This window comes from Tachypleus tridentatus, chromosome 13 (assembly GCF_004210375.1).
Source record: "Tachypleus tridentatus isolate NWPU-2018 chromosome 13, ASM421037v1, whole genome shotgun sequence".
Classification (NCBI taxonomy): domain Eukaryota; kingdom Metazoa; phylum Arthropoda; class Merostomata; order Xiphosura; family Limulidae; genus Tachypleus; species Tachypleus tridentatus.
In genome coordinates, this window is record NC_134837.1 from 102164586 (window position 1) to 102308764 (window position 144179).

The 144179-nt window shown below is 32.1% G+C and overlaps 4 protein-coding genes across 12 annotated transcripts; 1 reads left to right on the top strand and 3 right to left on the bottom strand.

Moving 5' to 3' along the window:
- Positions 1-8446: 8446 nt before the first annotated feature.
- Positions 8447-22332, top strand: Rpn7 (regulatory particle non-ATPase 7). The gene is made up of 8 exons (XM_076476846.1): positions 8447-8666; positions 12718-12923; positions 13705-13850; positions 14545-14764; positions 17431-17539; positions 18598-18766; positions 20056-20161; positions 22194-22332. Exons 1-8 carry the CDS (start codon positions 8522-8524, stop codon positions 22260-22262), a joined length of 1170 nt encoding a protein of 389 aa, XP_076332961.1. The 5' UTR covers positions 8447-8521; the 3' UTR covers positions 22263-22332.
- A 2329-nt stretch (positions 22333-24661) lies between these two features.
- On the bottom strand, positions 24662-85839 carry LOC143237503 (serine/threonine-protein kinase A-Raf-like). Of its 9 annotated transcripts, none has more exons than XM_076476840.1 (20): positions 85683-85814; positions 69196-69248; positions 61390-61491; positions 54375-54585; positions 52655-52740; positions 52038-52141; positions 49349-49454; positions 44415-44578; positions 42276-42495; positions 38797-38836; positions 36342-36461; positions 35577-35740; positions 32136-32250; positions 31813-31897; positions 31329-31505; positions 30986-31032; positions 26679-26797; positions 25571-25702; positions 25167-25301; positions 24662-25070 (listed from the first exon to the last, which is right to left on the bottom strand). In XM_076476840.1, the coding sequence occupies exons 3-20, from the start codon at positions 61471-61473 to the stop codon at positions 24909-24911; spliced, it is 2271 nt and encodes a 756-aa protein (XP_076332955.1). In that variant the 5' UTR covers positions 61474-61491; positions 69196-69248; positions 85683-85814; the 3' UTR covers positions 24662-24908. The 9 variants fall into 9 exon arrangements, with proteins under 9 accessions (XP_076332955.1, XP_076332954.1, XP_076332953.1 ...); XM_076476839.1 differs by having other exon boundaries at positions 32136-32247; positions 68181-69248; XM_076476838.1 differs by having other exon boundaries at positions 68181-69248.
- A 12450-nt stretch (positions 85840-98289) lies between these two features.
- On the bottom strand, positions 98290-106104 carry LOC143239365 (uncharacterized). Its single transcript, XM_076480363.1, has 6 exons — positions 105917-106104; positions 105024-105076; positions 104196-104294; positions 101318-101389; positions 99023-99115; positions 98290-98495 (listed from the first exon to the last, which is right to left on the bottom strand). The coding sequence occupies exons 1-6, from the start codon at positions 106044-106046 to the stop codon at positions 98469-98471; spliced, it is 474 nt and encodes a 157-aa protein (XP_076336478.1). The 5' UTR covers positions 106047-106104; the 3' UTR covers positions 98290-98468.
- A 23417-nt stretch (positions 106105-129521) lies between these two features.
- On the bottom strand, positions 129522-138693 carry LOC143238726 (uncharacterized). Its single transcript, XM_076479212.1, has 6 exons — positions 138518-138693; positions 135666-135718; positions 133943-134041; positions 133145-133216; positions 131307-131399; positions 129522-129693 (listed from the first exon to the last, which is right to left on the bottom strand). The coding sequence occupies exons 1-6, from the start codon at positions 138636-138638 to the stop codon at positions 129667-129669; spliced, it is 465 nt and encodes a 154-aa protein (XP_076335327.1). The 5' UTR covers positions 138639-138693; the 3' UTR covers positions 129522-129666.
- Between the last annotated feature and the right edge of the window lie 5486 nt (positions 138694-144179).

A 144179-nucleotide genomic window follows, 5' to 3' on the forward strand; every position in this document is an offset into this window, starting at 1 on the left:
CGGTCCAACTCGTCCCAAAGATGTTCGATGGGGTTTAAATCTGGTGATCTAGAGGGCCAGGGAAGAACGTTGATGTTGTGGTGTCTCAAGAAGACAGTGGTGAGTCGGGCTGTGTGAGGACGGGCGTTGTCATGTTGAAAAACGTCGTTGACGTTCACCATGATGGGTTGCACATGGGCCTAAGAATTTCGTAGACGGTTGCGTACGGTCTGATCGGAAATCCTACGCAGCCCTGGTATGGTTGGGCAGTAGACATCGCAGTGGTGGTCCTATCCCGAAGGTGACGTAACCGGATGTTGCGATCTTGTGCGGGCGTGGTCACACGAGGTCTGCCAGATCGTGGACGGTCACGAGTTGATCCATGTTGTTGGTGACGATTCCATAGCCTTGTGATGGTGCTTGGGTGGACATTCACAGCTCTGGCAACATCTGATCGAGATTCGCCTGCTTCCAAGCGACCAATGGCATTGTTGCGTTGTGCTTCAGTCAGTCTTGGCGTAACTGTATTGCGTGTCGGTGGCTTAACACTGAGCTATGGAAACCGAGAACCCGTCACTTTTATAGGGATTTTGCACATGTTGCACTTGCAGAACATGCAGATCTCTCAAACAAATTTATTGGACACGCATGCGCTTTGGTGAAAAATCCGATGTTTTCCTCCGTTTTCAAAGTGCACAACTTTTATTGTTATTTTGGTCTGACAATCAGTGTCTTAACACGTGTAACATCACATATTCTGAGCTTGTAACGTTATTACATATATTTCTCTTTAAAATAACAAAAATATCCCTTATGCGTTTCTTTTTTTGAAGAGTATACATTCAAGATTCTTGGTTCAAGCGTTACAAACTTTGATACTTCTGATAAACGTTTACGAACATTTAAAATCATTGTCTTTCTAAGGGCTACAAGCTGTATGATTACAACATACTACCATGATAAAATATCTTGACACTGACCAGATATTTGGCTTGAACTAAATGCCATGAAGTAAAACTTCACATGAGCTACTTGTAGGAATTTCTCGTGTGAACAACCAATGAAACTAATGATTTTCATGTCTGAGTTGTTAGTATGTTTCAATGATTTTAATACTGCGAACTTATTAGTTAAACGGGCCATTTTTCTGTTTTGTTTTTAATCATATTAATTCTACATTTGTGCTTCATACAATTCTTTCCTCAAGTCTTGGAATATATATATATATCTTCATCATTACAAGTAATAGTAAAACAGTAAAACCTTTCACAAATACAAGCCTCATTATGGCTTAACGGCAAGATTTGCCTTAAAGCACTAAAACTCGGGTTTCGATACTCGTTGTAAGCACAAATAGTCCAATGTATAACTTGTGTTTTTAAAAAAACAAATGACTGCACAATATTGTATTTTTACGTAGTTTTAAAACTATAAACTATATTAGTAAGAACTGCAAGCGTACTGGTAACAGAAGCAAAGGGTCCAATTAGAACCCTGTGATATTAAATAAGATATCAATATCTAAGATACAGTGTATTTACTGAAAACTTAATGTAAAATGTATGTCTGAAATGTACCTGCAAAATAGCACAAGGTACTTACTCTAATTACGACACGGGAAAAAATATCAGATAAAGACGAAGAAAGAATTGTTTCAAATGTAATTCAATGCATGTTGGTCTATTGATTTTTAACATTTGTTACTGTAGAAGAATAAATTATAAGAGGAATATATGAGATTTTAAACATAACTTGTAAGAAAATAATAATTTACTGTACCGGTCCTCCATGGCTCGTGTCCCATTTCTACTAAATCACCCCCCCCCCCGTTCCCCAATAATTTTTAAGTAATGTAAAAAATCTTATTATTGCTAAAAAAGAAATAAAACACGACATATTACTCCAGCTGATTAACCGAAATCACTTAGCAAGGGCCCGGCATGGCCAGGTGGTTAAGGCGCTCAACTCGTAATACAAGGGTCGCGGATTCGAATCCCCGTCACACCAAACATGCTCGCCCTTTCGGCCGTGGGGGCGTTATAATGTGTCGCTCAATCCCATTACTCATTGGTAAAAGAGTAGCCCAAGAGTTGGCTGTGGGTAATGATGGCTAGCTGACTTCCCTCTAGTCTTACACTGGTAAATTTGGGGCGGCTAGCGCAGATAGCCCTCATGTAGCTTTGTACGAAATTTCGAAACAAGCAAACACTTGGCAAGTGGCTTGTTTATACCTATGATGTAAGAATGGCGAAACGATGACTTATATAAAATAATTTATGTTTTTGAAGCAACAGATCATGTTTTATATTTTGAAATATGAATACAGCTTTTTAGTTTGCACTACACACTTTAAACTTTCATAAACCTCATTACTGTTGTTCATATAACATATACACTTATATACAAGAAGAGGCATGACCTGGTTATTAACGTGGCTTACTGTGGTCTTGGGGGTCCATCTTGATCCCGCAAATTGAAGCTCCACACTGTGAGGCCGTGAACAGTTACTCCGGTACTTGGGCGAGTGGAGACCTTCGGGCAACATTACTATTACATTATATATACACACAACTGTTATGTAATATGCCGACACCAGAGAGTTATATAACTATTACAGAATACATACACCTGGGCGTTGTGCAGCTATTACATAATATGCCACCACCTCAGGGTTGGACAGCTTTTAGATAATATCCTGACATCAAAAGGGTTATATAATGTTATGCCATATACACTAGATGGCGATGATGTCCACGAAGTCGAACCAGACATCAGAGGGCATGGTTATCATAGTTTGATACCAGAGGCCAAAGCAATAAGGATTATAGGTAGATGGTGTAATTAAGGTTCTGTAGGTATGTGCCATTACTATAGGTGAATGGTGATATTAGGCAGATATGTGTTATTTCATATGTCTGTGAACTTACATTGCAAGAAACCAGGTTTCAATACCCATGATGGGCAGAGCACAGTTAGCCCTTTATGTGGCTTTGTACTTAATAACAAAATAACAACCATTTTGTACTTGTTATGTTTTTCATTCTATAACTTTTAAATTAGTAAGAATGTGTTAATAAAATTTGGCAGGTTATCAGTAAACATTCCAATGCTTTTATACACAAAATATTAGATGTTTCTGTTTTTCTTGTGCCTTTTCTTTGCATTACATGCAACGTAATCTTTATTTTAAGATTAAAAATACTTTTAAGCGTTAGAAAATGTTCAAATTTCACATGCAAAATCCTTTAATATCCAGATAGTTATCCAAAATTTTTTAAAATTTGAATGAATCTCTGTATGGGCTCATAAACACAATAAAAAAATTAGAAATAAATATAAATTATGCCTTTTTCATTCTAGAATGACTATAAATTATAACATGAAAACACAAATGTTTAGACTAAATAGCTTAAAACGTATAGCATCATATATATTTATTAAATTTATTGTATTGACCTTTGAACCTTTTGATGTTTCACATGTAATTTATCTTCCATTGTTCTTTAAAATTAGTCTGAAACCATTTTTTACTTTGTCCTAATAATTTTGCAATACTATAGAACATTAATGACAGCATCTGCCTTGTAACACCATTCAACTACAGTAATAGTATCCACCTTTGTAAGAAACACACACACGGTTATAGAATCTTTGTAACATTATCCACATCATCTCCTTTGTAAAATACATGTTGTACATAAATGTAAAATATAGACATAAGTTGAAATCTGTATGCAATCCTATGAGACTATCTGCATTTGTAAAACATACATAATCCACCTAGTAACAATGTCTGTCTATATAAGCCTTAGTAACAGCATCCACCTATAAAATCTTGGTAACATCATCCTCTCATAGATCCATAATGTAAAGTATTAGTAACACTGTAACAGCCTAAATGAACATGCTACTACAACCTGGATCCAATAATAATAATATAAACAATTTATTCAACTATGACAGGGATGGCCAAATTTGTTTAACGTAGGAGCCACATACGATAAAGTTCAGATGTTTGAAAGCCGCAAGACGAACAAATATTACACACACGTTTTTATGGTTACATGAACACTTTGCTACATAATTTTACATAAATATTAAGAAATACATGTACGTAATAATATTTATTCATGCATGTAGTTTTTAAACTGTTAACTAGTTTCAATAATCACAAAGTACACATATGTATATATATATATATACCAAATGTTTTCAAAATCCTGGCTGATTATTGTTTTAACTATGTTGAGCGTATTTAATACGGTAATGAACTACGGAAACATCTAAGAAAAATATGCAAATTTGCATTTTATTAACAATAAATGAGACTGCCAAAAATAAAAATAAAGGGGTAAAAACAGATATTTTTAATATTTATTTGTCTTAGTAACTATCTGGTCAAAACATGGAGGGAAATACGTAAAACAATAAAATTAGAGATATTTTAATCAGATACCACCTTACAAAATTTTAGTCTTATAATAATATTTTTCCAACACAAACAGACATTGATACAATTATCAGGCTATTTACTGCTAGCAGAGGTCTTATGGGTTTCCATCTTGGTTGTGAGTCGATGAAATTCCGGCTGATATGTTGTCAAGGCTGTACGAATTAGCTCCGCCAGGTGTTGATTTGTAAGGATTGCATGATACTTCGACTTCACAAACTTCATTACAGAGTATAGTGATTCACAGCAGTATATTGTGCTGAAAATTGAGATGAGTCACACACTGGTTTTCTTCATGATATTTTGTTTCTGGAACTTGCTTCCAGAACTCAATTGTAGAATGGGATATATGAATCATCTTTAGACCCAGGTCCTCCTGTAATTCTATTAGTTCCATTTCCACAGCAGATGATTCTGTAACCAGAGGTTCGAGAAATAGACAACCATCATTGATCAAATCGACCATGAATAGATTTACAAGAAAAATGAAGCAGGGCTTCAACTTCTGCAAGTCTTCAAACCTGTCTAGGAAATTATCAAGCAGTCCTTGTAATTTATCTTTGTATTATTCCTTTGGTATTTTATTTCAATATCGGGGTATATATTTACTCTCCTTTCGAAATTTGGAAAGTAACTGAAGTTTATTGATAGTATGTCTCTTTGAAAAAGTTTTATTTTATTCTAAAAGCTGAAAACTGTCTGAGTAAGATCAGAAACAATCTCATCATTCCTTGAGTTGAGAGTTTGTAGATGATTCATTATATCAGTAAGGAACATTAGATTTTGTATCCCTTCATCATTTTCCAGTTGAAGATAGAATCTTTTATTTTCTTAAAGAAAAGTAGTAATAGTCTTCAACAGATTCACAAACCTATTTATGACATTACTGATTGACAGTCATCTCACAATGCAGTAGAAAAACATCATTGGTTTTCTCTTCAAGCTTCAGTTCTTCAACAAAATTTTTGAACTGTCGGTGGGTTTTCATGTTAAACGTATGAAATTGACATTTTCAAGAACGTATTTTACAACATCTTCATACTTGAAGTATCTGGCTACCAAGTATCACGATGAATAATGCAATGAAAAAGGAGAAACTCTGAGAAGCTGGGATTACTTTTTATAAGTACAATTAATCCTGCATTTTTTTCCCACTATTGCAGATGCTCCATTTGTTGCAACACTGATGAGTTTATCCAGCGGAATATCAACATTTCTTAAGGCTCTGTCAAGCGCATTTTAATGTCAACACCACGAGTTGTTTCTTTTAGTGCTACTAAGTTCAACATCTCTTCTTTCACAGTTACATCAGATGAAGCATTACGAACAAATACCGCCAGTCTTTTATGTCTGTAGATTCGTCAAGGGCTAAGCTGAATGCATGGGAATTCTTTAAATCATTTTGTATTTTGCCTGCAACATCAGCACTGATCTGGGAGATACGTCTTTCTGTAGTGTGGCGTGAAGCTGGTGTTTGTGCTATTAGTTGCTGAAGTTTTATGTTATTTGGATTTAACACTGCAACAACTTCAGCTATATTCTTCTTAACAAATACACCATCATTGTATCACGGTCATTGTATCAGCTTTTTTAATGAACGTTGTCAACAGTGTCTGCTGGCTATTTAGTGATGATTTTAATACAGTTGACTAGTTTTTCCGTAATTCTAATTTAGGTGGATAATCAAACAAAGGGATTTTGTGATTTGTTTCACAGTGTCGTTTCAAGTTACTGGCTTTGTAATGACTGAGTAACACATTGCAGATAACACACAAAGGTTTACCTCCTTTAACGATGAATGCAAAACCTTCTATCCACTCTGGCTTAAAATTTGTTTTCATCTTCATACTTTCGCTTCTTACAATTTGATGACGCCATCTTTCTTCATAAAATTTTCACATACACTTCTAAAAATTAAAGTGAAAAGAAACAATAAGCTCCAACACAAGTAACGCAACCAAACTCTACAACGCCAAGTATCACACTAGCACTCCACCAATTCACTGCCCGCAACACAGCCACACACGCCAAAATCACGCGATCGCAAGCCACACCCACTAAAATTAACATTGTCAAAACTGACTTGTATGATTACTGATTATCCAGCACAATTCCTCTGTAATCCTTGCTGATCAGAGATTTCTTTAATCCCTGGCTGAAATCTAGCACTAAAATTAGGATTTAAATTATTAAATATATTTACTCACCACGAACATTCAACTTATGTTTTAATCCAGTGGACTGTCAGTTTATGCCCGGTAAATAATTATAAAGCTTGAAATATTTTTATTTACCTTGTATATTAATTGCGATGCAAAAAGGATATCAGCCAATATATTTTCGCGAGCTGCACATTATATGTCAAACAGCCACATTTGGCTCGCGAGATGCGGTTTGGATACCCCTGAACTATAACAATACTTCAAATGAATTTTCGTCCTCACTGAAAAATACCGTTGATGAGGATGTGCCTGGTTAGGACTTGATACTGATTTTTAAATACGTAAACTCAAAATTTTAATTACACTTACGGAAACTAGGAAAGATATTATTAGGGCATGAACGGACTTATTCTAAAGGCATAATTTCCAAAGCTATTCCACTCATTACCTATGCTATGTTTAAAAACAAAACAGGTATATCCTGAGCAAAATTCCTCGTCAGCAAAGTTCTACAAAGGGTTTGTTTGTTTTGTTTTTTGAATTTCGCGCAGAGCTACTTGAGGGCTATATGCACTAGCCGTTCCTAATTTAGCAGTGTAAGACTAGAGGGAAGGCAGCTAGTCATCACCACCCACCGCCAACTCTCGAGCTACTCTTTCACCAACGAATAGTGGAATTGACCGTAACATTATAACGCACCGACGGCTGAAAGGACGAACATGTTTGGTGGGACAGAGATTCGAACCCGCGATCCTCAGATTACGAGTCGAACGCTGTAACCCACCTGGCCTGCCAGGCCTCTACAAAGAGAACAATGCATTTGAAATTATTTCAATTTGTATTTGTTATTTAATTATTTTACATAAATTAATAGTACCTTTCTACGCATTTGTTAAAGAGTATCTATTTTGCCATAATTTGATATCATACGTAACTAACATAAATAATGTTTAAGCTAAAACTTTTATTGTTGAGATACATCCAACTTGCAACAGATAAAATGTAAATGTGTGTGAGTAATCCAGTCTCTTACTCCAAGTTTGTACTGTATCAGATTCATTGTCTTTTATTTTGTTATTAAGAAGAAAACAATACCATATTAATAAAGGAAGCATTGTTTTCATTTCCAGTGTAATGTTTTGTGACAGTTGCTATATTAGCAAGTAGCCCCCTCCTCTCAATGGCATACTGGTACGTCTACGGACTTACAATGCTATAGCCCGGGTTTCGATACTCATGGCAGGCAGAACACAGATAGCTCATTCTTAGAAGGTATAATCATAATTTTATACTTATATAATTTCTTATTCCTCCAAGAAACAAAGAGTTTACCCAATACAAATGTAATATGATTCCAGAATTTATCAATTTATTTCAGTGAATGTTTAGAGGCACTCTGGTCTTGGTTTTTGTTTTCAATTATTCACGCATAAGCAATTATAAAGCAAAATTAACACATCTTTAAATCCAACTGTTTCTTGCAAGATAGTAAACTTAAAAACATATCAATTTTTGCAGTTGAGCTCCTTGATGGTTCAGTGGTGAGCTCAAGGACTTACAAATTCTAAAATATGGAGCTTACTCCTTGCAGTGTAATTATACAACGCAAGAAAATCATTATATTTCTTGACGCAACATCGAACAATGCTGCTCTGAAATATTTTCGAGATCTGCCTCTCATCTAATAGAGAATGCTTTTGAGAATAGAGAAATATGTCATAATACGTCCCACATGCGTGATAATAAAAGAAAAAAAAGAAGATTAAAATTGTGCTATAATAAATGCAGCATTACCAATTGCTTATTGGAAACAGGCTCTACTCAAGACTGCTAATTTTATTTAATTACACTTTCACTCACCAGAGAATCACAACTCTTAAGTTTGGGTACCAAGTAAATAGTAGCATAAAACGTGAAAAGCTGCTTCATCATGCCGATTGAAAATTTAGAAGAAGAAAGTTTGAAGAAGAATCCAAATTTAGAAATAGCTCAACAGAAGTTTTTGTTAACACTAGACGAAAACAAAAATGATGCGAAGCTGAAAGATGGTTTATTGAATACGATAAAGGAGAACAGTAAGTTAAAGTCTAACTTTCAAAAATCTCCTTTTTTCAGTTTATTCGTATTCACTTTTTGTATATTATTATTGTATCCGCATTTGTAGGAAGCAAACTTAAGATGAAAAATATTTGGTGTAAAGTTAATGTAAAGTTGACACTCATATATTATATGAGTTAGACTTTATGCTTCTTATGTTAAAATGTTACTACCGAGTATAGCCTGTACGAATGGAATTAGGCTTAAGTTACGTATAACTTAATATAGTAACAAGAAAAATCTTATTTTGGTAGTTTTCTAATATGATGACTTTTTGTTTTAATGTTAAGACTGTTGTAACAGTTAATTATCCCAGGCCTAGGATTTTTTATTTTTTATATTCAACCACAGATAACGTTAAACTCAAAATTTTAATTTTAGAAAGAAGATACTTCCTAAATAATATATTGCAACATATAGAGGTGTGGAGTTTGGAAGGACAGGTAGACGTGGGTGAGTTGATGTGGAAAATACAAGGATGTGTTACTAGTTTGGCTTTTTTTTTAATCATTTATACAAGTCTGAAAATAAATAAAATTTATGTTGATTTTCTCATTCTGTTACTTTGGTAAAAATGAATCGAGTAGCCTTATGAAGACTGTTGAGTCAACACCAATCTGGTTTCCTAACATTTATTCCAGCAAACCTTAATACCCTCTTCTTTTTGTTCTGGGTATGGGCATTTCCTTGGGTAAATCTTTTTCTCCTGTCCTAAGATGCAAAACGATCATTTGTTCACATCCTCAGTCGTTGTAATCCTCTTCCAATGGCAGAGATCTGCCCAATCAAAAACAAAGAAAAAGACTTGGCTGTAAACAGAAGGGCTCTTCACCCATTTTGCCTACAGAAATAAAAATGGCCACTTTGACAGAGAGGAATTGTCTTGGTTTATGTTCTAATCTGGATGATATCAAAGTACTGATTGCTTCCTACCATCCTGTATTCTTTCTTTACAGGAAACATTTCTGAAACCTGCCAATACAGTCACCTTTTGGCAGTTTCCTTTGTACAGAAATGAGAGGTTGTGTGATGGAAAGGGTGGCACTGTTGGTTGTTCAACATATGCCCACCTTGCCTTTGCCACTCGACACACCATTGGAGGCAGTAGTCATCCGTGTTTCCTTGAGTCGTACCTTCACTGTTTGTTCTCTCTACTTGTCTCCTGAAGAGACCTATGATCAATTAGACCTTGATGCTCTTGTTGAACAGTTGCCATCTCTCTTTTTAGTCCTGGAGGACTTTAACTAACATAATTCCTTCTGGATATGTACTATGTAGAGTGTATGCTCCCAAGTGACAACCTTTTTCTTTTCAATACTGGTTCTTATACTTATTTTAATGCACATAGTCAGTCCTTTATTACTATTGATCTCTTAGTTTGCTCCTCTTTACTATTCTCCCACTTTTCGTGGAGTGTTGACAATAACCCACGAGGCAGTGACCATTTTCCTATAATTTTGAGAGAGACTGGCCGTGGTTGATGCCACCCAACCCATGTGCTTTGGTGGAAGCTGGAACAAGCCAATTGATCCAGTTTCATTGCTTTCACAAAACTTGATCCTGCTGCCATCTGTAAGCCATCAATAGACAACTACGTGGCAGCAGTGACTGACTGTATTACACAGGCAGCTGCTCAATGTATTCCTAAAACCTCAAGATATTTTCCACAATATCCTCATCCGTAGTGGGATCATGCCTGCCATATGACATGGAAGGTCCAAGAACATGCCTGGGATACTTTTTGTAGGTATCGCAACCAGCATCTCTTCTACCATCAGTTCCAAAGTCATATGAGACAAGATTTGAAAGATTATTGGACAATATAATTCTGTCCACCTCTTGATCTTGCTCTCTGATAGCCAGGAAGTAGCTGACACCCAGTGCATTGCCGATACTCTAGGTGAAAGCTATTGTCAGGTATCTAGTGTCACTTCTGCTTCATCCTCCATCTTAGCCATCAAAACTCGAGCAGAGCAATTACCTCTTTCATTTTGAGCTGATTGTCTCTATAACTGTAATTGCTCCTTTACACAGATGGAACTCAAACTTGCCCTTTATCAGTTTGGCAATACATCTGTCAGACCTGATGATATACACTATAAGATGCTGCACCATCTATCTCCTGCTTCTCTAGCTATTCTTCTGATTGTTTTTAACCTGATCTAGAAGAAAAATGTTTTTCCTGATGCCTGGCACCAGACTATTGTCCTACTTTTCTCTAAGCCTAGGAAGGATCCCAAGATTCCTTCAAACTACCATCCAATTGCTTTGACATGCTGTTTCTGTAAGACCTTAGAGAGGATGGTTAATGCTTATCTTGTTTGGTTCTTTGAATCAAACATCCTTCTCTTGCCCACACAGTGTGGGTTCCGATGACAGTGTTCCACTATGGACCACCTGATTCGACTTGAAATATCAGTCAGAGAAGCCTTTCTCAAAGTACAACATCTTGTATTAATATTCTTTGACCTTGAAAAGGCTACATGGAGGTATGGCATTTTGTGAGACCTTCACTTGTACGGGTTACATGGTCATTTGCCCATTTTCATTAAAATTTTCTTAATGGACTGGTGATTCCAAACTCATGTGGGTTCAACACTTTCCCATTCTTTTCTACAGGAACTTGGAGTCCTTTGGGGTTCTGTTTTGAGTGTCACACTTTTTAGTATAAAGATGAATACCATCACTGAACAACTCCCTCTTACTGTTGCAAACAGTCTCTATGTCGACAACTTTCACATCTCGTGTCAGTCATTGAACATGAGGTATATTGAGTGGCAGCTACAGACTGCCCTCAATTGTTTACTGAAGTAAATCACAGGAAATGGTTTTAGTTTCTCTCTCTCTAAAACCACTTGCATGCACTTTTGCTGCCAACGGGGTATTCACTCTGATTTTGAACTCCATATTGGTGAAGTTGTGCTACCCCTGGTCCCCGAGACAAAGTTCTTGGGGCTTATTTTTGACTGTAAGCTGGCCTTTATATACCACACATCAAATATCTAGGAGTCAAATGTACAAGAGGACTGATCATCCTCCGTGTTGTCTCTTCAACCACTTGAGGAGCAGATTGATGTTCTATGCTAAAGATACATCATGCTGTTATTCAATTGAAACTAGACTATGGGTCACTTTTGTGTGTCTCTGCCAGGACCTCAGTCTTGAAGATGCTGGACCCCGTTGATCATCAAGGGCTTTCTGCACTTCACCAGTCCAGAGCTTATACACAGAGTCTCGTGAACCTTCTCTGCACCTCTGCCGTTTGCAACTGTTTTTACTGTATGCTTCAAAACTTTGATCTTTACATTTCACCTGAGGTTGTGTTTTCCTTCCTTGGTGGGCCATGCTTTTTCAGAACAGATGATCTGCCATTGTTCATTTTGACCTTTGAAGCCAGGTGCAGTTGGATAAATTGGGTCTGTCCTTGGATAACATTGCTGTATCCACTAGTCAGCCCATCTCATTATGGTTTATTACAATTTTCAAATGTGACCTTTCTTTAAGTCATCTGAGAAAAGCAAATACTCTTGACTGGAAGTACTGTCTTTTATTTGCTGAATGTTTTTTTGAACCATCCTTTCATTCCCATTTATACTGATGGTTCGAAATCAGGTGACTCTGTGGGCTCTGTGATGGTTTGTTGTGGTTCAGTGTTTGAGGACAGTCCTCTCTACAGTTTCTGTGTTCACTGCTGAACTTTATGCCATTTCTCTTGCCCTGGATCACATAGAAGCTAAGCAGTACTCGAATTGCACTATTCATACTGATTCGCTTAGTTCTCTAATGGCCCAGGTATCGCTTCATGTTAGTTTTCACCCTGTTCTTGCCAATATTCAATATCATCTGGCCCATTTCTCTTTGACATCTATTTCTATCCAGTTCTTCTGGATACCAGGCCACATTGGTATTTGCAAGAATGAGAAAACCAATATGTTGATTTTTTTAAGTTTGATAACTTACAAAGCAACTTTATAAGTTAAATGAAATATTTGTTATTGTGAAAACATCAAATATACTGTATCATTGTAGACATGGCTCCATTTTATGAAGAGGTATGTAAAGACCTTGGATGGACAATAGACAAAAAGCTTTTGGCTAAGATGAAAACAGCTAATGAGGAAAAGTTAAAGAGTTTGGAAGAAGCAATAGAAGATGCTGAGAAGAACTTGGGTGAGATGGAAGTGAGAGACACCAACCTGGCAAAAGCTGAATATCTAAGTGCTATTGGAGATAAGGTATAAAAGCTATTGTTACTATGTTACATGTAATAGTTTAAATAAAACTAAAACATAACAAAACTTATAACTGTTTTTTTTGTACCTTAAATTTGAATTATACTGAAAAAATAGTTAATAGATTCTTAATCAGTGAAGGTAAAATAGTAATTACAGGAATATTGCAAAAAATATTTGAACTTTGACATTAAAAAATGTTATATCAAAAACAAAATATTCTGTTAGTGTAACACATTTAAAAATATTAAGTCCCCTTTTGTTTTTAATATAAGTATACTTGTGAGAAGCACTATTCACTAAAACCAGTAAATTAACTTAAAGTTAAAAAGTCCATTTCTAAAAATGAAAATCACACTTTATTTAGTTTAATGTAGTCATAACGTTTTAAGTGGAACAATTTTTTTGAAAATACAAAGAATGTTGTTAAACTCTACTGTTTATGAGTAATGCTGTGTGTATAAGACAAAGGAAACCAAATTTTTTATGTTTAAAAAACAAATGATGAATGATAGTAGGTGGATGTGATAAACATATTTCATATATACCAGATAACTAAAGAAATGTGATTTGCCATCTATAACATTGAAAAAAAAATACCAGTTTGTTTGGTGCTAGTAATAACATGCTATTTTGTATACATTGTTTAACAAAATTAAAATTAACTTGAAACTGTTTAATATCTGTATGTATCCAAACTATCATATTTAAACTACAGAAATGGCAGATTTAGTAGTTTCTATGTATGCACTACTAACTAATTGTTTTAAACTGTTGTCTTTAGGAAGCAGCGTTAACTGCTTTTCGTAAGACATATGAAAAGACAGTGTCTTTAGGACACAGGTTGGATTTGTTGTTTCACTTGATCAGGATTGGTCTTTTCTACATGGACCATGATCTGATTACTCGTAACATTGATAAAGCCAAAAGGTAAATTATTTTAAAGTTAGTTAGATAATGACAGATTTCTATATATCACTGCACTTACTGTTTGTTTTTTAATTGTCATGGAAATTCTTGTGAGGGCATTTTTTGCAAACATTATTTTACTCCACAGTTTCCAATTACTGTATATTGATGTCAAAGGTTTTTCAGTGTTATATGTTTTGTTACTAAGAATTGTATATATTTTGAATTTAAGGCTTCACATGATCATATAATATAATATTAGATTATAAACAAATGTAGCATAAAATATTTGCCCATTGTAAATTATTATTTGAAACCTGTACTCTGGATGTAATACTGTTGATATTTGACTTTTGCATCTGTACAAGTTTAATGAGAAGCTTACCCTAGTTGTTAATGTAATATTACATTTCAATATGAAAAGATTAATCTAGAAATTTTTATTTATAATCATCCAATTAACTTTATCAAACTCCATTATGAAAATGTTAACACAGAAGTAAGAACAGTTTTGAATTATCTTAAGTCATTCAGCTGACATCCTGTATGTAAAACATTTAGACATTTTATACATAAAGTAAAAGAAATATTTCAAAAGATGAATCAAATATTAGCTAGAATTGGAAAATTTAAATAGTACTTTGTGTAATTACAAGAAAACATGGAAGACACTTTGTTAATGTTATGAAATAATGCTAACGTGAACATTTCCTAGTCTTATTGAAGAAGGAGGAGACTGGGATCGTCGAAACAGACTCAAAGTTTATCAAGGTGTTTACTGTTTTGCTGTAAGAGACTTCAAAGGAGCAGCTAATTATTTCCTAGATACTGTGTCAACTTTTACTTGCTATGAATTAATGAACTACCAGACTTTTGTCACTTATGCTGTATTGTGTAGTGTGATTGCTTTACCTCGGGTGGATTTGAGAGAAAAAGTAAGATTCTATCATAAGTTTGTTACATGATTGTTTTTGTAGAGAAGAAAAAAAAAAGTGGTTTGGTTTTGTTGAGAATTTTCACTAGTTGCAATTACACAGTTGGTCTTATAACCAACACCATTTAATTCTGTAAAAATGTTAGAGTGGCACTGTGCAAAAAAGGAGGCCTTTTTGCATAACACAACACAAATTACATATGTTTTTGTACAGTTGTAGAATATATTAACATTTAATTATTTGTTTTAGGAACATCGGTACTGTTCTGTCAAATATAACATTGATTTTGGTATGTTTTGAAACACAATTTTATTACCAAGAATGACAAAGTACTCAACACATGATGTTGATTTATAACCAGAGTGTCATTTTAAAAAAAATATTTTATTGATGATATTTTTAGATTAATAAAGTTGATTAACCGTATATTAAAATTTGTTATTTGAAAAGTCACACTGTAATAGCTTGTGAATAATGTAATTCATTAGCGTAACATGAGCTGCATGTGCCCCAGACGTGTTACGACATATAATGGCATGGATAATAGTTAGACATAGTTCAAAGGGCAACAAAACAAAATATAAATAGCGGTATACTGTTACAAAATGAGAAAGGGTACTTTTTTTTTTTTTTTTGTGGGTATGAGGGCAGTCAAATTGTCTGATTTCATTTTGAGATAGGATCGAGAAAATAACAGATATGCTATAAAGTTTTACTTAAAACAAAGTTAGAAATTAATTTAGGAGGTTTTAGGGATTGCACAAAGGAAATTTGAGATTTTTGAGATATCGAAAAGTATTTTTAATTTTAACATGAAAATTACTTTGCACATGGACTATTTCAAACAAATACTCAATATAATATTGGACAAATCTGTTTTATTAAAAGTACTTCATTAAAAAATATGGTTTATGTGAAAGACTTGTAATATTAGATGAAAGACTGACAAATGTTCTGAAGATAGACACACTATATTGAAAGTTAAAAGTATTAAATCAAAAAAGACTTTAAATGTGTACAAAGAGGTTACATGGTTGGTGAGATTGACCAAGCATGTATTTAGAGAGTTAAAATTGGCTTGATGGTATTCTTGCATTAAACATTTTTCAAAACATGAGATTCATGCATGTTTTTTGTTAACAATACTGATTAAATTTATATCCCTTTTATTGTTTAATATACTTATAACTATCCACTACTAGTAACTTAAGTAAATAAAGCTAACTGGAGAGCATCCAAAAGTCATTATGAATAAGTTCAGTTGGATTACACTTCAGAAATTTCAAAGCTTATCTTTATTTCTGGTAATGCGATTGATAGGAATATAAATACAACTAAAGATAAACACTTTGATTATTCTAATTAAATAGTTTTATTTTGAAATAAATGAAGTGTAAACCAAAATTCATAATTTTAGCATTTGTAAACAAGGTGTTTGTTTTCAAGTTATTAATTTATGGAACTGAGATGGATGTGAGGGATCTGAATCATACTGAAAATGTGTGCCTACTTATACAACATTAACCCATTCTCTGCAGGAGTGAAAGGTCTAAAGATAACAGTTATAATAAATGATAACAGTGTAAAAATGAGTAAATTTACGCTTTATTTAACATTTAAGTAGCCAGAGAGTTCGTAGTGAGTGCTGCAAGCTAGTTACTCTTCATTTTGAAAGCAGCTAAAATTTAGGGATAGTTGCAAATAACTTTAATAGATTTATAATAACAAAAGATGAGCAAATTTAGTGGTATTGGGAATTGAACCCAAGACCCTAAAATCATGAGGCATCCTCCTCTACCCAGCCATTATGTAGCTTTGTGCTTAATAACAAATAAGCTCAATGGTGACATTTCAATTATTACTTGGATAGTTGTAATATTTGTAAATTCTGATTTTCATTGGCTATGGGACAGTAATTAATGCAGCCAATGTTCATAGATAATTAAAACCTTTTTGCAATGGGTCAGGGGCAAAGGTCATGTCATCGCATTTTTTAACTCTGATTCAAAATTTTATTGAACTACTATTTTATGAATTTGTCAATATTTTTGGAATAAAATTTAGGTTATAATTTAAACTATAATATTATATATTAAGAAGATACTAAAAGTTGTTTTATGAATGTTAGCTTTATCATGTTATTATTATTATTATTTGTGCCAAATAAACTAAGCACCATGCAGTAAAACATTAAACTTCGTATGACCATAAACAAGATAAAAACACCTTTTAGTTAGTAATAAATGTGTTGTTACATCACAGTGAGACTGATAGTATTACTTATCACATTTGAGTTACTCTCAAGTTTTAGAAAAGCATTATCTCTAAAAGCTCATGGGGAAAAAAAACAACAATTAATTGATTCCAACAATTACAAGTACTGTGTCACTAGAGAGTGTAGCACCTTGTGTATGTTTAAAGTACATTACTGTTAAAGTCCTGTTTGAATATAATGCATTATTTTATCTTTCTGTGTTGTGTATTTAAAAACCATCAATGAAGTATGGCTAAAATTCAAGTACACTGATGATAAATGAATATTTATAACTGTAGAATCAGTCTTTGTTATCAAACCATATAATTTTGATAGATGTTTATTTCCTGTTTACTGTAAGTTCATACATCTTCTAATTGAAGCTGTAATGGTAATACTTTTTGTTTTATAGGTTGTGAAGGGATCTGAAATACTAGAAGTTCTTCACAGCACTGCTGATATTAAGCAGTACCTGTTTTCTTTATACAACTGTCATTATGAACAGTTTTTCCGCAAGCTTGGTAAGTCATTATGCAGGTTTTTAATGAAAACAAAAATTATGGTAAAATGTATTTCAGTTATTCTTTAATGTTAGGAAATGTGTCTTTGTTTAACTAATATCTTTTTATTCATATCCTCTTTTGAAACAACAATTAAATTATAGAATAAAATATAAGGAGTGAAAATCTTGTGTGTTTGGAATATTTGAAATCACTAAGGACTTTTTTTGTGCTGGTAAGTTATGTAGCATGTTAAAATTTTCACTTCCAAATAACACCAAAGTATTTTTAAACTTTAAAAGGACTGTGGTTGCCATTTTGAAATTGTAATGGATGGAGCCTATCTATTATTTTTTTAATTTTACACATAAAATTAACTTTATATATTTTTTCAGAAAACCCTGAAACTAATGAAAACACAAAACATTTATACTTAGAAACCCTTGTTTATCTCAACTTCAGTTTATATAAAAAGCAGAACTAGGAAAATATAAATAATAAATTCTTCAGGGTTGTACCAGATAACCAGTTAAAATGAAATATCCAACATATTTGGTCATTTTATCTGTTATTGGTAGCTGTTCAGCAACTTAATAATTGAAATTTACATATTTATCAAGAATATTATAATAAAAAACCTGTTAAACTGATAAATAATTAATAACTTTACAGGATAGCAAGGTTTGATTACTTTACTAATGATTAATATTGCCTATTAGTAACATGTTTGGTGGACATACATTTGTGTAATTTCCTTTTTTTTTAAATAGCTTATGATCCTGCTTATGTAAAGCAAACAAGTCCTGTTAAACTTGTAGGAAAAATGAAGTCCACTTGTATTCCTATACTGGAATGTGATTTAAACCTAGAAGTATAAAACTTAAACCTGAAATATCATATTTTTCCTTAAGGTAGCAAGTTTGTCTAGAAAACAGCAATTTACCTAAGCCCATGGTACATTCTGAAATGTATCATTTAAATTTTTGGTAATATGCTATTATATATTTTTGATTTTATAGTGTATTATTTTAGTGATAAGTTTCCTGGAGTATGTAATGTAACAAATGGTTTTTTTGAAGCTCACGTGGAGGGATTATTAAGAAGTGATCGTTTGTTTTCTCCCCATTATCGATACTATGTGAGAGAGATGAGAATTCTTGCATATACCCAATTGTTGGAGTCGTACCGTAGTTTGACCCTTCAATATATGGCTGACGCATTTGGTGTTACTGTAGCTTTTATTGACCAGTAAGTTGTTTTTATTTTTATAATCTAATATTCATTTATCGCAAAAAAATAAATATGCATTATTTAAATTGTTTGCAATTGGTACCTGTATCATTCAAAATTGTATCACTGTTAGTTAGAGAATTTTAAAATGTACCTTTTTTCAAATGTTTTGTTGTTAAATTTGTATCAAAAAGGGAAAGTTTGGATATTATTTTTCATATTAAAGATTAGAATGGCCAGAAATTAAGAAAAATACTTTTCAAATAAGTTGAGAGTATGCAAGCTATTTCTTATGCCATGCATGGTCATGACAGTTGAGAGAGATAGTAAGATACACTGTAAATTAGCACAGACATATGTTGCTTAAGGTTACATTTAATTCTTTTGTGTAACTGAATTTATGAAATATTACTTATGAAAAACAAATCTCATGAAACTGGGTAAGTATTCTCTGTTGAATTGGAAGAACAGGCAATGATTGTCCTCATTGATTTCCTAAAAGATAGTTTTTAAACATAGCATGTTTCTTTTAACAAAAGAATCACAAGATAACTGAAACTAGATTAAAGTGAAATGTTCAAAAGATATTGAAGGATTCATTAAACAGAATTATTTTTGTGTGCAATAATTGCTAACTGTGCAATTTTTTTTTAAATACTGATTATTCCTTTGGAACAGATAAATCTCTATGGGGAGATTTACTCTTAAAAATCCATTCATTATTGAAAAGTTAATTTGATCTAGTGAATCATATTTGATTAGTAAAATATTTTATAAGGGTATATAAAACTCTTTTGTACCCCTCATATGAAAGGTTTAGTATTAAAAATATCCCAAGATTGTTAAAGAAAATCCTTTAAGGAGTTGTTTACTTACCAAGAGGCTAATTGAAACTTAGAATTCTCATCACAGCAGTAAAAATATTCAGGTAATTAATAAACAAAATTTAAACATTGTCTAATAGCAAACAGTTAATTTGAATGTTTGTATTTTGTACTTTAAATTCTTTAAGTTTTTTTTTAAGTCTTGCAAATATTGTAAGAATTCATACTAAAAACCTTGTTAGTATTATTGGTTTTAAAATACAAGAAATACCTTTCACTTGTTATGTGTGTAATTAGAAGCTGGTAAATTGCTTATATCCTTGACACTTTTCAAAGAAATAACTGATGCAATTGTAAAATGGAAGTGTATTTCTAGTGTTTAAACTGGAACTGTTGTAACAAATAACCCAAACTATGAACAGATAGGAGTATAATTTTCACTAATGGAGTCTCATATAATAGTTTGTTTTATTTCATTGCCAGGGAGTTGGCTCGATTCATTGCTGCTGGGCGCTTGCATTGCAAGATTGACAAAGTTGGTGGAATTGTTGAGACAAATAGACCAGACAGCAAGAATTACCAGTATCAGGTGAGTATAAATTAGAAAGCATTTTTAACCCTATGTTTGGAAGCTTGGATATGTCAAAATCATACTGTTAATATGCATCATTTATATTGTTCAGACGTTTCAGTAAATTCTATCCTTAGCACTGAATTACTTATTGCAATTTTAGTGCTTGGAGGTAAGCAGCTAGAAAACGTTAGAGCTGTTCTCTTGGAATGTATTCAATTTCCTCTTGATATATCTTACTTTTTATTGGTTTCTTTTGTTAAGCACAGAGGAAATTGCTAGTATTATGTTATTTCATTATCATTATTTATAGACTAATACGTTAGTGGCAAATTTTGGTTACAGCAAATTGTGTGTATGTGTTTATGGGTGCACATTTTTATTTTCTTTAACCACACTGCAATAAGGTAAAGTACAGGATGTTCAACAACAGTACATTTAAAACTGTTTAGGATAATTGTAGTTAAATTAGTCTTGGTATTATTTGTAAACAGTTTAAGTTGCATTTACTAGATCTAAGAGTGTTTTGATAGTTTATTAATTTATCATTGGGGTATTAATAATATGAATATAATGTCCCCTGCTGGTACAGCAGTAAGCCTACAGATTTACAACACTAAAATCAGGGGTTTGATTCCCCTTGGTGGATTCAGCAGCTAGCCTGATGTGGCTTTGCTATAAGAAAAACACAAACATACAATATGAATATAATAGCCTTATACTTTGTAAGTCATACAAAATTTACTAAATAGCAATCAAACTGGAAACTTTTTTTGTGTAGTAAGTGCACTTGTTCTTATAAAAATTGTATCTTATAATGAGAAACAAATTTAAGACACTGAGTTAGACCAGTATGAGGGAATTCCATGTCTTATCGGTAATACTGGGTGTAATAGGCAAATCAAAGTGCAAAACTAGCTTACTAAAAGTAGAGAACTGTAGTAGTGTTTTTTGCAAACAGAATTACATTTAAGGAACTGTTGCTTGCACATCAACAAATTAAAATTTTCAGATTTGTGTCACTAAATCTTTAGTGTAATTGTTTTAAAATATGTCAAAGTAGCAGTAAAAAGGCACTAATACATTAGTGAGTAACCTGTTAAGGTTTTTCATTTATCTTTATGCAAGAATATTTGAATGTTCTGTATATGTAGGTAACTTCACTAGTGAATAGTTGAAAAGATTTAACATATTTCAACTGGTGTGTTTCTTTCAAGTGTTGATTGCACATATACATGCCAACATTTATAACTTGAATGTATTATTTTAATCGTATCTCAGGTTTGAAACTTCATTATATAACATTTAGTATATTCAACTAAAACAAGTGAAAACAATGTTTCAACTTTCATTTCTATGTCCGTTGAGTTTCAGTCATAAATGAGACAATCAACAATTTGTTTTTCCTCATTTCAAAGAAATAGCATCTTAAATATCCTGATCCATATTATGTTTCTCGTATCATTTTCATTCTCTGTAAGTGATTGTATTACTAATGGAACTCAGCTTCGAAAGTAGTTCGTAGTCAAAGGATTAAGACAATAGAATAGATTGTAATCTGTCAGTACACAGCAAATAGTGGTTATAGCAGTAATTCATTTTTTCACATACTGCTACCTTAAGATCTCACAGCAGTGGGGTTTTCTACACTTACAAATAACAGATCTAAAAATTATGTATTTCTAGTATTTTAGTCATTTCTGATAACTGCAGGAGTACTGTAGCAGCAAATTATTTTAATGTATTAAAACCATACAAAAATTTATCTTCACAAAAGTAATAGTGATGCCATTTTAAAAGGTCTTTGTTGGTTTTTTTTATGAATTTTTTGAAAAAGAAATGAAAACATTTAAAACTAGACACTAAACTTTGTACAAAGTTTCCATCATAAGAGTCAATAACACTCCTCCAATCTGGGAATAGTGAAGTTTTGAAATAGAAATTATTTTAAAAAGTCAAACAATTTGCTTCCATTATATTATTATACACAGGAAGTTTCTAAATGGAAAGCTTGAATTGTATTAAAAATAACTTTCATTTTATATTCCAGGCTTGTATCAAACAAGGAGACATTTTGCTGAACAGAATACAAAAGTTAAGTAGGGTTATCAATATCTAATTTCTTATAGAAACCAGTACCTTTATATTGTTTATGTACTACATTAAAATAAATGTTTTGAATAATTTTACCGTGTTTACCCATTACTGTTCAATTAGTTTTTGGATTTTCCTCAATCATTGTAGTTCATGTGATTGTGGAATAACACTGGCAATGAAACCTAATTACCATATTTCCCAGTGTTGAAGACATCTCCATTTTGAAAAAAAGATAAACATAAGAATAAGGTCACAGCATTTCCACTAATCTTATTGATGTTTCCTGGAGTGTTTAATGACTCGCGTAAATCCACTTCTTGTCTTTTGCGAGCTATATGCTTATTGTGTATACCTTACATTACCAGTAGTAACATTAATCTAGGCTTGAGGAGTTAAAAACAGTGTCAGTATTACAGCACCATATGTACAGTGACCTGTTCTTTATTTTTAATACTATAACTTGTACATTTTCATCTGGGTCATATGGAAGGGTTTGGACTACTATCCAGTATTAAAACACTTCTAGATTTAGGCTTAAAAGATGCAGGGTAAATTTTTTAAGATTTGTTTTTGGAAAAATATAGCTTTGTCATTGCTGGGAAATACTGATATATTATCTTAAGAACAGATCAGTTGTATTGTGATTTCTCATATTTTAACTGTGAAAAGAACCAACCCAATATTTGATAGTTACTTTAGTAGGATTAATTACAGACTTCTTTTCATGTAGTATTGGAAACTCATTGACCAAGAAAATTATGATAGACAAGCAGTTCGGTACATAATTAGTTTAAAGAGCTAAAGGGAGTTCACTGGTAATTTTATGTGCTGAATTGCCTGTGAAGTTGATACTAAATATAAATCAATATCATGCCCCTACTGGAGAGAGGAACATTGACATTGAGTAATAAACAGTGTTTACACAAGTTTTTTCCCAAATCATTTCATGCAAGATCAACCAGTATTTTTATTTTGAGGCTATAAACTGATAGCATTCAGATTTGATGATCCATCTTTTTGTTACATACAATTTTAAATTATAATGTATTAATTTAATGATAAGTGATACACAATACATCAATAAAATGAAACCAACAAAAAACTTCATTCAGTCCTGATGGGTTCTTAGGATATAAAGCATTGTTCCTCATAATGGACTGTGGAATAGTTTAAGAGATGTGATGTATCATTACAAAAATGTTTGGACACAAGTTCTTCACTGTTCCTTTTAATGACACATACTGTTTGTTTTTAGAAATCTCTAACCAATATGTAAATGATGCAATTAGACATATGAAAGACTTTCAAATGTTGTATAATGTTTTAAGTTTGGCAGTTGTTAGAATTAACCTTGTCATTATGGGTAGCTAGGGATCAGAGGATGTCATCATATTTGTAGACTTGTATTAACAATACTATTTTATGAATGTATATCAATAAACTTGGGATCAAATTTTAGTATCACCCATTAGTTAATATAAAAATAGCTAAATATCACTTTTGTGTGTCATACTGATACTTTGGACTCTAGCTTTGGTGAAATTAAATTTTATGATGCCCACAGTACAATATCCAAAGTTTCATACAAACCATAAACTCAAATTGACATGTTGAAATGTACTACAAGAACCTCCTACCTTTTCTATTTCCTGATATATAATTATATTTATCAAATCTATCATTCTGCCTTTGACCATATTTGTTTATAACTAGTTTAAAGTTCATTTTTCTACTGCAACTTGTGAATCTGAACAAATATACCACAAATAATCTATTTAGAACAAGTATTGAAAGTTTCCTATAACAACTTGCATTAACCAAACCCAAGAAAAAGTAATTTAGGTTTAGTTCCTCATTTTTATGAGATTGATAAGATGAAGTTTGTCAAAAGTAACTTATTGATTATGTAGAAGGATACAGAGGACCTAGTAAATGTTCTGAAAAGAACTATCAAATGTTTAATAATTAATCTTAATGCATCCTTATTAACCTAAAATTTTGTTTATGAAAGCCTTGTAATGCCTATAACTATTCCCGTATGCTATCATGGTTATCAGGTGGGGTAATTTCACTCAGCTGATAATTATAGGATTAATGTGAGTGAAAACCTGTAAGGAGACAGTATGTAATTTTTGAGCATTTATGGTGCAGCAGCAATATTTTTATGCTTATCTTTGTGGGGAATTTAGACAAGTTGTTCAACATTGAATGTGGTAACATTTTCCCATCAGGATGAAAACTATTTCATGATGGGGGTTTTTGGCCCTGTAATTGTAAAGTTCCCAGATTCTACCATTCTGCAGGATGTGGTATTCAATACTGCACTGTAGGCATCACATTTCCGTGACAGCAGAGTGCACTTAAACTAATGAATAAGCAAGGTGTATTACTGACTTTCTTAACCCAACAAAGAACAAAGGCTACGAACAGCTAACTTTATTTTTTTCCATGATAGAGGCCAATGAATATTTTACAAGTCTTTCTAGTTATTTTCAAACAATATAAATACAACATTTGGCATCTTTAAATTAATTAAATATTTCATGACATGCTGCTGAGAGATCGATGTGTAAGACCACTCCATGGAAAAGCAGAATGTCCATTCAACACTTCTTGACTTTGAGAGGCACCATCTTTGCTTTGTGTAGATCTTTTCTGATCACATAACTCAAAAAAAAGGAAAAGTTCCAAACTGACTTGGTGTCTTTGGAGAGGCACAATTATATGTAAAGTCTTCTGATTGAAGATGAGTTCGATTAAGTGTTGGTTCTGATGTACTACGATGGATCTTTGGAAGAGAACGAGCCAAGGACTCCAGTGATGCAAGAATCTACAAATTAATATTTATAACCATTAAAGAAGTAGTGTTCCATTCATAAAAGGTAAATTTGCAAATCACAATTTACTGTAAGGAAACGCAACATACCTGTCGAAATAGAGGTCTTTCTTCTCGATTAAACTTAACACAATCCTCAATCAGTCTAATCAGAGCTTTAGGTGTGTCAGATCTAGCATTACTTAAATCAGGCCTTAAATAACCATGACCCACCATGAACAGGATCTAAAAACAAAATGAATTAATCAACTAACAGCCCTCATTTTATACGTAACATATGAAATGAGATTCAGCATTTATTCTGAAAATATTTTTTTAGAAACAAATTCATAAAGTAAGAGTATATGAGCTTAATGCAAAAAAAATTATATTAACTAAATATCTAATACATAAGGTAATTTACAAGCACAGGGTTACACACCACTTAAATAATTCCAGCTTTGACAAATGTTATCACTGTTTTTAACAGGTATAATCAAATCTGATGAACACACCTGGTCTTTGTTATTGATACGAGCATACGGCAACTGCCCTGTAATCAACTCATACAAAACTATACCGAAAGCATAGACATCAGACTGGAAAGAGTAAGGATGAGGGTCTTTCATTCTGATTACTTCAGGAGCCTAAAACAAAATTTCAGTTTAACTATTACATGTTAATTTGATATTTTGATGTGATTTTATAACACAAATTATATCCAAAACTGCACAATAGCATATTTATAAACAAAATTGTTTTTGAAATTCACCAATCAGTTACTAATTTCCAACTACAAGTCCCAAACTGGATTCTCGCTTAAGTGCACACAGGTTTAAAGTAGTTTCAGGCACATGCTCTGGTGTCATCAACAATTTTATAAAATTTGTAGAGATTATTTTGACATGTAATGCTTAGTTAACAAAACTGTGCAATTTAGAATTTTGTAATAATAAAAAAGGCCTGTCAAATTTTTTATATAACTGGTACAACCATAGCTACAATTTAATTACTAGACACACTCCACTACAGACAATAACATTGTGCAAAAATATTAAATGAAATACTCTTTGTACATACAAATTAGCACACTGTCCATTTGCACTTTCTGTATTAACATACACATCTTATTTAGACAATATTTATCGTGTATCTAGAGTACGGGAAGTTAGCCATAACACTGATCAGCCCATTCTCAATGAGCAAGTAGGCACTTTAATTACACAGTTTTTATTGACCCATTTGTTGATATGGGTACACAAAATCTGGTTACCCATAATTTCACAGTATGCATTTCTTAAATATGTAGCATGATCTCTGACTAAAGTGTACAACCATGATCTAAATTTTGCTGAGGAAAGCAACTTTGAACTGCAATAATTATCAGACATTTTACAACAAGATGTTAAATATTCATTTATACTATCTTATAGAATATACATAAAACAGAATTAATTGTCACTCCCTCTGTGTGTCTTGTTTGAATTAGAAATGTCATATTATTATCCTTCTGTTACAAAAACCAATCCTTTAAATAAAAGAATAAAAACCAATTTCTGTTATATATTTCAATATAACATTATTTTTAATGCCAGTAGGATGGAGACTACCATGTAACCTCACCATCCACAATATTGACCCTGTTGGTTGATTAAACTGTTCTGATCCACTCCACCTGGTTTTCACAGTTGCAAGGCCAAAGTCTCCTATCTTGACAGTCCAGTCTTCATGGAGAAAAATATCTAAAGCCAAGTTAAGCATAAAATGACAAAAACAAACTACAAACCTAAATATTTTACCATACCTCTTCTATCAGAAGTTTCATGCAAGTGTTCTTAACACATACACACACCCTTTTTGCTAGTGTGTTAGATTGTTTATAGTACACAAATCTGACAAAGAGTTATTTCTGCTACTTTACAAAAATTATGATGGTACTTAAGCTTTTCCTTAACTATTATCCCATATTGCCAGATTTTTGTTATTATAAAAAATATAGGTTGTGCCCCCCTAGTGGAACAGCAGTATGTCAAACTTGGATGCAATATCTATGGTGGGCAGAGTATGAATAGTTCTTGATGATGAGAAACCCACTTGAAACATGTGTCCAGCAATGGTTTGTTGCAAACTCTCTCTTTGTTAACCTGAAGATGACCTAGGAAGGTTGAAATGTTGTTCTATGCTTATCAATAAAAGTGTTAATACCCATACCAGCTCTTCTGAGATACAAAATATGGGTAGCTCATTGTTTAGCCTTGTGCTTAACTATAAAAAAGTTGTGGATTAGATAAAAAGTATATAAAAACGTACGTATATCCATCTTGTTAAAATGTTTGATTACATTCCTTTTAAAATGTATATAAAAGTTTACAAATATAAATGTTGGATTTTTTTTTAAATTTCTATAATCACCTATTCTCATCGGTTTATTATATTTTGTTTTTATAATCCAATGACTGGGCCTTCAACCCGGAATATTTTATACATGAAATATAGGTAAATACAAGACTTTCTAGTAAAAATGACAGGGAAAACTGTTTAACACTCCTACGAAAAAAAATATTTACATCCACTAAAGTGATTTTGGGGCCTATCAGGCCCCATATATTTTTCCAACAGAAACACAGTGATTTAGCAACATTCATTACAAACAACTTTAGAATGGCTCTGACAAACATTTTTTTTACAATTTGAGCAAACAATTTTCGACTGTCTATCTTTTGATCTGCCGCACAAATGGCATTGTCCTCTTTTTGCCCTCTTTGCAGGCAGTTTACATGAGGTTGTTTTGTCATTATCTTTGCAGTAAATTTCTTTGATTTCAAGCACCAATTGCCGTATAAATTCTCTTCTGGCTCTTGATTTATGTTGACGAAGAAATTCTGGATGTTTTGTCAAGTATAGAATGAAATCATTGTATGCAGCAAGATCTAGAATGTTAGAGAATATGCAGACTGACCAGCGCTTTGATCGCCTCTTTGTTGTATAATATCTCACCAGTTGATCGAGAGTGTCGACATCTGCCTTCATTGCATTGTAAAGATTGACGATTTCAGGCTTTCCATTCTCTTCTACTTCACCAGACTGATGCTGAGAACTCAGTAGTAGCACATATTTTCCTGGTTTGTCTGAGTGCCTGAGAAGAGTGATGTCGTCATGGAAGAAAAACTTTGGTGATAACTCTCTAGATTTTGCATTTATTTCAGGAGGCAGGAAGGTTCTTGATTTCCGTATGGTTCCAACAAGTCCTGTTCTTTTTTTGTTCAGTAGGTACTTGGCAAGTGTCATTGTTGTGAAGAAATTATCTGTCCTTATTGTCCTTCCTTTTCCAAGAAATGGCTGACTCAGTTCTCTGACTATTCTTTCTCCTTGATTTGTTTCTGTCGAATTTCCAACCTTTCCAGTATAACTTTGAGCGTTGAGGAGGTAACTTGCATCTGTTAGGCACCAAATCTTTATTCTGTATTTGCCTGGCTTTGTCGGAAAAGATTAACTCTGTTACATAGTTGTTCATCCACTGTCATTTCCAGTTGTAACTGTTTTGCAATTTTCAATGAAAAATTCCAGACTCAGAGTGCATCTTTGAGAGTGGATGAATCTAATTTTGTTTGAATTTGAGTGAGTTTTGATCTGTTCCATCATTTTTATTATTCAGAAAAGATTAAATCCATTTCCAGAATCTTCAACAATTGGTTCTTTCATGACAGTGTTTGTTGAGTGAATGATCTGTCCCATCATATTATCAGATTAAAATTTTGAATGTTTCAATGGTGTAGAGACTCTTGGAGCAGCTTGCCTTGGAATGCCTGGGTTCCCATTGAATATATTGAGAGCTGCAGTTCTCCTGTTGATCCTTGAAGGTGTTGTTGAATAACTAAAATTCTTATCTTTGGACAAAAGTTCGCTCACTGGCATAGTAGTAAGATCTTCTTGATTACTTTCTTCACTTTCAGAAGGGTACAGCACGATTTGTTCATCATTTTCGGCTTCAGAAGGATCATCATCACAACTTTCAGAGTAGTCTTGACATTATCATGTTCACTTTCATTGTCGGATGGTTTTCAGTAAATGTACAGCTTCATCAAGAGATATCATTTTTGACACGGTTTGAAGATTTCAGCTCCTATATATATAGGATTTGTGGATTATTCTAGAATATTCTAGAAGCTTCAAGAATATTCTAAATACTTCTGTAAAGTTTCTAGAATGTTCTACAACAGGCGTGGGCAAACTAGGCAATAATCAGGACCGTCTAAAATTATTGTTGGAGTAGAGTTATTATCCTAAATATCCATCTTTTGAAAAGAAGTTGTAAAATTAATATATTTTTACTATAATTTGCTTTTTTGGTTGCCCAGGCCTGTTCTAGAATTATTCAGGAAATAAAGTCATGTTTATGTTTTTTGATCTAGGGCCTAATAGGCCCCAAAATACCCTTAGTGGATGTTTTAAAAAAATTTTCTAAATATTATTTCACAAATGTCTGAAAAGTCAAAATATTATTGCTCCTTAAAATATAAAGGGATAGGGTCAGTTAATGGCAATTTCATTTAAATACAAAATTATTAGCCTAATATTAATAACCTTTCAAGTTGCTCTGGGGCCTATTAGGCCCCACTTTTTGTAGGAGTGTTAAGAAACAGGGCATATTACTGAGAAAAACCCATATACAGCAGTTCTTGTAACTAATGGTTAAAAGAACAAATATGATGTGTTGCAACTCCCATGGCTTAATAATTAATTATTAGCTAATGGAGCTTATATAATACTGTTTTCTGATTTTTTGAAACATTGTACAAGTTGTAAGAAACAAAATGTATCACAGAATATTAAAATATTCCTATGACAAGACTTCTCATCTCTTTTGGTGATGTTGAGCAGAAAAATTATTGTAAGCATTGTAAGTTTAGTGAACTTGTTGTTGACTAGCATTCAAATATATGAAAATGTAAATTGAAATTGTTACTGATTTATAATAATTTCAAATGTAAACCACATATTTAAGCAGTTCTTGATCGAAATTCACTCAAGAAATCTCTTATACACACCTACTCAGTTTTTAATTCATTATAAATAACAGGTTTACTTTTCACTATCAATTTACCTTAGTATTTGCAATCACCTATGGCAAGCTGACACATGTATTCTCTGCCATCACCTTTTGATTTCATGTCCTTAGCATTGGAATGTAAAATTAATGCATAATGATCTAACAGAGCAAAGAAGCCTTGAGAAAAAAAAAAAAGGCACATTTTGAACTGTAGGGTAATAATCACCTCTATTGTAAAATTTAATGATCTAAGAAGTATTACATTATGAACAAGTACCAAACCTTTAGTGTAATTTATCATTAAAAATATTTGGTGAGAATACTGGGGAAAATTATTAATTTATAGACTTCAAAGGAAAATCAGCTATTTTAAATAGAAATATAGGAATAACTGGATAATACAGAGCTAACAGGAGAACTATTTAAAACAGTATTTGTTTTTGTTCAATGAATCCATGAATAATGATGTATTTTCTTAATAACTGAGTAAGTACAACAACACTGTACTCTTTTTATAATCATATGTTGTGTTAATTTTAATCTCTAAGTAAAAAAAAGGGTTATTAAAGAGTCTCACTAGTATGTAAGTTTATTGCAACTCCACCTTTTTCACAAATGGTAAAATTTTGGGAAATATTGTTTTCATCTACAAAACTAATCTGAAAAAAGACACTACAAATTAAAAAAAACCGATTTAATAAGTAATTTCTATTAACAAAATACTAAACACAGTATAAAAAATCAACAACACTTCAAACATCTCAAATTGTTTCTTATCACTAGCATTAAATTAGTATCAGAGGAAAACAGTATAATCATAAGTAAGCTTCTACATGACCGAGAAATAATAATCTATATACAGCTATGACCAAAAGGATACTGTTTGACTTCAGGTCTCTATGGATGATATTCTTAGCATGAAGATAGCTATAGAAATAAAACATGCAGTTATTTTGTCTTGACAATGAAGATAAAATATTTTACTCTAGCAATGAAATGTAAATGAAGTTTTATTACAAAAACTTACTAATGATGTTTTAGCATATCATGAAGTCCAAGCTGAAACATCTTTTAAATAAACATCATTAAACAAAGACTTGTACCAGTAAAGGTTTAAAACATTGTAATGGAAGAATCAGTACCAATAACATTTATCACAGGTACTACCCATGTAGTATATTAAGAATTTCTAACATATATATATATATATATAAAACACTTACTCCATTCCCTGAGCAGTTTGTCTGGCAATGTTGATAAGTTCAAACATTTCAAATTTGCATTCTTGGACATAGAGATGTTTATACAGACTAGAGCCTTCACACCACTGAGTTACTATAGTCAGATGAGGCTTAGACACACAACCCATAAAGAGTAAAATGTTCACATGACGAGTTTTCCTAACAAAATAAAAGTTCTTACAAGTCACAAGATATAACAAAGAAGATTCAACATCAAAAAGTAATTCACCTGATACAGTGATAAATGAAGCATAGATGACAAAACAAAAAAAGAAACTAGCTACATATAAAACATTTATTTTTATTATTCTAAGTTTTCCTTTACATCATATTTAGGAATGTAAAGAACATACAAGCTTAAGTATATCTCTGAAAAAACTGTGTGGCAATAAAAACATGTTTCTTGTAATTATAAAGTCTGTATTTTATTCAATCAGAAGGAAATACTACAAATAAAATATCTTACCTTAATACAGCTACTTCATTTTTAAAGGCTTGAAGCTGGGCAGGAGTAGGATTGGTAACATTCAATTTTTTCAAAGCCACTGGGCCTATTAAAAAGAAGAAAGCCACACCTGATAAATTCTACTGTTTAAAACCTTCCACAAGACGTTTTTTTAGCATAATCTAAAAGCAACTTGACTATGGTTAATTACCAATTCAGACTTAAAATATAAAAAGAATTGTATTTTGGTAGAAACGTGCAAGTATTTACTTCATAGTTATGTATACTGTGCCTAATGTGTTTACTGGTACAACTTCTTAGCTCTCTAGTATGAACTTATTTACCATGCCAGTGAGCCCTATACACAGTTCCAAATGATCCAGAACCTATTCTTGGACCAGTAAGAATTTCATTTGAAGGGATCTCCCAATCTTCAATAGATTCCCTGGTTGTACGCTGCTACAAATACAAAATTATTAAAAACTTCATTTCAGAAGCATCTTGTATAGTTGAATTATCTCCTTTTGTTAAAATTGCACTTCAGAGTTGATACTGTATCAGATTAATAGATATTAATAAGTATACTTACTAACAATTAAAAAGCTAGAATACAAACTGAAACATCAAAATTTTTTTTGGTTACATATATATAAATCACAGAAATTTTGTCACAAAAATCCATTAAATACAAATAGGATAAAAAAGTGTTGTTTAAAGTACCAGCAAAATTACATTTAAAAACTACTAAATTTTCTGTCATCTATAACACAAAAACTATAATGTTTTAAAACCAATATCAGTTGTTAAAGAACTACCTCCCATTATTTTTAGTTTCTTTTCTTACCCATGCTACAACCCTATTTTGAAAGGAATTATTTTTTAATGTTGTCTGGTACACAAACAGTAATCAGAGAAAACCTGACTTCATCAAACCAACATGTGGTCTGTATCAAAGTGGAAATCCCAAGTTTCGTTTGACATGTGTTTGAATTGAGATCATGACAACTCCTAGATCAGATACAAAGGCGTCTAAACAGTTAGATATAAAGTTATTTTCAAAAGAAAGTTGAAGCAACAACATTAACTGATGGCAGGAAATTCACTTCCAAAAGAAAAGACAGCTCTGTAGAAACTGAAGCTTGCAGCAGTGATCAGACTGTCAGTGTGAAAAAAAATATACCCACGATTTTCAGAGAGTTGTTAAAGAAATTTGGTTTTTACAGTTTCCTTGGCTGGAACATTTTTCTCAACAAAATACATTTCATTGCAAATTATGCAGGGACAACAAGACAAATATTTATGCTACCACTGGGAAAACTACTACTAAGCCTAAAAAAGACGACTTGGTGAAGCATGCACGGTCAGAAGATCATCACAGTGCAGTAGCATTACAAGTTTTGAAGAAGGGCATATCAACTGCTGTGAATGTGTATGTGGGTCTAAAGGTGGCATTCAGACACAGATGGCCACATTACTTGTATAAGCAAAGGAAGCCATCCCAACTGTGAAGTTTCATTCTCTCTTTTCACTACAAGTATTCAATGTAAGAATATTCTTCATTCTAGTATTAATAAGATACTTTGTTTTCTACAGTATTTTCTCAAAACAAAAGGCAATTTGACAATTTTCTAAAAGTGACACATTTTGAAAATATCTATCAAAAATTAAGTAGCTAGCCAACTCTTCCAAATATCTTTATTACTTTAATTGGTGGTCTTATTTCAAAACACAAGTTCTTATATATTTTTTAACAGGGAGTGACCTCTCTAAAGAAACTACAGACTCGGTCACAAAGTGGAACAGAGAGCTTCATATATGCCCACAGCCAGTCTCTGGATGATATATTCAGGATGAAATGCAGGCAGACTTTCGGGCATCACCTTTCCTATTTTTTGCTCTTGAAGCAGACTAAGCAACTGATCCAGGAAACACCACTATACTGATAATTTATATCAGGTATCTTTCACCATTAGGTGATGTTACAAGTCAATTCTTTGTTGTGCGTGAGCTGACCAACACTGGGGCTGATTCTATCTACAACAGAATGCGCTCAGTCATGGCAGATCGAGGATTGTTTGATGTTGACTTGGTTGGACTTACAACTGATGGTGCAAATGTCATGGTGGGAATAAAAACAGGTGCTGCTACAAAATTTAAGGAGGAATGCTCCTGGATAATAACAAGTTATTGTTTGGCCCACAGATTACAGTTGGCAGCTGAAAAGGCAGCAAACCAGGTGCCATACCTTGTGAAGTACATTTCAGTTTTGAACCAGTTTGCAAAAAGCCTGAAATATTCTCCCAAGTTGTGTTGAATTCTGGAAGAGAGCAAAGCAACAAAATCACGCAAGTGTTCTTTACACGATGGCTCTCTTTTAATGATTCTGTCCAAGCACTAGTCAACTGTATTGCATCTGTGATAAGTTGCCTGCAGGTGGTAGCAATGGAATGTGGTACTCAAGGCCGAGCCTTGCTACATGGTTTAGTCCAGCAAATGTCATGTTACAGCTTTGTCATGATGACACTTTTTTTGGGTGATGCTGTTGGCATTCTTGACTTTTGTCAAGATCTCCACAGAGCTGATTTATCTTATGATCAGGCTAAAGCAATTATTGATAGGTCAATTCTGTCACTGGTACACATCCCTGGTCCTTACACACAGACTGCACTGAAGGAACTCCCACAAGCTCCTGATGCCAATGGTTACACTTCTTACAGAGGCCATGACAAAGATATCGATAAACAACATGAAAAGTACAGATAAGCTGCTGAGTCATTTGTTGAAGAGTAGCATTCCCAGACACTAATATCATATCATTTTTTTCAATATTTAGCCCATATCACAGCACAGCAGTATCTGATGAGGATGATCTGAAGAAACTCATCCAGCACTTCTTTCGTCAATTAGGATGAGGCACCGACTGAATGGCTGCTACTAAAGAACATAATGGAACAGGATGCTCACAAAAAACAAACATGAAGAGTTTCTACAAGGAATACATCCACCAGACCCATCAAACTTTCCCAAATCTGTCTCAGCTTGCAGCAATTGGATTAATAGTTCCAGTTACATCTGATGACTGTGAGCAGTCTGTCTGTGGCTAAGACAGAAATGTTACTCAACTTATCCATGGAGTCTAAACCTTTAGATTATTTTAACTTCGACTCTGCATTCAGATACTGGGTCACTCACAAAGACAGATGTGGGTACCATTCCCTGTTGAAGAAATGTGCTAGGAACCTCAGGTGTCAACTTCTACCACATCTGTTGAGAATGATTTGGTTGAAGAGCTGCCATTGGATTTATCTACTTACTAGTCATGCTACTGTATTCTAGTTTTAAGTCTTTTTTTTTCTCTGTGTTATTTTGAGAAATGCATCTCTTTATTTTCCTCTTTATCGTGTTTATTTTGTTCTTTTTGACGGAGAAGATTGCTGGGGAATAAAAAAATAGTACAAAACTTAATGTCTTGTAGATTTTCACATAATTACAACTATTTTTTTACTGGCTACCTAAAATTGTGGCTAAACAACTGTCACTGTGGCTAAAAGAAAATTACTTTGTTTAACCACAGTGGCTAAGAGAGTTATTTTTCTTGTGGAAGCCCAGTCATGTGTGTATGTGTAAAGTAAGAAACAAGACAAACTGACAGTAATGGTGCATCTCATGCTAGATAACATAATACAGGAATGAAAAAATCAAAGAGAAAGTACCAAACACAAACAAGGTTATAGCAAGATTTGCTACCTGTTAGAATGCAGTAGGTAATATCAAAATGTGCTTACTACTTTTTTGGAACTTTCGTCTGCAGACCTAGCTCGAGGTCTCCAAGGTTTGTGAATATTGGTTGGTGAGCCCTGTGCACTTTGTGTTCTGGTTGGACTGGAACTTGGACTGTGATTAGTGAAAGCAGAGCTCTGCTGATAAGGTGGAGCCAGTGAGCCAGGACCTACAGATAACCAGGAAGTACTAATTACACAAAATAGAGATAATTCTGAAAACATATGTACACTTCAGTATTATTTAGCATTAGCATCCTAGTGTTAAATACCACTTGATGATAATAAGGTCATTGTGACTCTATGTTGGTATTGTAGGATTAAATATTTCAAACATGTATTATATTCAAAATACAGTTCCAAACAAAATGATTTATTTGTTTAAAGTGATAAAACAAGTGACACACTCATGATTAATGAAACAGAGAGAAACTTTTAGTAATATTACAGAGACAGAGCTTTGATAAAATGTGTGTGCATACATGTATGAGTATTTATTAATAGCATACAAAAAGATCATGTCATGAAATGTATAATTTGCTTGTAAAAAAGAAAAGGAATATGAAATATTAGAAAAGTAATTCTCTTTAAAACTGCTCATAAAAATTACTATTGCTTTAAATTAAAATCCACTATTTTCAAACTGATATGATAAAAATAAAGATCTGACATCTCAAAGAGTTATGAAACTTGTACAAAACAGTTTTTTCCATTTCTCTTGGTTAAAGGTTAGGTATAACAAATATATTCAATGTGTAAGGTGGCACTTACTGCCTCCTGGACTTGGTAACTCAAGTTGGCGGTGCTTGGACACTGGTGAATGGGTTGGGCTGCCTTTATATGTGTGCGAGCGATAGAAAATCTCATGCCGAGGGGTCAAGGGAGAAGACACTAGAGCATGCAGGGAAATGGAAAAGACTTGAACATGCAAATTCACCACTGGTTTGAATAAAGGAGGTGCAGGTTAGAAAAGTCCAATTAATAGCACTCTCTCCTTTCATTACGTTTTCAAGATTGACAGCCATTATCTCAAATTTCTAGCAAATTAATTTTTTAAATGCTAGTTTCTTTATGATGGTCTTAGAACACATATGAAAGCCAATATATTTGTCTTTTTAAATAATTTATAAAACTGTATTATAAAGTAATGTTTCTATAGCTTAATAGTAGCAGATAAAAGATTTGAAACTGTTTAATTTTCTTCCTTTAATAACTAATATCACAAGTAGTCACCATAACAATGGGATAAAACAAAATTGTTAAAGACATTTCTCAAATGTATAAAAGTATACCACACATTAATTAATGAGTGAATCTGAAACTACCTGACAAAACTAGTGAGTAACATAGTAAACCAATTACATAATTTATGTCACAGAAATAAAAATACTGTATACATTACTTTGTGTAACTAGTAAGATCTTTAAATTTTAAAAGATGTCACCTGTAGCTACCTAAACTAAAAGCAATTGAGAGGATTCAATATGGTACTTAACAAGAACAAAATTTATATTCAATGATCAAAGCTTCAATAAACTAGGTTCAATAGAATTCAATAATTCTATAGTTTCCTCAAAATGTTTAATAATGATAATTAAATCTAAGATTTCATGTAGAAATTACAGAACTACTTGAGAATTATCTTAAGTTTTTGAAACTTAAATGTTCCTAATATTTCTGTAAAATCTTAAAACCTAGTAACATGAAATCATTTGGAATTTTATTTTCAATTTCTATTATTGATTAGAACTATTATTGGACAGAGTCAAGGTGAGCAAAATCTACCTGGTGAAAGCCAAAACACTTGTTCTAAAATGTACTTTTCTCAGTGAAAGACAACTGATGTTTAATAAGTTTCAGTCATACAAAAATACAATTTTTACAATGTAGATTAAGAATGGTTCATATCTTTGTGAAAGTGTTCTCTGTGTCTATCTATAAATAAAACTACATCTACCATGCTTATTATTGTTGTTTCTACCACCATTTTTTTCCTTTGCTAGTAAGGAATAATACAATGTCATTAAAAGTTCTAAAAAGTACTAATTAATAAATGTAACTATTACTATTAATGCATTCCTCCATCAGGCAAACTCATTCTCAGGTACAAAAGAAGTCAAATGGGAATATATACTTTCATGTCTAGAGATTGCATATTCATATAAGTGAAGAAATAATGTGAGGTCAAAGCTCAAATCACAAAGAATGCCAAGCAAATAGAATCCAGAATTTTGCTGTGCTTATCTCGCAGGAAGAAAAAGTACTCCTTGCTGTATAATGTAATAATGCATGCTCTAAATATAATTTAATAACTTTTATCCCCCCCTGCCCAAAATATAGCTCAATAACTATATTTATACATTTAAAACCCCTGACTAATCAACTAAGCAGAGAAAATGGGGAACTGAGATCATGATACATACAGGGTGAGTTTTTATCTATGTGACTTTGATCCATGATGTAGATTCTTGAAACTCTAAGTATTGTATCCTAAACCAAACCATTAGTTGTACTGTTTTTACTGAGCTCAAATCCATCAGCACTATCAATTTAAGAGTACTTATAATTAAGTTAAAAATGTACAGATTCTAGGGGCATGACAATAGCTTCCATGCACAGAATGCTAATATCATAAAAGATTATTAGTCAGAGCTAATAACTTATTTCTGTTTTAACACTGGTTTCATAATGCAAAAATTATCATATTTTGTTTACAATCAAGTTTTACATTAGAAAGTTGATTTTATTTACTTTTTACTATCACTTAGTTCTGAAAATATGCCCACTTAACATTTTACATCCTTTACAATAATAAGCCAACATTTTAATATACTGAAATTAATAAGTTTTTCTACCCAAAGTTCAATAATTTTATGTCAAGACATGTTTATCCTGTTATAGGTTGTATGAAAAAAATTATGTAATTAATAGTTTTAGTAGATTTCAGTTGGATTTTTATTGTATTACATACATTTTTCAAAACTTGTGATATCATGAGTTTAAATCTATTAAAATGTATACTAGTTTCAACATGACAGAGAAATGACAGTATAATGAAAAATCATGTAATTGCTGCAAGTGCATGGTTTTAGTTGAAATATCAGGGAAACTAATGTAGGCACATATCAAAATATTAAGTATTGTATAAAAATGTTGCATTTTATACCTAGTTATATACAAGTTCATGTTAGAAAGTTAATGTTTACAATCTAAAAATAACACTTACCACCAGAAGAATTCTGTGAGCGAAGCCTAAGTGCAAATTCCTGTAAAATTATGAAGTACTTTAAGCTGACTTGCTTTAATTACAGCACTTGAAAATTTGAAAAAAAAAAACTTCAACCTTAAAAATTTTCCAAATGTTGACATGGGTTATATTCAATATTTATAAAACTTTATGGTTACTTCTCTTAGTCATTAACACACACCCAACACAGTAATATTATAAAAATTAAACTTACCAATACAATTAACTAATAACAGCAACAGATTATACTATTTACATGCTACAACACATACAAAAACAAACATAACAATACAAATCTTTGATTCTGAGTTTTTCTTTTATCAAAAGTTACTGCTAGTCTGAAATTATTGATAAGTTATTAACTCAGTACATGTTGCTGATCGTAAAATCACTTTTGCAATGGTAAATTCAAAATTTAATAACAAAGTATTTCTAAATACATTTAGTTATTTAAACATAAAGATGGAAAACACAAGTAATATATGCTTTTGTAGCAATTTGTAGACAAAACATGAAAAAGTAATCTCTCATGCTCCTGAAGTGAAGTATTCATCTATAAAGTTAGGGACAACCCTCAATACTTAACTTTATTTCTTTAAGCATGAAAAAATGCATTATCCTGAAGAGGATAAAGATTTCCAAGTTACTGAGTACATAGGAGCCTTTTCTAACACTGAATGTACAGTACTTTCTCAGTCTCAATCTGGGTAATACATTTTCATTCTAAAATTTAATTAAATATCAATCATTTAACACTTTATGCAATGGGTTCAGTATAAAATACACAAGTTTGTCTCCACATTTGATTGCATCAAGTATTTGTACTGTATTTTTAATGTGGTATCTTCACAAAATTTAGTATAATTTTAACAAACATTACAAGTCTTTTGTGTATAAAAAAATTAGATTTTCAATGAAGTATTTTTACTGAAAATTTGTCTGTGAATATATCAAGTCTGTTTTGTCACAAGTCCAAGCGTGAAGTGATTTCTATGTTACGACAAAAAACTATTCTTCATCCCCAAATCTCGAATCTTCTAAGTACATTTCAAAAATTTGTTTTCAGTGAAACTTTATATTTTATCTATTATCTTCTCAACCTAACTCTATACAATGTTGGTTAATTTGAGTGATCCTGCTACTATCAAAAACAAAAATCAAAATAAATCTACAGTACTGTGCAAGTGTTAGGGCAAGAGAATATTTTGTTTTATTCTTTCTATTTTACAGGACTAATGCTTCCATGCCATAACAGATCATAAAATTCAACACTATGGTAATACTCCACTAATCACTGTTGAAAACTGAATGAGTCAGGATGAGAATACTAATCATTCTTTAGAACTCCCATATATTTGTAGGAAGAAAATCTCATAAAGGTTCTACATGAATGAAGGTACTGATGAAATTTGAGGTCTGAAATAACTGTCATGGTACCCTATGCAATGTCTTAACTATATAGAAAGAAGCTCGCATATGGTACTGGTATATGCTAGAAGAAATCACTTTATTAGCAGTCTACAAGTAATCCTTGATCAAAACAGTGTTAAGCACTGTATAGTAAATGGCCAAAAAATGTAGAAGACTAAGTATAACAGAATTTCATAAAAGCTTTACATGATAATGGTTGGAGTATCTAACAAACTGGTGCAGACTTGAAATACACTGCAAACACTGTCAAATACACCCCAGATTGTGAGACAGAGATAAGTAAATGTGAAAATAGGAAAGGAAGTGGTAAAATACCTAAATTCAATGATACTGATGTTAAATAGTTTTGCTTATAAAGCACTGAGGACAGAAGGAATACTAACACTCAGCTGCAGCATAAGTTAAATGACCATGTGAGAAATGACAGAAAAGTGCCAGACCTACAGAATCAAAAAAATCTATGAGAACAGAATATTTGATTATTCAGCAGCTAAAATACCTTTAGTTCAATCTCCAAATATTGTCAAGAAATTGAAATTTTCTAAAAATTAAAAAAACTGGAATGTTGATGATTGGAAAAGGGGGGTTATGGCAGATGAGTCCAAGTTTGAAGTATCTGGTTCAAAGCATAGGTTGCAAGTCTGGTAGTTTTTTTTTTTTTTTGGAATTTCGCACAAAGCTATTTGAGGGCTATCTGTGCTAGCCTTCCCTAATTTAGCAGTGTAAGACTAGAGGGAAGGCAGCTAGTCATCACCACCCACCGTCAACTCTTGGGCTACTCTTTTACCAACGAATAGTGGGATTGATGGTTTGGGGGTGTTTCTGCTGAGGCAACAGAAGATATTTAGAAAAACAGTAGGAATAATGGACCAGCATAATTACCACCAGGTACTGGTCCATCACAGTGTACCCAGTAATTTGTGTATTGTTGGTAACGAATTCTACTACCATGAAGAAAACGACTCCAAATGCTCCTCCAATCATGCAGAAGTTGCTCAGCTAAAAACAAAGCTACTGGAATCATTCAAATGTTGCAATGTCCTCGCACAACTCCGATCTCAACCCTATTAAACAGATCTAGGAGCTGACAAATCAAAAACTTAACAAATTAAAAGTTATTTCCAACGAAGCTTTATGGAAATATATTAAAGACATTTGGAGTAAAACCCCAAAGGATACTTTGATTATATACATGTTGCAACAATGTCTGAAAGACTGTTTGCAGTTATTAAAGAAAAAAGGGATACACAAAATGTTAACTATTTGCTGAGCTTAAGCACTTCCACTAAATTTCTGTTGCATTGAACATAAAATTAATAAAATTTTAATGCATCACCTGTGATTTAACTTCAATTGTTCTTTGAAAGTAGCCTGAAATCTAACTTTTGACTTTGTCATAACACTTTTTCACAGTATGGTAAATTATCATTTTTTCCCTCCTAGAATGACTTCAAATTGCAGTATGAAACATTGATTTATCCAAAGTTGTGTTAAACGTTTAATAAAATACATCTATTTATTGTTTTATTTCTCTGTGATTGCCCTATGAACAACTAACTACTGCTATTCATGCCATAATAGGTTTTAAATCATTTGGGGAACGTGGAGTTGTGGAGTTCATGTTACTATTTAATATAGATCAGGAACTCTCATACTTTAAGTATTTTAGCTTCACATATAAATTCAATTTGTATCAATCATGAGAGCTATGCTGTACAACTATGCTCAGAGTACATGAAAATGTTCTAAATTCTAGAGGTGCTGTTTTTTTCAATACTAATTTTATGATATTTGGATGTAATAAAAAGTGCAGTAGCCTTTTCTAACAAAGTTTATCTTTGTAATCGTTATTTTATGTATGATGTGTAGTGTGCATATGAGAACTGAGTTTTAAGAACCAATAATGCATAACATTTTAGTGGGCACATGCTCCAAAACCAAAGTAAAACAACAAAAACTGTCTGTATATATTTAAAATTAATTGTGGGTGGATATATCCCTCAAGTTATAAATTTCTGGTCCCTTACCTCCAATGTCATATCATGATTCACCGTGTTATAACAAACATTAGGAGCTGAAGTTGAGCGTTCTCTCTGGCCTAGTGGTGGAGGGTGAGGCCTGGGTACATTTCTGGGAGGAGAAATCATCATGGTTTGTTGTAGGTATTGGTAGTTAGGTGCATATGGAGAAAATGAACCTGCAGTTGACTGGATCATGTTGCTAGAAGATTCATTCATAGCTAATAGTCTAGAGAACATAAGTTATATCATACAATAAGTGAACCAAACATTACTAAGCTAAATGACAAGAACATATATATAAACCTTAAATCAAAATATAATTAAAAAAGAGAATAACAGATCATGGTAATAATAAACATTGTTTTAAGTTATTTACAATTACAGTGAAGAAACTATGCAGGTATACTCCCGACTACATTGAAGAAATAAATCACATTCAAACAACTGCAAAAAATATATTAAATATTAAAAAAGTGCAATAATATCTTGAAATAACAAAACCATACTTTTCAAATGGATGAACCCAATTATAAAACATCAAAAACAAAAATAACTGAGTATCAACATGTTCCAGTATCAGATAGTTCACCAAAAGTTGAAAATAATTTATTCAACCAAAGTGCAATATTTTATTGATAAATAAAATTGTGAATGCACACTAAAATTGTTTATTAATGATTTTCGACACTATTAATATAAACTTAATTTTTTAGTAAATTTAGTATTCCTTAGTCACTTAGAGATAAGGGAAAATGTAACCCTTTGACAGGAATTCTTACTTGCTCTTTAAGGGTAGTTATTTATCCTTACAAAACAGTAAATATACCAACATAATTTTAATTATAATCCAATGAACAATTTAAAATACGGATATGAGTTTATTACAAAAATAGCAGTTTGTACAAACATTTTCAGGGCTTACTTACATTTCCTTTTTGCACTTGTGTGTGTGTGTGTGTGTGTGCATATATATATATATATAAAAATGCAAAGTATTAAAAGAATGACTAAATATAGATTTTAGCGAGTTGTGTTATGTTGAATGCAGCACTGTTTAAGATTAGATGTTTGCAATGTTAAAATACCAACTCTATAGTTTCCTACAAATTAATAACTCAATTTACTAATATTAACAAGCTAGAATATAAAATAAGAACCTTGTATCTTTTTATTTTGCTGAGATGAAACACATATCAAACATTGTGGCTCTGTTCAACTTTTCCAAAGTTTCAAATATATATATACACACACAAATACACTTTTTCCTCTGCCGTTGCTATATAGCCAGTACAACTACTGCATATCTGACAAACTAGAAATTATGCTTTAAACTTTAAATAACAGAATGACTTAAGCAAAGTATTAATAACAATGTCTCTGAAGCTCTTTTGTTCATTAAAAATACATATTCCAGATACTGATTATTAGTACTGTTCAACCACATTAACATTAACACTCAGTGCCACTACACAAATACACTGATATTAGGTAATCATAACTATTAGTCTTAATTATGAGTATAAACATATGAATACTTACACAGGCTGCAAAGAGATACTGAATGAGAGAATGTTTGTCTAACAAAAAGTGATCAACAGTGTTTTAGCTCTTTTACAAGATCATTAAAAATTTACAATCTGCTACTCATATTATACATTGGCCATACAAGGGGTATCATTTCAGAACTATAAATCTAAAAAAAAAACAGAATGTTTAAATTTGTACAAAAACAGGTTGTGGTATAGAACCATATTAATCTTGACATTCTAGATCTTACATTTACTCATGCTTACGTGTACTGTATAACAAAATTCTTTAATAAGTTTGAGATTTAATATCTGTGAATTTTCAGCACTGATTTTTCTACTGAACTAAAACACTACACTGAACAACAATATTAAATATCATATGTATGCATGTTTTCTCACATTTTCAACTATACACCAGTGTATGACATTTTGTATTACCAATATTCCTTGTTCGATGAACTGTTTTCATGACATAAAACAAAAGAATATTATCTATATTTAACCTGGTCTACTAATAATAATTGAATAAAAAAATTGCTCTACTTTAAAGCTTGTAACTGACTAAAAGATATATTTAAGCTTTATAGCCTAGTCTATGACAAGAAAGAAGTATTACTGCTTATAAATATTGTTGTCTACTCGAAGAGGTTGACATAGCGTTGGTACATCACCAGCACATCGCTGATGAAATCGATATCCACAAGTCTGACAGCGAAACCCATGAAACAGAATACCTCGACAACATTCACAGAAAGCCAAGGTGAAGAAGGTTTTCCTAACCTGAAACAAGACAACCATTGAAACATGCAACAATAATAATATAAACAAAAAATGAGGTAATAGAAATCTCAACAATTTAACACTTCTCATATAAATTATAAATGTTCATTATAGTGGTGTTACTTTTCATAAGGTAAATCATAGTTTACAGCAAAATTTTTATAAACAATAGTTAAGCCTAAAAGAAAGTAAATTGTCATTTCACTGAAAAAGCCATTGAGCAAATGTAAATTTCATTAACAGTTGTAAAACAACTTTAAAACCAGTGGTTCTACTACCAGACCAACTGGACAAGGCAAAGCATCAACAATGCCATCACATGACAACTGTCTGTCAATTTTGGTTTGATACAATCATACTGTATTATCTGTGATCAAAACAGACGTTCATGGTCATAAAAGCATTAAAATACTATTAACTGACTTTACAAGGACAGTCTATATGCTAGAAACCTAATAATTTGAATTCCATTCACAGCAAGGCACAAAATAGTTTACATGTAATGATGCCAAGAATATGTCCATAAATTAATGGCATGTGCAACAATTTTTATTTATTTATTTATTATTATTTGTTTAATACAGATGAGCCAGATTTAACTACTTACATCAGCACAATATTAACTCTTACAGCAGGGGCTCAGTCCCTGGGACTGACCTCAAACTATAGAAAGTACAAAATGGTTACATTTCATAACTTTTAAATTAGTGAGCACACATTAATGCAATTTGGCAGATTATTCATACAAAAATACATTTTTTTAATATTGTGTTTTAAAGTTTGTTAAGCCTTTTTACTTTTTGGATGTTTCCTATCCAACATGCAGAGTAATTTTCATTTTAAGATCAAAAATACTTTTTACATTAAAAAATTTTTATATTTTGACTGCAAAACCTTTACAATATCCATACAATTATCAAATGTTTAAGGAAAAAAGATTGTTATTTTCACTTATGAACCTCTATGTGTTTAGAAGAATTGACCAATCTCATATCTGCCATAAAAACTAGAAAATAAAAATAAATTAGGCTTCTTTATAATGCCAATAATTACAACATTAAAAAAAAACGTTTAGACAAATAGTTTAAATATCATAATTTTATACATTTGTATATATTTATTATATTGAATTTTCAGCCACACTTGGCTAACAATACAGAAGTAAGAATGACACTGCACATGTGTACTTATGTTACCATGTCTAGTAATATAAAACTGACCTTTGGTCTTTACAAAGTGTCCCTATTTTGGCTGTGTTTTAACACAGCTAGTTTTTTACAATATACAGTCACATTTCAATTACTACACATTAAAATGCATGCATATTATTACTGTTTAGAAATAAGTTATTAAACTTATTTTTCATAAAATATAGAACAGTAAATAAAGAAGTAAAGCAAATGATTATCTCTTCTAGTCGTGTTCTTTGTACTCAGTTGCTGCTTGATGTAGGTTGTTAAGCCTTTTAAAATTTTGCACATTGAGGATATTAAAATGAAATGAATATTTTAAAGTTTTATACATACACTTGAATATTCCAAAAAAATCATAAAATACACTAATGATACCACAGAATCTATTATAGTTTATCAAGTTCAGTAACTAAACTCTATTTAGATCTAAAAAAGAAAAAAATAATAAAATTTTGAGTAGACTAAAGACACAACTAACCTCCTTGAAATCTTGGTTTGAAAGAAAGAGACAGTCTTTAAACACATGAAAATAGCTGAGAAAACTATTACAGAGACATTCTAAGATGTCATTTAGTTATTTATGTCTTATACATTGGCAATTTTGATATACTAATTCTTATAAAACTATAGAGGTGGTATTTTGACATCACAAAAATCCAAGTGCAGCCAGTGCTGCATTCAACATACCACGCGACACAAAAATTGATGGTTGACTGTGTTTTTTAATATTTACTTTTAAATTACAAAATTGTGTAATGTATAATATAAAAATTTAAATTACAGTCTACAGTTTGATACCAAAGTTACTGACATAAATTCATGCATTGCCTTTTACCAGTAACTTGGCTGGAAAGCGTTAATGCCACACATAATGATTACATCCTCTGATCCTTTGTACTGCTAAAAATCAAGTTTAGTTGGTCATAACATAAACTTAAAGAATGACACTGCTTGCCTTCACTGAGCTAAACTTGTCACTGTATTTCTTGAAGAAGAATGAATTGCCCAAATGTAGTAACCTATATGCACTGGAAACAGCTTTTTTTGCAAGAATGGTCAGATAAATGATTTTAAACAAAATATCAGTGCCAGGTTACCTCTGCTGCTCTTAATGACCGTATTTTATACCAAAATTAAAAGTAATACAATACAGGGAAGTTGATGGTATCACATCCAATTCAAAACCTAAAATATTAAAGGGCAGGCTTATGTAGCAATATTTTCAAAGCTAAACAAAGACAAATAATTTTTGCCATTTTTGTTATTGAGCTTGACACACAGAGAGGCTATATAAATAGGCAAATAATGGTACATTAACTGAAATGGCAGAACTTAATAACTGAAGTACAATATATCCATCACACCTGATTGCTGCTTGCTACAATAAGCATAAGTTTCATAAACTCGTAGCAGATATCCCACTGCTAATACTTTCTTAAAGGTTTAAAAAAAAAGCAAAGAAGTTGAATATAAGGTAAATTAAGAGCTTAGAAAAATAAAGATTGTAAATAGTCCTAAATACCTTAGTTTAACTTTGTTACATAAATGGATAACAGAACTATATTTGAAAAAATATATAATTAGTTTCCAGCAGCATTAAAACAAATAGAAAGGCTTCAGGGGTTGAGAAAAATTAGTTACTTTAACAAAAGGTGACAGGGGGCACTATTTTTAAAAAAGAATGGTATTGTAAAATATTCACAATCACGATCCCACATTAAGGTAGAAAAAGTCAGAAAGCAGACCAATTTCTATTGAATACATACTATTGGAAAGAGCTTGCACATTACCAAAAAGTATCTTTGATAGGTTAGTCTTACAAAAGAGCTGCCTTTAGAAAAACTACTGATTATACACTATGAGATAGGATTCATGAAATAAAACTAGTATGTTACCATGGTTTTAAGTTTGAAGGAGAAAGTTTTAAGTTATATGAATTATTAGTTTATATAATTTTAACTAGTATGCCTTTATAAAGGTATTATTCATCATTTACAAAACAACCAAAACTACTAATTGTGACAAAAAGGTAAAAATAAGAGATTTTGAAAAAAATTAACTGTTATAAAGTTTGTTGTGCACTTTATATTTTCATGTGAAAGTTTCTACACTATTCATATTTCTTCTCCTTCTGAAGTTGCTATGTCTATATCTGAATCTATTCAAACTCTAGACGGGATTAAATAAATTCAGTTAATAAGGAAGCAACTAATGAAACATGCAACAAAACCTATTACTCACCAACATGGTCTTCTAATGGGCATTAGAAACATTAAATCAATGTGGGTAGTGCCTAGTATAACACACAAGTTTGTAAAGAATTTACATAAAGCTAACCAATAAGCTTTTGAAAATCACTCTTGTAAAAAAAATAAAAAAAATGAAATTTTCATGTTATTTTACGGTTAATTGATGAAGTACTCAATGCCACAATTACCATTTTATTGTGAAGTATGTAATCACAAATCAGACTGTAAAAGTAGTTTTCTTGAGCATGCAAATTTATTATTTTTCATTTTTATGATACAGCATTATTTACTAAAATGTTTTCAGTGGGCTCATCACAAAAAATGCTTTTATGGTATCATTCAAATACTTCAACAAATTCTTTAGCAAACTGTTGTAAATGACTGTACAACATTGCAGAGTTAAGTATACTCATCAGTTCCTAGATACAAGGCAGTTGAGTTACAGATTAAAAAGGTATCCATTATGGAAAGGCTGTTAGTAAAGTGGGTTGCAATTACTGGGGGGAACCCTGGACAAATTAGCTGCATATATACAATAGAAAAAAAAAAACTGAAACTGCTGGTTGCTTATGTTTATACAATTGTTTTAAATTAGTGTTTTACACATTAAAAGGTGCTATTAAAGAGGTTTTTCAAGAAGATATTATGCGATAAATTGATTAAAGTTTTGACGGCAATCTTCCACGTCTAGAGAAGATCAAAATACTTGAGATAAAAGTCAATATTTTAGAAAAAGAGGTGGAAAATCTGGGGTTTTTCCATAGTAAATATAGTTAAGAAATATTCATGAAGTAATTGAAGTTCTCTTGCAATTTTACCAAGGCATTGTTGACCATTTACAAAACATAACCAAAACTAATAATTGTGATAAAAAGGTGAAATTAAGAGATTTTTAAAAATTAACTGTTATAAAGTTTGTTGTGCACTTTATAATTTCATGTGAAATTTTCTCCACCAGCCATATCATCTCTAATGCTTCACAGAGTAATTATTGATTTGCCATACCATGTCTTGTATTAAAGCATCTTGTATCCAGTTTGATCTCAATAAATGTGTTATACCTGCAAGCAAATATTTACATATTTTTTGGGAAACTGGGGAGAATGACACAAGTATAGAGCAAGAACAGGCTTAATGATCTTAATGATCACTTGCATTTAAGAAAGTATGACTGATAATTAGTATTTATTACATACTAGTAAAATTATATAAACTCATAATTCATACAATTTAAAAAGTTTCTCCTTCAAACTTACAAAACCATGGTACTATACTAGTTTTATTTCATGAATCCTAATAAGTTAATGTTTTAAAAAACATATACTTACAAAATTATGAGATATACTAGTTGTGATAGGAAATCTCTCTCTTATTTCAACAGTAATTTCTTCTCCTTCTAAAGTTGCTATATCTGTTTCCCAATCTAGCCGAACTCTAGATACAAGCAAGTAAATTCAGTTAGTAAGGAAGCACTTAATGAAACATGCAACAAAACCTGTTACTCACCAACATGGTCTTTTGATGGTATCATAAAATAGAAATCACATGGAACACAGAAACAATAACTTACAACTTGATGTTATATAACAGAAGGTCCAATTTTACTTATTAACCCTTTTGCAATGGGTCATGGGTTGTATGCCATCTCATTTTGTTTATTGAGTTGCATTTAAAGGTTTATTGAACTATGATTTTATGAATTTATCTCAACAAGTTTGGAATCAAATTGTTGATTATAATTCAAACTTTAATATTATATAAAGTTAATTTCTTAATTTAATAGTATTAAAAGAACTCACCTACATATAGTCATATGTTCAATGCAGCAATGTTTAAATTAGACGTTTATGATGTCAAAATATTAAGTCTACAGTTTCTTGCAAATTAAGAGCTCAAATAAACAATATTGACAAGTTAAAATATAAAATAAGAACCTCTTATCTTTTTAATGTAATGTACTGAATCAAACACAGTGGCCCTGTTCACCTCTATTTTTGAGAAATGGTCCTTACGTACTCTTACTACAATATATGACACATGAATAACCAATCGATAGCTCAGAATGTCCTCCTTGTGGTTTTCTCAGCCATTTTAATCTATGAAAAAGTTACCACATTCTCTTGATCCAAGATTTCAAAGGGGTAGGTTGTGTCTTTAATCTGCTTGAAGTTTCATACTTTCTTTAGACCTAAGTACAGTTTAGTTACTAAGCTTAATAAATTATAGTGGAATTCTATGGTATCGGTATAGTTAAATGATATTTTTGGTTATTCAACTGTATATATAAAACCGAAAAAAAATTTGATATCCTCCATGTGCAAAATTTTAAAAGGCTTAGCAATCTACGTTCAGCATTAACCGAGTTCAAAGGTTGTAACAAGAAGAGATAACTGTTTCCTTTACTTCTTTATTTATTGTTCTATATTTTAAGAAAGCAAGTATCCTACCTAATTTCTAAACAGTAATAATCTACACAAATTTTATTGTATAATCATTTAAATGTTACTGCATATTACAAAATACTAATCTACTGAAACACAGCCAAGATAAAGAAGATTAAAGGTTAGTTTTATATAACTGGATACACGAATGCACGTGCACCACATCAATGCAAGTTATGTAAAGTTAGCTAGGCATAAGTGGAAGGTCAATATAATAAAAATATATGTAAATATATAATGTTATGAGACTTACTTAAGCTATTTAGACCAAAACGTTTGTACGTGTCATAATATGTAGTCATTCTTGGTGAAAAAAAAAATTATATTTCTTAATTTTTTTATGGTTATGAGGCCCTTAAATTGACAGACTCCACATAGGGTACAGAAAATAACAAAATATAAAGTCTCACCAAAAACAAATGTCTAAAATGTATTCAGGAGGTTTTAGAGATTACACTAATATTTGAGATTTTTGGAATGAAGAAGTTTTTTTAATCATAACATGAAATTACTTGGCACAGACTCTACAATTTTCACAAACAAATCTTTAGTAAAAATATTCCATTAAATAATCTAATATCTTCTGTACAAAAAGCTAGAAATCTTTACTAAAAATCTGGCAAAGTTTGTGAAGGTATACACACACTGTATCAAAAGTCATAGGGTAAATACTTAATGTGTGCAAATGTGTATATGAACTTGCATATACTGAACCCGTTGCAAAAGGGTTAACACTTTTTAAAGTTAAATTTCAAAGTTATATATACACACACACAATAAATTCACTATTTCAATTCTGTATGTTTTCTCAATACAAACTATCAATAAACATTTCAGCTAAACCAGGTTACAATACTATAGCTTTTTCATATCATCGTGAATCACAAAAGTCTCAGCTGAATGAAATAACTTGTTAGATCTGTTTATTTTACATTTTTTTTATGACAAAGGTTTGCTTTAAACAAATAAGTGAAATGTTTTCATTTTAAGCTCTGTATGTAAAAACTACTACTTAAAAACACAAAAAAGTTAGTCAATCATATGTGAAACACCAATAAGTAGATTTTCAAAATACTGGAGAGATTTCCATATTTTGATAAAAATATTATAATTATCTGGAGTATAACGTCTTCTTTTGTAACCTTTTTATCAAGTACATTTTCAGTGAGGGTTGTAAAATATAGCTAGGGTTACAGAAAGTGCATTTCAAACAAACCATCAAATGCAATTCATATAATAATTTATAGTTCAAGTCTGCCTGACAGAGAACTTAAGCTATGAGCAAAACAATTGGGGTTTAAAACCATTCAAACAAAAGTGCAAGTGATGCTCTTGGCCACTGATCCTGATTGATGGCAAGAACTGTTTAACAAACAGTATTTTATTGTGGTTAACATTACTGAAATGGAAGCAGAAAATCAGAAAGAAAAGAGACATTAAGGGCTTTTAATTAGGAATAAAATTATTTTTTTCTTTAAATGCTTGGCAAATTTTAAATACATTTGTAACCTGTATCCAATTTTGAAATTTAAAATATTTACTTTAATAACTATTACCTAAATCTCATGAACCTCACCTTGGATTACATTTGTATACTACACACATATGGGGTGTCAAATGCCTTCTTTTCATAGCTTTAGACAAAGCTTCCTGAACTGTCTGGCCTGGTCGAACTTGAACCTGAAAAATCACAAATTAATAACTTGGCAGTAACCATTAGAAATGATTTCAAACAGAATAGAAACAATTGTAGTTATAAAACTACAAGTTTATATTCACTTATACACTGATTTTCTCTCAAAGCTTTGTCAATAAAAAGTAGTCAACTAGCTTTATAATTTTGGCTTGAATTTTGTGCAAAGCTACATAAGGGCTATTTGCACTCGCCATTCCTAATTTAGCAGTGTAAGACTACAAGGAAGGCAGTTAGTCCTCATCACCCACCACCAACTCTTAAGCTACTTTTTTACCAACAAATAGTGGGATTGACCATCAAATTATAATGCCCCCATGGCTGAAAAGGCAAACATGTTTGGTGTGATGGGGATTCGAACCCATGACCCCCGGATTACAAGTCGAGTGCCTTAACCACCTAGCCATGCTGGACAACCTTTATAATTCATACCAATGTATCAGTTTTGATTTTTGTAAGAGGTCTTAAGTTGGTTTATAAAAATAACATATCTGACTCACTGTTGATCTTTGTTGATTAGGAAGGAAGGCTCTGACAACTTTTAATGGAGATTTTGGTGTTAATCTGCCTCCGTCGGACATAGTACCTAAAAAAATTATGCATACTGACTAAATATTAGCTACTTATAAACTTCTTAAACAAGTTTATAATGCATATACTTTTCAATAAAATACTATAAATTTTATAACTCTTGACATACACATTTGAGTACTAGTTACACAGAAACACACATCCAACCTTATCTTACAGCCAATTAAAACACTGACTACAAAAGCTATACTCTAACACTGCACTACAACTAATACAACTTATAAACAAGTCTAAAACACCCTCATAATGATGATATTGGTAATGTTTTCAATCAAAATACACTACTGGTGTCCATTTAATTCCAGAGAATTTCAATGTTTAATGGTGATTTCCTAATCTTAAGTTATGTCACTTCATATGGCCTTCTTTAAAAAATTATGTTTGAACAGTTCACAAGTATTGCACAAAGGAAAACAAACAGTTAACTAAAAATTAAAGGTGTCGTGATGCAGTGATACATATTGTGAAACTGAGATATGACTGTGTTGATATGTCATCAATACGACTTATGTATCTTCACAAAATTTAGTAAGCTTTCAGTAAACATAATAGGTGTTTTGTACAGAAGTCAGAATTCCTAATAAAGAAACATAAGCCTTGTGTACTACATGTTGTCTTCATTTTTTTTTTGTCAAAAATATCACATGGAAAGTAACATAACAAATTAACAATAACAAAATAGATAGAGATATAAATTTTTGTATTTTACTTCTCTTGCAAACTGCCACTTAGCTGATCAACCTGAGAATTTGAAAAAAGTATTGTAAAGTGTCAAGTACTTAAATACGACAGTGTTGGTAATTGTAACAGATCTGCTGCTGTACACATATTTTAGTGCCTAAACTTGCTTCTGTAGTTTTTCTTTTTTGCATGTGGTGTATATTCTTGACTGTGTACTGAGCAAGTCTCACCTGTTTTTGGAATTTGTAGAAGATTTTTGAAAGTGAGAATCAACAACATTTATTTTACAAAAAATGCTCTAGAATATTGTTGAAACACTGAAAAACTTGAGTGATTCTTATATAAAAATTGACACACTGAGAAACAAAGAGTATTGTTATTGGACAGCTACAGATATTACGCTACAGGCCTAGAAAGCTATAATTGTGATTAATGTCTATTAACTGGAAAACTATAGAATTTGACCAGGAAAATTTATAGATTTTGAACATTAAAAACTGTTCAGCTTCAGTGAATTATTTCATACATTAGAATTTCTATGAGGAAATTATTAAAACATGTGTCCAAGAAGAAAACTATGTATCAATCTTGTTAACAAATATCATAAATCTGATACATATTAACATTTAATTAACTTCTAAATTCAAATTTCCAGTTATTTGAAATAGTAGTAAGTAACATATGTAATATAATAAATCAGACTTCTGATATAAATTATAATACATAACATATATAATAAATTACAGACAAGACTATCAAATTTTATAACAAACCATTTGTGAAACTTTTGTATCTAAATACATATTGCATTGATTACTATGTTTTGATGTGCACCATTAATTATGTATTTCAATATCTAATAAAACTTAAAATACACAAAGGAATTTAAGACTTTTTAATATAACACACCCTAATACTAAATGAATGCTAAATTAGGTTTAATCTGACCTGCATAACCACTCGACAAACTTCCTTGACTATTGTTTGGAGTTAGAGCTGTCCGTGAAGTAACAACCTCAGAATAAATTCGGCTATCATCATAGTCAAGATCTAAGTGTTCAGGAGAGTCTCTTCCATTACTTCCATTGCTAAGTTGATCTACTAATCTTTGTTCTTGAAGCTGAAACTCGTTCAGTTTGGAATTTAGATCTTCAAACTCCTGAAACAATAAAAAGATTATTTTAAAAATGAAATGATAAATATGTAATCATAGTCAAAAGGATAAGGTGCAGTGTATAAAAACATTCTTCCCTAAACAATGAGGACAAATGTACAATAATGTACTGCAAAAGATGGAGTAAAAAAGCTCACAATATTTTACTTAAAATAAACAAGTAAAAGAAGTGATATTATACTCAAACACATTGAGTAAATATGTACAAAATTTTACTAAAGAAACTGACAAAAATAGGTATTCTACTCAAAAGAATGTGTTATAAACATTGGAATACAAAATGAATGAAATAGACACAAATACACCTTATTATACTATTGGAAATTACACCACAATTAGCATGTCTTTAAATACTGTAATTTCTTACAAACTTATGGTGAAACATAAATATACTTTAATAAAACACCAAATGTTGCAGACGTTATATTACCTAGGTAAAACTGAAAGTCCTGTTTTAATCCATTATAGCAAAAAATCAATTTGTCATCTTGAATGACTCAAATTAAAACTATTCCAGATAATTAAATTTTGAACTTGTACTACTTTTATTTCCATAATATTATTCAATGTACATTTAGTAGAAATACTTTGTATTACATTTAACTTTTCATGACTCTTTACAAAATAACGTAAAATTACCCTGTAAAATGGCACTGAACATGTGCATATATTTGTATATAAAAGTGTAACAGACTGCACTGTAGCAAAACATTAAACTTTACAAAATTTAAAACTTTCTTGAATTTACTTTAGTGAAGAAATATAAAACAATAACAATGACAGAACACCATGGGTAAGATCCGTGCATGTATGAATCGAATTTTTTTGTGAAGATCATGGAACTGCATTTTTTTCTCCATTCAACAGTTGTGTATTGCTAGCAGACCTCTAAAGGAACACTGAACAGTTGCTAAATTGGAGTTTTTGTTTTACAATACAGTTGGTTGACAAGAATGTATAACTTCTTCAATGAAAAAAAGGTAAAAAAAACTTGAAAGAGGAAATAGGTTAATTATACTTTATTATTATTACAATGCCTTTCTTAATATTTATTTTTGTGTTATTCATTCATCGTTTAATTTTTTTTCCTTTGTAATGCAAAATGTGAGTCGCTGCACTACAGCAGGAAATCCATTTTTTTATACTTCAACAGTGTAAAAAGTCCTGCAATCCTTGATATACCTACAATATATTTTTAGTCCTAACTGAAGGGGCAACTTAATAATATCAGTTATGATAATCGGTGCAGTCGTATAAGCAACTTTCTGTTTCTCCTACCTATATTGCTGTCGTGTACTGGCTTCTCTAACTGTTCAAGGTATGTAACTAAGAAGATAATAAATGTCTAGCAGCTGTCGTGTTGTAGCAGTCGAAATTGGCAGTCTTATCTTCAGCCACAACAGGCTATTTTTGACCAGGGTTCATTATTATTCACCGCCAATAGCTACTTACGACAAAATTCATAAAACGAAACTCTATTAACAGCCACTATCTCTCTCTCACAGAACAAACGGAGCAAAAACTAGGTTTCTTCTGAAATTGTTAACAAAGAATGAACACTGAACCCAGTCAAATCACCTGCTTCAAATGCCGCTACCTGAAAACAACGTCATTTAAACGCACGAGAGCCCCGCGTGCAGATCCTTTAACGTGGTATGTCGTTCTTCAACAGCCAAACAAAGGGCAGGCAGCGGCCGTCTAACAGCTGGTGATACGATTTGTCCTTGAAACTCAAAGATTTTTATGTGACCTCCGTGACTTCTTTAAGCAAACGCACCGCTTGCAATAAATAATATTAATCAAAACAGATGTACCACGCACAACTTTACAACAAACAGCTGGCACGTAGGTGAGCTGCAGTAACAATCACCCTTTCCACATATACGTATGTCGCCGGTTTCCTCTATGAACTAAAATAAAACAATTACAATAGCAATGAAAAATTTTCATGTCTCGACTAAAAAAATCGTTAAACATCATATTTTTCTATTTTTACGATTCAAAGTTTTATGAATCTTTTATGCACTAAAATCCCCGACCGTTCACAACATATTCTCAGGTTTATTTAAAGATCTATCGGTTGCTTCTCTTGAAAAGTGTATTATAATAAGTAAAACTTAAGTTTTATTAATATCGTTCATGTCTCTCATTTACTGAGAAAACACGCTACGGTTCAACTGACTTTGTATGATACAAATTAATTGTTTAACAATAAAATATTTGGTACAGAGAAAACATTTTTCATGAGTTAATTTATCAACGCAAATGTCTCAAAGCTTTGAGTGTAAGCAGTAGCTTTAGGGCAGAAAATTGCGTTGTATATGAAAGCCAATTTATTATCAGGTTACTAACAAAACATCTGGTTTAATTTCAAAGGATCTTCTAAAGTTAGAGTTTCCTCCAGCAGTATGATGAAATGGAGCTTCCAGGAGTTCTTAAGCTCCAATCCCAGAATATTTTTTCCTCTCAGTGATCCAAATATTTTCTTTATATTATCTTTTCTGTTTGGCTGCTAAGCATTTCATTGTTATTTTACTGCAGGGTTTTTATGCCAAGTCCAATGATTATAGATGATCAGGAGAATCTGGTCCCAGTTATCAGTGTCAATCAGTTCAAACTATCATTACACGAGATAGAAAAACATGCATGTTTGTTGTGAAATCACAACCATCTTCTGCTGATTAACTGGAGCACCAAACAGCACTTTTATTAAACCTCTCACACACAAAAACTTGGGTTGTTTTTATTATCCACCTGTTGGACAGCCTTGAACCATTTTCATTACTATTATTAAATTGCACACGTCAGTATCTAGCCAATATCCATCATTTTTGCAGCTCAAGAATCATGTAAATGTATTTATATTAGTCCAGCTATCACTCATACTCATTGTTTAGGACTTTATTGTACAAACACTTTTCCACCAAACTGGATTATATATTTTAATATAGTTTAAGTTCAAAGTAGATATATTTAGTATTAGCAGAAAATCAATTCTGACTTAAGTTTTGTTGGTATTTTAAATTTTACTAGTTAAAACTTATTTTGAATCTATTAAGATTCATCCTCGTGTACCTTTATGACTAAAACAGTAATCACCAAAATACTATTTTATTTCATTTGTTTGCGAGATTTATAAAAATGTTTTCACACTAGCCACTTTTCTCCTGGGGATCCTCACAGTCAAGAAAAATAAGAATTTTGGAAACTTGACACATTTACGCAATGTACACATTGCAGATGAACATAATTTGCTACGAAACTGCTTTATTCAAGTTTATGATTATCCCAACTATAATATAGATTCAGTTTTTAAGGGCATTTGTTTTCTGACAAATTTAACCCTAATATAAATGATACATGCAGTAACTTTACTATTTATTGTTTACTCTATGTTCCTAACTGATAAAAGCAATACAAAGTGGTTGGGTCAAAAGTGAAAAACAAACAAAAAACCATACTAATTTAGGTTCACTAGTTTCTAAAACACATCAAAGGAAAGTTGATAACCATTGTGTATGTTTTGTGAATTGTTTGGATTATCATGAGATTTACATTAAGGAAGCTACTGCTTAACTAGAAGAACACATCCACAAACCTCTGCACCATTCAAAACGTCACAAGATGGCTGATCACATGACCAATGAGATTCACATAGAAAAATCATAATTGTTTTATTCAAAGTAAACCAAACACCAAGAGTGTTTTTGCAACCTTTTTAATGATTAAAATCACAGAAATAAGTAGCTGTTTCTAATAACTATTTTTTCCAAATTTTCTAAGCTTGTGGCTAGTGTTGCCTGATAATTAACTGTGCTGATCAGAGCAAACTATGTACTTAATTTTAACTTAAATATCACTTGGCAATCAGTGTAGCTAACTGAATAAACTTACATTCTTACTTTAAAAAAGTGAAATGCATTGTTTCATCAGTTTGACTGGCTAAAGAGATTTAGTATAGTCATAAGCAAATATATTACGTTAACATTGCAAAACAATCTATAATAAAAAAAAAAAACTGTCGTAACATTTGATGTATTAAAGATTATAACCAATACCTTTAATAAAACTAACAATGAAATATACTGTACCTTATATAGGAAAAACTGCAACACTAACCATTGGATTGAGCTACTGCTGTAGAATTGATTTTCTTGAAATATGTAATATCAGTACAATGTGAATAATTTTCCCTAACAAGTTTTTTGACCAATAAAAACCCACTGAGTCACTACAGAACAATATTATAGAAAAATGGCATGTACAAGTGTGACAAACTGACAACTTGTTATTGTTCGTAGTTGTAATTTGCCTACAGTGCAATCAAAAACTAATGCTTATGATGAAACCAAACAGTAAGAAATTAAAAGAATATTTTATTCATTCTTGAAAATTTTACAATGGTAAACATAATACAAAAAACATGCCAAACACACTGAGATGTGTTTAACACTACCACCCTCACTTCAACAACCCTCTAACACTTAAACACCGAGTTGGCTACAGGTAATTATAATTGTCAAACCTTCTGTAAACACAAAAACTAAACATGATAAACTTCTAGAAAATTCAATAATGAGACAGAAAAGAAAGTTGCAACAGCCATTAATACAGAAGAAAATAATTACTGAAAACTAATGCAACTTAACTAGAGACAATGCCATACTGTATATGGAACAATTATAGAGCTAGAAGTAACAAGACATAGGCAGTTAAATTAATGTGGGTTAAAAGAAAGGCTAGTCAATCAGCACTTTTCTATTACCTTCAACAATATCCAAAGGATTGACAGTATAAACATACTTTTTAAAAGATTGTGATACTCTGTAAAACCTTTGAGCCCATACGTAGTATCTAGAATATTGTTGAGTTTCCAACAGAACTGAAAGAATAGTGCTAAAAAAAACTATCCACAAAGTCTTGCATTTAATAAGACGTGAACAGTAAATACTTTGACGTAACTTACTTAGAAATAGAATGTTTATATATTCAGGGTTGAAAGTGTCCATTTTATTAAAACCTTTACATGTGAATGTTAATGATGTTATCCTTTGTTTTTCATGAAAAGATTTTTCTAGAGTGAGTTTTGGTAAATAAATTCGCTCAGCAGTGTCTATTTTAGCATTTCATAATTCTGTTGAAGCTTTTTAAATGTTTATAAATTATGGTCACTGTTTTAAGAATAGCTTGTACATTGTGTGTGTGTTTCTAAGTTGAAAGTAATGATCAATTTCTTTCAAAATATCTGTGTGCTCAGTGTAGCTGTTTTTATATTTTTATAGCTATGATATTTAAAATGTACACATTTTTAACATGTGAAAGCAAACATTTTGCAGTTATTCTTGTGCAAAAGGACTGTTTTTCAAGAACTGAAATCAGCTTCATAAATATTATAATGTGTGTCTGTGCTTAAATTGCCAGCCAAATGATTATGAAGTACTCTACTGATAAAATAATTTGTAAGAATAACAGACAACCTGAATAATTCATTCTTTTGTTGACAGAGAATAACTCATTGACAAGGATATATGCACCAGCATTATTACAAGTAGTAAGAGTTTAGTTTCAGTTAATCTTCAAATTAACTGTTTCAGTTTTGCAAGAAAATATTTTAACAGAATGTAGTCTTCGCATGAAGGTTACTAACAATAAAACTGGGTAGGTGGTCACTACTAATTAACATGCAATAACAGTTGAGTGTAAAAAGTAGTTATGATAAATAAAGAGCTAATCCTTGTTGTTAAAATGTACTTAGAGATAAAACAAAGAGTGCAAATACAAAAAAAAACAAAAAACATGCATAATACAGAATAATTTGGCCAGTAGAAAAAACATTTTTACAAGGAAAAATAATCATTCTGGCTTCTGATAAATGACAATATATATCAAAAAAGTTACCTATTGGAAGTTAAGATTATTATTTTAAATTTACATAAGTCTTTACTGTTAATGCACAATTATTTCTTGAATAAAGAAATGTTTCTCAAGTTTTATCTTGCTATATTTTCTATATTTATGAAACAAAGATTTGATGAAATATACATTTTAAAGGTTTAAAAAGCTAAATGACTAATATAATTACAAACAATTTTATCAAAAGAACAACATCTCTGTTGGAACTATTATTGCTCTCCATCAGAGATACTATTTTAAACACTAACGTCCTGACTTACACAGTTCCATCGCTTGCATCTTATACATTAATCCCAAATCTATATAAAAGTAGTTCTATTTAATTATTAGTGCATGTGTATGGATTGTATTGTACCAATCTTCAAATCCTGAGTTAAGTTAAAGCTTGTATTATTTAATTTGAAAAATGATTTACATCTCACATCTCTGGTAACAAGTCAGAAAGGTTAAGTCTGAGCTATGAGGATTTTGGTGACCTTGCAACTTGGTACAGATGTCAGACTCATGAAAACTAATGTTTGAATTCAATGCTGATAGTTACATCATTAGAATATTCCTAAAACAAGCTTGTTTTGTTAACAATGAAACAAGACTGAAAGCAGTATCAAGTGAAAATGCAGAAAAGCAAGGGAGAAAAGACTCAATGTCTACTGGCATCTCATATGAAAAACAGGCAAGTAAACAAACACTAATCAGGTACTTCAAACTTTGCAGTTTAATTTATTAGAGATGTAAAAACTCTCAACCACAGAAGATGGATATTACATGCACACATACAAACTGACCTTATGAAAGCTAATACATTATAATAAAGTCCTCTGATGAAACACAATCAAGCAGTAAAAGCAAAATGTTTTGGAAACTAAAAATACTTACAGTTATGTACATTGAAGGTGGGTGCTGATATTGAGCAAACTTGGCATTTAAAGCTTCAAGATTTCTCCGTGTCAATTTGATCATACTTCGAATGTTCTTTAGCTGGAAAATAAGAAAACATTAGTAGTTTCAATAAATATTATGATTAATTTAATTCAAACTTTTGAGTTGTATATTAACTACAATACAAAAATCTGGTCTTATAATGGCAACAATGTTTATGGTCGGTTAAGTGGTTAAGAATCAATGTTGCAGAAAAACAAACAAAAATAGAACACATTTTATTATTTTCACACCATGAATAAATAATTAAACATATAATCTGACAACAATTAACACAGTAAAATGTACTTTGCACGTCAATAACAATATTTTGTAGGTTCTAAGTATCATTTGCTTCAGTAAATATATAACTCATCACAAAGATAAAAAACAATTAAGCAGTAAAAGCTTGTAAACATGGAAAAATCAAACTGTGCAGCAAAATTTCCATGAAATTTTTCTGTATTACAATTTCATGTGCAGCTTATCAGAAACAATGTTTTTTTTACTTACTTTCCAGACAGTAGTTATTTTCAAACTCATTAAAAAGGTTTTAGATACAAATCTACAATACAAAAACATTAATGTGTACATAATTCTATGGTATTTTTGAGACTTAAATTTTCAACCTGCATTAAATGTTTTTTGTATCTAAAAAAATAAAAAGTAGACAAAACTGTCTAGTTCTTTCTGAAAACTCTCAAGACAACAATTACACTCATTATCTAGACAAATATTGAGTTATTAATATACCAGTGATAAGATTAAAACCTTATCACACACAATACTAAATTTCAAAATTTTATTATCTGATTCATGGTTACTTAATAAAAATGTCTTAAAAAATATAATTTTGTGACTTAAAATCACCAAAGGTGCTACACATAGCCAATCTGCAAAATAATAAGAAAATTTATTTTATTTTCAGTTCTTGCAGTAAAAACATTATTTCTCAAGCAAGTAATTGCAAGTACTTTAAATATAATTTCATGTCTTAAAAACAGAACAAGAATTAAAATAATACTGTTTCAGAACACATGAAATTTTATAACACAGTTTCTGATGTACACAACACTAAATGATTCTCCTTATATTCAACCAAAGCATCTAAAAAGGATACATTATGTTAATAACTTGAAAAAAAACCCAAAAACATTAGAAACAAAGTATTCAGAATTAACCTCCAAAAATCTTCTAAAAACATTTTACTAGTATACCTCACTTTCCAAATATTTCTGTAGAACTAGCAAAACAGTTTTTAAAACTTGTTATATAGGTATAATGTAACATTTCACAGAATAAAACTGGAAGTTATTTAAGACCAATATAAGACCTGAAAACATATGATAGAAAATGGTTATTATTTGAAAATAAAATTAAAAGAAGACCAAAATGATATGAAACTTCACCTAAACATTTTTGGAATTTTAATGGGATGTACGACTGGAACAATGTTAAGATTATAAAACACGTTAAAAAAAATGCTAAACTTCAGAGGAATTTAAAAGTTTTCATTATGTAAATTAAACATTGTATGAACAGCAATAATGGCCCAAGGAATGTCACATTCTGAAAACAAGCACTTCCCAACTCTCTTAACTTGCACTTTTCTTCTCTCAGCATATAAAAATGCTGAACTTTCCTTTCAATGTCATAAGTTTTTGTGATTACAACAGTTGTTGGTGAAACTGGTGGATCATTTCTTTTATCAATAAATATCTTATGGTAATAAATGCCATTCATTTTGGTTTATTAAATATCATTTCTCATTGTAGGGATAGAATTTGTAATTAATTATTAGTGCTCGACTCCATAAAGAGGCAAAAATTAGTGTGTAATTTTCACACATTAATTAAATTTATCACTCTGAGTTACATAATCACAAAAATACATACTTTTCAGTTTCATAAAATAACCTTGAATTGTGCCATCAAAATGATTTTCAAAGTAACCTTAAAAATTTTGATTCCTTAAGAAAACCATAAACATATTTCTTTCTGATTTAATGGTTTAGAATACTTTTATCAAACAATTAAACTTAGTCTAGAAAATTGTATTAATTTCCATATAAATATTTACAAACAGTTCTACCTTTTTAAAAATAAATTTAGAGCACAAATTACACTTATAAAAAGTATTTCATTTCATGTGTGTTACTTTACACAAAATAACTCAACAAATTTCTGATACAAGTATAAAATTTGGTAGATTAGGCTCAAGATTTTTTTTTGATAAACAGAACCAACTCAAATTTTAATTCTAAGAAGTAAGTGAAAGCAAATAAGAATGTCTAAAAATATTTTTACTACACTGTATCTGTAATATTCAGTGGTGATGAGGTTTTTCAGTCAATACTAGGGTTCATCATGCTGGCTGAAATATGACAGAAAAAGCAGTGTTTGAGACCTGTAATTATTAAATTACATGAACAACCTGTTTTCTCTGTGAACCGAATATAGGCTAGCTTGGTGAAGTTAGTTTTATACGAGTTATTTACCTATACGAATTAAAATCATAATTACATTTATTTAAAACCAATTATTTACCATTATTACTTATTTTTACTCAAATTAACTTCACTCATTTTTTTAAAAATAACCGTTGAACCAGAAGCCAGTCTTAAGATACAGTGCTATAGAACCTACAAATTTTAATTGATTTTGTCTACTTGTACAATAATTGTGTGAAACTATGCTTAAACACACACTTGACTTTGATTTTATATCATTAAATGAAAATGAAATGTGTTTTGGTTCATGAAACATTTTTCTAACATCATGAATAAAATTAAAAATATTGATAAAATACACACAATCAAATAACTCATCTTGGAGATAACTTTTCACTCTAATACCATTTACAAGATAAAAATAAGTATTATTGTAAGAAAATTAATTAGTATTAGAGGAATACATTTTAATTTAACTGAATTTTAAATTTTATTTCTCTATTCATTAAGTTATAAAACTGCCCAACCAGAGAAACAGAATATCGAAGGAAGCTTTACAATTTAACAAATATTCTAATATCAAATTACTTTACGTATTAGCCTTGAAGAAACAAAAAAAAATGTCACAATAATTCTTTTTTAATTATCTGAACTGTAAAGGTAATTAATTTGTTTTCCCAACATTATCAAAATATCTCAGGCCTTGCCTAACATAATTGCTATATTCATTGTAGATGATGTAATAGAATGATATCCCTGTAGCTTTTCAGTAAATATAGCATCACACAAAAAAATCAGATATGAGAAGAAAATCACTAAAAAAACATGGGAATTTTTAAATGGCATTCAAGTCACTTTATTAGCATCAATCTTTTTTCTGATTAAACTGAAGCAATAAAAACATAAAATAACAAGAAACATCACACTAACAGAAAATAATAAAACTGGTTGGAAGAAATAAATATAAACTTTAGAAAATGTATGCTGGAAAATGTTTTTAATAATAAAATATGCATTTCATATTGTTAAAATACAAAATTTATTAAATGTTTGAAGAGTTATAATGGCATTTTTATTATATTTTTTGTTACTTTGCAAACGAGTTTCTTTCAGCCAAAAATAATTACTGGATACAATATTATATGAATGGGTAGAGAAACTTCCTTTTTCTCCAAAAATATTGCAGATAATTTAAAAGCAACAATTAGTATAATAAATAAAAGAAGCCAAATGTAGTTTGACAATTTTTATTATTTTTCATGTACAACTGCAAACATTTTGTGTTTTGAAGTAACTATTCTGCAAATATCCCAATATATGTGCATCCCTAGCACTCAAGCAAACTCACTTTTGTGAGGTCTGACCCAAATTTGTGCTCACTCTATGAACAAGTATATGTGAATAGGTATTCTGAATTACTTGTCTTGTTAGTAGACAATCAAAAACATTGTAATTACACATTTTAAAGTCTATTTAAAAACTTCAAACAAACTTTGCACCTTTAACACAGCCTAGAGATTATAGGTTATTACCACCATGTTTAAAGTTACCTAAATTCAGACATTTTGAATTCTGAAATATTTTATATTATGATGAGTACTTTGTCAATTTTCAGGTGTAGCTTTCTTTAGCAGACTACAATCTAGTACATTTCCAACACACATCACTCTGTACCCTTTTCTCTCTTTCATAAGCTAAATTTGGCATGATACTTATGTACACAATCCACACTGATAACTTTAAAATATTAGAATAAATCTGGCACCATATATAAATTTGAAAAGTACAACCTTCTAACATTTAGAATATTTTGTACGCATGTACTTGTATTAGGTAATACTGAAAGATTTCTGTGAAAAAATTTGCAACTTGAGTCATTCAGTTCAACAATTTTTAACATTCTCAACTATTCCAAATATGAATATCTTATTTCTAGAACTGCATGTTCACAAAAGTAAATGCAGCTAGAAAAACTGCACAAAAAGGTATACCATTTCAGCAGCACTATGAACACATTATACATGAAGCTCTTTTAGAGGTTTCAAGAATGAAAAATATTTAGAGTACAAAATAAAACAAAAGTGAATGAACAAGTGCTCATAAGTTTCGTGCATTTATTTTTAAATTTTGCAGCTTTTAAGTTGAGTCTTTAATTATGTCTAAGGTCATCACAAGAATGAAAGCATCTTATTTGATTGGTAAACCTTATTTACAATGATCATCAAGTCCTTCTGTTTCTCAGAAGAAATAAGCATGAAGGTCATATTACATTTATATTTGAAATCAAAATATAAGTTTCTTACTCCTAAACACACTGAATTTCATGTAAAAGCCATATATTGCCATTTTCTTCATTTCATGCAGCAATGTATATACATATATACTTTAGGATATCATTACTAAGGTAAAATCATCATAGTATAATGGAACTCTTGCTTATATGACACTGGAAAAACCTCTTTTATTATGTGATATGCAGCTCCTAACTTTGTCAATTTTTTTATCCTGTGTACATGTAGATTTGCAATGGAGTCAATTTTACCATTTCTCCTCTGTTTCCCATCATGGAGAGCTTTATTTTTCTCCATTCTCAGGGTGCAGATATGACATCATGAATATTTCTCACACAGATCTAATGCACTGGTGCCATCTGTATAAATATAATAGCACACTGTTGTATGTCCATCTGAATACTTTCCAGGGTGTGGATATGAGTGTTTTTGCAGGAATTCTTTTTACCACTACTTCACCCCTGTTGATGGATCTTCACCAAATTTGGCAGGATGGTTTGTTGGGTCCATGAGGAGATACATGCAAACTTACAATTTCACATTTTGTGTTTTGTTGTTTTTAGGGATGGTTTGTTTTTATAAATTTATATACAAAGAAAGTGACTTTTCATGTCCTGAGATATATAAATTTATGATTAATGAAAGGTTAACTTCCTTCCAGGGTATAGGTACCACAGCTGGTATTTTATAATTAAAAGCTAAGCAACTGATAAACCAAAAAGTTGTGCATCTCATTAACAACAAGCTGAAACTATAATTCATCACACAAATAAAGTGAGCAGTACAACTTTATAAGCCTAAAATTATGAAATGTATAAATACCAAGCTAAGGTAATTTATGTAAAAATAATGTACAAATATAAGGAGCTTAACAATTCTTATATGAAATTACTAAATATCAAACTGAAATTAATTACATTTCATAATTAAATAAAATGAACAGACTAAGTAAACTTGATAATCTAAAAATATCACTTGAAATTAACTGCACAGCTCTAACTGTTAATTAGTTACAAATCAACATATATAATACAAGTCTTAAGTAGGTCATGCGTAAAGTTGGGTTGACCTAAATATGCTACTTTCCTTAGTTCTAACTTCATTGAAATGTTGGGTAATAATGGATATCTTTATCTACATAAATGTTCAGTCATGAAACAACAATTATAGTGTTTCTCAGAAGTTTAATCCCATTGAAAACCAGACTTCACATGACTTGCTTAATATATTGATCTTAGAGTCTAACTTTCCCATAGGGATTAAGTTTTAGGGGTGTTCTGTAATCTTTTCAAACTACAATAAAAAACAAAAAAATTAAATAAAAATATTAAAACCTAATAAATAAAGACAGACTGTTATTTTGACTTGCCTAATTAGAAAAGGATATTTTCTGCAAGTAGTTGATTAATACACTGAAGACTGTTTAATTAATAAATCATCAATTAGCTATCAAATGAACCATTGTTTGGTCAAACATGGTTGGTAAACACCCTGTAAACATAATGGATTATATTTGGCAATGAAATTAAACAAATAAATACTAGTTTTCAAATATTGCACTGTGAACACAAGATAAAAGCAGACATACATCATACCAGATACAGATAGTCAATACAGGCAGCTAAGATAAACTAGTGTTAAGTTATTCAGTAAACAGTCTGAAAGGAAATACTGATTAAACCTTTTATATAATAAATTTCGAAGGTGTCAATGAGGATCAGTTCAGTGTATAGATTTATAAAAGCACTGGAATAGGCTGTTTAAAATTTTATTCGTGCTTCATGGCTGTCACTTCCACAATTTGTTCAATTATCTTGATTTACATGAGCACAAAGAAGAAAACATGTGGTTGAAGCAACTCAGTTAATAATTGGAGTGAAACTGACCACTAAAAAAAAAGCCCTTTAAACTGGGAGAAATTAGCCATACACATAAAATAAATAATAAGGGAAACTACCACTTCACAGCTGATCAACATATTTGTGTTAAAATATGGTCAACCGACTTACCTCCTCCACTGGTGGGGAACACACCATTAGTGCCATGTTGTCAACTCTAGTAGACTGCATTCAAATCACGACACAAACCTTACTAGACACATACACACGCACGCACACAGAATTCACATATACACCGTTCATCCACCTAAAAATCACGCCGTCGTCTGGAGCGACCGTTGCACAGGCAAGAGAGCTCACACAATGGCTAGGCAGCTGTGCACGTGTCAGTGAATCTCATTGGTGGACCCGGATAGCGGGGGGTTGGTGCAAATGACGCACTGGGCTCGTGTCCATGAGGTAATAACTACCGTTCAACGTTAAGGGTATGGTGGGAGGGAGAACGTTTTCTCCCGCTCCAGCAATCTTTTAAGATACTTTCTCAAAACACACGGCCACAGATTGGCACTATAAAAAAAGTTCAGTTTCATAACAACACACGATTCAATCTTAGCATGCAAATATATAGGAACTACTGCAGCTTGTTTTCAGTGACGTCTCGTTTTTCCGCACAAAACCAATAAAATAAATACTTGTGTAGCATAAATGTTTCCCTGTGATTGGCACCTGTCAACGTTACCTTTAATGCACACATCAGATCAAGAATTATGTAAATTAATTCACGCCACATTCTCTGTAACAAGATGTATAACTATGGCCGAAATTCTATCACTGTATTAAAATAAAATATCGCTTCTGAAGGAAATGACTGCGTGTGCCAATGATTTATTATGATACGCTCATTTCTAATCGAGTAGTCCACAATAAGCAACAGATTGACGAATTATTAAGCTGTGAATAAATCGTAGTGAACAGCACAGAAAGAGAATATATCTTTCCTCCTTCAGTACTCAGAAGTGAGTGATAACATAATACTGTGGCAGTTCAAAAAACAACGTTTTTAATAAATATTTTTTTCGCCCTTTTGTGTGTGTGTTTGCTTCTAGTACATATAACACAAAAACAAGAGCATGAATGATGAGGTACCACATGAGAATACTGTTCCAACTTGAACAGGATTACTCACTATCCAAGATCACTGCACCACTTGACCCAAGTAAAACTCGCACTCAGCAAAACCTATAATACACAAAGGAACAAGTATAAGCATCTACAAAGTAATTCCTGTAGTATGCAGTATTACACTGAGGTAAAGGATAAACATTAGATTATAACCTTTTGCATCCTGTTCACAATAAAAGTCAACTAACAATGACATAATATCTATACATACAAAGTTTAAAATCTAAATACGTATGGACAAATGTGTCAAGATATGGAAGGGAAAATACAGCTGTCACTACGTAATATTTATCAGATGGATATCTCAGGGATGTTTCAAGCTTGAACTCTCACTGTTATACAGCTGTAAGTCTATTAATTTACAATGCTAAAATTAGGGGTTCAATTCCCTTCAGTGGACTCAGTATACAGCCTGATGTGGCTTTGCTGTATGAAAAAACACACACACTTATTATTTTAGCATAGCATCACTTTTAATGTATGGTCACTTCATGTACCTGCTAAGACACATACTCATCACCTGAAGAATGCTGCTACAGTACATATATGCACTAATACTGCAGACTTATGCACTGGGTGAAGAGCTATGCATCAGATTCCCTATAGGTTGCACTTCTGATATGAACATCAGAAAACTTTAAGAACAACCAGTTGATTCTTACTTCATTGCAAGGAATGACCTTAGGGTAAATGACAGATGTGCATACTAATTGGTTTGATCAGCATTCATAAACTTAGCAAGCATATGGTTGACACTGTGCACCATACATTCAGCCAAGTGATCAAATTAAAGGTATAGTATAATGAAGCATACATTTTTACCACGCCAATGCCTAACGTACTGTAACTAAACTAACACTCGATGCACAACAAACAACTGGTTCATGGTGTTAGGTCCGCAATGCATACTCATCTGAACAGATATTCTAAATCACGTTATTTATTTTTAGCCAACACAACAGAGACAAAATGCACTAAAGTAGTTGCTAACAGATAATATTCTGCCACTTGGTGAAATAACGAGTAATGGATGGTAATGTTTCCAGTTTTGAGTATCTAAAACTCTCATTCTCTGTTTAAAGTTTTCATTAACTTGGCCAGTGTTTCCACTAGGAATCACATGTACAATATTTACATCTCTCACTATTTTTAATTCAATGAAGTAAAACAAAACTACTTTGCACATTGTGACAGTAACACTTCCTGTTTCCTCTGATCACTGAAATATACAAAATATAAAATATCTCCTGCCTTAGGACCCTGAGGATCACAAGTTGCATCACAGCCAGCTGCCATCTCTTTTGTTACTGCATTTCAAACACAATATAAATACGTAACATGTTATATGCACCATTATTACATTCAGTAGTACATAATTATAGTGTTTCATCTTGTTGTGTGGCAGATAGCTATGTCTGAGTCTTTTATTTACTCTTTCCAATGATAGGCCAGTAAAATTATCACCATTCATATGGCTAACCAGATCATCCATTGACATTTCTTTGAAACTGATCTGTGAAGTTTTGTATAATGAAGCTACTCTTACAGCATTGTTATTCAACATGTAATCATATCATTTTAGTGGTGCATGACCCATTTGATTGATAAACTCCATACCATAAAATTAATGTCAGTAATGTTTAGTAAAATACTGAAATTACAAGAAGTTCCTTCTTTGTCCAATACTATTAACATTTAGAGACTTAGCATATAGCTAACTACATAATAACAATCTTTATGCTTTCTGTGTCTGTAACAAAGTTTCTACAACCTCACTACCATTGGTATCAGTTTCCAGGGCAAATTAAAAATCCCAAGCAACATCAACCAGAACCAGTACTTCTACCAAAGCATGTATGAAAGGACTAGAACTACTTTAACATTCCTGTATCCATACAAAGTACTTGTGAGTATCAGTCAGTCCAGACAGCAATGCTGCTACCTCAGAAGAATTGATCATGAACAGTCAATTATATGATACAAAACCTAAAAAACTGTGAACTTCTTGTTTATTGCAGATCAAGGTTGAATTTTATTGACTACACTTTTTTTCAGACCACTTGCTATTTTTACTCTGTAACCACGACGCTAAAATTCCATACCCATCAACAAACACTATCATGGTATCAGTTTTAAGTTTGCTCTTTGATGTGGTGGAATACCATTTTCAGGTTCTCAGCTGTGGTCTGAAACATGCAACCACAGCCAAATGTGCTACCCATACAGATAGTAAGTTTTTCCCACTGCAATCTTCTTAAACACAAGACTGATCATTCTCTCCAAAGTGAAGTGTGCTTTACCTTAACTATATGATATAATGTATAATCCTAACAGCCCTTCCTAAGTGTTTACTCTTAGATCTGACTTGCCAGAAGCCAGTTGTAGTGTGAAGGCTGTGAGCACCTTTTGAGACACAGCAATTCATAAATAAAACTGTGAATTGCACAACTGTCTTTTTCTTCATTTCTACAACTAAATTTACAAAGAAAACTATAAGTAGCAAAAACAAACTCAACCAATCTACAGGTAGCATAAATGTGCCATAAAAAAGCATCTGTAAAAAAGAAAAAGCAAGCCTGAATAATATGAGAGATAAGTTATTTTACAGAGACTAATAACTCAATTGTGAGAATTCCTGGGAAATAATCTTTTGAAAATAATTCACATTCCTTATTTCAAAAGACCCACTTGTCAGTTTTTAAATGAATCCATTCAATTAATAATAAGAGCCCCCTACTAATACCTTTGATCTCTGCATGTGATCAAAATATGTTGCTTCAGATACTTATTCAAAGTTATGTTAGTCATTCCAAATTTTGAACTGGTACACTAAAGAGAAGGCAACAATATTACTATCAACATTTCAGCAGCTCTAGTACTTATCAAACTTTGTTGTAGTTACCCTCCCATGCAAAGAATAAGTAAAAAAAATTCCCTTATAGTTTACAATTTGAGAAATTGCTGTGGAAAAATATGTGGTATTGTCTGCCATGATTTCTAGCAATATGAAGAAATTGTGTTATTTTTTTCAGGATCTCCTCCAATTTTTTTTTTTTCTTTTTCAAATTACCAAACCTTTCTTAAAATAAATGCATTCATTGACCTCTAGGATATCATCTCATAGGTTAAGAACTGTGAGCTACTCTAATTGAATGGTAAGACTTAACTATTTTAACACACCATAGCCTCAAAGTATAAGGGAAATTTTGTGGCAAAGAGTTCTGAATAGAGAATCCTTTGTGTCACAATGTGGAATGCTAGCCACTTATATAGTGGAGAAAATTAAAAAAATCTACTCGTAGACAGTTATTTTGTATTATCTATTACATATACATTCTAACATTCAGATAAACTTGTGAATCTAGTTTTAAAATCCTTTTGGAAATTTCTAAGATACAAATTTATATTACCATTTCCAATGGCTCCTTGCATGTTAATACTAATACAGAAAAAAATCTAAATCCCATTTCTGGAATTTCATTTGATATATTATGAACATCATGTTCTGTATTAATGGACTGATTAAGATGGATGCAAAAATAAATTATGCAGTATAGGGTGATTTTCATTATATGTACTGAGTACACACACTGGTTGTGGATACTTTGCTACCTTTGCTTTAACATATTAATATTACATTTTTGTAGTTTATATATAGGCATACAGTATTTAAATATACATTTGTTTGCTATCATGTTCAGTTTAACTGATGAAAAACACACATTAGAAATACTATTTTTGCTCAACTTTGATAAGAAATCTTTAATAAACTAGTTTAATCTATATCATAAATATTAAGCTTAATGTACTATAATACTGTTGTTTTAGTTTCACAATGTACAAATTCTCTTTCATCTTGTTATACATGTATAAGTAGCTGATATTTTAATTTATGTAAGTTTGATTTGAAAAAAATTTAAGAAGATTTAGAAGTCTTAGAATGTGTGGAAAACCTTAGCCATGGATGCATGTTATTTAGTAACATATGCAACTTTATGTAATGACTATTAACAACTTGAAAAGGGTGTCTTCTCCTGAAAGTTTATAAAACAACTTTTGAAAATTATAAAATATTCTTCCTTTAGTGGAATAGATACAGTTTATGTCTAGTATGCATTTTACCAAGTTCCATTTCTACCAATTCCCTACAATTCTTGTCTTTATTTGTTAGTTTTGTTTATTATTTCATGATAATTGCCAATGTTCATTAATTTGTAATTTGTCCAGAATTAAGAAGGTTTACCAATCCATTTATTTTGTGTATTTCTTTGCAGTTGTATTTACTATAAAGCTACTAAGGCTGTCTACTGCTTCCCCTCATTTTGAACAACAGAGTGGGGACTGATCATTACTCTGATGAAAACCCACCTATAGCTTAAAATGTGAAGAATATTTTAAGGTATCTCAAGATTTCAAACTCAGCTTACCAGCTCCAAAATCTAAAACTATATTTTGGAGCCTGTTCCCAATTTTGCTTTTCATTAAAATGTATAACAAATAAATGAACTATTTTTAATTTTCAACCTAAGTTGAGTTTAGAGGTCTTTTTGTTGTTGTAGTAATAATTGGAACAAAGTAACTTCTTCCAATGATCTTGTAGAAAATTTAGAAATATTGTGAGAGCAAAGACCAGTTTTAATTTTATAGTTAGAAATTAGTATTTATTGACAAAGAAAAATTCTAATGCGAGTCAGCATATACTGCCTATTCAATTGTGGATGCATTACAAGTCACAATCAGTTCCATTATTTGGATTAAAAAGCTGGATAATGACCTTTAATTGGTGAGTTTTGCTGCCTGGCAACACTCTTTCTGTACAGTTTAAAAATTAGGCCAACTAAATCTAAACCCCAGGGGTTTCTAATCTGGTGATTTCTGTGGGTGCACACAATGGATGTGCTATTTAGGTTTTAAATACTAATGTATAACAATATTCTTCATATTGCAAGTCTTAATGTCATCTTTGGGTTCTATTCATATTTGGTGTAATTTTTCATTACTCCTCTTATTTAACACTGAAATCACAATACAATCATATAGAATTTAGTGACTATTTTAGTCATTGTAAAATCTGACAAAAATAAAAAAACTAAAAATTGCCTTTCAATAAAAAGTTAGTGTTCAATCTTTTGAACAATATAATTTTTATGTTCATGGGTTCCCTCCTTGCCAAGAAGAAGTGAACAAATGAATATAAAATATTTATTTACCTCAAAACAGATATGACAATTTATTGCAAAGTAGTTCACTCAGATACAGTTACGACAGAAAGTGTTTGTACCCCAGTGTCCCGAGTAGTTTTTTTGCTCATAACTTAAAAAGCATCACAATTAGGCTAACAGACATGTAATATATTATAAATATTATACTAACACACATCTACATATTTTTTTTATGTAAATTAAATGACAAACTGTTTATAAACAAATATCCAAAAATAGGAGGAGCAGAAAGTGTTCGTACATTTCAGAACGTGTGAAAAAACTGATATTCCCGTAAAAATTTTGGTTAGTTTGGCAAATAAACTACATTATACCATTCCAAAACTAGACACTTGGTTCATAATTATTGGAATTTAGTCAGCAAAAAATGTACTTCTGGCAATTTAGCGCCATCTCCGTCATTATCTGCTTGGTCATCATGGCAAACAGGAAAACACTGTCCAGTGATTTAATAAACCAAATTATTGTAAAATACAAGTCTCATGTCTCTTTCCGGTATTGCTACACAATTTAATGTGCCAAAATCTACTGTTCAAAGCATAATTGCCAAGTTTAAGCTCACAGGATCAATTGCTAACCTCCCTCATTCCAGATGCCCCACCAAAATTCCAGAGAGAACCGAGAGGAAGGTTCTCAGAGAAGTTAGTAGGAACCCTCGTTTAATACGTAATGACATACAGAAACTGGTAAGGGAAACTGGGGTTGAAGTAAGCACCTCTACAGTTACAAACATGTTACGCTCTTCTGGGTTCAAAGCATGCCGTCCTCGTAGAACTCCATATTTAAAGTCTGTTCATTTAGAAGCATGATTGAGGTATGCAAAAAAGCATGTAGATAAACCCTTTACCTATTGGAAGAGTATTCTTTGATCAGACGAGACTAAAATCAAGCTTTTCGGCCACAATGATGTTTGCAATATTTTCCATAAGAAGGGGGAACAAAATCTTCCAAAGAACACCATCCCTACAGTTAAACACAGAGGTGACTCGATCATGCTACGGGGTTCCTTCAGCTCTTCTGGTGTAAGCAGTCTTCACCATGTCAACAGAATCATGAAAAGAGAAGAGTACGTTGATATATTAGACACTTATATCAAGAATGATGCTTGGAACTTTTGGCTTGGGCATCATTGGATCTTCCAGCACGACAATGACTCTAAGCACACATCGAAATATGTGCAATCCTGGTTGCAGAGGAACAATATAAGTGTTCTGGAGTGGCCATTGCAATCACCCGATTTCAACCCAATTGAAAACGTCTGGCATGAGTTGAAGATCACGGTTCATCAGCATCATCTGAGAAACTTGCAAGAGTTGGAGGCCTTCTGTAAAGAAGAATGGAAGAAAATACCAGTCGAGTACTGTCAAACGATCATGGAGGACTATGAGAAGGAATTGCACCAAGTAATTCACCTGAAAGGCTACACAACTGACCATTAAAGTGGATGCACGAACACTTTCTGCCCCTCCTATGTTTGGTTATTTGTCCTTCAATTAACATAAAAATTTATGTAGATGTGTGTTAGTATAATATTTATAATATACTATACTTTCATTATCTAATCGTGATACCTTTTAAGTTATGAGGGAAAAATACTACTCATGACGCAGGTGGTTCATTCCATGTCAGATCATCCAGGGTCTGCACGTGACCCCCATAGAATGTCTTGAAAAAATTCACATGTGCTCATCTACCCATATAATGAAAAACTGCCAAAGATTAGATCAATATCTCTAACAGTTTCTGATTTACAGCCTTGTAAAATTTAATTAATTTTTTAAAATTTTTGGTGAATGCATTGTTGGGCAACTTTGGCTGCTTAAAGTTGCAAGAGTAATGGTGGTAAAAGGCTGAAATGTGCTACACTGACTGAATTAATATCACAGAATTCAAACATGGTCTCAAATCAAGTTTATCTTTCTTAGAATTTGCATATGAGGCAGTAAAATCACCTGAAAACCCAAAATTGTAAAAAACATTTGTTTCTGTAATAAACCATAGCTCTAAGACTTAACATGATACAAAGCTAAATTTTTTTTTCTAATTTCCTATAACATATCAGTTGATAAATTGGCAATTGTTGTAATTAAAAGTCTATTAGATTTTCTGTAAAAAAATTTAGCTGCATGCAACTTTTTACGATTTAACTAAAAATAGCCATAATTCAGGCCACCGTTTGACCATGTCACCAGTTATTCAGCCTTTTCACCATATATTCTCACATCTCTGAATATGATCTACAAAAAAAATCAGGATGGTGTTCAACCTACTTTTTGAGTTATAATTTTTTAAAGTATCCTCTGACCATAAGTTTTTTATTTAAAAACAAATTCAGTTCAGGTGTGTTACTGTGTGCAAATATATCTAGTCTGGTATTGCAAAATAAAATAAACTGCTTTTATAAATATACAGAGCTCAAATTTCAAGCTTTCATTTTGTATGTTTACTGTTGAAATGCAATAACTTCAATTTATCTTACAATAATCAGTTAAAATGGGGTAAAACCAATGTGACTGAAATGTTACTTCATATTACAGTTCTAAATATAACTTCAAAATAAAAACCTTTTAGGCAGTTATTTGGCAGAATATAATAGTCATAGCATGTTTCATCAAAAAACAGAAAGTCATACTGGGGTAGCAACAAATCAGGTAACAGTAAACAAATAAGTCAGTGTATTAATTTAATGACACCATTTCAAAATTGGTAAATAGTAGGCAGGTGATGTGTTTATTTTGAAAGGAAAATAATCACTCAGGTTTAGCTTCGTATGTATTTATGCCAATGTCAAGAGATTTTCTTACTTAACCCTAATGGTAGGACCTTGTTTAATTTCATTTTTCATAATTTTACACTTCCTTATAAAGCAGTCCTACTCACCTTCTCACAAGTGTCTACAGATAGTAAAGGTGATATAATTGTGGAACATTGTGGGCTTGAATACCCACATCTTGCTCTCCTTACTTATTTTATGTTTATTCTTCATTAGTTAACATGTTAGACAAGTGAATGGATGTTTTGATTGGTAAACAATGTATCCCTACCACTATGTGGGTCTTACTTTAGCAGTCACCAACACAACCCAGGGCACATCTTATATCTCATATTATAGCTTGTGTCCGAATGATCTTTTTCAATATTTGCATTGTTTTTGTTATAGTTGTTGAGGCCTGCTTTTATTGTTATTGCACTTTTTATCATAGATCAGGTTTTGCTGTTTTTAATGCTGTCCTTTCATTTGATGTCAATATTCATATAACTGTTAAATTATGGTTTTATATATATATATATATATATATATATATATAGAATGCAAAACTAAATCATGAAAACTTAAGTTAGTACTTCTTCTCAGAGGGTGGTTTATTCAACTATAGATAAGTTTAGTATTTTATATTAAAACAATTTTAAAACCTTATCAATGTTGTAACCATTCAGTTAACATACAGTTGGTAGGCTGTATGTAAGAATGACCAAAGTATTCAATAGGCATAATATAAATATGCTCACTAAAAATCAACATACACAAATTTTGCTTTAAAAGATGATTGCCACTCACTTTCAAATGTTTCTCTATCCAACAAGTTAAGAAAAAGGAAAGAAACCATCACTAATATATCAAACCTGATAGTGACCAACAAACTAAACTGTACTTCTTTCTTCTTGTTGATTTAATGCTATGAGTACTTTATAATTAATTAATGTCAGTTTACACTTAAATTCATTTTGTGTATTTCTGGGCAGTGTATGATGTCATTGTTTACATTACCTTTCTAACAGAAATCTGGTGTTCCTTTAAATGTTTTAAGTACAGAATGGAACAGGGATTACCAGCTATAATGAAAGATTAAAATAAAATTAATAATACATGTGAAATACTCAATGCTTTATACACTATTCAACTGAAGTCTTTAAAAAAACCAACTCCAATATTATTTATCAAGTGAAGGAATAAAAATAATCAATACATATAATATTAAGTTTTATTGAATACATTCACATAATATACTAACTTTTAGTCAAGGGAAAAATGTCACAAAACAAGTAATAAGAAAGTGTCAAGAATAATGCAACAAGAATACAATAAAATACACATGGATCAATCCCTACATAATTCAGTATTACTGCTGTTGAAAACTATATATTCCTGATTGTTGGTATGAAATTTGTTTATAATATCATAGTCATATCAGAGATAGACATCAATGTAGTGCAACTAAGAGCCAATGACTTATGTCCAAGTTGAGGGAAAAAAATGTCTATTATTACAGACCATTTGAAACTCTCACTACAATGTCAGTCACACAAACTAACCTTATGACCATTCTGCACTACTGCACTTTATGGTGTAACATTAAATATTGGGATGATCTACGTATAGCTGTATCATCCCTATCATTACTGATTGCATTCTTTTTGGCACTGCCATCTCTACATAATTTTACATTTATAAAATGTTTTTTAATTACTTTCTTCTATCTAATGACAGTGATTTTCAACAAAAAAACCTTGCAGTGACCTTCATTGCCATATTTTGTTTTTCAGAAATTAATAACTATTGTTTAAAGTTCTATAAGTAGGCATAAATCTCAAGTGACTGAAGACCATCTTTTTTCTTTTTTCAGAACTTGATTGTAAAAACAGCCAACAGTACTAAAAATAAATATTAGATGTCAGTGTTTTTATTTGATTGGTATATTAATTGCTGAAAAAAAATTATTTTTCAGTTTTTTCTGAAGTACACACAGCTTCAGCCAATCACAAATATGAACATCAGTTAAACTTTATCATGATAAATATTCAAAATTTGGCTTTTTCCAGAGATATTTTGTGTGTGTTCTAGATAAGCATTTCCCAAATTGTGTTCTGTGGAATCCTAGGGTTCTGTAGAATATATCCAGGGATTCTGCAAAAATATTTTCTGTAGCATAGTCAGAATGAAGAAACAGCCCAGGTATACATATGACTTCAAATCTTGTCAGTCCATAAATCATATCAATCATTTATTCCCTTTGTCACTGGATATTTCATTTATGAGCAGAGCCTAATTGATGAATTGCTGCAGGTGAGTTGCTAGTGTTAATCAAGTGGGGTTTTTCAATGAAACAACTAGCTAGTCTTCATTTAAAGTAAGGATGTTTTTGAAAGTTCTGTCAACAGTTTTAGATCTCAAAAGTGTTCTGTGTCTGAAAAAGTTTGAAAATACTGCTACATATTTTAGAGATTTGTTTTTATCAATATTAGTGTTGTTTTTTTTTAGAATTTGTAATGCATACTGGCAGGATTTAAAGATTTTGGCAAAAAAGCCACAAATTTTTATTTTTAATCTCAATATAATGATAAAAGAACTCATTTCAGCCAATGTTTTGCCATTGCATCTTCACTGCAACCAGTAGTAGAAGAACTGTTTACAGTTAATATTGCTTTGGATACTTGCAGCTACTATTAAAAAATCAATTTTTCATTGTTTGGAAGTTAATAGTATTCATAAAATGTAAGTAACATGACTGTGTTAGTGATGACTAATGAAAAAAAAACAAACAAAACAGAAGTAGAGTTTACAAACACTAAATATGAATTTACATGTAAATTAAATAATCATTTTCTAAATAAACTTACAATTTCTTATTTCTGATTTCAAAACTTGAAATGTTTAACTTTATTTTCATTTCAATCACATTAATATAAATAAAGATAAAAACTTTAAAACTGCTGGATTTTAACATTTTAATTTTTGGAGACTTTCTAATTAACTTGCTGATATTGGTTCTGTATTTGAAATTACATTTTTTTCTTCAAGGATATATGTATATATATAGTGAAAAGCATAAAAGTCATGTTTGACAATGTTGGTTACTTTATATTTTCCCAAGATGATTTTGAAAATCTTTACTTATACTCAAAGATTTTTCCCATAAGAGAAGTAAAAATAACTTCCATAACTTTCAAGGCAACTTTTATCACTCCCTTTAAAAACAGTATTAACATTAGCAATTTTCCAATACTGAAAAACACCTACCCAATGATTAGGAAAAATGAGAGAAGCTAACATATGTGATCTTTACTGTTCTTTAAAACTGTCTTCTCCAATTGTTTTATTTTTAATTTTGTAATCTGTATTTTTAATACATTTCAATTAATATTTATATGATTCAGAGAAATCCCAACATTTCCCAAAAAATTCTCAGCATTAGAAATGTTGCCAATATCCTCTCTTGTACAAATAGAAAAGAACATTAAAAACTACCTTGTTATCAGCATCCTTAAATAGCCAAATCCCTATTTTAAAATCTTCTTAATTAATTTCTTGCTTTTTGTTTAAACATTTTCAGCCAGCTGTTTCTCAAGTCACATTTCTTATAGTTCAGAAAATCTTCCATCTGTTAATATAAACCTCCTGAACTTACTATTCTTGATTTAATCTGTTATTTCTTTAGTAAGGTAATAATGTTTAATCTTATGATTATCCTTTTCCTTTCAGATGCCCAAGATAACATATACTTTTCATCACAAAAACACTGCAGGACCAAACAAAAGAAATGAGAATCTTAAAAAAATACCTAAATGTATAAATTGAGCTTCTGATAAGAACTTATGTAAAGATATATTGTGAAACCCATTTTTTGTAAAGTTTTATCATACTTTGACTTTATATAAATTTGTATAAAAGCATACAGGTACAAAAACTTGATAACCTGTGTAGCTTTAGAAGGTAGATCTTATTTTATCAAGAAAATTATGAAAATTTACCATTCTTTGACTTACATTCTGCCTGTAGAATCTTTCATTATAGTTCACAAATGAGATAGCTTCTATCACAATATTGTCTTTTATTAACACCTTTTGTTGAAGAACTAAAATAATGCTTAGTCAAAGAAATTAAACTATAAACAGAAGCTAAGTTTCTTTTTTTTTTCTGAAGAGATGAAATAACAGAAGTAACTTTCTTTGTTACTTCTGTTATTTCATAACAGTTCATAAGAAGTTACCTCTTTCTTTGTGAACCTGACGATGACCGAAGAAGGTCGAAACGTTGTTCGCTCTTCTATGTAAAATATTTTCTCAACCCAAATGAGTCGTTTTTTGCATATAAATTAGAAGTAACTTGCTTTAATTTCATAAAACTGCCAAAGCATTATAGATTTTGTGTTACTTTTTAAATATGTTTTTATAGTGTACAAAGTTTTCATCTTCAGTATTTAGTGCATGAAACACATAAATTAAAGAAACAAAATAATCTGCCTCAAAATTGAATGTTGAAAAATGCAGATATGACATTAATTAAGCAACCAGTAAATGTGCAATTCTATTATACACAGTATACAAATATTTCATGCCTACTATATAGTATTAGTCATTTATGCTGAGCCTTTAGCTCATATCTAATTAGTAACTTGATAATGGTTGGTTGGAGTCTTTTTAGCCTTCTCAATACCCATTCACATACATCTGGGTATAAACTATGAACAAATTTGGATCTTGAGGTAAAATATAAATAGGATTTTCTTTTTCAAATATTTTAAAAGGGGATTAGTTCAAAATATAAAAACTTATTTTCAAAAACCAAACACACAACCTATTATATCACTTGTCACCTTTAAATTACTTACAATAATACATGCCTCAAGGATCATTCACAATTCAACATTAAATATTTAATAAAAATTTACTGTAACTATTTTAAGAAAATTTTTAAAACAAACTTTTCATAAATATGACAATTTTGAAGTACAGAATATTTACCTTATGAATAAAAAAATTCAAAAAATGTTACAACTTGCACTTTTTTCATAATTCTTATTGTATGAACAGTAAAAGTCACATTTCTAGATTTAAAAAAAAAATTTCTAAGCTTATATTTATTTCTCCCAATCAACTTTTAATATCTTCCATTAGCCTGATAATTGTTTTATTTCTATGCCTTCTGTTTGTTCAAGAAAGGATTAACAATTTAACACTTTAGTAAAAAACAATAGAAATATGAAAATCAGTCATGCATTTGAAATATCTGATGCCAGTATGATCAACTCTAATGAATATTAATGAAGCAAATTAAAATACAATTTTAAAAACTTCTATTACACTTAGCAGCCAGATATTCTTTTCTTTAATACTCAGACTGACTACTGAGCTACTAGTAGCCTTTTTTTTAGTATTTGATGAATGTGAATGATACTATATCTACTGAAAGCTATATTAACATTTTTTTATGACAAGAATCTTTCAACTGTAGATATTAGCAAGTATCACAGGCTAGGCTTGAGATAGAAAACTAAACAGATAACAGAAAGCCCTTTTTATAATATTGAATGAAATATTAAGTTTGTTGTATTCAAATAACATACACACAAAGATAATACCCTTACATTAAAAAAAAACTACAAGTATTAGATATAAATTGAGCTTAACAATTAACAACAACAATAAAAAAAATAAACATAACATTCTATGTCACACAATAAATGTAAATGTGACACTTTTTTGGAAAGTCTTTTTTTTTTCCCAATAGTTTTGAGCTTTTCTATGTTTATAAGATTCATAGTACATAATTTTGCAATAAGAAAGGAAACTGAAAAGTTCCAGTTACATATTAAGGTCAAAAACTAAAAAAATAATAAATTTTGGAAGAACAGTGAATAGCTGTCTATTTATGAATTAACAATATAGTTAGTCTACTATATTATGTTAGATTGAGAGAAAAATATGATAAAATTTAATCCTGGTAAATGTTACACATAAATGTAAATGTTTTTGATACAACTTGTATCATTATTTGTATTAATTCTATCAATATATGATATTCATATTACATGAAATAATTCTGTCAATCTTGTGTGTTCTCAATTTCTGAACATTGAATAACTAATGTGATGTTATAGAATAATGTGAACATCATATTTTACTTATTTTTGTCACTAATGATTACACATCAGCATTTGCAACATAAATAGAAGCAATAATCAAAACATTGTTCATCAGTTTATCATGGTGTTAATCTGTGTTTTTACACATACCATCAATACGCATGTCTGCATTTTAAGTGGAAAACACTCATCGTGTGATATTTCCTGTAAACTTGAGATATTTTCATGACATGGACTTCAGTGTAAATTGTTACCATATTTTTCAAAAGGTGTATGGTGCCCTCAGAGGAATCACTAAAGCCCACAGCAATAATAGCCACCATACCTTTGGTTATCATGCCCCAAATTTATATTGCACACTGCAGTAAAGGGAAAATTATTAGAGATCACAAATGCTGGATTTACAACCTACAGAAACTATCTTGTTATGAATGCTTCCCTTCCCAAAAATTGTGTCTGATCCTTCTCAAAATTAAAAAAAATTAAAAAGTTAGAGAGGCACCTAAACTCTGTATACAATTTTTATGTCAAACATCCTTTGAAGTTAGGAATTTTATTAAGGCCACAGGCTTTTAGATCAGTATGATACCTCTTTTTTATTAAATCTTAATCTATTCCCTGCAACAATCAAAGAATTAAAGCTGATGTTCTGTTACTTTATAAATCTTATTAATTAAAGTTAATACTTAATTATTTGATATAAAATTTGGAAGGGAAGGCCACCATCCAAATAACCAATTGAAAAAACATTAATGCCACATTTAGAACACTAATTAGGAAATTCATCTATTTTGTAAACATTAATGCATAATGTGGCCTTAGTGCCCTTGAAAATGTCAGCAAATCCAGGGCCAAACAGTCTTGCTCCAAAAATGATAAATTTCCTGGCCTGTAATTTAAACTTTTTGGATAAGATATCAAAATGAAACACTAAATTTACCTTTTAAGTTTTTATGGTTTTTTTTTCAAATGAGAGATAACCCTGATAGGCCTAACAGCCTTTTTCTTAAGAGCTCTTACATCAAGTGTGAAAGTAAGTTAATATCCATTTTGGTTTAAAATTATAGTTTGGTGTCATAAGAGTAACCAAGTGTTAAAACAGTAAGTTAATATTTCCAGAAATTATTTACTTAACAAAAAATTATAGCTGGTTTCATTTGGTAAAAATCTTAATCACAAGAATTTCAGTGTGCATTTTGTGTTATGTTACATCAATAGAGAAAAAAACAAATTTAATTTCTTTCTGAAAACAAAAAAATTAGAAAGTGCAAAGTAATTACAAGTTTATACATTTAAACACAGTGAACATGAGTCTATGATATATAAAATACTATATAGTACTAGTGGTTCCACATGTTTGTACGTGTAGCAGTGCAACAAGTACTAATCAAGCCAGGCACCAGGTTTTCTGTGGTCCTGATACAACATACAGTGGGACATTTTAAGTCATATTTTACTTTTTAGGAAATATAAAAATGTCCCTCAGAACTACTTGGGGGCCATGGTGCTCTATGGATAACCTACTACCACCAGCAATGCTGTTTCATATTTCACTTAGTTATAAAGTTAGACTCGCATATTCAGACTCAGCTTACAGCTATTTTCAGTCTAGTATGTTAACTCTCTGAAAAAAAAAAACACATTAGAAGTATTAACATTTTTTTCATAAAGTACTGACTAAGCCATATATATATACCTGTTTATAGCATAGGTTTACCTAAGTAAAAAAAAAAGAAGGAAGAACTGATATGAATAGCACACAAACAATAGAATAAATAAAATGTTAATACTGTAACAGTACACTTGCCACTAACATTAAAGTTTGGAAATAAAATACAAAATTAAAATCAACATTGTTGTAGGAGTACCACTACAAAGACAAATCTACCCAAAGGCTTAAGAGTTTAAGGCACATATAACTTGTGAACTAAACTATTAAATAACAGGTTTTACATTCTGGGTTAATATTCATATTAATAACATTCGACATTTTACTAATCCAAATTTGTACTTTTAGCTTCACTAGTTTTAATACAATCTGCAACGTTAATACTCTCAGCATTATTAGTATTATATACAATAGTATTACTATTATTATAATACTACCAAGGATATATTAATTGTACTAATAGTATCAACATCGACTGCAGCTCTGTAGCACTTTTCTACTACAGTAGTAACTAGTAAAGTATTAACCGTGAGTCTTATTCTTGGCTTGATGAAAGTTCGAGTATTATTATTAGCTGAAGAAAATATGCGTTAATTATCAAATTAAACTTAATGAATTATCCACTTATTGATAACTTAATTTTATGACAGTTCTCGATAATTTCGATCGTACACTAGCCATTAACATACTTTTACTTATTTAAAGCTTTCTCGTGTCCTATTTATAGAAGACTTACCTCATCTTGAATAGTTCGATTTTCTTCATTGCTAAACGCCTCATCATTTGGAGATTTACTTTGAGAATCAAGGTTAAGATTTGGAATTACAACCGCCATATTAAACACCTCTCCACTTGTGTCACGTGATCGATTGTGGTTGGTCGAAAACAGTGGACTCTATGGTCGAAACATTGTGTAAGTAATATCACCTTCAATTCAATAAATAAAATCAAAGTATATCACATATACAGAATGACATACGGCTATGCGAAATCCCCCCTCCAATGGCACAGCGGTATGTCTGCAAATTTACAATGCTAAAAACCGGGTTTCAATACCCGTGGTGGGCAGATCACAGATAGCCCTTTGTGCTCTATTACGAATAACGAATAATTATTCTATCCACTCTGAATAATAACTCTCTCTGTGTCTATATATATATTTGTGTATACATAGTGTATGCACTAAAATAAAATGTTTACTATAAATTCATGCAACTATAAAGAGGAGAAGAGGTCGTTAACCACAATATAACACACATTTTTGCAATTCATACAGAAATATGTTGAGGCATGAAAAAGAACGTTACAGATGGCTGACTTTAAACGCAAAGCTACGCAATGAGCTATCTCTTATCTGGACAATACGGTATCAAAACCCGAGTTTTAGTTTCGTATGTCTGCTGTTTTACCGCTAAGACACTTGTGGGTATGTGTGAAAAGTTTAGTAAATATACACAAAGATAATTACATTTAATATGTGGGAAAACAAACAATAATGGCACATATTTATTATAAAAGACCCAAGTATGGATGTATGCGATAAGTTCCAGGTATGAAACAAAAGTGAGACGAGTACTCCAGTTCCTCGCTGGTGCAGCAGTAAGTCTACAGATTTATAACGTTAAATTCAGGGGTTCAATTCCCTTTGGTGGACTCAGCAGATAGCCTAATATGGCGTTACTATAAGAAAACACACACACACACACACACAAACACACGAGTACTCCAGTATTCTAAAGCTAACGCAAACTGTAATATCAATTCTTTAGACTGTTGTTTGTTATTAATTTGTTTTGAATTTCGCGCAAAGCTACTCAATGGCTATCTGTGCTAGCCGTCCCGAGTTTAGCAGTGTAAGACTAGAGGGAAGGCAGCTAGTCATCGCCACCCACCCCAACTCTGAGGCTACTCTTTTGCCAACGAATAGTTGGATTGACCGTCACATTATAACGCTCCCACAACTGAAATGGCGAGCATGTTTAGTACGACAGGGATTCGAACCCGCGACTCTCAGATTACGAGTCGAACGCCTTAACACGCTTGGCCATGCCGGGCCGTTTGTTATTAAGCACAAAGCTACACAAATTACTATCTGTATTCTACCCAACAAGGGTATCAAAACTCGGTTTCCAGCTATACAAGTCTGCAGACATTAATGTGCTGCTGAGATTCAGTTCTTTAGGAATATTACTCTTTGATATTCAAAACAAACAAGATTACTCTAAAATTGTATAAAAATAAAAGTTCATTTGTTGCTGTTTCTTTTTTATGGTAAAGCCATACTGAGCTATATGCTATATCGATCTCGGGGAATCAAGCCCCGGATTTTAGTTCTCAAGTCGGTAGACTTACAGCTGTCCCACCGGAGACTTCAGTAAAATAACGATCTTGAATTGCTGTAGCTGTTTCTGATTGAAAGCCCTAAGGGATTAATTGTTCCATTATTAGGTGTGAGAATCAGTAAAAAAAAGTTTGTTCAGATGAGAGTGTATGGTTTAGAAGCTTTTATTATCTATCACATATATATACAATCATAAAAATTATAAGCTCGGTCAAATAATGATTTAAAGTTCTTTCAGAGTTAATATGAGTAAATATAACATAATGATACAGCTATTGTATTATAAGCAACTTTTAAGACGATGCCTGACTTTTAATAGACTAATACGTATAAATAAGTGATAAAGCTAGCCAGTTTCAGCAAAATCATGCAAACAAAAATGCCTTATGTCACTTAATATTATGCCTGTAGCCTTGCTGTTGCTTAGATGGTAAGCCTTACAGAACTAGTACTTTAGTAAGGAAGACATCAGTGTGTGTGTTTTTTTTTTGGGGGGAGGGGTCGGGGGTCTGACGTGGCTTGATGGTGAAGAAGTTTGACTCTCAATCTGAAGGTCAAGATATCGAATCTCATCACCAAATATGATCATCCTTTCAGCCGTTTGGGTGTTATAAGTTAATGTTTTTAGCATGCTACACACTAGGCTATGTGCGCTCTGCTCTACCAATCGAAGGGACTCCAGCCTCGGATTTTAGTGTGTCAGTCCAGAACGTTATTACTGACACCCGATAGAATCGTTATAATCATAGTCAGTCCCACTATTTGTTGGTAAACAATATTCCAAGTCAGTAGTGAGTGTTGTTAACTAGATGCCTTCCTTTTAGTCTATCACTTCAAAATTAGCGACAGCTATCGCAGGCGTTCCTTCAGTAACTTAGCAATGAAATTAAATAAACATTTCTTTTTACTAATTATATGAAGTTCACTTTGTGTTTCATCTGACATTAATATTTACATATGCGTTGTTTCAGATTATAAAAATACTTACAAGATTTAACTTATAAGTTTAAAATGTCTTTTTTTCATTTAAAAATTCAGCAAATATTTACGTAGAATATAAAAGTCTATTGTGTTTATGCATCATTTTAGATGAAAGATTTATTTGTTATTTGGATCACAACGCTAAAATTAGGGTTTCGATTCCCCTCGGTGGGCTCAGCAGATAGCCCGGTGTGGCTTTGTTATAAGAAAACACACACACACACACTTGTTATTTGGATACTATAAAGATAGTTTGGATGCGTTATATTAAAACGATTTTGAACATATAAATGAGTAAATCACGTGACAACCACAGCTGAGATAAAGTCGTGATGACACAAAATTAAATTTTGATGACACCGAAAAGTAATTGCTTTTGAAAAGGGTGTGTAACTGTCCTATTCCACGCTAAATATTTATACACTCAGATTACAGATGTGTGTTAAGACTGAGAACTTTTAATGTATGAGATTGGAATATTCATTGTATTTATTGCAAAAGAAAACAAGGCAATATGGATCAAATTGTAGAACCAGAGCCATGCAGAAAAAGAACTGCAACATGTCATATTCTAGGCCTGATCAGTAAACAGAATGTAATATAATCAAGAAGGATCAACAGTCGGGTCCCTCACACGGCTAGGGAATAAAAAAGTTATTCCACATGAAGACATTCCAGTAAAGTCGCTGGAGAATCATCTATGGATATCTTCGCGATAAAACTCCTTCGTCCTCGTACACTAGATGTCTTATGGGAGCCCTGTCAAGAGGAAAATGTGTATGGTGTTTCAAGGATCTTCTTTGGGAGGGGGGAGAATGAAAGTTAATTTTGGGGCACAAGAAAGTAACTGAATGGTGTCAGAAGTTATTAAATACAAAAAAAAAACTTTTTTTTTTTTTTTGTATTTAAGAAGTGTTTCTTTAATCTTTTTATCCATATCTAAAATAATAAATTACTTCAGGTTCTCTTTGCATAATTTTGTGACGGCCTGATCCTATGTCAAGCTGCAGTTAATCCAGTCGCCCCTGGTATCCTTTACTGCGCATGACACAAAGTTTTTGTGTCTTACATTCAAAACTGTCTGTGTTTTTTGTTTGTGTTATACCAATTAGAACAGCCTAAAATCCCAGCTAATAATCCATATTTTGACAGTGTAAATTTTTTAAGCTCTTAATTCTTCAACGCAATATTTCAAAAATATTCTGAAATTTCCTTAGTGTGACACACATGATACATTTTCTCTTAGCATGTCATAATCCTTATTTTATCCACCACCCCTCGAAAAAATACGAAATCAAACATAAATTACTGTCTGTAAAATTATATTTGTTCAGATTAACCATGTTTATTATAGTCTTCAACTTTGGTTTCTGAGCTATCGAATAGAAAATGAGACCCCTCCTACCACACCCACCTGTCACATTCACTATGTCATAATTCATCAATATTTCACTTTTACACTAAATCATATATTACCTATAACCAATTGGAATACAGCTATACTCAAGGAGGTGTGATGTGCTATTTAATCATTCAATAAAATTACGTTCAACAACGGGTACAGAAAGTCTATCCATTTTTTATGATATACTTTATGTCGGAGATTCGCAATCAATTGCTATGGGCTTAAGAAGTAAATATAATTTATAATTTTTATGATGGCTGTAAAATTCAAAGACTCGATTGTTATATATTTTGAAATAGTTCACTAATTGTTAAGAAATATAAGTATCTTTCTTCACTTCATTTCAACTAATTCTATTTTTACTTTCAACTATCTTGTTAGGCTCTCTGTTTAATGTTAGATGGCTGACTTTACATAATAAATGATCATACGTATTCTGCTCATGTGTTACCCTTCACCAAAACAACGAGTCTATGATTTCATCCGCTTTCTTTAAACTACATTATCACTGACACTTTTTTACTTCATAGAGAGCCTTCTTCTCCTGAGAAGATAAATTAAGTTTCAATATGTAATACGAAATTTTCCTAAAATGCTCGGTATCCTTTTAGAAAGTTCTGTCTTAGTGTCTTCTGTTATATTCTATGATTTCACTGCTGATGCCTTAGGAAAATCATAAGGAAGGATCGAAAGTGAGTTTGTGTTTTTTGTAAAGCAAAGCCACAAAGGGCTATCTGCTCAGCCCACCGAGGGGAATCGAACCCCTGATTTTAGCGTTGTAAATCCGGAGATATACCGCTGTACTAGCGGGGGGCCCGAAAGTGAGTTAACTGATTATGGATATTTATTTCTTTGTCCTGACGAGTCTTTACTGTTTTCACTTCATATTTTTAATTTTAATATGATCTAAGCCTTTTAGATACGTACGGTAACATTTGAATAATTGATGACGATGCCACAATTTAGTTTCAACTGGGGTGGCGAACGTGTAGGGGTGTGTGCGTATTTTTCTTATAGCAAATCCACGTTGGGCTATCTGTTGAGCCCACCGAGAGGAATTGAACATCTTATTTTAGCGTTGTAAATCCGTGGACATACCGCTGTACTAGCGGGGGGTGGTGGGGTGAACGTGTAGGTTATTGTTAGCTTCTGATGAAGTTGCGATAACGAATTATTGAGCTAATAAATATATAACCTGGAGATATAAGTAATTATTTTACATATATTAATATAAACGTTTGGTAATAAACTATGGTTTGTGTTAAACAAAGTTAACAGTTATAATAAATCACGTTTGGTTTTATAATTAAAGTTTCAACGAACGTACAAGTGTCGCATTTGAAAGAACTACTAGATTTTAAACTTTTCTCTTTTATAACAACAAAATAGAGTGTGTGTTTTTTTCAGGTATATATACATATATTATATCTTCGTGCAGCTGTTATCCATGTGGTTATTTGTGTCTTCGTAAACAAATTATGGTTTGGGTTGGTTTGATATTTGAGCAAAGCTACACCAGGGCCATCTGTGCTCGCCGTTATAATTTAGCAGTAATTGATTAGAATGAGAAAAGCTAGTTAACATCATACTTCACTGACTCTTGAGCTACGGTTTTTACTAACAACAAGTGGGATTTACAATAAGTTTATAACAGACATCCCTAAAGCCGAAATGGCGAGCATGTTTGGCGACTGAGATTTAAACCCGCAATCTGCAGATTGCGAGTCGATTTCCTTAATCATTAGTTCATGCCAAGCTAAACAGGTTTCTAAAACTGATATCTTTTTCTTATATAAAGACTGCATCTGCAGTGAGTGTGTTCTTATTCCTTTCGAAGAGTGATACAGAATTTCAAAATTTAAATGGTCTGGTAAGGTTTGTTGGTTATGACAGTCTATTGACAGTCTTTTGGTTGTGAAATCAAAACTCACCAGTGAACATATTTGAGCTTTACAGTAATGAGGGAATTATAATCTGACGGTCAGTATCACTATCAGTTGTAATTAATCATTGGTACAGAGCAACCCAACAGTTGGTAGTGTTGACTGGTTGTCTTGTCTCTATTCCATCATTTCAAAATTAGAGACAGCTGGCGTAGATGGCCCTTAAATAGATTTTTTCTTTAAAATTCAACAATAAAATAAAAAAGGATATATAAGTTGTAGGTTATAGATTCTGAAATAAAGACATGACTATTAAAATAGGTATTTGATGATTGTGGCATAGGGTTCGAGAAACTTGTGTTTTTTCTTAACAGTGTGGGACATTATTATCCTTATTCTTGTTTTAACTTTGTATAAACGTTAACCCAGAATATAAAAGTTGGACAATTTAAGTATCGCGCTAGCAGTAGATTTGATCATTGTATGAATAAGGAAATTGTTTTCATTTATTTGTTGTTTGATTTTGATTTACTCCTTATTTATCTTATGAGCCATGGTACCTTGCTTTGCAAATAACTTATACTATTATGTTGGAAATCATTATACCTGAATAAAACGGCTTATTAAGTGTCCAATAATCATTCTAGAGCTCATTTTTGGCGTATATTTTGTTCTTAACTCTCTGGTTCTGTGAAGTTTGTTAGAAGTTATCATGAAAGACATTTTCTGAGACCGTGTGCAACTTAAATTGGGAAGGAGGAGACTACATTTGGGATGCGACACCTAGGAGTGAAACAGTAACTAAGAGGGGACTTCTGGACAAAAAGTCGTTTTCATTATTAGTGCGAGCTATGTCCACATTTACAATCTTCCCACAGGTGCAAGAAATTAATAGGCGTATAAAGAAATTACTGTTTTATTTTGCAACACCACCTCTACCTAGAAGGGTAAAAAGGACAACAATGGATGACGGGGAAATACTGATACTGGCAGTCTTTGCGGAATGCCTAAACGCCTACTGAACGGCCAGTATAATTATAAATGCCTGTTCAGGGAGAGGGATTAGATCCCCATAGTAGATAAGAACGACACTACCACTAGGTGAAGCAGCTAACATTTCATCTCAGTCTTGTAGTTCTTGTCTGATGACAGGTGCGATATAAAGCAGTATAATTAGCAATGTAGAAAGGCATAGTGAAGGAAATGAATTTTAACTATTTCTTCAAAGATCATAAGAGTCAAGATAAAATACTCATTGACAATTAATCAAGGGAGTGCTTAGTAGCACTACAACAACTCCGCGGACATCTTATCTCTAATGAAACCTGATATTATGCACTTCAAAGTAGCTTTAAACGACACAAAAACGAAATAAATGTTGCATATTATTATCGTGAAAGATCCCTCATTTATCATTATGGAAACATATCAATTTTCGGTGGGAAAGCTCTCAACAACGTTTAGGTAAGTTGCTTGACTGTCACCGATTATCATGCTCCTCGAAACGTCTGGAGATCCTCGCTCTTACCTATTGTTATACAGCTTAATTAAGAAAAACAACAACTGACCATATCTTTGGATATACTCGTATATGTATAAAACATCTCCTAACCAATCAATGATCTGTTTCTTTTGCATATGTAAATAAAGTGTTTCACATATGTATGTGTGATGTGTGCGTGTGAATTTTTAATATAGTAGCAGGGCATTATACGACGTAAAGTCGAATGAGTGTGAACATTATAAACCAACAAACTTTTGTTTTGTTAATTGTTATAGTAAAGATTTGTATCATAAAATCTAATCATGCTGGTTAAAGTAAAGTCTCTTGTTATTCTTTTTTTTGTTTCCTCGAAAATACACGAGTTATTATTAGATAGCACATAAAAATGCATTAAAGAGGTACAGTTTGACCTGGTCAAACAACTATTATTCCTTTTTTAGCGTGAAATTTTGAAAGAATTGACGTTTCCTTTTCCTTTAATTACACCGTCTTATCATCCAACTCAGCACCAAGTCCCTTTATTATATTAACAAGATATAATACCGGAGATCCTCGCTCTTACCTATTGTTATAATTAAAAAAACAACAACTGACTATATCTTTGTATGTACTAGTATATGAATAAAACATCCCCTGGCCAATCAATGATCTGTTTTTTTTTCTTGCATATATAAATAAAGTGTTTTACATATGTATGTGTGATGGGTACGACACTACCACTAGGTGAAGCAGCTAACAACTCATTTCAGTCTTGCAGTTCTTGTCTGATAACAGTTGTGATGTAGAGTAGTATAATTAGCGATGTAGAAAGGCATAGTAAAGGAGATGAATTTGGACCATTTCTTCAAGCATCATAAGAGTCAAGATTAAATACTAATAAGCTATGTCCACATTTACGATCTTCCCACAGGTGCAAGAAACTAATAGTGTTTTATTGTCCAATAATCATTGTATGTGGAATTTTATAGTTTCTTTTTCCAATAATTATTTTCTTGGCTTATTGCTTTATTGTATTAATCTATATTATTTTGTGAATTTATGTTTATAGTTTTGCTATGCTTATATTTCTAAATCCGATTTCAGTTGTTCTAATTGCTTCATTTTCATATTTTTGCTAATTTTAATAAAATTTTACGTTGTAATTTCAATAACGTTTTTATTTGTGGTTTTGTCATCGTGCTCCATATTGAATGTATGTAATCAGATCTTCGTATTTTATTACCTTTCAACGATTCTTTCTGAACCTAATTCCTCCTAACACGGTCTTAACCGCCTAACGAAGGGGGTCCTGCTTAAATATTGTACAAAATAAATTAGAGAATGTATTTGTTGAGATATTTCAATTTATTCTTTATTATCTTTTATCCAAGAAAGTTGTATAGGCAGGAATACTATGGAAAACTGACTTCTAGTTTTTGAATAATCATTCAAAGGTGAAGGGGAACGCACTTTTCTGGATGACAAGAAACAATGTGGTTCGTGACAGGATCATACTCTTGACAAACTCCCTCAAATCCTGAATTAAACCTACGTAATATAACTGTAATGAGTGCGACCCATTTCTACCGGTGAAACATCATCATGAGAAATACACTAATTCTACAAGTACTTCTCTTACAGGTTTTTAGGTCCGTCATGGCCAGGTGGTTAAGGCGCTCCACTCGTAATCTGAGGGTCCTGGGTTCTAATTCCCGTTGCACCAAACATGTTCGCCCTTTCAGCCGTGGGGGCGTTATAATGTGACGGTCAATCTCACTATTCGTTGGTAAAAGAGGAGCCCAAGAGTTGGCGGTGGGTGGTGATGGCCAGCGCAGATAGCCTTCGAGTTGCTTTGCGCGAAATTCAAAAAACAAACAATTTTTTTAAATGTCAGTATTATTTACTTTTATTTTACAATAAAGCTGCATAAGTGGATATCTTTGCTGTGTTTACCGCATGAATCGAACACAGGATTTAATGTTATAAGCCTCCAATCTTGCGTTGAGTCAGGATCGAACCTTGAATTTTATGCTATAAGCAGCCAGTCTCACCATTGAGTCACCGTAATAACTAATCTACAATCACAAGAACTAATCAGTAGCCAAAGGATGATAATTTGTTAAAAACATATATTTCGAGTAATTTTACGTTGCTATGAGATGAAATTTTCCTGCTAATAAAAACATAATTTCTGTCCCATGCTTTTCCCCTTATGTTTCCTGGTGAGTGAGTGGTTAGTTTACAAATGTAAAACTATTAATCTGGGTTTCGATTCTCCGCAGTGGACAAAACACAAGAATCTTATTATATAGCTGTGCAAAAAAAACAACAACGTTTTCACGTTACTCCTCTCAGCTTTTGAAATTAAATTAACTGTTGTATATTGAGAACGACAGTTATCACCTTGTTATGTACTTATCAGCGTAGTTTATGTTGGTATACATTTAAGTGGAGAGTGCACTAGTGCCCTCTATATAAAGATGACACGGATGAAACACAAAAATCATCTGGATTTTCTTCTCTACATATCTGCAGAAGATAGATACGAAGAGCAAACTGGTATATTCTCCTTAACTTCGATTTATATGCCACTTTTCAGTTATCCTAAGCGTCCGAAAGTCGAAAGTTGACGAATGGTTAAATCAGAGATTTCTTATTTTCTTCAACAGACTTATAGCCTATTTAGTTTAGCAGTAACTATAATTTTATGACCATTTGATAAAGCAGAACAGTTTCACGATCTCTGACTGCATATTTTATTATAATTTTATGCAAGATAAAAAATCATAATTCTAGTGCAAACAATGTTAATATCTATTAAAGTTAGCTTCCTTACAGAAATCTGGTATTCCTTTAAAAGCTTAAGCACAGGATAAAAGACGTTTTACCAACCAATAATAGATGAACATTAGATTCTATTCAAACATCTAGCTTTCAATATATAAAATGGGGAAGCCAGTAATGTGAGGATTTTTTTTTCTCCATGTAAAACCGGCAGAGCTTAGTCTTCTATGTGATTAGCAGCCGGATCAAGTGATTTGTTTACTTCCATCTCTATCTTGTTACTTTTTTCAAGCTCAGTAACCAGATCTAAGTAGCTTTTGTATTTAGCGATAATTTTACCTAATACTTTCTAGTGTTAAATTAACAAAGTGACTTGTAATGAATCTTAGGCACGACATAATCTTCTAAATAACCATAGTGCAATAACTGGTTTAAAAAATGCCTGATAGCTTTTATTTTTCTTGATAAAAATGAATTGATTCGATACTCGAGCATCAGTCATTATTAAAGTTTTCTAACTCTTTACTGAAAACACTAAAAGTTGTGAAAAGTTTACATAAACTTTTAATGTTTTTAATTGCATGTCATATTCCTTACACAGAGTGCAAACATTTTAATATTTTGTTTTTTACTACCTTTTTGTCCCTGCACAGATCAGTTTGTTTGTTTTGAATTTCGAGCAAAGCTGCACGAGGGTTATCTGCGCTAGTCGTCCCTCATTTAGCAGTATAAGCCTGGAAGGGCGGTAGCTATTCATTACCACACACCGCCAACTCTTGGGCTACTTTTTTTACCAAAGAATAGTGGGATTCACTGAAACATTATAACACCACCACGGCTGAATGGGCGAGCATGTTCTGTGTGATATGGATTGAAACCCGCGACTCTCAAATTACGAGTCCCATGCCTCAACTAGGTGGCCATACCGAACCACGCAAATGAGTGTTTATTTTGAAAATGAAAATTTGGTATAAGTTGTAACTTAGGCGTTGTTACAAAAATAACAGCAAATACAGAAATAATTAGCCTAAGTTCCACTTACAATAGAAACACAATCTTAAAAACAGATGCAGAAAAGTTATTCAACTGTTTAAAGAATATCAGTCTACACATGTGTTGTTAGATTATGGTTACGACACAATATCTGAAAGAGATATGTGACAGCTTTGTTCGTAATAAGAGAGAACTGCGTAATGATTAAATTTTAATAACAATTTTTGTTTACTTTCAACTATTAGTTTATATTAATAATGTTCAATCCTTGCAGTGGGCATTGCTCAGAAAATTCGTTTTGCACTTAACAGTGAAACAAACAAAGAAAACACGTTTTCAGAAAGCGTATGAAAGTGTCATTAAACAATTCAAGCAAAACCGTATTTTGTGATAATAGCATTATACAGGCTGGTTGTTTGTTTTGGAATTAAGCACAAAGCTACAATGTTTGAATTCGTTGGGAAATTCGAGCCTATAATCAAGCTCAAATAATTTACAGTAATTCTGTATTTTTTATACTGATTTTAAAATGTGACAAGTTAAGGCGTTATCTATGATTTCACCCAATATTTATTTAGAATATATTTTTGAAATCCAAAGAGCTGTTATTTCTGATATGGAATAATAAACTCTGAATCTTTTGTTTATAAGCTATCGTGGAATCAGCATTAATTTTATTACTTACAACGATAATATCTGTGATTCGAGCCCACACACTACCAGAGTACAGATAGCTAATTATGTCGCTTTGAAATAAAACAAACTGACTTTATTTAAAAATCAAAGGTTAAAGATATAAATTGCTTATTGCATGAATTTATTCTTTGCACAATGTTCTGAACAATTTAATAATTAGGGTAAGAATTTGTTAAATATATTTAACGTGACGTTATAAACCTAAACCGTGGTACTAAAGCATAATTTCTATTTGAATATGTCTCAGGCTTCAACACTTCCAAAAACTGAGTATTCTAAACTAAAGAACTTTAAAATGTTGTTATTTGTTTGTTTTCGAGGCAAAACTATGCCGTGCAAGGGCTACCTGCAGAAAGTCATGCCCAGGGCTTTAGCATTGTAAGTCTGTGAATTTATCGCTGACTTAATGAGAAACAAAATTACAAAAAAAAAGAAGTATTAGTAGAAAAAAATCTGTTGTGAAATAGGTTATCTAATTTCCTTCAGTATTTATTATATTAATCGACAATCGTTTTTTTTTTACCCTATTAACATCTGTTGTTCCCTTTATATATAATGGAAACTGTTGCTTTGGTATTGTGTTTCTTTACTTGCTCTGTTTGTAGGTTTAGCTGATAGGAATTTATACATCATAATTATATTGATAAGTAACTGTCGAATTCAGGTTTTTGTCGGCGGTTTCTTATTCTTCTATATGTTTATTGATGTAAATTGACAAAATAATATCCCATTGAAGTTAAGTTGAACTGTGGCTAAAAATAACATGAAAACATTAAATTAACGTTTGACCTGCTAATTTATTTTCAATAAGCTTTAACAAGGCATCCACAATGCAATGTTTACATAAAGAACAGTTAGCGAAATAAGATATTAATTGAGTCCTAGTATTTAGTGAAAAACAGAATACGTTTTTCTGGTGTTAAGAATACTTCGTTTGGTCAATTGATTTAAAGCTTCTATCCCGCCAATGCCGTGAGACATGCCTAAAAGAAGACATAAGATCTTTAGTTGGGGACAGGAAACGAAACATAAGATGCACATTTAGAGCCAGAAATACTGTAGATAAGCTTATAATACAGCCATAGAACTTTAAAAAAAGAACTAAAAACAATACACTCTATAGAAATTAAATATAGGGACTTCAAAGTAACTTGTGTTACTTCCAAAACTAAGGCGATGTCAAGTACCTTCCAACATTATTAAACCACAAAGCACACTCGTAAGCCATAAAAAATACTTACGTTACCAGTAATACTAAAAGATACAACACCAATTAATATTCAGCAAGACTAAATATACGAAGTGTTAACCATTTTTTGGTGTCACTAAAAGAACAAAATAACAAATATATCAAGCTCTCCCCATTATTAGTAACAGTACAAATCACCAAGTATAATATCTTGTATTACCGAAGTATGAAATATTCTATTATCTTTTAAAGTAGGTTGTAGAGATTTAAAAGTCAAGTATAACAACAAAAAGTCCAGAAGTCCAGCATATGGTTTCTTACCTGTGCATTATTTGCTGCACTGATCTTCGGTGATAAGTAATCGTTTCTCATCTGACGACGCTGTAATCTTCTTTGCCTAGGTCTTAGAGATCTCTGAAGCCACGAACATAACTTGGTTACTTCACGCACGTTTATATTATAATTGTTGTCTTTTTTAACTTTTGTTTCTAGCATTACTAACATCGTTAAAATACCTGTGGACCACTATTCTTACTACCCTTTAAGTAACAAGAAAATGTTTCTTAAATAATTTAATTCTTTTTGTATTTATAAATTTGACTATCTTTAAATAAACCATTACCCTTTTGTATTTGACGTAAGAGTTTCTAGTACTAACAATTATAAATGAGACTGTAAGTTTTTTATGTTAAAACATGGTACTTTCAGGATCATACAGTATTTTAGAAGTTTTACATTATATCACAACGTATATGAAATGAGCAATGAAGCCATTGGAAGCTCATAAGATATTCAGAACAGAGAAGTGACCCTTTAACGTTTTGCACCTCAATATTATTCTTTAAATTGTTAAAAATGCCATTGTTAAAATAACTCTTCAACAATATTTGCATGTCCACATTCAGATTTCTTTTACTTCTATGAATAAAACCAACATGAAAATATTCTACAACAATTGTTTTTTTTTTTTTTGTAATGTGATAGATAGGAAACTTTCATAGAACGTGTAAAAACACATTCCAACAGAAGTTTACTAGATATGAACTTAGTAACACCAAGCTTTAGTTACCAACGACTTATTAACATGAAGAACATTACAAAAAGTTTGATGAATATAATATTAATGAGGATGATAATAATTACATTCAGAAAATTTATTATCAACTAGTTCTACACCCTTCCCCACACACTTCCATGAAATTGAAATAAAAGTATTTTATATTATTTCATAATATCATGATTTATCCAAGAAATAAATTTCAAACTGTAATGTCATTCAGAAACGTCACAAGATTCCTATTTTCAAATTTAACTGTTTTGGTTTAAGTGTTTGGCGAACATTTCAAATCTGCAGCAATTTGATGAAGAATCCAAACAACAATAGACAATTCTCTATACTTTTTATACCAAAGCTAATATGTAGTGTTAAAGACTGTTTTTATCAAGATTTATTTGTGAAGTGCTATTGAATTGATTTGTTCAAGCATATACTGGTACCATATGATAGCACCTTGCCAGCCTCTTTCTATATAGTATTAAGAAACTGTATAGTGTAACATGACAGTTATTTCGGATCCTAAGTTTGATCCAGCAGAATTCTTATGACATGTCCTCGGTACGAGTTTATTGGAATTCCAAGGAATGGTGAGTAATCTCACCCCGGCTCATTTAGTTTTTAACATTACCATAGTGTTGAAATTTACATTCACTAATGGCAGGGAAGAATTAGCCCTATAAAATGGAAAAAATGACAAAACAAAATATTCTCTTGTCTTAACACTTTTGCACACTATTGTATTTACATAACTCATGTTATACTTAGAGTAACTGATTTTGCTTAAGCTGGATTTTTCATGGGCCAGTTAATATGGTTATCTAAAAGTACAATTAAAACACATCAAGTAGGCTATGCTCATCCCCTGTTTTAAGTGAGTAACTTAAGAGTGGCACGTCACGTTGTAACGATAGAAAATTATCTGGCAAAGTGGCTATTGAGAACTAAGTGCGATTCTATCTTCTGTTACTGTCAAACATTCCGATCTTACAAATCAATGCGCAGAAATTGTATGGAATTCTGCCTGTTGTCACGGCTTAAAGGTATTGCCAACTTTACCGTCCTAATGAATTCATGTAAAGAAACTGTGTGGGATCTCTCTACACGGCCCAAGAGTATTGCCAACTTTACACACGGCCCAAGTATTGCCAACTGCTCTGTCCTTATAAACTAATGTTTAGAAATAGTATTTTATCTATTAATGTGGCTTAAAAGTCCTCTATGTATTCCGTCCAAATCAACTAATGTACGAAAACTAAATGGGACACTATCTGTTGTCATGGCTCAAGAGGTCAACTAATACATAGAAACCTGAGAGTAAGGACCTTCAAAACAATTAGTAATTTAAGTTGTAAAATCAACTGACTGTAAAAAGAAAGCCTTAGGCTCGTCAAGCCCAGTTTTGAGCTATTTTACATTCTGAGTTTAAAATTCCCAGATCTTAGCTTTCATCTCTTCAGCTGAATGTCTGGCTCATGTCTTTATGAATCTATACTTTTCTTGTAGTATTTACTACTTAGATTATTATTTAGCGATGCATATTTAATTCAATCACTACTTACTGTAGCTGTTATAATTTGCCTATTTCTATTCCTCCAGTTTGTTCTTGTGGCTCCTATTACACAAACTCTCATCTATACAAAAAAAATGACAACAAAATGATCAAAACACAGCCAGTAAACAAGAATAAACAGTTATATTATGTATACAATGGTAGTTATATTTCTCTATAAAATTACATACGCAACAATATTACTAAGAACACAAGTTAAAATCGAGATACATTTTATGGTAAAAAGTATATGGACACCTAACCATCATACCCATCCATGTGTGCTTGTTGAACATCTCATTCCAAACCCATGGGCATTAATATGGAGTTGGTTCTTCCTTTGCTGTTTCATTCTTCTGGGAAGATCTTTCACTAGATTTTGGAACATGGCTGTGGGAATTAGCTCCTATTCAGTCACAAGAACATTAGAGAGGTCGGCGTTACATTTCATCCCAAAGGTGTTTGATGGGGTTTAGATTAGGGCTCTGTGCAGGCAAGTCAAGTTCTTCTACACCAACCTTGGCAAACCATGTCTTTATGGACCTCGTTTTGTGTACGGGGGCATTGTCATGCTGAAACAAAAAAGGGCCTTCCCCAAACTGTTGCCACAAAGTTTGAAGCACACAATTCTATAGAATGTTATTATATGCTGTAGCATTAAGATTTCCCTTCACTGGAACTAAAGAATTTAGTCCGAACCATGGAAAACAACCCCAGACCATTTTTATTCTCCACAAAACTTTACAGTTGACGCTATGCATTCAGGAAGGTAATGTTCTCCTTGAATATGCCAAACCCAGATTCGTCCGTTAGACTGCCAGATAGTAAAGAGTGAGTTATCACTCCAGAGAACGCGTTTCCACTGCTCCAGAGTCCAACGGCGGTGTTCTTTACACCACTCCAGCCGACACTTGGCATTGTGCATGGTGATCTTAGGCTTGTGTGCAGCTGCTCGGTCATAGAAACCCATTTTATGAAGCTCCCGACGAACAGTTCTTGTGCTGACGTTGCTTCCAGAGGCAGTTTGTAACTCAGTAATGAGTGTTGAAACTGTAAACAGACTATTTGTACGCGCTTCACCACTCGATAGTTCCGTTCTGCGAGGTTGTGTGGCCTACCGCTTCGTGCCTGAGCTGTTGTTGCTACTAGACATTTCCACTTCACAATAACAGCACTTACAGTTGACTGGGGCAGCTCTAGCAGGGCAGAACTTTGACGAACTGACTTGTTGAAAAGGTGGCATCCTATGACAGTGTCATGTTGAAAGTCAATGAGCTTTTTAGTACGACCCATTGTAGTGCCAATATTTGTTTATGGAGACTGTATAGCCGTGTGCTTGACTTAATGCACCTGTTAGCAATGGGTGTGGCTGAAATAGCCGAACCCACTAATTAGAAGGGGTGTTCACATGCTTTTGGCCATGCAGTGTGTATGCAACTACCTGATACTTCAATAAATTTCAGTTGTTATTTTCAAGAGACTAGTTGTTTAGTTTGAAAATATTTTGAAAGCATCATTTAGTTATTTCCCATTCGTTAGACAACTGAAAAATGTGTGGATTTAACAACTTATTCTTAATAATTTAATTCGATGTTGATTTCAATGTTCTTTACATGTTTATTCACGGAAACCCAAAAAGATATGGAAAAATATTCTGGGGGTTACAAATTGAATAGTGAATGGAGTGATTAGATAAGAGTCAGAAGGCAATAATAATCGTTCGAATGTCTGTCGGTGTTTGGGTAAGAAAAGTTCATACTCTGGATGGTCAGGTTCTCTGTGACCTCTTCCTCCTCCCCGTACTTATGTTCTTGACGGATTGGTATTCATAACTGTAGAACTGAATATTATTTTGATTATTTTCAGGGCAATCTCCATGTATTGTGGCTCGTATACAGTGATTATTTTATTTTATCAGCAGAATGTCAAGTTTGTTGGTGGCAGTTTTTTTATTGTTTAATACACATATATATATATGTATATATTTATTATTATTATTTTTTATTATTTAAATTATATATATATATATATATATTTCTTTTCTATTTATTTTTATATTTAAAATATAAGTTAACTGGGGAGAGATATTTAGGACTAGCTTCATCATGTATGAGGTACCTGTCTAGTTCGCATAGTAATTCGTTTCTCATCCAATTCTTATTAAAGTATATTATTGTAATGTGTAGGAGTCTATCTGGTATGGTTGGTATGTTCGAGTATTTGTGAATGAACTGAGATGATATAGTTCTTGGAACTCTGTATGCAGTTGTGAGGAGTGTGTTTTGGATTGTTTGTAGTTTGGTTTTAATTATTTTATTGCTTACAGTTATCCATGCTGGAGCTGCATAATCTATTACAGGTCTAATATATGCAATAATAATGGAGATGACCATTTATTTGTTTGGAATTAAGCACGAAGCTACACAATTGGCTATCTGTGCTCTGCCCAACACGGATATCAAAACCCGTTTTCTAGCAGTGTGAGTCCGCAAACATATCTGCTGCGCCACTTTGGGGAGTGGAAGGGAGGTAATTCACAGGAAAAAAATGACGAGGACAGAGAAGGGAGGAGTGAATTAATTCAATATTTAGAGATAGATGGTATGAGAGAGACGAGTAAAGAATATCGGACGGTGAAAAGACATTTAAAGTAAGGCTATTGCCCAATTACGGGAAAATTAACGTCTAGAGAAGAAACGGCTACTAAATTACATGGACTATATTTTGGATTAGATGTATTGCTCTTATAAGATGAATTAACTTAGGTAACAGTTTGAAGTGTATTCTTTTGTTTTCATTAATTAGATGCTAATTAGATGATACGTTTATTATATCAAAAATGTTTTTCTTATTTCTGGTTTCAAAATAATATTAAAATAATAACTAACCGTTCTGATGTTTCTCTGTGCCTGACACACAGCTGTTAAAAAACCGGCGTTATCTGTGAAACTGCCTAGTGTTAAACAGCTATTCCATTCGGTTCTATCCTAGAAATCACAAACGAATGTAACTGTTATTTACATAAAACATTCATTAAACATTGTTTTCACAATATAAATATTCAAATTTATACAAAAAATATTTTGAAGGAAATAGTTAATTTTTTTTACAGAACACACACACATACACGTATTTATACATTTCAAGTTACCTACATTAAGAATAAAATAAAAATTCTAGTAAATTTCGTTATAACCTGGCACAGTTAAATACGCTTCAGTATAATCTGTTACAGGCTATAACTTTTAAATACACTGTGGTAAGTCTTAAAGGCTGTGAATATGAAATACCTCGTGGTACAGTTTGCCATGATCTGTAACTTTCTAAACGACAGTGGCAAAGCTCGTCATAGGGAGTAATTTTCAAATACACTGTGGTAAGTCTCCTGCAGACGGTAAATGCTAAATTAACTGCAGTAAAGTCTGTTATAGGCTGTAAGTGCCAAATACACAGTCGTTTCATAGGGTGTAATTTTCAGAATTACTGATTTAAGTGTACATTTATCATGTATTGTAGTACGCTAATGTACAATGAATATAAGTTAGCAATATATATTATTTACTGGGAATTAAAGTATATAAATAAATCCAACAAAACAAATTAGACAGAAGTAGAGTGGTTAGGTTAACAGTACTTTTCATTTACACAATTTCGCAGAAGTCAATGTTTATACACATGTTAATTTTGAATTGGTTAAAAAAGGTTTATTATCTTACCTCAGCTTCTAACAACCCGACACAGCCATCAAGATTAAGACCTGTAGCATTAACTGCAACAACATATATTTATCAGTATACACTGGTTGATTTTTCAGCTGCTTTAAAATATTATAAATTATGCAAGGTTCTTAGGAATATATTATTGTTATTTTGTTAGTACAAGGCTATACATTGGGCTATTTGTTCTCTTTCTACTCATGGAATCGAAGCTTGTAATCTAACACTGTAATACGTAATCTTACTGCTGACTAACATAGGAAATTACTTGTGCAAAATATTATGTAAATTATAATCATTAGTTACATAAAACTTCTTAGAAAAAGTAATTATTTAAATACATGGAAACTTTAGACTAGAAGTAAATGTTAAATTACGCATAAAAATTATCTTCAAATAGTTTTAATAATTTGCGCTTCTTTTGTAATTACCATAAACGAAAGTGGTTGTAACTTTTAAAAATGTATTCATTCATTGCAATAAATGGAAACATTATACATGTGCCTTTAGACTCAGAGAGTTAGTTACATTAGAAATGTCTTCTTTGACTGCAAGAGATGAAAATATTAGATATTTACCTTTTGCTTGAGAGAATTAACTGCATTATAAATGCGCTCTTTGATTGCAAAATTTAGCTACAGTATAAATATACTACTACCTTGCGAGAGATAATCACAATAACTTTTCTCATCCATGCAATTTTTCAGCATGTATTCGTGAGCAAAGCATTTCACGTGTTTCAATAAATTTATTTCCATAATTTTTCGCCTTTCAAAATATTTACATGACAACTTTAAGTTATTGAAAAGCTAATTATTAAACATGTAGAGCCTGCACCTTTATAATTACAAAATTATAATTATCATGTGGGATTTTAGTTTAGAAATGCTTACCACACAGTCCACTAAAAGCTCTAATGACATTTATTAAAGCTCTTCGGTGTTGTCCAAAATTTGAATTTTGACTATTAACGGAACTTAACAAAATAATAATCCAAACGACGACAAATGTACAACTTTTCATCTCTAACAAGCTGTTATCGAACGTGGTACAGTATTTTTCGGTAGATAAATATTTGGAGTTTTGCTTTTCGCTCTTCTGTTTTATATACAAATCTAACATCTGTTATTTGTGCCAAGCCTAATTTTTTTTCGTAATCATTTTCGATGTTATTGTTGAATGCATGAACTGAAATGTTGGAACTCTCAGGCTGAATTAACAAACTTTTTTATTGTAAATAAATATATCATGTTGTAAAATCGTTTTCCGTTTTCAGCGGATGTAATTAACAAGCACTAAACATACATACAAAATAGCGTAATTTGTTTACTTATTCAAGAAAATGGCTTATTACTTGAGTAAAATACTAAAAAAACATCGTAGATGCTCTGTACTTTGGAAAATACCACTAATTGTTTATTTACCAATTTTATAGATGCGAAGCAGCTGAAAAAATTACATTATCCTTCTATTACTCAGAAAAAGTATTGACGTTGACTTATTTGGCCCGGCATGACCAAGTAGTTAAGGCACTCGACATTATCCGAGGGTCGCGGGTTCGAAATTTCGTCACACTAAACATGCTCGCCCTTTCAACTGTTGGGGAGTTATAATGATAGATCAATCCCAGTTTTCGTTGGTAAAAGAATAGTCCAAGAATTAGCGGTGGGTGGTGACGACTAGCTGCCTTCCCTCTAGTCTTACACTGCAAAATTAGGGTCAGCTAGCGCAGGTAGCCCCCGTGTAGCTTTGAGCGAAATTCAAAACAAACCAAACAAACTGACGTGTTTATAAATATTTTCATCAAAGTATTTCATGCGTATTATCTGCAGTTGGGTAAAGCCCATACGAGAAGGAAGTGATAGGTTTTAAGTTTATATTAATCATTATTTTGGGATGTTGTTAAATGCTACAGTTACAGTTTATAGGGATTATGCTCTGTTGGCTATATTTCTGCATCATGGCTTTCGTGGATTGTGGGTCATCTCTTATTAACTGGGTGATACAGAGGTCAATACAAGTATCAAGATGTGATTATAATCTTCTAGTATCCAATGAACACAGATAACGGCAGTGGTCGTTGACTCAAGTATTCTGGAACTGCTGGTTACCACATTACGTCTATCGACTGAATACATTTCTATTGTCCTTTGTGAGTGTAGATATTCCTGTTGTATCCCAATCATGATTTTACTGCTTATTAAACATCAGTAGAATTGAATACCACACGCGCAATTTATTGCCTTCACATTTGGTTTAAGATAGAATTAGCTATGTTGATATAAACGCTTATTTACATACGTAAAAAAAAAAAAAAAATGGTTCACTGATTCTGTGATAGCAGATGTTATATTTATATATGTATAAATAAAACTTGGTTAAATAATTAAGTTATTTTCCTTTATTATCATATTCTTAACTTAAAATCGACTATACGTTCAAGCTGGGTCAATGGTACGTTTATGGACGTAAAGCATCAAAATGTGGGTGGACAAAACACAGATAACGCTATGTACCAAAATCTTTACTTTTTTTTTGTTCCTGGGCAAGAAATGTTATTTTCCAACTGCTTATGCCTAAAGTAAATGGAAAAAAAAATATATTTTTCTCTTCAAACTTTGCTTTTGGGACCTGGGTAATGAAATTTTCAAATTTACCCATTTTTCAGAACATTCCAGGTAGATTCAGTGCTGAGTAGCTGATAAAGAAATTTTTTTCAAAGTTACAAGAATTTTCGAGAACTTTCTAGGATGGTGTAGAACCTACAAGAATTTTCTAGAACTTTCCATAGTAATATATATGCAGGGGCTCACCACTCACCACTTCAGTTTAGTTCTAGCTGCCTAAGTGAACACTTAGACCTATCTGATTTTATCAGAGATGGCATCAAGAAGCTGCAAGCATTCTCCAGACGCATTCTGCTATGTATGTGGCCAATTTATCACAACCGACCGAGTTCTCTGTGGGAAGGCACAAGTGTGAGCCACTAGTGGACTTCCTGAAGGTGTTGTTCCCACTATTGAACATAAAATTTAATCTTATGGAACAATTTGTCACAACTCTTGATAAGAAGTCTGCAGTCTTCAAGTACCTTCGAGACTTCTTCCCTAAGCTGTCTGAGGTAAAGGTTAAAGCTGGTGTCTTCGCTGGACCACAAATAAAGAATATCCTAGAGTGCACAGAATTCTCCAAGAAGGTTTGGGGCTTCTTGGGCAATCACAAGGACGAAAATTATGTGGAACTGGTTGAGGCTCTGGTGAAGAACTACCGCAATATGGGCTGCAGGATGTTCCTGAAAGTCCATATCATTGACGCTCATCTTGATAAATTCAATGAGAACATGAGAGAGAGTCAAGGCGAGCGCTTCCACCAAGATATACTGGACTTTGAACGCCGCTACCAAAGAACATATAACGAAAACATGATGGGAGACTATATTTGAGGGCTGATACGTGAAAGTGATTTACATTACAGTCGCAAATCTCGAAAAAATACTCACATTTTGGTATAGCTTTAGTATAAATACATGTAATTTATTTATATTTTATTTATTCATATGTTGTTTTATTCAGATCTCATGTAAATGAAAATATGCAAATTTGTCCGTTTTTTCATAGAAAATGGGTTAATTTCTAAATTTCATTATCCAGGTCACAAAAGCAAAGTTTGAAGGGAATAATGGCTATTTTCTGTACTTTTACAACATAAGCAATTAAGAAATAACACATACTATCCAGGAACAAAATTTGTGTTACATAGTGTAATCAGCTGACTGTAAATTTTACGCTAAAACAACATGAACAACAACACATCAGCTACCCGTTCTGGGGTGGGTAATAAATTCACATTATAAATGTATTTTCTGTGATATTGTTTGTTTGTTTATTTGAAGTTAAGCACAAAGTTACGCAATGGACTATCTGTGCTCTGCCAACCACGGGTATCGAAACCTTGTTTCTAGCGTCGTAAGTCGAAAGACACCCGATGTGACACTGGAGGGCTTTTCTGTAAGAACTGGAGAGAGCAAATTGTTTCCTTATGTGTAATTTCTTGAATAAAAATCTTGCCTTTTTCATATATCTAAGTATCTATTTGTACTCACACCAACTGTAATCTCTATTTTTTGAAGATAAAATTATGACCTTACACCAAATTTGCTCGTCCTTTTAGCCGTGGAGGCGTTTTAATGTAATGGGCAATCCTACTATTTTTGGGTAAAAGAGTAGCCCGAGAGTTAACAGTAAGAGGGTGATGAGTAATCCGTGATGACGAGAAAACCCACTTGTAGAGAAAAATATATATGTAAAAACGGCTGGTACGGGTTGAGAAAATTTTTTATATAGAGGAGCGAACAACGTTTCAACCTTCTTCGGTCATTGTCAGGTTCATCTGATACTGACGATGACCGAAGAAGGTCGAAACGTTGTTTGCTCCTCTACATAAAAAACTTTCTCAACCCATACCAGCCGTCCTTACATATATATAGGGTGATGAGTATTTGACTTCCCTCTAATATTTCATCACTAATTTAGGAACAGTAGCTGAGTTAACTCTCGAGTAGCTTTGCGCGCAATTCAAAGCAAGTATCAATTATGAGGAATAACATTAACAGAAAGAAGATAGGGCCAGTAATCTATTATTTTAATTTTGTCACTGAAATCATGATTTTAAATGATTTTACCGTAATATCTCTGGACAAATAAATGTTCTTCAATTCTTAAAAAACTTCTAATTGTATGTAATACCAGATCAACGTCAAGTTTTTCATATTATAATCTTTACAATATTAAATTTAAATTCTTTAATTATTAGGTTTCGAATTGTTGAACAAACTTACTCTTATACGTTTCATTCACATATGCATTTAAAAAAGCACCGATGATATTTGTATTGAGGTTAATGTAAAAATACATTCAAAAATCAAAATGGAAAGGTGTTTGACTTTCTAACATGACAATTTAGTTTTGTTCAAATTAACAGTATAAAGGAGTTTGACAAAGCATGTGAAACATGTTATGAATGCTGGAATGTTTATGATGCCACTAGTACACAGATTGCTCTAGGTATCAACAGGTGATAAAGTTTATTTGTAAGGATGAGTTTATTAAAATTAATATGTAGGTAGAAATAGAAAGTTACCGAGAATCACCGGCCAGGCATGGTCAGGTGGTTAAGGCGTTCGACTCGTAATATTAGGGCCGCGGGTTCGAATCCCCGTCACATCAAACATGCTCGCCCTTTCAGTCGTGGGTGCGTTATAATGTGACGATCAATCCCACTATTTGTTGGTAAAAGAATAGCCCAAGAATTGGCGATGGACGGTGATGACTAGCTGCCTTCCCTCTAGTCTTACACTGTTAAATTAGGGACGGCTAGCGCAGATAGCCCTCGTGTAGCTTTGCGCGAAATTCAAAACAAACTAAACTGAGAACTACTTCACATTTTTAATTCGGAAGAGCACTTCGTAATCATTATTATTACTTTTAATTGCATTTATGCCACTTTAAATTGTATTAATGGTATTTCTGTTTTAACAATAAGAATAATTGTTAAGAGACTCTGTATACAGTAACATTTAATTGTCTATTTATCATTCTGTAGTACTTTAAAAGTTTTTTAACACAAATTGTGACTCTCATAAGTACATTGCATAATTTCGCACATTAAATTTTGATACAGATAGTATGGTAATATACAAATATAAGTTAGCTTATACAATCAAAGTTATATTAAACCTGTAATCACAATGTCGTTCTAAACCTATTTTCACAAAGACAACCGTAACAACTGAAACCATGTATATACGGATTACAGAGTCGTTTAGTAAGTCGAAACGGATACGTTATTTACTACTTTATAAAGAAAGTACAAAATTTTAAATAACATCAAACTCTTAATTGTGATGTTCACACACACACATCAACACTCTTTATACTTACAAAGAGAGTTTGACACTATTTAAGCTTTTTAAACTCTAGTTAGTATCAGGTTTTCTTTCTTCATATTTCAAATTGTAGTTCTCAGCTGATGATAATATAGCTTTTTTAGCTAAAGTTTATTGATAAGTTTCATGGCACAACGTTAAATATTTATGAAAACGTTCGGATAAATGTGTTATTTGCATCTTAAACCAAGTAATGGAGTTGGGGTTTTATGGTCGATTGGTGGTAAGTTTTAGAACTAATTAGGCTAAAGCTAGATTCAATCCCTGCAGCGTACAAGGACAAAAAAGGTGAAGTAGATTTTTGTGTTATGTACTTGAAGTACATATTTTAAATCTATCAACTTTGCAATTACATACGTAGTGATAATTCTTGAAGTCTGCACGAAGTTACACGAGCGCCATCTGCTCTATCCTTCCCTAATTTTGAAATGATAGGCTAGAGAGATAGGAAGTTAGTCAACATTATCCACCATTAACTCGAGAACTACCCTAATTAAACGTTAGGATTTGACCCTCACTCTTATAATGCACACACGGCCCCAAAGTATGACGACCGTATGCGAGTTAGGAATCCACAGTAAGGTACTTTAACCACTGGGCCGTGTTTGAACCCGGTATGGCTAGGTGATTATGGTGCTCGACTCGCAGTTTGAAGGTCGCGGATTCGAATTCCCATTATACCAAACAATAGCGCACTCACCACTTTAAGGCAAAGAGTGAATTATAACAGTGACTGTCAAATCCCACTATTCGATTTAGTTGCCCACAAATTTATGGTGTGTCGTGTAGGTACCTTCCTTCTGGTCTTATAACGTGACGGTCAGTCCCACTATTCGTTGATAAAAGAGTAGCCCACGAGTTGGCGGCAGGTAATGATGACTAGCTGCCTTCCCTCTAGTCTTACACTGCTAAATTAGGAACGGCTAGCACTGATAACCCTCATGTAGGTTTGCGCGAAATTCAAAACAAACAAACGAAACCTGACCCCACATACTTGTTATTATTGTAAGCTGAATAAATGGAAAGTTATAATTCCAAGTAGACATGAAATAGACACGTGGATAAAATGTAACTATGACGTACTTGTGTAAATTATAATTCGTATAGGCTTTGTTATTCACTTTCTTTACATTTTGTAATTTTATATCTCCTGCGTTTCTGTCGTTGCACTGGGTTCCGTTTCTATATGTAAAATATAGTCATGTACGAGTAATACATGACACATTTTCAGTTTCCATAACATACTTAATAAATAGTTATATATGTTGTTTAATGTTTCAGTCGATTCTATTCATATCAAAAAGTTTGAATGGTGTAGCCCTTGATAGTTATATTTACCGTATATACATTTATGTAACATCTACAAGATGATTTAGAACTTTCCAACTCGGAGAAAATCAAATAAACGACTCCGTGAAAGCGGAAACAGGACGAATCATTACTATTGATTGTTAATTTTAATAATAAGGAACTTATGAAACATACGTCAAGTAATGTTGAACAAGACCAGCTGCGCAATCATAAAAATGCATTCTTTGACATATTAGCATGTAGTCAGAGGCTCGTGAATGTTGAATGTTCCGAGTGTAAACAGAAAATACAATATAATGCCAGCTTTACACTGTCTTTAAAAGAAGTTTAAAATATACGACCAAGCGATTGCAGTTTGTTTACAAGCTACAGAGATAAAATATTAAATTTGTAATAACATCCTTTATTCAGGATTCTAAGAGCAGTAGATGAAAAATAATAAACAATCTTATAGGTAAGTTTGTATGTAATTAAGCACAAAGCTATACAATAGATTATTGGTACTTTGCCCAAAACAGGTATCGAAACTTACAGAAATATCTACAGAATGTCAAGTATAGAAATATCTATTGAATGTCAAGTTCATGAACCTGTACAGAGTGTCAAGCAAATGCAGAAACATCCAAAAATGTAAATGCAAGAATATATACAGAATGTTAAGTACAAGAACATCTCCAAAATGTCAAGTACAGGGACATAATTATAAGAACATAAACACATTGTTAAGCACAGGGACACAAGTACAAGAACATTTACAGAATGTCAAGTACAGGAACATCTACAGAATGTTAAGTACAGGAACATTTACAAAATGTCAAGTACAGGAACATCTACGGAATGGGAAATACAAGAACATATTCAGAATGTCAAGTACAGGAGTATCTTCAGAATGGGAAATACAAGAACAAGTACAGAATGTCACAAACAGGAACATCTACGTAATGTCAAGTACAGGAACATCTACGTAATGTCAAGTACAGGAACATCTACTAAATGTCAAGTACAGGAACATTTACAGAATGTCAAGTACAGGTGCATTATACAGAATGGCAAGTACAGGGACATTTACAGAATGTCAAGTACAGGAATATCTACAGAATGTCAAGTACAGGGACATTATACAGAATGGCAAGAACAGGGACATTTAGAAAATGTCAAGTACAGGAACATCTACAGAAAGGCAAGTACAGGAACATCTACAGAATGTCAAATACAGGAACATTTACAGAATGTCAAGTACACGGACATTATACAGAATGAAAAGTACAGGGACATTATACAGAATGTCAAGTACAGGAACATTTACAGAATGTCAAGTACAGGGACATTATACAGAATGACAAGTACTGGGACATTTACAGAATGTCAAGTACAGGAACATCTACAGAATGTCAAGTACAGGGACATTATACAGAATGGCAAGTACAGGGACATTTACAGAATGTCAAGTACAGGAACATCTACAGAATGTCAAGTACAGGAACATTTACAGAATGTCAAGTACAGGGACATTATACAGAATAGCAAGTACAGGAACATTTACAGAATGTCAAGTACAGGAACATTTACAGAATACATGAATGGAAGCATCTGCATTTTTAAAATCTTTTCACGAATTTTTTAGTGCAACGTGTACCAGTGGAAGGAGAATATTCCTGTGGGGATGGTACACAAGGATTTTAATACAAATATCCTTTATCAGATTACAGTAACGATTCTAAACTGTAGACTGTTATGTGACATCGTCCTGCTTGGCTGCAGGTTGAAGCTCATAAGAAAGCTATGTCAGAAACTTCATACCATTGTCTCTTTATCATCACAGATTACACGGATATGACGTAGCGTATAGCTATAGGGTCATTAACTCCAGCTAACTGAAAAGTCATTTTGTAATCAAGTTCAGTAATCCTCAATATTTGTTCACTTGTTTTGAATTTGTTTATGTAAATGACTGTTTCTTTAGATTGAACTTTTTGACAGAACATACAGTATACTCAGACTACAGATTAAACAGAACTTTGTTAATGGTCTCTCTGTACTTAAGAAATTTGCAATTTTTTGTAATCATAACTGCTGCCTCCTTTTTCGTCTTTAGTCTTTGTTCACCGAATTCACGTATATCTTCTTTACTTCTTTCAGTCCTCAGTGGCATGTCTGAGGACTTACAACGCTAGAAACCGGGTTTCGTTAGTCGTGGTGGGCAGTGCACAGGTAGCCCATTGTGTAGCTGTGTGTTCAATTTCAAAGAAAACAAATACTTCATTTTTGGCATATAGTACAAAAGTGGTAAGAAATTGGCTAGTGTGTTTTGAAATTAAACACAGAGTTCTGGTTACAAGCAAGTGCAATCAGTGCAAATATTTGTTATCGACTAACTACTATTGGTAAACCTTTGGAGCAAAACGCTTTACTGTGTAAATTCTATATCAAATACAACTTCAAAAAATATTCACGTTACTTAGTAATATTACCTCTTCCTTAACAAAAGCATTTGCTTAAATATTTACTGTCGTTGTTATAGTTATGAAGGATATTTTATACGAAAACAACGAATCGATAAATGTATTAAGAAATGAAATAACTAGTAATTAAAAAAAAAGAATAAACTTTGAAATAAATCAATAAATAGTTATCTATCTATTTATGTTGCCATGTTTACCGATCAGTTTATTTCAAAATTTATGAATATATTTATACTTGTTGTGTATGTGTTTGTTCATTTCAATAAGTATGTTTTGTGTGTGTTTGTTCATTTTAATAAGTATGTTTTGTGTGTGTGTTTGTTCATTTCAATAAGTATGTTTTGTGTATGTTTGTTCATTTCAATAAGTATGTGTTGTGTATGTGTTTGTTCATTCCAATAAGTATGTGTTGTGTATATGTTTATATTACATTTGATTCTTGATTTTTATTTAAATATGTATTTTTTATTTTTATCATCCATGTTTCATTTATTTTAACATTTATTAATTAATTTATTTTGACAATTGTTAGCTTTTACATTAAGGGTTAAAGAGTTAAAATAACATTTTTTAACAAGCAAGTTTGGTTTGTTTTGAATCTCGCGCGAAGCTACACGAGGGATATCTTCGCTAGCCGTCCTTAATTTAGTAGTTTAAGACTAGAGGGAAGGCAGTTAGCTATCACCACCTACCGCCAACTCTTGAGCTAGTCTTTTACGAACGAATAGTGGGAGTGATCATCAGATTATAACGCTCCCACGGCTGAAAGGGCAAGTATTTTTAGTGTGACGGAGATTCGAACCCGTGACCTTTAGATTACGAGTATAGTACCTTAACCACCTGGCCATGCCGGACCGGCAAGTTCAGACACAGTGAGCTCAAATTATGTTAAAAACAGTTACTGTTGACGTTTAACAAACAATCATCTTAACCTCTTAATGAAGTCTTGTTATCGGTTTCCAATCCAGTCCTATATTAATACAGACACGTTTAGTGTGATAACCTTCTTCCATTCTCAGTTTACTTAGAAATATATTCTTTAAATACAAGAGGCAATAAGAAATACATGTGATCATTTATAAAAGTTGAAGCGCATCTTTTACCTAGTTCAATAATTGTACATTATAAGTCACTGAAAAGACAATCAAATGTATTCACGCCATTATTAAATATACAGAATACGTATTATTGTGACCACTAATGATTACAGTCGTTTTTATTTTGGTAATTTAATCTTAAAATACTTACCACACAGTCCATTGAAAGCACGAATGACTCTTTTAAACTTCGTTGATGTCCCTGACGAGCATTTTGTCCATTGACATAATTCAGCAAAACGACAACACAGACAATTGTAACTATCGAACCTTTCATCCCAAAGAGACCGTTCTTTGTATGTTTTCTATTGAAGAAAGAATTGGTGTTTCATTTTCCCGCAATTCTGTTTTATACAAAAATTTAACTTTTTTATGATTTTTGTTAGTGTTATTGAACACACAATACATTCTTATCTCCTAGTTTCTTTGATAAAAAAATATTTTATTTCAAGCACGTATATCATGCAGTAGAAACGTGTTTCCGGTTGTAGAGGATGTGATTTATAAGTGTGATACTAACAGAGTCTGAATATAGAACACCCAAGTATTTGTGTTGTATTCTGACACATTGATATCCGTTTGATAGTTACAAAAATTTTACAATGGAAATCTTATACAGAGAGAGATTTTGACAGAGCTGCAAAGGAAATACAACCTTTATTTTCACACAAAAATCATACTGAAACTAAGTCCTTTCGACAGATCTGGGCGATGCTGTAGATCTGTGTGTGTGGCAGTGTATATCGCATGTACATTTTGTTTTATTAAAATGGAAAATTGCAGTGGTAAAATAAAAAAGCGGATTATTATTTGTTTGTTGTTAAGTACAAAGCTACACAATACGATACCTGACCACTACCAACCGTGAGTATCAAAACCCGATTTTTAGCTTCTTAAGACTCTATGCTGAGTACCATAAGGCAAAATATAATCAAAAAAGGAAGCACGCTGAAAAAAAACGTGGTTGTATTATTTTAAAAATAAACAAATTTATTAAAACAGCCTAGGAGTAAAATTATATAAACGTAATAATAAAAATAAATTAAATTACTTTATGTTTATTTACTTTACTAATATAATTGTTCAAGGAAATGATGTAAAAACTCAGTGTTGAGACAATCGTTCTATAAACACTCTGTGTCATATCACAGAAGTGTTACTATAAATATTCTGTTGTTTCAAACAATATTGTAGACTCCAGTCTAGCATTGATTTTATGTTTTAATCTTAAACATCTGTGATCTTTAAAAGTACTGCAATCGATATGCAGAAAGAAATCTATAAGTTGTATAAAACTTTGTTGAAGTTATTGAGTATATTACAAAGATGTCTGTGTCACTTTAAACATAAAATTGAAGTTAGCTGTCACTTGAACTTATATATAGTCACACACACACAAACAATTTATTGTAATAGTTTTGCACCAAATGTTTCACAGCTTATCTCCATTCCTTTTATATAATTTATCAAACCGGAAAAGTTATGTGTCGCCACGAATTGTAGCTAATAATATGTTTCGAAAATGTTCACAACCTAAATGAAGCGTGTAAAGAGGTTAGATATATAATTTAACATGTTTCACATTGGCCTCTGTTAATAAACTTCATCACTTCAGTAGAAACATCCGGACGAGTGAAAAAATCGCAGAAACTCTACTATGCCCACAGCTCTGATTGGTCGGTGCGTATCAGACAGCTTGACGAGGAATCCAATAACAATGACTTCACGAGTTGATGAAATAACTGGAAAGAGATGAAATACAATGACTGGATTATTTGTGTTAGAAACTATGTAGATTTGTAACTGGATTTAGTAGATCAGTTTTTTCATTTCCTAAAACTACAGTTTTCAGCTGATGTCATAAGTGTTATTACTTGTTTTCATGAGGCATTTATGGGCACGAACAGATAAATGTGTTAATAAAAATTAGAGTTAAATATAACAGCTCACAGAAAATGTGGGATAAATTTAAACAATTTCGCTATATTTTATAAAAGTCTTTATTATAGCCAATATCACTAGCTTTCTTAATGTTATACATCTTGTATTGCTTTCGATGCCAAATGTGAATATGTTTTCTCTTGATAGAGAGTCTTAAATATGAGAATTGATTGAGATTTTTGGATAGAAACATCTGTTTAAAGTTTGTATTTCTTGTGATTTATAAAATAATTAAGTATACATAGTTAAAAATAGAATTCCTTCAAATGTTGTTACGTATTATAATTTATTTCCGACGAGTACCCGATTTATTACGTTACATACACTACGTATTAAGATTTCTAATAGCCGGAAATTTTAATTTTAGTGTGTGTTTTTTTTATAGCAGAGCAACATTGGGCTATCTGCTGTGTCCACTGAGGGGATTCGAGCCCCTAATTTTAGTGTTGTAAATCCGTAGACTTACCGCTGTCCCAACGGAGGACATTTTAAGTTTAGTTTAGAAATTAATTGAATGTCAATATGTATCAAATATATGATATCTGAAAACAAAATTGATACACACAATTTTGTTTCTTAACGCAAATATATTTGAATATACAAATAGTAGTATAAATCATAACAACGGTCATTACAAATAGTAATTGCAAATAATGGTGTATATACAAGAGTTTTACAAACTTACAAACTATACTGAGTCTTTTATCTGGTCTGGAATTGAATATTTTATCAACGAACGATCTGAGTCCACAACAAGCGAATTAATTCTGAGATGATATTGTTAGACTTCTATTAACGGGAAAGTTAGCTAGCTTTATTTTTGGTTGGCCTCACGCGGCTTATAAGCTCTCTTGTTATCAAGGAAGATATCTAATGTCTTCGTGGAAATATTGACGTCCAAAGTTAATTTACTAAAGTTGAACGGTTTATAATGTTCAAAATCTACAAATGTTCCTGGCCAAATTCTGTAGTTTTCCAGTTAATAAGCGTTAGTCCCAATTACTGCTTCCGAGGCTTATAGCATACCAGTTGTGGCGACCAAACAATAATCTAATCTGTGTCTCGGTGAGTCGGTTTGTATACTTTAAGACGAACTTCTGGACAGCCCAACAATATTCGAAGATACACTGGTATTTTCGTAAAACATATATTGTTGATTTTACTCTCGATAATCTTCTATAAATTTCGAGAACAGGCAGGACTTGCACAATACACATCCAACACTATACGTTACATGCATCAAACTAAAACACATGTCAATAATTAAATAACTCTATAACAAATAGTAAATCCATTACAATGTATATATATATTATTTATGACACATTCTGATTGCACGAACATTGACTTGCAGTTAAAATGTGAATTTATAGAAGGAAAATTAAAACAGCTAAAAACGGAAAATAATGAAAGGCATAACAACTTGACCTTTTTCCATGCCTGCATGGGCTACTTAGTTATGGTTTTTACTTACCCTATAACAACAAGTTTGTTTGGTCAAAGTTATAAAGATGTCATATATATGATTTGTACGCATTGTTTAAATTGCTTCAACCCAAAAACTATTATTTGTGTCTTCATTCTAAATATTTTTGATTTCTTAAAAGAAGGATCTAATCTGGGATTTATCACATAGCAACCAGCGTTCTACCAGTTGCGTTAAAGAGTTAATCGATATTTTACTGCAAGTACATAAATTATATTCTACATTTTTAATGACTGGTATAACTTGAAATTCATTCGTATTATACTTGTAAGACAAAAATAAATTTGTACGATATTTTGAATTGAAGAAGCGTTTCTTTCAATAAAGTTTTATTTAACAGTTTCGTAAGAACAAGAAAGAGTTACTTCTGCATTAGACGTATTAGTAGTTTTATTGTTCTGGTTCCCTTTCGTATGTCTTATCACAGTGTTATTTGTAACAATTTTTCTATCCACTATTTCATTTGCATTACACTGATGTTCATGTTGCAAAACCATAATATATGACACATTAACAATTAACACAAATTAATTATTTTTCAGGTAGCAAATTGCTGTGAATCAATTTATTTGTGGATTATCTCAAAATGCCACTCGTTTATAGCAATTGCGAATGTTGATAAGCAAAATTTTTACATGCATGTAAGGTTTCTCGACAAATTACTTGTATTAAGAGTCCAATTTCAATGGAAAATATTCAGACGTATATGTAAGTCTAATGTCCCTTACGATGGAGACAACCACAAAACCTTTGTTACTGATGTTATCTGGCAGAGCTAAAGTTTGTGGTAAGATGGTTTGTCTTCTCCAATTTAGTGATTACTTCTACTTTTGAGCTGACGTAAAACAAAATAAAATGTAAATGGTAACACCAAAAGACATTGACTTGACAAAATTTAATCTAAATTCATTCATCATCATCAGAAGAAATCATTGTTATCTTGGGCAAAGTCGAGATACAACTGATAAAGTAGGTTATCTTTGATGGATCAGATACGTTCATGTTGCATGTACTTCTGTCAGAAATGGTTTAATGATTGTAAACGTTTTGAGCTATATTTTTTGAAAACTATTAGCGAATGGCAGCTCTTTCATGTTGCCAGTTTTAAAGATAATATGATCAAGTTTTGAAAGTTATTAATTGATTTAATGATATTTATTAAATATTATTTATAAAAGGGCGTGATAGACGAATAATTTGTTAAAATATTAATAAACATAATTTATGAACACTATAACTGATGTTGTATTTTGATCGAACTCTTCACAATCCAGTTTGAGAAGGATAATGTCACAACTACCATTTCTGTTTCAAATAGAAACAAAATATTAATGTTTGATGGAAAAAATCTTTATTTGCTCAGAACTACAACAAAGAAGAATCTAAAATGAAATTCTTAATACACAACTACAGTTTTATAAGAGCCGTTTTTTTATAGATGAAATGTTAGGAGATTGTTTAAACGTATTTGTACATTAGCTGAACATTGGACTAAACACACTTTTACAATAGCTCTACCTGAATACTGGCCTATTTTAATGGGCCATTAAAGGAGCAGTTGAAATACGACATAGATTGGTATACACGATAGTACCTGGTCAATATATTAAGGAATTCTGTCTAACCATTAGTTCGCATCAACAAGTCAAGATGGATTTCATATTAATCTTAAATTTCTCAAGTAATGTTAGACACAATTCAATTGAGCGTGAGGTAATTGTTATCAAATCAGATTAAGAATCCAAGGATCTCGTGCTCGAAACTTATGCTTACAGACATATCGTCTGATATCAGCTCTAGGTGTGTTATAATACTCATAGCCAATTATTCTATTTAGGCTGCCAACTGGTTGCTTTTCCTCTGTTGTGCAATTCAAAATTAGGAGTCTCTGACCTAGTAATTTGCACATTGTATGCATCACATGTCGTTTGAGTGAATATACAAAACAATGGGAGTTTTTTATATCACACAACACATCACAATAAGTCATCGCTTGGATGAATATTTTTGAAAAATATACATTACAATGTTTTAAAATCATGCTTTAATTATGCACGTGTAGTTCCAAATTCTTGAAATTGTTCGCACAATTCAGCATACCTAAAAGAAGAATGGTTGTCTGTTTTTCAACAATAATATCAAACACTTAAAAACACTTCCCACTTTTATATTTTTATTATGATGTTAAATTTTACTTTAGAATACATTTTGTGGTGATTATATTTCGTACTTGTGCATCGTATTATTCAAATAATTATTTGTTTTCAATCACAAAAGGGAGAAAATAAAAAAAACAGTATCACCATTTTGCTTACAAAATACTAGTATTGCCATACTTTCCTCAAAATGCAAAGCTTTCGAGAACCTAATACCCCCAGTTGCATAGGAGTCTGTTTGCGGACTTACACTGCTAGAAACCAGGTTTTGACACCGGTGGTGAGCGGAGTACAAATAGCTCATTGTGTAGCTTTGTGCTTAATTTCATACCAACAAACAAAATAAAATGTAATATTCCCTCTATAGGACTCCATGGTAAGTAGAATCAGAGAATATTGAATTTTCTATTTTTCTCATGGATAAAAGATCAAACTTGTAAACAGATCATGAACAGTTAATTTGCTCTTATATTATACTCTTCTTTAACTGTACCGAAGTTTATGATTTTGCTTTCACTGGCAGAAATATTCTGTGTTTTTTTTACAGAAGGTATTTGTGCAAACTCTTAATATTGTCACTGTTGAGCAGTTTTAATTCCTTGGTATTGGTGTCCGGCATGGCCAGGTGGCTAAGGCACTCGACTCGTAATCCGAGGATCGCACATTCGAATTCCCATCACTCGAAACGTGCTCGCACTTTCAGCCATGGGTGCGTTATAATGTGACTATCTATCCCACTATTCGTTGATGAAAGAGTAGCCCAAGAGCTGGCGGTCGGTGGTGATGACTAGCTGCCTTTCCTCCATTTTTACACTGCTGAATTAGGGACGGCTAGCGCAGATAGCCATCGTGTTGATTTGCGCGAAATTCAAAATAAACCAAACCTTGGAGGAAGGAAATTATTCACGTTATTGGTTACAGTGTTTTTACACACCAATTATTTCTCCATGGTAATGGCCTGTTAATGTGTGAACGATGTGACACTCAAACCATACTTGTTTCAGTTCTCATGATATTCAGTGGTGACACTATTTTAAACATGTTTAGCTCTTCGTGTCTTTCGTTTGTATTTTCGTTTTATTCCATACAAAGCTACCATAGGACTATCTGAACTAGCCTGACCTGATTTTCAACTAAACAAGGAGGAGGTATGGTATTCAGTTAGCATCATCCACTGCCAACTGTTCGGTTGCTCATGCAGACCATAAAGTGAGATTTGATTGCAACTTATTTTGTTGTTTTTTTCTAAGGGGGTGATAACAGAACGCGAATAACGAAAGGCCAGGTCCAAGTCTAGCATGCTAAACAAATGGTTGCGCTTGGCACAAATTATCATTGAACAGAGCCATTGGAAAAGATGACAATACTCTGATTAACTCTACATATGTATACATGTATTTATGAGCCATTGGCCTTTCTAACTTTACTTATTATTAAAATATTTATATCTAGATTGACTTATATACTACAGTTCTGTTTTATACACTTGCATTATATTTTTCAATGTATTTCAAGCATTTGTTAAAAAAACAATTTGCAAATACTCTATGTAGCTTTGTACCAATAAACCCAGCGTTTCGTTGTTGAACCAAATAGTTTACATGATTTTGTACTAGTAAACATGGTTTCTCTTTTGTGTAAGACCTAGAGCAACGAGGGAAATGAAAATATACTATATATGATTCAGAATGTAAGAATTGTAATTTATAATCAAATATGTAAAAATAATCAAACACTACTGAAATAATGAATAAAAATATCAATTAGAATGAAAATGTGAACGTGTTTTAAACAAAGCTACAGAACGTTTTATAACGTTTTTTATCTATAAACTCAAGAGACGTTTCTAGGTATCTTAAAACAATTTCTTTCATACATACAATAATCTTTACTTAGCATACAAACATAAGTTTTGCTTCGGAATATTATTTAAGATTAGTATTAAAAGAAGTCGTGTAGAATAATATTTTCATTAAAGAAATACATGTTTATGCACTTAAGATAAATAATTGTGTTTGAATAATGAAGAAAATAGTGAATACATAAATAATACAATATAATAAGGATGGTATTTGCATCATCCCTACATAATCGCATAGATGAACAGTGTCATAGAATGTTAGCAGACAAAAACAGAATAAATTAAACTCAGTTGTGATTGAATACTTATATTGTTGTTATATAGCAAATGTCATCCATGTTATGTTGTTTACATTGTTTTTGAAGGATTGATTCACTTCCTGTTTTGAAAAGTTTTTTTCTTTACTTGTTTGCTTGTTGTTGTTTTTTTAATACAGTGTTTCAATGCACACAGTTTGTTTGTTTTTGGAATTTCGCACAAAGCTACTCGAGGGCTATCGGTGCTAGCCGTCCCTAATTTAGCAGTGTAACGCTAGAGGGAAGGCAGCTAGTCATCACCACCCACCGCCAACTCTTGGGCTACTCTTTTACCAACGAATAGTGGGATTGACCGTTACATTATACGCCCCCACGGCTGGGAGGGCGAGCATGTTTAGCGCGACGCGGGCGCGAACCCGCGACCCTCGGATTACGAGTCGCACGCCTTACGCGCTTGGCCATGCCAGGCCACAATGCACACAGAAAGGTCGTATTTATAACTAAATTTTATACACAATGAGATTCTAAATGTAATATTCATAATCTATTATTGGCTGGTAATTCCTATTTTATCCTATACCGTACCGTGGCTTTTTAAAGAACACCAAAATGTGTAAGAAAGTTAACTTTAAGAGGTAATGATAACATCGTTTACACTATAATTATGATTTATTTTTAAAGTTACCAATAGCTATTAATAATACTTATGAAAGCGGATACTTTGTTTGAAATTATGTCAAATTGGTTGACATAGCATAGTTTTGGTTTTTAAGTTATCATTTAATTAAAAAAAAGTTCGTTTTGTTTGTTTTTTTTAATTTCGCACAAAGCCACTCGAAGGCTATCTGTGCTAGCCGTCCCTAATTTAGCAGTGTAAGACTAGAGAGAAGGCAGCTAGTCATCACCACCCACCGCCAACTCTTGGGCTACTCTTTTACCAACTTTATAGGGGCACTGTGGGTATCATTATAACGCCCCCACTGCTGAAAGGGCGAGCATTTTGGGTGTGACGGGGATTTGAACTCGCGACCTTCAGATTGCGAGTCGAGTGCCTTAACCCACCTGACCATGCCGGGCCTATTTAAAAAAAAGCAAAACAAACAAACAAGAAGAAGAAATTAGAACTTTTTACTATGATATTTACAGACATTTTCAGACATTCTGGTTCAGTCATTACATAGATAATGTTATAAAATAAAACACTTAAACACTATTTGATATTGTAATGTTCTGATGACTTATTGCGGACCTATTTAGAATATTATTTTGATGAAAAATCCGTGCCAGTGCTACCATCTGCCTGATAAGTCAAATGTCAAAATTATTCAACAGTTACAGGTTCAAGTGCTTAATTCAATCTTAAGAGTAATGTAAAAGATAGTCACTTAAGATAGTATGGAATGCTGAAATATTTGATAGTAAATTTATTATATTGTCGTTTATAAAACGTTAGATGAGATGAAAGCGTGAGTCGCTTTTTACAAAGTTAAGTTCTATACAAATGAGGCCTAAACGATACTTTTAAGTCAAGAAAACTTTCTATTAATGCTATTTCTCACCGCTGAAATATGCTCAAAAACAAACAGTTAAAACAGCTCTACATATCTGTGAATCTCACTTCAAGCGGCTCGGCATGGCCAAGCGTGTTAAGGCGTGCGACTCGTAATTTGAGGGTTGCGGGTTCGCATCCCCGTCGCGCCAAACATTCTCGCCCTTTCAGCCGTGGGGGCGTTATAATGTGACGGTCAATATATTTTTACCTACTATTCGTTGGTAAAAGAGTAGCCCAAGAGTTGGCGGTGGGTGGTGATGACTAGCTGCCTTCCCTCTAGTCTTACACTACTAAATTAGGGACGGTTAGCACAGATAGCCCTCGAGTAGCTTTGTGCGAAATTCAAACAAAAAACAAAACTAAAACACTTCAAGTATTTTGAATTAATGAATTATTATGGTTCAAAATTTACTGCGGAATTATATACTGGGAGGAAATTCGTATTTGACGAATTCAAATAAATGTATTTTTTTCTTAAATTAAGCATAAATCTTCAAAATAAGTCATCTATGCTCTTCCCACTACAGGTGTCGAAATTCGGTTTCTAACGTTGTAAGTTCCGTAGACACACCGCTAGGCACAGGTGAGCATTCAATGAATTATATGCTGCAGAGTAATTGGATATTTGAAGTCAAAGACGTTCTACAATACAAATGGTTTATTTTCAATAAGTTTTATTAATTAAGGTACTCATAATAAGGGCCTGGCATGGCCAATCGCGTAAGGAGTGCGACTCGTAATCCGAGGGTCGCGGGTTCGCGCCCGCGTAGCGTTAAACATGCTCGCTCTCCCAGCCGTGGTGGCGTTATAATGTGTCGGTCAATCCCACTATTCGTTGGTAAAAAAGTAGCCTAAGAGTTGGCAGTGGGTGGTGATGACTAGGTGCCTTCCCTCTTGTCTTACACTGTTAAATTAGGGACGGCTCGGTGCAGTGGGCTAACAACCTGCTCACTTAAATAATTGTTGAAGAATCCGCATGCGATTGCGGCCCTATTAGATGGAATCTAATGGTGGTAACTAACTCATAGTAAATGTTTTTACAAAAAACAACACAAAAATATTTAACAAAGAAACAAATCTTACTTGAATGCTAATATTTAGAAAAAAAAAATATAAAAAATAGCTTGTCTGAATAACCTGGTCAAAATATTCTAAACCCGCTAAAGCTACAAGACATAACTGAAAGAAAATATGGGTTCGTGAATTGGAGACAAAAGACGCCCAACGTTAAAAACCAATTGATTTTACTTATTTATAATCAAGCCAAATACACCTCTAAAACTAGTAAATACACACCCTCTAGCGATAGGAAATAAAAACATTTCTCACTTCTAAATACTCAGAGTCATTTGGTTTAAATTTAGCGCAAAGCTACACGAGGGCTATCTGCGTTAGATGTTCCTAATTTAGCAGAGTAAGATTATAGGGAAGGCAGCTAGTCATTACAATCCACCGCCAACTCTTGAGCTATTCTTTTACCAACGAATAGTGGGATTGACCATCACATTATAACGCCCCCACGGCTGTAAGTGCGAGCATCTTGGGTGTGATGGGGATTCGAACTCGCGACCTTGTGTGAAGTTTCAGACATCAGAAACATTATTAAAAGTGCGAAATATCAAATATTTTTAGTACTTCTGTAATTAATTACTTTTTGATATTAATAAAGTATCTGATGCCCTTCATTATTGTACAATATATAGAATATCGTGGTTCTCAGTATTAGTAAAAGTGCTTTTTTAAAAAAGTGCGCTTTTCCTTACGTCTAAATTATAAAATGTACCAAGTATTCTTGAGTATTAGTAAAGGTATGGAATACCGTGTTTCATTGAAAAAACAACAACACATTTTCACGAAATTTGTGAAAATACCAAGAACCATGGCAGAAAACAATAGTTTTTTTTTCAAACAAGAATAAGAAGTGCCTCTTCTATTGAAAAACTAAGTGTTTATTCTGCAATTGTGTATTATTTCTTAACAAAAACCAACAACACTGAAAATATTAGGAATTTAATGAAAAATATCAAATTTATTCCAAAGCTTAAATGTATTGTCTCTTATCCAGAATAAAAAAGAAGTTAAAGGTGGACAAAATTTTAAATCGAAGATGTAAACGACCTTCTAAATTTGAAAATTTTAATTTAAAATTCCAATTGTTCAAAGCTATTCAGTTTTCTCCAAAAGTAAAGTAAAATCAGAGGTATGCAGAAGGTTCGAGGTTTGAATTTTGGATGTTTTGACAAAAAGAGTCCCATTTTGAAAAGCGTAGATCAAATGTATCTTTCTAGTAAAATAACGTAATTAAAAATACTTTATCAAATTTCAGAAAGCTATCAAGATATACTTCAGTTTTGTGAAAATAAAATTTTAAACATATAAAAAATGTAAATGTTAATACAAAATTAAATACAAAATGTCTAATTGTGATTATTTCTTAGACGAACAACAAGATTGAGAAAATGGAATTTTGATTAAAATATTAAAACGTTTCCATAGCTTATAAAACAATTTTCGTTTATACAGAAAAAACACAAACTTAAAAGTGGACTAAATTTGGAACGAGGCCGTAATGTTTTTTTCAGTTTTGAGAAGTCTGACTACAAACGGGCCGGTATGGTCAAGCGCGTTAAGGCGTGTGACTCGTAATCTGAGGGTCGCGGGTTCGCATCCCCGTTGCGCCAAACATTCTCACCCTTTCAGCCGTGGGGCGTTATAAAGTTACAGTCAATCCTACTATTCGTTGGTAGAAGAGTAGCCCAAGAGTTGGCGGTGGGTGGTGATGACTAGCTGCCTTCCCTCTAGTCTTACACTACTAAATTAGGGACGGCTAGCACAGATAACCCTCGAGTAGCTTTGTGCAAAATTCAAAAACAAAAAAAAAACAAACAAACTGACCACAAATTTCTATTCTACGAAGCCTTTCTCTCATCTTTCATTTCTTTAGAAATAAAATAAAACAATGCTAGCCTGATTATTTATTTTAAATAAGAGCTTAATATAAGGAGTTGTGACAATAAGAGAAAAATAGTTCTTCTTTTGAAAATCTAAAACCCTTTTTCGTAATTTATGCTGAATGTAAATTATTTTCCTTTTCGACCATAATTCTTGTTTCACATAGCTTGTGCAATAAGCGTAAAAGCAGTTGTGGAGAAACACAAATTTTCAGAAACAGCAAAAAATGAACAAAAACAACTAAGCATAATTTCGTAATCTGAGGGTCACAGGTTCGAATCCCCATCATTCGAAACGCGCTCGCACTTTCAGACGTGGGGGCTTTATAATGTGACGGTCAATCCCACTTTCAGTTGGTAATATAGTAGCCCAAGAACTAGCAGTGGGTAGTGATGAATAACTGCTTTTCCTCTAGTCTTACATTACTAAATTAGGAACGGCTAGCGTAGATAACCCTCGTGTAGCTTTGCGCGAAATTAAAAACAAAACAAGCCAAATCAAAAACAAACAAACAGTACAAAAATGTATGTGATCTTCACAGGATAAGTAGTGGTGTTTGGGTTATGAAGAATCTGTGAAATACCTAAGTAGTAAAAGTCAATTGTCTGTAAAAGTATTTAACGCAATATACAAATGGAAAACTTTCTTGGAATCCGAAGATTTAATACATTTGTATTTGACACGAAATTATAAGTTTCATGAACATTTTGTTTAAAAACCAAAACTAAATTACAGTTAAACGAATTAGCTGTTGAAGTTCTCTGTAATTTACATAACATACTAAATAATTTATCTAAGACTTTGTTAAATACATTCAACTGAACACTGTAAATAATTTCACCGTTCAATAGAACCTGAGAAATTGTAAGTTTAACGATTTTACAGTTATCAGAAACAACCTTGATAATATAATATTTTACGCACGTTTGGATTTTGTAGATATTATTTAATAATTTGTATTAAAAAATTTAATGTGACACACATGGTTTAAATAGCCCTCCGCCGGTGGCTTGTAGATAAATCTTGGAGCTTAAAGCTAAAATTCGAGTTTCTATACAAGATTGGACAGCGCAGAAATAGCCCATTGTGTATCTTTGCGTTTAACATAAAGCTTAGATAACATCGCTTGAGAGAAAACTAAATCAAGCAACTAGGCGTGATTGTAATTTGTAAATGGTTAAAAGAGAAAGCTTTAGTAATTATTTATAATGATTAACAATTTAACCTTAACCGTATTATTTCCTAAGGCTTTAAACAGTGGAATGAAGGCTCATATTATGTGCAGTTAAACATTCTAGCTAAATAAGACTTTTAGTGTAACATTTCCCTTTCATGTCAAATCTTAGCAGTATTTTTTTAATCTTCTAATTAAATATTGGTGTTTTCTGTACACTAAAACTCTTTTTTTTTTTTTTAGTAGAAGTTGGACTGTGGTTAGAAATAAAAATGAAAGCATTCAATCAGGAAAACTTTGATCAGTTTTGGATTTTCAAAAAGTTTTAATAGGTCATTAATTATCAGACGATTGCATGAAGAACAATTCTCAAAGCAAGAGATTATATAAATGTGAAAATAAGTTTCTGCTATCGAGATTATCTAATCCGATTGATCGAGCCACTGTCTTCTATGCTCCTAAGGCTAACACACATCCCTGCAAGAAAATGTTTGTGAATCAGAGACAAGAAACAAACAAACAAAGAAATATGTTATAATACAATGCAAAAACGTTTTATTGTTAAAAGGTATTAGTTTACCCAAAGAGCTTTTGGAAAGTATGAAATACAATGTCCTAATAGGAAATAACGAACTAAACAGAAAACACAAGTTCCGTTACTCAAAACTACAAAATATTAAGTTCCTTCAAATATATATAAAATACTATGTGGATGTTGTGCTACTAAAAGTACGAAATAGCAATTACATTTTATGTTACTAAAAGTACGAAATACCAGTTACATTTTATGTTACTAAAAGTACGAAATACCAGTTACATTTTATGTTACTAAAAGTACAAAATACTTCGTGATGACGAGAAACCTACTTGAAAATACATAAGTACGAAATACTTATTACATGCTGTATTACTTAAAGTGCAAAATACTAATTACATTTTATGTTACTAAAAGTGCAAAATACTGATTATATGCTGTGTTACATAAAGTGCGAAATACAAAGTAGTATCCAGCATTCCAAGTGTGAAACACCAAGGACGTTCCAACATTTCTTCAGCAAAGTCGTATTAGTGTTACTAGAAGTACAGAAACCCAGTTGTCTTACAGTACTTCCATAAGTAAAAAATAATACATTCTCTCCATTGTGTCTAAACTACGAAATATCAGACATATGCATAGTATTAAGAGTTCAAACTACTAAGTATATTTCATTCTGTATAAAACTATAAAATTCCAAACAGTAGAAATAGATTGAAATTCCAAGTAACCTCTAGGATTATTAAAAGTAGGCGTATTTTCCATTGTATTTCAAACTGCGAAAATGCTGAACAACCGCAACCTTAATAAATGTGCGGAATGCGAGATACTTCTATAAATACTAGTGTGTTTGTGTGTGTTTTTCTTACGGCAAAGCCACAGCGGGCTATCTGCTGAGTCCATCGATGGGAATCGAACCCCTAATTTTAGCGTTGTAAATCTGTAGACTTACCGCTGTACCAGCGGGAGACAAAAGATACGAAGAATACCACATATAATCCTCTCAGTGTTTCTAGATATAGAAAATAAGCACAATTCACTATATTAAAACCTACAAAATATTAGGGACGTTATTCTGCTACTAAGTTTTGCAATCATATTTGTTCTGTTCTACACGAAACTTCACAATATTGGGTATCCTCCAGTATTTTTAAGGCATGAAACGAAAAGTATTCCGTAATATTTGAAAACGTATGAGATATGAAATATCTTTCAATATTACTAAAAGTACAAAACACAGGGTGTATTATAAATGTACAAAACAAAAGTATCTTCAGTATTATCAAAGGAGCAAACGTAAATGATGTATTTAGGCCTAAAACTAAAAAAATACTGATTATTCCTAGATTAACAAAAGCGTTGCGAAATACTCAGTACCTTCTAGTATTACTAAAAGTATGAACTACTGAGAGCCTTTTTGTATTATAAAAAGTGTCAACTGCTAAGTACCCTCTAGTATCACTAAAAGTGTGAAACACTTGCTCGTCTTTTCGAACTGACGGTAAGAAATAGGAGGTAAGACAAACAAACTGAATACGAATACACACATTCTTACCTCTGCATTAGTTGCTGCTGTTATTTTTGCTGAAAAGTAAGTTTGTCTCATCAGACGACGCTGGATTATTCTGTTCCTACCTCTTAGAGATCTCTAAAGTCACAAAAATAACTTACTTAGTATACGCATTTTTACTTTTACTGTTTGTACCGAGCTTTTTTTTAGTGTTCATGAAAATACTTACTACGCCACATGAAACATTATATTACGAATTCTTTCATTAATGTCCTTCTACTGCCAACATGGTTTATTATTAGAAAAACACATATTGAACAATATTTATTTTGTTATGGAATAAAAGTAGCATCAACAATGCTGTCTAAACTTACGATTACACTTAACGACATTTCTTTTCTATTTTCCACAGTAATACTGTACTAAAAACTTATATTTTCGATGACAATTTGCAGTTTTTGATAACATATACTTTAACAGATTCAGAAAGCCATGTACATGCTCTTATCACCTGTTTCGATCATTGAATTTAATATAATAAAATATTTTAGTCAACTTATATAACCATATATATAAGCCGTTACGTTCATTATAAATATTTTATCTGCAAATATCCATGAACCCACGATTAAAGTAATCCTGTGATGATTATTAGCTTCTAACCTTTCTACACTGATAGCATGCAAAGTACAGTTTAGCTTAGTATATAATAATAACTGTTCTTACTTTACAGCTCAACCTGGTACATAATAATACCTGTACCTATTTTATAGCTCAACCTTATATATAATGACAACTGTTTCATACTTTACAGCTCAACCTGGTACATAATAATACCTGTATTTTATAGTTCAATCCAGTATATAGTAACAAATGTACTATTTTATAATTCAACCTTACATGGAATGACAACTGTCCATACATTACAGTTCAACCTAGGACATAAAAATAATTGTTCCTACGTCACAGCTTAAACTAGTATGCAATAATAACTTACCTAATTTACATCTCAACCTAGTAGGTAATAACAAGTGTGGTAACTTTACAGCTCAACCTACTATATAGTAACAACTGTACCTGCCACACATCTCAACTTCGTATACAATAATAATTGTAGGTATGTTATGCAATGGAAGTAAGATAGACCATATCCATCTGTAATTGAAATAAAGAGATTACATTTTTATTTAAGAAAATGTAATTATGGCAGAAGAATTTTCTCCTCCGGAAAATTTGCTGTTGACTAAACGTTTGATTTTGCTGGATATTATTTATATTAAAAGTAATCCATTTGTCAAGCAATGACTATATCTAGCATGTTACACATATTATAATTAATTTTTGTCTATGACAGACATTTCGTGGGTGAGATTGTACTTTCTAGCACTGATAATATCTTCCTTCTCACTTGCTTTTACCATAAGTGCAATTAATATATATATATATCAGTGTACATTTTCATTCATTAAATTGTCATGTAGTGGCAGAAAGTGGCCTGAAAAGTGTTGAGACCAGCGCAAGTTCCTGTCTATTATTATCATCCAATAGTCTTGCCCAATGTATTTAAATCTGAGAGTCAGTTACATAGTTTTATATCTAGAATTGTAGATAGCTAAAACATCCGCCTAATAATTAAAATCGCTTATTTATGGTTTGAATTCTGCTTGTTCTCAGTTTTGCTTTTTACTTCTTCAGACTAATGTCTAGGTTACAAGAAAGAGAGATGCCAATAAAACACAAAATATTAGAAGCTCAGGTTTTAGATTTTAATTATCAGGTAATTTCCAAAATATATAATTAAGAATACTTTTGTTTTCGATTTTTAGCTATTTCTTCAACAGATCGGTAGCTAATGATGTGTGTTTATCTCTGTCATCACTTACTGTTGCTGATCGAATCCTGCTTCTTTCGTTTCTCCAATTTGTCCTTGCGGCTCTTCTAACACACCTTCTCATCTACAGGAAACAAAATGACCATGAAATAGCCAGTAAAATTAAGTTACTATTTCGTAAGAAATAACAGCAATATTTATCTACAAAGATACACGTATGACAACTTCATTGAAAAAATTGAAATCAAGATATTTACACCTGTCTAACTTTCTATAATTGACATATGTTATTTCCAAGAACTCGAGTAAATATCCTAGTTTAAAAGCATAAAAGAGGTCAGTTGGCTATTTCTTACCGAAAGGTTGAACAGTTGAAAAATGTCATGATTTCATTTTCTAGTTTGTTCTTTTAGGTTTCTCATGGAAACTTAAAAGATGTGATACATTTATTGTTGTTACATATGTTGTTAAGCCAGTGTTTCTCAAATTTTTTAGCTCGCGTTACACTTTTAATGTCCTAAAGCTTTTGTGGCACATGCAAATAAGTCCGTATAGCAAGGCCTAGTGACAGCTCCTGAATAAGACAAGCAGAAATTACTGTGTACCAAGGAAAAAATAAATCAAATTTGAAAATTTAACATTTTATTAAATTAATAAATTGACATTACTAAATAAAAATGATTTAGTAAAAACTATTTTCGATTTATGTTTAGAAGATATTTCGATCAATGATTCGATCATTCTTAAATACACAGGTATTAATTGTTTTTTAATAAGTGCTTTTAAGTGTTGTTTCAGGTCTTTATATTACACTTCCTGTTTTTAAAATACTAATTAACTCATTACTAACCCTTCTGAAGTTAGTCCGATTTTGACAGATAGCCGTGAGAAAACCGCTGTTATCTGTGAAGTTCTCAGTTGTTAAGCAACCATCCCATGCAGTTTTATCCTGGAAATAAGAGATAAGTTAAAAAGCTATCTATTCATATTTCAGAATAAGATTATTGGATTACTTACTGTGTGATAAACATATACAGAAGGTTGTTTTTACTTTACAAAAGGAATACTCGAACAGAAAACGTTTTACAACGAGCAATTAATACCAAGTTTGGTTTGTTTTAAATTTCGCGCAAAGCTACACGAGGGCTATCTGCGCTAGCCGTCCATAATTTAGTAGTGTAAGACTAGAGGGAAGGCATCCATTCATCACCACCCACCGCCAACTTTTGGAATACTCTTTCATAAAGGAATAGTGGGATAGACCGTAACATTATAACGCCCTCATGGCTGAAAGGGCGAGCATGTTTGGTGTGACGGGGGTTTGAACCCGCGACTCTCGGATTACGAGTCGAATGTATTAACCACGTGGCCATGCCAGTAAACATGGGTACAAGTAATCTTTTATAGCACTATTTAGAAATTAAAGCTAACTTCAACTGGTAGAGTATTTTTATACGTTTTATGCAATATACACATTCCTATAAAACACACATCGCTGAGTTATTTTATAGGAAGTAACTGTTGAAAAATCATTACTGAAGTTTGTTACATTCAGTAAAAACATGCTGTTGAAGACTGTCGCATTCTGTAAGAAAAAACAGAAACACCTGTTAAAGCGTGTTATAGATAATACGTAGACCTTATATCAAAGTGTTGTTAAGTTTGTTGTATAACACATGCATCTTCTTAATGATGCACTTTTGAAGTCATTACTAAAACAGTTTAATATTTACTGCTAGACACTACAGTTATCTCACCAGCATTGCTAATAACCATTATGAGCTTTAACTGTCCAATACGCACTGATAAAGTCTATCATAAACCGTAACTATCAAATATGCAACGGTAGAGTCTCTTATAAGCTGTAACTGTTAAATATGCGCTCCTAAAGTCTATTATAAGCTATAATTGTCAAAGATTCAAAGGTTTGTTTTATGTATGTATATTGTAACTGTCATGGACACTAAGATTTTCTGTTATAGACTTAAACGTTAAAGAAACAACCGTAAAGTATGTTATTGATTGTATCTGCCGTGTTAAAAAGTGTTGCAATCTGTGACTTTGGTAATGTCTGTTATAGGTTACAACTTTTAGAAACCCTGTGGTTATTTCTATTCTATGCTATAATTGTCGCGAAATGATTTGTATACTGTAGATTGCTAATTCAGAATTTATTATATTGTATAAACTCGGTGAAACAGAAATCAAATGAGACGGTGAATGCAGGGTTAAAAATATTTTATTTTTATCTACGTAATTACTTTATGAAAATGCGGGTCCTTGTGTAATAGATTTAATGGTCTACAATCAAAAAATAAATGTCTCAAATATATTGTTGTTGTTTTTTACACAGTTTGTGTTTGTAGCGCAATGCTATACAACAAGTTCAGTCCTCAGACTTTCCATTGAGCCAGAGGGAGCATATAATAATTACAAACAGTGAAATTTTAGAGTGTAGATTATTAAATCTCTATTACGCAAAGTGAAAATACTCATTTACACACTTTGACATAGAAGCTAAAAAGATACATAGCTTTTAATTATGATTCTGTTAAACATATTCACCATCTTACCTCTGCTTCTAACATATCGATGCAGCTGTCAGGATTGATACCTGTAGTGTTACCTGTAACAATGAAATATTACTCGTTACTCACACAATAATCTACACTCTCAAAATATCTGTGTGACTAAGCGGTAGGATGCTTGTCATTTTGAAAATAGAAAATAAAATATGTTTATGTACATCGTACGTTCTGATCATTCCACATGTATCGATCCTAGAAAAACTACTCAGATAAGTGGCTCCCTCAATCTTTGAAAATTTGAGGTATTTTAGATTTCGAATCTAATTTCGTTTGTTATTCAGTTAGAGTGAATATTCTCTAATATTAGCTTAATATATAGATATAGAACTGACGTAAGCCTCTTGGGCTTACACTGTGACAGATTGTTGGCTCAACATTGCAAGTTATTGCTGAGTTTCTGTTATAAAATATTATCAACAGGCAGCGTACTCAAATGATGAAACAATTGGTTCTGATAATTACAAGAATTAAAATTTCAACATTCTGTTTAATTAGCTAAACTCATTACTAAGTACCTGTTTTTAGCTTTGATCCGTGTGGGTAGCTTGATTTAATCAGTAGTTAATAGTAATAATATAATTGTTCCATATCATTTTACGATATCGAGCGACATGAAACACGTAATTAGTATGTTTGGAAAAACTGTAAAAATCTAGATATTAGAGTCTCTCTCGATGACGAGAAACACACTTGAAATAAAAATGTATCTCAGAACGGCTGGTATGGGTATTAACACTTTTATTGATAAGGAGAGAACAAGTCTTAACCTGAAGATGACCTAGGAAGGTCGAAACATTGTTTGTTTGTTTTGAATTTCGCACAAAGCTACTCGAGGCTATCTGCGCTAGCAGTCCCTAATTTAGCAGTGTAAGACTAGAGAGAAGGCTGCTAGTCATCACCACCCACCGCCAACTCTTGGATTACTCTTTTACCAACGAATAGTGGGATTGACCGTCACATTATAACGCCCCCACGGCTGAAAGGGTGAGCATGTTTGGTGCGAGCGGGATTCAAACCCGTGACCCTCGGATTACGAGTCGAACGTCTTAACACACTTGGCCATGCCGGGCCAAACATTGTTCTTTCCTTATCAATAAAAGTGTTAATTCCCATACCAGCCGTTCTGAGATACAAATATTAGCGTATCCTCGAATCAACTACAAAAAGTGAGAGATGAAAAGTCCTCAGCTGGTACAGCGGTAACTCTACGAATTTACAACGGTGCCATGAGGGGTTCGATTCTCTTTGGTGGACGCCGCAGCTGTCTACTTGTGGCTTTGCTATAAGAACGCACAGAGAAAACTATTTATTTCGTATAATTTTTTTAGGATGTAAATAATGTCAGAAATCATTTCATAAAACTCATTTCATAGAAAAAACCTCCAATATTTTAATTTGCTAGAAATAGTGTACAAAGATGTATAAATTTTAAACTTAGGTAAAGTAATTTTATATAATTATTCATCTAGTTTGGACTGTTGTTATTTACTCTAGGAGTTAATGTAAAAATTATAAGCATTTCAATTTTATAAGCAACGTCTGATTCGTATTTTAAATCATCAAGGTTTATAGTAAACGAGAGAGAATTCTTAAAAGCCTCAGCGCCTGGAATTCTTTTAGACAGGATTAGAATAACTTAATCTTTGAGACCTTTATTTTCTTTTTATTAGCTATATTTTTGTGCGCCAGCAATACCAAGCGTGGGGCGCACATACACCCACCCGATTCAGTTTATTACTCATTAGGATCTCTACCAGCTTGCCCCCAAACTGAAATTCTTTTAAGCAGGATTAGAATAAATTAACCTATGAGACTTTGGGCGGGATAAAATACATCAGTTGAAAGATTTTGAGCTACTGAGTAAAAAGCTGTAAGTAGAATTCAAATCGGTTAAGAGATGATGAAGCTGTGATTTAAAAGTTTGCATTTGAAAAACAAAACAAAAAACTCAGAGCGTTTGTATGAACCGAAAATTCGTGGTTAAAAATGAGCTACACACTAATAATGAGTAATAAACTGGATTATTCAAAGTTGTGTGTTGAAAAGTTCTCTGAAGGGCTGAGCGAGAATTTATGCCAACCAGACTCGAGCCTCGAGCCCTACAGTACGATAGCCTTTTCGCCCTGTCCGGCCCAGTTTATTTTGCTCAACATGGTGAACAAACATTTAAACACAAACGTATTCTACACATTGAAGCCTTGAGTGTGCTATAGGAGTTACTGTTAAATATCTCAACATTAGTGGTATGTGTGTATTGACTAACTTCCTTCTCTTTAGTGTATCAGTTCAAAATTAGAAACGACCAGGATAGCAGTCTGGTGATTTTGCATGAAAATTCTGTAATCAATGTTATTGAAATCAAATAAGTAATAGGCGTGTCTTACAGTGTTTAACTCTTTCCATTTTAAATATACCTGAAGAAAAAAAACACTATTTGACTAACGGATACAATAAAAAGTAGTTCAAATCATCCCGAAGTTTCTTTTAGTATTAAGTACTTCAGTAAGTACTCCACTAAAACTTTTCTTTTAATTAATTATACGTTTGAATACATTTAATGACAAAAGATTAGTGGTGGTTACTGTGTAAATCAGTTAAACTAAACTAAAATCCAAATGTTTGGAACTTTCATACAAGGACTTTGATACTAATTTTTGCACGCGAAGTAACAAATTGGTATCGGATTCTTTGGGCCAATATTCCAGATGTGGATTTTAATTTGTTCTCAATTACATGATGTTCGCGCCATTAGTAACATCAAATTACGTTTCTTTATGACAAATGATGACAATTGTAATTGCCATTTTCATTTGTCATTTTTGTCTTCAGGTACCTACCACATAGTGTATCAAAAGCACCAACGACTCCAATTAAAGCTCTTCTGTGTTGTCCTCGACTTCCATTCACGTAACTTGAGAAAACAACGATGATAAAGATGGTAGTTAACAAAGCTTTCATCTGGAAAAGTTCTTTGTTTGTGTATAATAATATTTTCTCAAAAGAAAGAACTGAAATTTCGCTCTTGCAAAGTTCTGTTTTATAGAAAAATCTAACATCCGGTAGCTATCCAAAATTCTACTTTTCAAGATCACTTTTCATCTGTTGCTGTACATACATGTTGCGTGTTTTTGTGTGTATTATGTTGGCTGCGTCAATATAACATCTCATTTTCAAATTAATATATCATCTTTTAGAGACGTGCTTCCGTTTCTAACGGATGTAGTTCATAAGCATAAAGATTGTTCGATGACGAACTAGTAAAATTTACACGTTTACTCAAAAGAAAACGCAATGGTTGTATAAGTTGAGTAAATTTTGTCGTTAGAACATTCTAAACATGAATTCAAAACTTTATCTATACTTTGAAATTGCCTCAAATTATCTGTTTACCTGTTTGTTTGTTTTTTTGAATTTCGCACAATGCTACTCGAGGGATATCTGTGCTAGTCGTCCCTAATTTAGCAGTGTAAGACGAGAGGGAAGGCGGCTAGTCATCACCACCCACCGCCAACTCTTGGGCTGCTCTTTTACCAACGAGTAGTGGGATTGACCGTCACATCATAACGCTCCCACGGCTGAAAGAAAGAGCATGTTTGGCGCGACGGGGATGCGAACCCGCGACCCTCAGATTACGAGTCGCACGCCTTAACACGCTTGGCCATGCCGGGCCATCTGTTTACCTCGTCTAATGTTCGGACGTGGTATAATGTTTTTACTAACCATGCTTTCTAGCCTTAGAGCAGGCCCAGCATGGCCAGGTGGGTTAAGTCATTCGACTCGTAATCTGAGGGTCGCGGTTTCGAATCCCTGTCACATCAAACATGCTCTTCCTTTCAGCCGTGGGGGCGTTATAATATTACGATCAATCCCACTATTCATTGGTAAAAGAGTAGCCCAAGAGTTTGCGGTGGGTGGTGATGACTAGCTATGTTCCCTCTAGTCTTACACTGCTAAATTATGGACGGCTAGCGCAGATAGTCCTCGTGTAGCTTTGCGCGAAATTCCAAAACAAACCAAACTAAACCTTGTAGCATCTATTTATACACCGTAAAAAACGCTACTAGAAAAAGGAAAAAAACGTACAGTTTTTATTGTTTTTTTTTTACTGGATGCTGGTCTGTCAGTAGAAATTTTATGTAAATGATTGAATTGTGTTATTGCAGATTGTGTGGTAACAGATGTTTGAAGATAACTGTAGCTTTGTTAACTAAACTTACTTCTTTCTTAAATACTATTTTCTTAACTTTAAATCGACTAAATGCTGCTTTAGGTTCTGTATGTACTGTCCATACAAAGTAAAGCATTTATTCTATAAGAATTAAAAATAGCACACTCGTGTTCATATAATTTCTCACGGGTTTTTCAGGGAGTCAGCGAGTTATGTTCAAAATTTCATAAAAATATACATAAAAAGCATTATTTATAGAATAAAAAATCAATTTAGTAAAATTAAATTTTTATAACTTAAAACAGATAATTTTGGAATACAGTATTTCATATACACGATTTTTATTTTATTTTGCAAAAAAATCAAGAACATACATTGATAGGCTTATGGGCTGAAAAAAAAAGTTATTCGAAACCCTAGACGCGCGCGTTGATTCGCTGCCCCAGATGTTTGTTATAGAGTCGATGACGTTATAGTGTCATACACCAGATAAGATTATATACATGTAAAAAAGGTTGGTATTGGTTGACAAAAAAAAATGTATGTGGAGGAGCGAACAACGTTTCGACCTTCTTCGGTCGTCATTATGTCAAAAAAAAAGTTAACTGACCAATAGCTGACCATACGTTTCTTTGTGAACCTGACGATGACCGAAGAAGGTCGAAACGTTGTTCGATCCTCTATTTAAAAAAAAAATTCTCAACCAATACCAGCTGTTTTTAGATATATATTTTTCTCTACAAGTAGGTTTTTTCGTCATCACAGATAAGATTATACCCACAAAATTACACCAATGAACGCTGAGCAATCTTAGGGCAGAGGGTGACGTCACAGTGTGATACAAAGAATCTGTTCCGATAGACGGATGATGTTACTAAGGGTTTATACGTGGATGGTGTTACTGAGAATGGTGTTTGTATAAACGGATGGTGTTACTGAGAATGGTGTTTGTATAAACGGATGGTGTTACTGAGAATGGTGTTTGTATAAACGGATTGTGTTACTGAGAATGGTGTTTGTATAAACGGATGGTGTTACTGAGAATGGTGTTTGTACAAACGGATGGTGTTACTATGCATACGCTTCTACTTAGTTTCTATAGGCAAATCGTCTTTCTAGGTATATTGTGTGTATTTTGTAAACGTGAATGGTGTTTCTACAGACGGATAGTATGATTATACTTCCATAGACTTTCTTACAGATTTCAACTTGTCTCAACTTATGTGTACAGTTTAATTTATATATTTAATCCTATTACACGTGTTTCACAAAGATGCATGATGTTTATGCAGAAGAACAGTGTTACTACACTTCCATATAACAATAATAACTTAATCATAATGAGCATTGTTTTTGACCAGCAGTCTCTAGAAATATATTTTATCTCGGTGGTGAAAATATGACATGATTTTATATAAATGTTCTTCATAAACTGATTTCACGTAATAGGATAGATATGCCTTTTCTTGTAGACCAGATCTTTGTCGTAAGATCACAGAACTTAAAAGTATGTCATTGCACAATAGTTAATGTTCCAATGGTAAGGTAATGTAATATCACAGTATTCCAATGATAGAGTAGTGTAATATCACAGTATTCCAATGATAGAGTAATGTAATATCACAGTATTCCAATGATAGAGTAGTGTAATATCACAGTATTTCAATGATACAGTAATGTAATATTACAGTATTCCACTGATAGAGTAATGTAATATCACAGTATTCCAATGATAGAGAGATAGTTAACTCTGTTTCGTCAAAAACGACAACAAATCACATTTTTTTTCAGAATTAAAGCAACGAGAGTGCTTCTAGTTAAGCACAAAACTACACAAAGGCTGTTTGTGCTCTACTCCCTATGTTACTGAAGGGTCGCAACTAGAAATTATGATTTTTTATGAAATATAAATAAATGGTATTGCATAATTGCTGTTAACTATAGTGAATATTTAATTTTCGTAATTATTGCTTGTTTGTTGTTTTGTTTTGAATTTCGCGCAAAGCTACACGAGGGCTAACTGCACTAGCAGTCCCTAATTTAGCAGTGTAAGACTAGAGGGAAGGCAGCTAGTCATCACCATCCATTGCCAACTCTTGGGCTACTCTTTCACCAACGAATAATGGGATTAACCGTCACATTATAACGCCTCCACTGCTGAAAGGACGAGCATGTTTGATGTGACGGAAATTCGAACCTGATACCCTCAGATTACGAGTAGAATGCCTTAACCACCTGGCCAAGCCGGGCTCGCAATTATATAAACTTTACAAATTCTGGATATCTATATAAGAATAATTAAATTTTTATTGTTCCAGTGATAATACTGTATATTTTATATATAAGGCAAAATATATTAGCTCTTGTTTTCATTACGTTAAAATACTGCATGAACAACAGAACAAGCTGATTCTCAACTTACAGTTATGACAGCTATGTGACTAATGAACAAAGATCAGCAGGAGAACCTAACAGAGTAGAAAGTGTACAAGAATTGTATCTAACTGAAATGTATTAGAATTCTATAAAAGTTAATTTACTTTTGACAATCAAGTATTTTGTAAATTATACATGTTTCAGTTTGTGTTATTCCTGAATATCAAAGGATATTCTGTAATGATAAATATTAAATGTGATGTATTTATAAAATGTGAAAGAATCGTATTTTCTTGTAGTCCACGTATTTTATCATTAGAAGCAGCAAACTTCAAATATTTTGTTAATAACGTTCAGATACTTTATACTTAGAAATGTCAAAGTAGAAAGTATGCACTTTATTTTTGATAAATTTTGCATGAAGTCTTTTTTCTTAACTTGAAGTTTTGTGGATAAATCTTTCAGTGTGTGATTTTACTTACATGTTCTGAAGACAGCGTTTTAGGCTATAATGAAATACGTCCGGTTTAAAAGGAATATGATTAATGTTCGAAATTACAATACAATGAGGCTAGTCCACGGATTTCAAGTAAATAATACGTTTTGTAGAGTTTCTAAAATGAAGGAATATTTCATGATCAAATTGGCTCAACTTATTTTGGGAAGTGTTCTTCATATTCTATTTACAGAGATTTATTGTATTTAACCAATAACATGCTGAACAAATATATACTACAGGTATTATTACATTAAGCTCTATGTTAGTATTTTATAAACTGAAATGTTTTTTTTGCAAATAGTTTATCAGTGTATCTAGTTCTTGAAGTTTTGTTAATAAATGTTTCAGTAAATGTGATACTTTTTAGTTCTGTGCTCTTGCTTACATATGTTAATGATAGCATATTATGATAAAACGTGAGTTTTATGAAAGAAATACACATGGAGATCTGTATTAGTTGTTCAAACATACTTGTTAGAAACTGATACTCTTGAAGTGTAATGTATCATAAGATACCAAGGTAGCCATGTACAGGTCAGTATTTTATAAACTAAGATGTGTGTGTTTCTTATAAATGGTATATTAGTGTATCGCGAACTTTGTTAACGAATGTTATAGTATGTGTGATGCTGGCTAAATGTAAAATTTTACTTATATATAAATATCTGCCTAAAACATATTAGGCTATGATGAAACGTAAGTTTTATACAGCAAAATCACTGAACACTGATTTGTAACTAACGATTAATATATTTGATTATTTTCTTTAAAACTATGAGTGAATCGTGTTATCATGACATTCTTTCATGTTTAGGAAATTTAGGTTTTGAATTAGTCAGGAAACTAGTTTTCTGAGCTTACTAACTGAAACCTTAGATATTTAATTCACATTGAATCGTTTATTCATTTATTTAGGTAGTGAAAGATATTTAAATACGATGTAATTAGATGTAACCTGATAAATTCAGTGCTCGTTTTCACATACTGCTACACAAATAAAAAAACATATACTCTATCTGAACTAGTAATACGAACATAATGTACAGTCATGTGAAAAAGTTCGGACACCCTATGAAAGCCTTTGTATTTTTGTAACATTTTTGGATATATAGATATTTAATCTCAATTTTAACAATACTGAGAGATTATAGGAATATAATTAAACAATTCAAACTGAAGCAAAGACTTTTCAAGATCTTCTGTAAATGTAATTCTACAAAAATGCATATTCTAACTGAGGAAAAAGTTAGGACACCCCCCACATTTATTCCCACTTAAAATGGCTCAACTCACACACAAGTGTATCACACCAGGTGCACATGATTAGAAGATCGTTACTCAGCATTTTGAATGAGACTTGCCCTATTTAAATCTCAGACATTTAGTTTGGTGTGCTCCTGACTGTTGATGTGAGAGTGAACACCATGGTGAGAGCAAAAGAGTTGTCTGGGGCCTT

Excerpts from the sequence above, each read along its gene's own strand:
- Rpn7 (XM_076476846.1), top strand. The coding sequence starts at position 8,522 with ATGCCGATTGAAAATTTAGAAGAAGAAAGTTTGAAGAAGAATCCAAAT. Across the intron at positions 12,924-13,704 it reads TAAGTGCTATTGGAGATAAG|GAAGCAGCGTTAACTGCTTT; the intron begins GTATAAAAGCTA and ends TGTTGTCTTTAG. Across the intron at positions 20,162-22,193 it reads GCAAGAATTACCAGTATCAG|GCTTGTATCAAACAAGGAGA; the intron begins GTGAGTATAAAT and ends TTTATATTCCAG.
- LOC143237503 (XM_076476836.1), bottom strand. The coding sequence starts at position 85,781 with ATGGCGGTTGTAATTCCAAATCTTAACCTTGATTCTCAAAGTAAATCT. Across the intron at positions 42,496-44,414 it reads GACAACAATATTTATAAGCA|ACTATTAGCTATGAATGAAT; the intron begins GTAATACTTCTT and ends TATGTTCTCTAG. Across the intron at positions 31,033-31,328 it reads CAAACTGCTCAGGGAATGGA|CTATCTTCATGCTAAGAATA; the intron begins GTAAGTGTTTTA and ends TTATTTCTATAG.
- LOC143239365 (XM_076480363.1), bottom strand. The coding sequence starts at position 106,046 with ATGAAAAGTTGTACATTTGTCGTCGTTTGGATTATTATTTTGTTAAGT. Across the intron at positions 105,077-105,916 it reads AGCTTTTAGTGGACTGTGTG|TTAATGCTACAGGTCTTAAT; the intron begins GTAAGCATTTCT and ends ATGTTGTTGCAG. Across the intron at positions 101,390-104,195 it reads CACAGAGAAACATCAGAACG|ATGAGAGTTTGTGTAATAGG; the intron begins GTTAGTTATTAT and ends TTTTTTGTATAG.
- LOC143238726 (XM_076479212.1), bottom strand. The coding sequence starts at position 138,638 with ATGAAAGCTTTGTTAACTACCATCTTTATCATCGTTGTTTTCTCAAGT. Across the intron at positions 131,400-133,144 it reads GCAGGATTCGATCAGCAACA|AGATCTCTAAGAGGTAGGAA; the intron begins GTAAGTGATGAC and ends TTGTGACTTTAG. Across the intron at positions 129,694-131,306 it reads CAGCAGCAACTAATGCAGAG|GGATGTGTGTTAGCCTTAGG; the intron begins GTAAGAATGTGT and ends ATTTTCTTGCAG.